Source organism: Typopeltis vanoorti, chromosome 16 (genome assembly GCF_054136105.1).
Source record: "Typopeltis vanoorti isolate ZY-2024b chromosome 16, IOZ_Tvanoo_1.0, whole genome shotgun sequence".
In the NCBI taxonomy this organism is placed as follows: Eukaryota; Metazoa; Arthropoda; class Arachnida; order Uropygi; family Thelyphonidae; genus Typopeltis; species Typopeltis vanoorti.
This window is the reverse complement of record NC_143564.1, coordinates 76,254,591-76,398,769: the sequence shown is the minus strand read 5'-3', so window position 1 is coordinate 76,398,769 and position 144,179 is coordinate 76,254,591. Positions and strand designations below refer to the sequence as shown.

The following is a 144,179-nucleotide window of genomic DNA, read 5'->3' as shown; positions in this document are numbered from 1 at the left end:
CAAATGATTTTTTTCACTCGAGTTTGAAAGATAGCGTTGAAAGCAATGACTCTTGGCTTTCAAAAGTGAATGAATCAAAAGTAATGAATCAGTAAAAATACCAGTGAAAGGAATTCAGAATTCATATCAGGAATTAAATAGAAGCGTACGCACTAACAGACTGCGTATGATTTGAGTGTCCCTTAAAAAGTAAGCATTAAATATCATAAGGGATCTTTGCTCTATCTGAGATTTTGGCCAGGGATTTCTCAGTATATCCAGAATCAAAGAGCAGCGTTTCTTGTCAGTAACCGTGCCCTCACCCCTTCCCAATCTTTGATAAATATCGGTTGTCAAGCAGCTTTAATTTCGAGTCAACCAAAAAAAAGCCATAGGAGCCCTTGTTAATCGAGACTTGGCTTTCTCTTCCCAGAATGCAACACTCCTTCACTTTCATCACGAAAACTCCTAAACGAGAAACGAAACCTCTTCGTTGTGATGGTCCGATACTCTCCGCTGCCCTTCCGTGACCCGGTGAGCAGCGCTACCGAAGATTGGCAGGGCTTGCGAGGTCGCCGTCAGTCATGTGGTTAATCACGTGTAATGACGAGCTGAAGGTGCACAAGCGAGGATACTGTCGTTTTAATAACGTCGGCTTAGCGGGAGGGTTTGAAGAGGGACGAACTTGGAATAAAAGTGTAAGATCGTTGCAAGTACCAGTTTTAAGTGACGAACTCACGTTGCCGAGGAAATGAAATGAAGGTTTGGTTATCCGTGAGACTATGAACGACGTACAGCAATAAATGTGTAAGCCAAGAACGGTTGCATTCACTCCCTCCCCCTCGTGGGACACAATGAAATGTTAATTCTCGTTTTTAGTGGACGAATATAAAAATAAGAAGAGTTTTTTTTTACAAAAAAAATAACCAGTTAAAATGAAATAAAAATTTGAACTTTTTAGTTTTAATTTTTTTTTTTTTTTATCGTTCTCCGACTAATACGGAAAACAGACCACGTTAGAGAAAATCGTAGCTCTTGTCCCATTTCGTGTCTGTAGAACAGTCGGTCCGACAAAAGCACCAGGGTTCGAATTCAGAGAAAGACACAGCGATTATATACATTTCACCTGCCTTCATAACTCAGTCAGTCTCGATGACGCGCGTTGATTGGAGAGACTTGGATTGCGTAGAACCTTTATAATGGTTTTTATTCAAATGAAAGATGTCTTAACCAATCTCATAAGGAGCAGTGTTTTTTACCTTTCGTAAACTTGGTAGTAATTTTAAAACATCAACACTGAAGATGAGTTATCCGGTCTTATGCGATGGTCACCGTTTTTTTTTTTTTTTTTTAAACCCTGCAAACCACACAATGATAAAGTGAACTTATGGCTTTAATTTCCTCTTCAAATCAAAACAGCAACAACCTAAATGATTAATGTTCTTACTACAATGAATTTGTGTTGTTTAAAGATTTCAGTGTTTACGTGCAACCTTCCAATAGAGGAAGCACATTTATTTCTCCATTCGGATCCACGTCAATTCCCATTAAGGGTGTTTCTGTATATGCTGTTTTGGATACATTATTTCAAAGATACTCGGAAACGACGCCATCTTCACAAGTGACGTTCAGTGATTTGAAAAGAACATAAACCAGCAATGACAAGATCATTGAGATATACCATATATTTAACAAAGACCACATTGAAATGCCTTTTAGACAAATGCTCATAAAATGATGGGAAGAGTCATGCGTAGCTGATTGCTTATCGAGGTACGTTTGGTATTTGAGATGAAGACTTGCATGTGTAGGATTTAAGCTGAGCTCCGTGTAGTAAACTAGTGTTTTCCCATTCTGTACAATATTAGAATTTTATTTCTGTGAAATGGACAGCAGTGTATATTTTTGATACCTTGAGAATGTTAGTTAAATTCTAGTGAAACGTCTATTTTGTTTAATGGATTCTGATACACAAAATCGGATTACAGAACTGTAAATGATGTCTTTTCTTCATCTTTGGAAAGATTGTGCAATTATCAAATCATTTTAAACATTACTTTAATAAAATCTCCCGCGTATTTATTGTGCGAATGTAAAATGTGAGGATTGAATTACTAGAGATTTATCACAGATGTAAGGTCAAAGCACTGAGTTAGTCGGTTTTGGGCTGATTTTGAAAGTGGGTTTCTTCCAGGTACTCCCTTAAAATAACAAAATCGAGTATTATGTACCACTGTAATTATGTTTTCTTAGTACATACACGGTCATTCTAGAGTTCAGACCATTGCCACCATAAATGAATTAATAATTTTTTTTAGCGCTTAACTTGATTTTGAAGGAGTTCAGAGAGTTTAGATGGAAGTTGCAAAGATAATGAAAATAGATTGTAATAAACACGCCATGATTAGCTTGGGAACCCTTGACACAGTTTACAGTTGGAATGGTAAACATTCTATTATTAGAATGAGGCTTGGAAACTTATAAACTCTCACTGTTATCGTATTAACTCTTCTTTATGCTTCGGTTTGTTTTCACTTTGAACATCACATGCGTTTAGTTTCTTATCAATAGGACATCAACTTCTATTTTTTTTATTATCTGTGTGGGGTTGAATGATTCAATCCAAAGAGTTAACGAGAGAGAGAGAGAGAGAGAGAGAGAGAAACCATACGTTGTTAGGATTCAATTGTAAATAATGCCGTTCATCTCACTCTGGAAGGACGTTCGCCATAGTTCGAAAAAGCGACCATTGAACATCTTATATTTTATCTATTTTCCTGTTCTGAACTTACCTTGGCCCTGAAGTGTATTTGCCTTTATATTTGAGTCTCAAAACATTCATATCCGAGGATAAATAACGATCATTCGATTCAAAAATGTATCGAAGGAGATATTTTTTTATGTGAATGTCTTCCATCGAAAGTATTTACTTGTTCTAACAAAAGTGATTTCTGGAATATTAAGTCGCGTCTTAGATGGAGGACTACATGAATTAAATCCCGGCTGTAGTTAATAAATAAAGGCACGTGGTGGAAGTGTGTAAACATATAGAGCAAGTAATTCCAGGGCTTGACCTCTCTACCGAACTCATGAAATTATAATGCAATACAGTTCAAAATGACGATCAGAATGCCGCAAATATTCCTCCCCAATTCTTTTTTTTTTTTTTTTTTTGTGATTAGAATAAACCAAGGGTAGTTGTTAGGAACTCTGCAATCGCCCCCTCCCCCCAGGGTTCATCCGAAACCTTCCGCGACTTTGAAACAAAGGACTTATCGACCTCTCAGGTTCCCAGTCATGTGACGTATCGCAATCACTCCATTGGACCTCCTTGTACGGTCACTGTCACGTGCTTAAGGCCAGAGAGAGAGAGAGAGAGAGAGGAAGAGAAAGAGGGTACAGCCGCCCGCGCGCCAGCAAGTGCTACGATGCCGGCTGACGAAACTTTCCACGCCAGTAAGCCGTGGCGTTCTATCCGTGCAACAGTAATAACTTGCAAATCAGCGACGCACTGAACCATACCCGACCGCATATTAACAATCCTCTCCCCACTCTGGCTTCTACTGTGCAGACATGGGGATGAAGCGATGAGAATGACGGAGGTGGCAGGGGAAAGGGGGAGGGGAAAGAAGTTGGAACAGGCCAGGGTCACCACATGTGCGCAGACAACCAATCATTCAACGACCGATGACCTCCCACAACTTTCATACAGTTTATAATCTGAGGCAGCAAAGGGATGCTGCAGGCATCGATGCGAGAGATGGGAAGGAATGTCTTTGGCAAGCCACTGGAAGAAGCTAATTTCAGCACTTCTGTGGATTTAGCGAAGTGTTGTTTTAGTTGGAATAGATGGGGGAAAGGGAAATTACACTGGGGAGATAGATGGTGAATCCAAGGGTCCGATTTTGGATCGTAAGGTAAGATGTTGCAGCAAAGATCAACTGGAAGAATGCCATTGTTTTATGGTCGGTGACCATAAAAGTCTGATGGAAAGCACACACGTAGCACCGATTGAAGCTTTTAAATAAAATTTATAATTGCATATTTTTCAAAATATTTACCATGAAAGGTTGAGGAGTTTGGTACTGAAGCTTAAATGCCATTATGTATTATGGAGCTGAACTAAAATAGTGAACATGGACAAATCATCCTTTCCAAAAACACTCCTGCAGATGAATTCTCTTTAGAAGCTGATAGACACCAACGTAGGGAAATCCGTGGTTATAAAAAGTCGATAGATTGGAGACAAATAATTCGTAATGCCCAGTAAGGTGGAGTTAGAACAAGTGACATTGCCGTATATGTTTAGACAGTCTAGAACAAAATTCAGTGCACAATTATGCCTTAGTACTGATTGTGCATAAACCAAGTACAGTACACAGCATATTAACAGAAGTGAATTAAAATTCGTGGCTTATTGCAATCATAAAATTTAGACACGTGGTCAAGTGTTGGATGATACAGGCTGGGTGGAATCTTAGTCCACATTCCAAATATGGAATGGACTTCTGGATACATCACACAATAAAACAGTTTGAATACTCGTGAAACTGAATGCTAATAGGCTGGAAGTTAAGTCTCAATAAAGAATTTGACTGCTTGGAAAGAAACTGTCTTTCAGATGAAGAATCCCAGGTGCACCGCTGAATGCGAATTGTTGCATGCCATTTCCATCTGAAGATCTCATTCTGTGATCGGGCATACTGCATGGTCCTTAAATTTATTATTATTTTTATTTTTATTTTTTGAAACAATGACGAGCAAAACCTTCAAGAATTGTGTGGCTGTTGACAGGCCAATTAAGTAGATGATCACAAAGAAAAATTGTATCTATTCAGCCCTTTTTTTAGTTTACTTTGTGCAGTGCAATCTCATACGATCAACGTCAAAATCAACAAATATTTAAGACGATACTTTGGAAAATCAAAGAGGGAAAATAAAAAAAATACTTTGGAACGACTCGTTGGGTGATTCTTAAGATGTTCAAATGTCTTCATCTTGAAAACTCTATGCATGCACAGTGTTTTCAATTGCAAAATGATTCCGTATGGGTTTTTGGCCTTTGCGCGTGTCCGTCTTAAAAAAAAAATCAACAAGGGACGATGCTAAAACAATATGAGTCAAAATTGCCGAATTTTTCATTTTGAGCACTTATAATGACGTCACACAATACACTGAATTTGTCCAGCATTTGCTTGTTTCTTTTGTTGCGTCTAAAATTTCTATAACTGCTAAGATATATTCAATAAGTGTTTGTGATGAATGAAGCCATTGAAATCTAACAGGAAAACAGAATTCCTGAACAGTAAATCGTATTGAAGAAATCTTGGAGATGACCAAATGTCCATCCTCCTTCCCCATCACACACACACACACACACACACACACACACACACACACACACACACACACACACACACACACACACACACACACACACACACACACACACACAGGTTTTCTCTAATGGTTGTGTTTATTGCAGACGTTTATATATGCTTGTCCAATTTAAATAGATGTTTACCTATGAATATGTAGTTTCATTGTTTGAGAATGTTTGTTGGTGTCGTAAAATATTAGGTCAAAATGATTGAACGCTATCAAGTGAAATCATAGCGAAAACATCGGAGTAAGAAAAAAATAAATCCGAATTGTCAACAGCAGAGCAGACTATTCTGCACTGTGCAGAGAATGCGTAGCAAAAGAAAAAGAGAGAGAGAGAGATAGAGAGAGAGAGAGAATAATTATGATCTCATCTCACTCCCACGGTGCAATAGTTTACATTATCACTTGAATGTTTGGAGATGTTCCCCAATTTTCTCCGCAACTAATAATCTCTTTCACCGTATTCCCATAAGCTACTGAAAGATTTAAATTACCAGATGTATCACACAGTCGAGGATAAGGACAAATATTAATCGCTAGATATCCCGATATTAGTTTCTTTATTTGTACAGTTGCGAACGAACTCTATACCTAAGGGAGTTGATTTCTTTTGCGCCATGCACTCATCGTGTAAAGAATAGCATTTATAAGCGAGCGAACTATTCGGAAACAGCAGTGAGACCCCAGTTTGAAGCTGTACTCGGAAGATTGGTGTGTATTGTTATCGTGGTTGAATGTGAATCATTCTGTGCCTCTAATAAATCATCTTGTTATCAAAGTCGCACAGCGAGCCTCTACTGTCGGTCCCAGAGGTCTCTCGGTGGTTTAAACGTTACGCCACACGATTTTAACAATGAGGACGTCACAGAAGCTAAGCGCATGCCAATGCGTGCGTTGCCATGGAGTTTAATTGGTTGTTAAGGTTCGTGGAGAACATTTTGGAAAAGTTGAACTTATCGTTATAATTGTGCTTGTTTTGGTTGCGAATATTTGCCTTTAAATTCTATCATTTTATTGACAGTGCAGACTTCCTCCGAGAACTACTTTTGTAAGTTGGTTGTGAGAAATGACAAACACAAGCTTCGGTGATACTTTTGTTCGGCAAAACAATGGCAAACGTAATAACGATACTCGGGATGAAGTGGGTATTATTCTTGCACGTGACACACAGAACCTTGCTAAAATAAATGATCGAATATCTCCAGCCACCACTTAAACCAAAGAATTCTTCAGACAGGCAACGCTAAATTATTGTATCATCCTGTTCCTAATTTCGTCTTTTCTTTCAAAATGCACGATAGCTGAAATTCATTACTTTCTTTCTATTATAAATGAATTGATTTATGAAACTGGACCATAATTCAACATAATTTTGTCATTTAAAGAGGCCATATCATTTTTTTTTTGTCTAAAAGGCAACACACGGTCAATGTCTTCGATAATACGAATAAATTTGAGTCTTAAAGAGAAGGTTTCGACACCAAATGCATTCGATGCCTCTTTAATTGCAACAGCAAACCATCATAAAATATTTTGAACTCTTCTTTCTATTCTGAGAGTCTCTTTGACTTCCTTTTTGTGAAAAGAATCCATTCGGTTGGAATGACTTAATCTGGGTTCGACTTCCGGAAACTAGTTTTTGCTATGTTGCATAACATACAAATAGACCACAAAAACACGCAGTTTCAGACTTCCTACCCTCCTGTCTTAGTCTTAGGTGCATACAGGAGATGTTGAACAATGTCCTGAGCAATTTTCTTCTTGAAATAAAAATCGCATGGTCCGAATCCAGGCTACCTTGGGATGGTATGAGTTTTGAGGTATAAAAAAAAAAAACGACTTTTTGTGATAAACTTATTAAGGAATGATTCAGTAATAATAATAATATCAAACACGTCTGACAGCACGAATTAAATATTCATTTATGAGCATGGATAGATAGCATTGGAGTAGAGGTGAAGTCAGAGAATCCATCTCGGCAAGAGTAACTAGAATTACACGATTACTTTTGTTGTTGTTGTTGTTGTTATTGCCCTATAATAGCACGTGCGTTGAGCTGTAATCGGGCATTGCAAATGTTGTATCGCCGGAAACAACAGCAACTATTAATGTTGAGCAGCGGTGTTTGTCGGGAGGACTGAGCAACTACGTATTACCTCAAATCTGTCTTTCGAAAACGGGAGTGCGGGGAGGGGATGGGGGGGGGGGGAAGAAGAGAAGGGAAGAAAAAGAAAAGCGAGTGAAGAATTGGGTGTTCTTGACCGCACATTTGAAAGGCCGTCACGCCGTGTGAGCACGCAGAAGCCAGCGAAGCACAAGCCAGGAAGGGGGAGCTTACATTCATGCTAAGCAAAATCTCGCCAAATCTCGCTGCTCCCATTGCCGTCATTTTTCAGCGGCAGGCAGCCATGAAGGAAGAGGACCTTGTTTATCGACGGCAAAATCGAAACGGTAGCCGAACCGACGAGTCAGTAGTCTGACACGTCGGACCCTAAGGACCCTGGTGTGAAAGTGCAACCAGGCGTTCTGCTTCTCTCTCTCTCTCTCTCTCTCTCTCTCTCTCTCTCTTCGTTCGTTCCCTCTTTTCAACTTGTCAGGAAGGAAACACTGCAGCAGTGAAAAAAAGAAAGAAAGAAAATCTCTGGAGCTCCTGGGGAGAGGTTAAGTGAAGGGCAATGTGCCGTAAGGACTTTAGTTGTTTTTTCTTTTTTTTTTTTAACTCTCTTCTCTGCCTGATGCTGTGTAAAAAAAAAAAAAAAAAAAAAAAAGAAATTGTCGGAAAAAGATTTTTATTCGTTAAAGGTTTTCCTCTCCGATTTTTGAATGAACACTTAAAAAGCTAACTGGTTTGAACTCGACGTGCTTCGTGTCTTTTCCACAAGAGAAATTAAATAATTTAATCAAATAACATTTAGATGGATTCAACACACGTGCGTGCGTTTCTCCCACTCTGTTTTTCCCATGGTGTTCGGTGCTTTTATAGCTCTTTTTTTTTTAAAACTCTCTCTATTTCTTTTTCTCTATTGATGCGAAATCTACCTCTTTTTCTTTCTTTCATTCACCATTTCCGCTGAGGATGCTGTTGTGATTACATCATTTCTTTTTTTTTGTTGTTTTGTTTTCTAAGCTTTAAAAAAAAAATCGACCTGTCCAACAGGCCGTTTATCAGTCCTTTGGTCGACAACATGACAACTGTGTAGCCACTCCTCTGTATCATTTGGTACGTTTTTCATCGCATGGGTACCGAATTTTTATCCTCGGTAGTAATAAAGCTATAGGATGGATGGATGGATAAAAAATGCCAACAAGAACGTGCGAGATGGGATATCACAAGCTCATGTTTCGCATGCCACATGACTGCATGTGTTCTCATTAGAGGGATGAATTCGTGGCAAATGCTGCTCAATTATGAAAGGAAGTGGCAAATGTTGACAATTATTTTTATATAAGTCGAGTTAGCTAACTTAGTGGAACATAGATGGCGCTTTTGTGCACTACAAAGGGTTGGAAAGGTTATTGAGATAACTAGTTCAAATCACGATGGCCCAGTAACATCTTTTCGCAAACGAGGGAAAACGGGAACCATTTTTCCCTACTTATATATGGTGACACCAGGTGGCGTCAGTGTGGCATATGACCTTGCCCTTTGCAGAATAGGTTATCTACGAGAATGTCCGCCCATTATCGGAGCAAATGGCCTTCGGATAAGTCTCCCTTGATGCTATGGCGAGCAGTATTTCACAGCTCGTTCTAACACGAACTCCCTCTAGGCTAAGAGTAGTCGAAGTGAGGCATTAAATACGTCCGCTAAGACTACGACTGTATCGACTCACGGTCAGCTACTGAAGGGGGGGGGGAGGATGAGAAATTTCACAGAAAGAAAAGGAAATACCGTCACGGAATTCGTAGAAGCAATTTTCAATCGGTGCCCGATTACTGAAGTGTATGAACGGGAGGATAAGAGAAAGCACCCTGTCGGAAATAAAGTTATCACGACCATCCCGTACTCCTTTTTGCAAAGACTTCCTTACGCAAAATTCTCGGTGTTCTCACGTGCCTCAGTTTTGCAATGATTTTTACTACTCTGAGATCGTCAGCCGTCATTTTCAGGCTCGTGAACGAGAGGTCACTTTGTCCCGTGTCCATCTCATACTTTGCGAAACCAGATTGGAAGAAATTGTGAAGCAGTGACTGCATGGAATTAATTAACGTGATAAAGGGTTTCTTTCTTCTGTTTTTCCCCTATTCACTTTTCTGTTTAATTGTAAATGGCAATTGACTAGTGCATTTAAAAAAAAAACAAAAAAACTTTTGCACATCTCTATAATGAGCTAATTAGCACCTATTGGTTTTTTATTCCGAAGCTCTGCCAGAAAAGATTGCTGTGCAACAGACTAAACTCATTCAACAGTTAATAAAACCCAAAAACATGCAATGGAGAACAAATCCCCTTGCCATCTGGTTTATGTTTCGAAGTATAATTATTAAAAAAATGAATGTAATGAATAAATATGATGAATTCTCTTTATTATAGCTTTCTTTAACAACTCGTGGTTCCTTAGCGATTTTCTCCCTAGCCAATGATGACGGGTAGGCAAAGCGGCTTCTAATGAATCCCAAAGTCATAACGAAGTAACAGGTCTGCAAATATGAGAGAAAACGTCGATAAATAGCAGGGTTAAACACTGCGCAGAAATTTGGAATGATTCATTAAAACTATAAGAGAATCATTTAGTATACCGACTCTGTTGCATCAATTCCTGAAGGTCTTTTTTTTTTAAAATAAAAACAGGTATTATAAAAACTTTTTATGCAGCGTAAAATGAATGCACGTCATTTATGAAAAAATATCTGCTTTATTGTCTGTTAAATATCGATATCATAACCGTAAAAACCACAAGCAAGCGAAATATTTCGCATATGGAAAAACGGGGACGTAAAGAGATATGCGGATATACTGGTAGAGTCTGTGATGTACTTGAGTAAAGTAAGAAAGGCAATCGTAAAAAAAAAAAAAAAAAAAAAACATACAGTTTTCAATAGTATAGCATGCCTGTAGAGTGATATCATTACTATTACAGCAGCTGAACTTGGTGCCGTTTTTGGCGTACTGTAGCTTGTTCTCATCTGTAAGATCTGATTCCACGTCCTTTTGCCTGATTTTGCACTAAAATGATTTAATTCAACGAAATTAAAAAAAAAAAAAAATTTGTATTTCTTTTATGTGTGAAACCGGTGAAAAAGTGTCAGAAGAATATTCTAATTTAAAATAAAAAGTGCTTTTTCAGCCAATATTATTCTTATGTAATTAAGGAACGTGAATCTGAATGTTCCACAATATGATTGACGAATGAACACGAAGTATGATGATTCATTGTTCTTAAAATCGTATTATGCCGGCGTGCAGCTTCCCTATCACAAATGGGGTGGGGGGGGCAGACATGGGATTTCCATTTTGAAGAACGTGCAGTACTTAACTAGTGTATACAAGTTCTGCATCAGTTCTTTAAAATCAAACTGTTTTCATTTTAAAAGCCTTCTTTTTTTGTGGATGAGCATTAGTACTTTCTCTCTCTCAGACCTTTGTTTGTATCGAATGGATTTGTACATATTTTCTCAACTTATTAGCACTTTCTTTAAACCTATTTTATTTTTGTTATTGCAGTTTTCAGTGTTCAATGATTTCCACTTTTATACTACAAAATGAAATGCGATATTGAAAAAAAAAAATATATATATTTTCTTTAATTTGAACTCAATAGGAATTTTTTAAACGGAACACATCAGTTCGCATTTTTCATATTTTCTCATCACATGCGAAAGAAAATGCGAACAGTTGCCTTTAATCAATTTTCATCTTACGACAGTGTGTTGAGTAGGAATGAAGGCATTACACTGCATCCAATGGAAGATGCGCAATTTTGTGTATTTAATAATATGAATGTAAATATCAATATTTACAAGACTGAGCTACTAGATCTTTTTTTGAAGCTAATACCCTCGATAAATTTCAGATTATCAAATGATATTTTATTCGTCGATTTCACCACCAACAAAAGATATATTTTGTAATCTTTTCTTCTGGCATAACATCAAAAACACAATAATACGCAATAACATCACATCGAAAAACAATAGCCAAGACAAGCAATTACACTGAAAAATAACTGAACTTACTGTAACCTTACTTTCTGTGCAATCATAAGTATGGTGTCCTTCAATAACGCGCTACTCCAGTGGATAGCGGGTAGTAATAATCATTTAATACTGTTAAGGGCCACATGTGGCCAGTAGACATGCATCATCCGCCTCTTGACCTCTTTGTACAATTTCTTTAGAGTGCGCTTCGTTTCTTGTGTCACGTTATGTGGTCAGCGGTCATGCATAAACCAGTTACTATAGCTGCATATCTTGTTGCGTCACATCATTGAAAGCTGGTGTCTCAATGATCTAAATGTCCATATTATTTGAAGGTGATTCTCAAATATGGCACTCTCCAAAAATGATAACGGTCCTACCAAACCATGAAGATGATATTTGCACTGTTACTCCTGACCAATTAATCAATGTGACCATCGGAATCTACGAGTATTTCTCGATCCTATATTACGAAACTATTACATCCCTCACTAAAACGAAGCCTTTTATTAGCCTCTAAAATCAGAGGTGAGCAATATTTCAGCCTAAGGGCTGCATTAAACCATAATGTAGGGATTGGGGGCTGGTAATTATATAAAATAAGTGGGAACCGGTTAGTCTGGTGCGTGTCTATATGAAGCGAAACTGAAATGTGTCAAGTTAAGATCTGAAGGCAAAGAATAAGGGAGATTGCATTGTTTGGTGAATTATTTATTGAGCCGGTTTCAAAATGTAGACCCTGTTAATAATTCCGACTAGAAATTTATGGAGAAAGGTGGAGCGACATAATAATTAATAAAGGTTTATGCAATGTTAGTTAAAGATTGTATAAAACTAATAAGAATGAAAACGATTTTGGATCTGATATAATTAATGTAATTTATAGTTCTCTGTATCGGCGGCGCCCATTTTCTTTTCTTTATTTCAGTATACATTTTCAATTTTGCTTGTTTCAAGTATATTTAAATAAAAACGTAATATTTCTTTTAGCTAAGTTGAATAAAAATGATCCTTTTACGCCTCATAATAACGCTATGTACTAAAGAATTCTTTGCATCAAAGTCCTTAATAAAGGGCGTTGAGCACTGACCAATCATCGTTCACTATCCAACAATGCAAATATTAAACGTGAACTAAACACTAGAAACTTCATAGTTTAGCAGTTTACATTTTATCATGTGCTCATTCCATTAATTAATAAAAATAATTAATATATATTTTATCACGTTTTTGTTCGCGCATATTATACAGTTTGGCAGGTCAGCTCGCCTAATTCACACCTTTTGTATTCCCTTCAGCACTGAACACGCTGTTTCACATCCAAATCATGCAGCGCCCTCTCTGACATCAGCTAATCTTTACTTGCTGCAAAAGCTGCGAACTTGTTATTAATATTAAAATACTTAATATTTAATAACAAACATTAATATATTTAATAATTCATAAAATTAATAACACCTGACAGTCTTAATTAATGAAACTGTTTACAAACCGGTACTAAAAAAAAAAAAAAAAAAAAAATCCTGTAATTTACGTCCTTACCACTTGCTGAAGCGAGTCGTCCTGCCCAATGTAGTGGTTTGAATATGAGATGAATAGGAAAATATATAATCGGTAATGATATTTAACATTGGAAACCGTATCTCAACCTTTTACTGAAAAAAAAAATCATTCTTCTATAATTTATAAGAAGAATTTTATTTATTTAGGTATGTTTTTGTTTAGCCGCCATTCAGCAAACTATAGCATGGTTGAGTACAATTTCAAAATACTGGAAAAATGAATTCGATCACGATCGAGCAGTGCGATGATATTCTGGTTGAGAGCTTTTAACAGCGAACCACAGAGATGGAAATATGAATTAATAGTTCCTAAAGTGTGCGGCTTGTACGGAGACTTATAGATCCACTGAGAGACAACATCGATCTTTATGGAGGCGATAGATTTTTTGCCCTTGCGACAGGCAGTACATTTTCTTTTAATGCTGAATAAAACATTCCAAAAACCGGACAGGTCTTATATATTTTTTGGGGGAGTGGGGAAATAAAAGTAATATGTAAGTGGTCATTCCGAACTTTATTAATTTATTTTTAGAACATAAAAGTTTTAACTACTCTACTTGAAATATATTTTTCGCTTTTCGCTTTTTTCGCTTTTTTCTCCCCTAGCTACAAATCTACACAAATTATACAAAACTTCTTTTAGTATTATAAAATTGTCTACCGATGTCTGTGATTTTTTTTATAGAATTAAATTCACTATTACGAAGGGAGTTTCATTCCACATACAACGCATAGTCGGGGCTTGCATGTACGTCGACTATTCGCTGTATTCGGGGGGCACAAATTATAATGTCAACGTTCCAGTACTAATTGTAACTGGCTGTTCACCTTCATCATTCCTGGGATGAAATTCACACGGAAACTGTTCGAAATTCGCTAATTGATCGAACTATTTAGTACGCATGTAATGGTAATTACGATATTTTAATGCGAGACAGGTCGTCGTAGATCGGGTCACAGGCCAAAAAGAAGAGGGTTCCAAGTGAAGATAGATGGTAGTTTGTAGAAAGACCACTCGAGAGAAAAGATGCATTGTGTATTAATAAAACGTGTGCACAAGTATTAAATTATATCGGGTCGAAACAGCATTCATCACGTGACCTATGACACAAAAGCAGCAGACATCTCTAGCACGAAAGAAAATTGGAAGATGAAATTTTCATACTATCGTTTAGTTATGTGTCTGTTGTGCGACACGCTTACAAGTGAGCATCACACGTGCACGTGGGATCCCTACTCTTTTGCATAGCGACTAACCCCCCCCCCCTCCCCGGAATCTGAATTGATTCATTGCTTGCATCTTCGGAGGTCTCCTGTAGTGGTGACTTGCCCTTCGTTTTCCGGCACGATCTCCTTATTGCAACAATAAGTAACCATACACCGCACCTATCCCCCTCTGACAAGGAACTAATTGAAATGCAGATTAAAATTCTCCTCCAACTCCATCTTTGCCCCTTCTCGAATGAAAGTCACGAGCGCTATTGAAGGGCTCTTCCCAGACAAACAACAGCACGTCTGCAGTAGGTTAATTTTTAGCTTGGAGGTCAGAAAGAAGAGCCAAGAACCATCACCTGTCCAAAAATGATGCATTACATCCATTAACGGTGACAGTACAATATTCATTAGCCCCCTCCCCACCTCCCTCGAGTTGTCTTCTAACTATAGAACACTTAGTTGTTGCAAGATGACCTTCTATCTTCGGTTCTTCTTTGTATGACTTTAATCGGCATCCGTATTTGTTTGCTTACAGGTGCACTTGTTGCTAGACAAAACAGGATTCATCTTCCCACAAATCCATTGAATCTTTAATGGTGTTTAGTTTGAATCATAATTTAAATTTGGTTGAAATAAGCCAAAGAAAATGGCCACGTCAGTTGATTCCAAGGTCAAGCAAGCAAATAGTTTATCTGGTTTTGAGGTCAATAAGTAACAAATTTAGTAATAAATGATTAAAGTAGACCTGTTATTTGTAAAAAATTAAAATTCACGAAATAATTGTTAATTTGTGCTTGAAGAAAGTGCCTGTTGCATGTGACTGGCTAAATTATCGTTTAGATTTTATGATTTTTTTTTAAATAATTTTTTTTTAATCAACACCCTAAACCAGGTGTTCGCTTTTCAGTTAGAAAATCGTCAGTTTAATCACAGTCTTTTAAACTTCATTATCTGAATGGCTGTTCGCTGTATCATATCCACCGCACCCAGTACAGACTTAAGATGTTGTAATTCGAATGCAAGACCACGCTTCTAGTGATCGGGTCCGAGACTAACAGTGAATTTATGAAACACTTTTAGTATGCCGAAATCTGGGAATGCCCTCAATGGCAAATAAGTAGATTCTTCTGTACTTGGATGTTCAGCAATCAACTATGCGAAGCATTAAGAAATCCCTTTCGATAATTCATTGCATTTTATTTAAAAGTAGTAAACTTATTTTTATTAGGGGGGGGGGGGGGTTGAAGAATGGTTTCGGAAATGAATAACAGTGTAATGATACCTACGCTACCTTACTATGGCTAATACGTGCCTGCAAAAAATATGTTATTTGCAAACAGAAAGATACACAAGAATAATAAATGTGGATTGTTTAAGTAAGATGGCCTTAATTATTGATAAAAATTTCGCTGGCAGTATGATAATCGAAGATGGAGTAATAGCACTGGCATACATAACAAAAAGGTTAACAATGCAAATATGGAATAATGAGATAACACACTTTTTTTTTTTTTTTTTTAAAATAAACCTCGCTAGAAAATTAACGATAAGTACATAGTGGAGTTCTACTATTTATGGTTCCATTTCAGTATCCTTCTGTGAGGTTGTTGATCTCATACGGCGATGAAAAGACTTTTCCTTCCGACATTGCCTTCATCGCTTTAGTTGTTTTGGCTGTAATTCCCAGTAAACAGCTAGTTTTAAACTATGATCATACGAGAATAATTACAAAATTATAATAATTTTTACTTATTTGCTTCTATGTGCTTTTACTGAAAAGTATTAACATTCTGTAGGGGGAAAAAACATCCGCTGTAAGTTTGTTTCAAAACAGAACATTCTCTCTCTCTCTCTCTCTCTCTCTCTCTCTCTCTCTCTCATTCTTTTCTGAAGAAGTGGGGGAGGTGTCTCTAAGGAGTTGCAGAGGTCGTATCTGAGCAACATATATGAGGAGGGTTTATGAAACTGGGTTTATGGTCCCCGTATGAAGTAGAATGGGAAGCTAATCTCAGTAAAAGCTCCGTCAGTAGCCAAGGATGAGACCGCAGAGGAAGTGGAGATTAATTCCCGACTAAGGATGCTGTCCGGAGAAGTGTAAGCCCTTGCAGAGCTATAAACGACGAGACTCCGAATAGCGTAGAACAGACGCTACGGACGCTGACAGGTTCTAAAAAACCTAACAGAATTTCTAGAGTCGATGTCGCCGCTAGAATGATAGGCTTATCTTCGGCAGTCATTTTTCTTGTTATCGTTCCGAAAAAGGTTTGCACGAAAAAGAAGGAAATATAATTTTGAGAATTACGAAGCTAAATATGGTGCTTTTATGCAGAATTGTAGGAAAGCTAGTAAGGGAATATTGGACTGATACTTGTGATAAAATCGTATTATAAGCCAGAAACCAGCAGTATCACAACAGAGCTGACACAATAGAATTTTTCTCAATCCAAAGTGCTATCGATCCTCATATGACAGCAAAACTGTTTTATTCCAAGAACTATTAGGGAAAATAAGTTATTTATTAGCTATCTTACAGTAACCGTTTGAAGAAAAAGAACTCATATAATATTCAGGTTAAGTTAGACGACTAATCAGAAATACAACCGGTTTATTTCAAGTATGACGTATATCCGGCAGGTTTGTTTTTTAGCATCATTCATCCTTACCTATTAACCGAATTGTGTCTTTATATTATTCTTCCATTCTTTCCTCTTAACTCAATATAAGGAAATTGCTACCCAGGAGTCTTATCTAGGCTTCAGGCAAATTATGGTTACTTCGAAATTCGTATTCGAATTTCTAGACCAACATGAAGTCGTATGTTGTAATCAGTATCAGTATAGTTTACAGATTTATTCTGTCTTTCAAGGGAGAAGAGTTTGGATTGTTATTATCATTATAAAAATAATCTGAGAACCCTGATACACATGTGAACTCAAGCACTAAATACATGTAGAACCAATGTCAATAAGAATCAGATAAATTTATCTCAAAAATGTCTCTTTATTCAACTATTTATTCTATATTATTCCTTGCGAAACACTTTGCATTAATTTCGATTCATATATATTTTGTTATTTAATCGTATTTTGCTTCTTACATGAAATCGCACTTTATCGTTACCAGTATTATTGCATACAGGCCATATGCAGCTACAGTAATACGATGAATGTGTCATCAAAGACTTCAATCGTATTGTTACGCTTTGGTATGGGAGAGTATCCATTGTTCATTTCAACTCAACTTTACAGAGTTAAATTTAGATCCATTTGCAAATCCATTTTCATCATTTTAAATCATTTATCAATACCAGGGAATCTTTTCGTAACTGTAAAAGAAAAAGTCTACAGTGTTGATCTTAATAATTATTTGTTTTCTTAAAGCAATTTTATTATGTATTTCTACTAAACATTGCAATTGCAATCAGCTATTAAAATGTATATAAATGAAATAGAATTGTGTTTGCTTATTTATGTGTTTCTCCGATCATAGCAAATCAAGCATTTATTCTCGCAAACAGCAATGTTTTAGTTTAATGAAGGCTCACACAGGTAAGTGGCGTTTATTGCATAAATAGAATTACCATCCATAGCGATTTAAAGTATTAGTATACAAATATATAACAGTAGCAATTTCTTTAAGTTATCTGTATTGTAATATGTCTCTTGGGGTTTCCATTTACTGATCTGTTCGTTGAGTCTTCGGTTTCTTTTGAAGATATTCTTAAATGGTTCTGTTTCAGATGGATGGAAAAGAATTGGTTCTAGGGTTAGATTTCTCCTAGACGGGATCCAAGCCCAAATATATCTCAACAAAGAACAAGTTTCTTCTGTCGTAAAAGGATTTAGTTTCCTTGAGTTTTAAAAGCAAAATATTCGTAACTTTTGAATGGAAGACGCTGCTCCAACTTCCATACCAATAAACACGTTTGAAATCTAAATATCTTTCATTTTTTTAAGCAGCAGAAATCCAAACCCGTTTCAGAAAATACAACTTGAATCAACAGTGATGTCTTTATTCAGAAAAGCTGTGTGTGTGTTGCACAATACCTGTAAAAAGATAAAAGAAAACATATCTCATATGGATCCACTCAACGGTTCTATTTGATCTGACTCATCGACTTGGTTATCCTTGAATAACGTAGATGGCCGGCATCGTATTCTCTGATATTGACGATATGCCGTAAGAGAGTCATCGGTCGGTGTGTGTGTGGCCGCAATTTGAGAGCCATGGAATGAAATAAGCCAGCACCACCCAACTTTTTTATTTATTTTTTTGCTACGATATCAATTTTCGTTAGATACTCAGTACTAAAATAATAACTAATGCTATTAATTGCTTATAAGCATCTCGCTTGTATATATGGTCTAGTGAATGCAATAATGAACGACTTGTACCAATTCAGCTTATAATAAATAGCAGCTGAGAAATTAGATTTTTACTGCAATTATGATTACATTAAATCTAACTGAGCATGGTGAGCTGTAGTCGAAGATGAGATCAACAAGAGCAAATGAAACTAATCCTACGACGGGCAATCCAAGGTTCGCCATTGCGTTTGTAATGCTATACAGAGAAAAATAAAATAAGTTAGATACAGAATAATATCAACATTATTACACTAAAATAATGTGCTATGGAAAACCAACACAAACGAATATTTTAAAAATGAACAGCATTTTCTCATATTAATCATTGTAATTTTTAAACGATAAAACATAAGAAAATCAATTTAAATAAATTGCAGTTATCAGTGTCTAATTATTCTTATTTATTGAGAGTACACAAGCATTATTAGAGTGGCCAACGAAATCACTCTTACCTATTAATTAGCGTGCTAAAAAAGGTTGATCCTTCTTCTTAATGGTCGAGATAACCAATAGTTAGGACTAATACGAGAATTTTTATCGATTTTTTTTTGCAAAATGAGGCGCACCAGCAAAGGGGTTTTTTTCTCCTTCATTGTCTTCGAATGGAAAGAAAGTATCCAGGGATGGTTATCAGCATTTCGTATTTTGACTACAATTTGTGAACTTATTGCAGTTTTAATTATGAATAGGAAAATGCAGAATTCTGAAACCAATTTTTTAGTTGTTTCTTTCAGGTTATGTCCTTAAAATCTCATGACTTCAAGTTTATTATTATCACACCTCCAGGGAGTCCAAAGACTCATCCAAGGAGGGCATGAACTCAACAACTCTTCGTCTCACTACTCCACCAACTTTCTTCATCTAACACCAACGCCATCTACCGCCGACTACCACTAGTGCTTTCACAGACAATCACAAACATCCATGCCCATGGAGGGGGGGGGAGGGGATTCGAACCCGCAGTCTTTTGGCTGGAGAGCGGATACACTAACCACTAGACCAACCAGACCAGCATTATTAGGCTATAAATATAACACATCTTCATAAAAAACCTTTAACTATAATTCCAAGTGGAGACGATGCTCTCTCCTATTTGCAAGTTTGTTCATATTTGTCATTAATCTTGGATAATTGACTTGTTAATCAAGTATGATATTAAAAGACACTTACCGCGTTTGGATCTGTCTGGAATCGTCCCTAATTCCAAGCACTGTTGATTATTTTCATTGAGAAAAAAATTAATTTCGCAAGAATTTTTTAAAATATTATTTTTCCATTTGGTACAGATTTCTGTTGGCACCCTGTTCTGTTGCCATGAAGGTTTCGAGATTATTTTGTCACGTGTTAACCAGTTTGTAATTGCAATGTGAAAAACTTATAAGGCTGTAACTACAAACTAGCTTTGTGATTTTAAATTTCGTTCAGTTGACAGCGGTCATGTAACCATTGACGGTTATTTTTATTTATTTATTTTTTTAACCATAGCAAAAGAAAAGACAACACTACTGATCCGGAAAACCGAATTTAAAACTCAAAAAAATAACATTTTAAAACTGGGACGGGTTGTTTATAAGTTGACACTTTCTAGAATTACAGCTTTATTTGGCAAAGCGGTTCAAAGATGTCTCGATGCAGTTCGTAATATTATTCCATTAACCTATCAAAAGCTGTTATCTTATAATAAAAGTCATAATTTTTATATAAAATAATATTTCTACTTATAACTACTTAAAATAAATTTTTAATAAAATGTTAAAATATTAATTAAAATTTAAATTAGAAAAAAATTTTAAAACACCTTTTAAAAATATAAATAACTTAATTATTATTAAAATTATTATTGGTGAATTTTGACATTTTTATTCTCACATCTTGTAATATAATATATTTTATTCGAATATTTATCTTATATTTTATATTTTATTTGAGTTATTATTTTAGTTTACTTTAAAATCTTCAGATGTAGTTGTTGCAAGTTTACGAACACGATTATTATCTGTCATATCGAATCCAGAAGAAAATCCTCTAACTTTGTTATTCTAAACAATTGCAATCTTTAGTAGATTCATTCCCGATTAAGTTTGCATCAGTATTATGCTAACTTTGTTGACATAACAGTCAGTTGTGATACAACTTGAGGAGATCATTTCTTGGCTAGAAATCGCATTAATCTGAAGCAGGACGGATGGTATTAAAATATGTTCAGCAAGCACTATGCTTATCATCCTTTAAATTTCCCTTCCTTTCTAGTTATTCAATTCAACATCATCCTCATCTCGCGTAATATACAGTGCACGTGATTTCAATTCTTGGGATCGTGCAATGATAGTAGGAGAGCACAGTTTTCCTCAAAGCAGATTTCTACTTGAAGCTGTGTTCTGGTATTCATTTAAACTGCACCAACGTCAAGAAAATATATTTTAAGTTTGTGGCGAATGATATATTCTACAATTATATTTGATCACGTGACACGCTTTTTTTTTATCAGCTACAAAATTCCTCCACTGGCAATAATATTTGTTAACCATCAGATGAATTCTTTGTCTTCCATAAGATGCATTCATGGTCTATTAAACACGCTGTTAAGTCATTCCTTTCATGGTTGTTGGAAGTGGTTCTCTACATGTATATAAGGATTCAGCCTCGTTCTTATTTATGCTGCAACTTACTATCTGTACCGATACAACTTCCTCTTTATCTTGATTCTACAAGATAAAGAGGAAGTTTTAGTCGTCAAATATCATTCTTTTCTATAATTACCTCCAAATGACAATATCCATCCTCAATTGTTCCCATTTTACAGCGAAGACTTTAATCTTCCATGTGGACATGAATTATCACGAAAGATGCCATTTAAAATGAACTTGTAGTCATATATCAAATTCCGATGTGTTGAACAACGTTAAAGTAATGAAGTAGCCGAAGAAACACACACACACACACACACACACACACACACACACACACACACACACACACACACACACACACACACACACACACACACACACACACACACACACACACACACACACACACACACACACACATCGTAATTTAAGATCAAACAACATTCATTATACATCCTTGAACTGCTCAAGTTGTTGAATGGGCAAACATCCTTTCCCAATAACAGTTCTGAGAAAAGCCAAAGCAGAACAGAAATAAAAAGAAAAAAAAATACGAGTGAGTAATATCTGCTGAAATACTAACTTATTGGAAAAGTCTTCTTACGAAGCGTTCCATTATGATATTTCTATCTGCCATTTTTCCTGTAGATGTCGCTTCTATTGTACGCCAATGGCAGCGGTGTCATATCTTGGATTTCGAACAATGTGCCACTTCTCTTTCTTCTGCTGTGTCCACGAGATGAACACTTGTAGCGATAAGTCTGTTAGAACTCCTTTCCCACTCAGACTTAATTTCTGAGTCAACGACCTCCCCCCCCCCACGTCCATCCACCCCTTGACAGTCCAGTACAACACCCTAGCTATTATCAGCCGTCACAGACCGAGTCACTTTGCAAGCTGCATTCTCCTTCCTTATCACTATATTTGTCCCCTCCTCCGCGACCAACTAGAGCAGCTAGGCCTAGCAAAACGCTACTTATCTCCCATCTTCTGCCCAATGCACGCAACATGACGTGACACTCTCGCGCGCGTTTCCCGCCAAGGAGCATGAGTGATTCCTCCTCTTTGGCTGGTGGCCTAAAGGGAAGGGAAATATTCCCAAACTTGGCAGGTTGATTTCAGGCTTAGTTTCCTGTGAAAATTGAACAATGAGGTATAATGTACTTTGTTTTGGGGGGGAGAAAATGACACCAGGTCAGAATTGGTTCTTATCTTCGATGATGGGGTTCAGTCAAGTTCAGTTTAGTGACTGTAACCTGCAAGAAACTAGTTATCCATAGAGATCTTCTTCTTCTGTTTAAATGTGTTCTACTTAAAGGGCTTATCCAGTTCAACTGTAGCTTGGTCAGGCTGCAGAGATATTCTACAAATCTGAATGAGTTATGTTGCTATGGATACTGGTTAGAAGTGCTAAACCTAACTGAAGATTGATTCTTTTAGTTAGTTAAAGAAAGAGAAAAAAATGTTGATTTACATAAAATCCTGATTTCTGAAATTTAATTAATTTGCAGAGATTTAAGTCCGCATGATCTTTTATTGTGTAGCTTCTACAGCAATTTCAACAATCTGTTTATTATTATTATTATTATTATTATTACCTAGCCAGTTAAAAGTCACAATAACTTGTAGAGCTTATAACCTATTCTTAGGCCTATTTTAATGGTTCATATATATAATGAAAGCATATAAGTAGTTTCATTCTGGTTACGTAATGGTTTCTGTCTACAAAGATAAAATTATGTGTAAATACCTGCAGTCCTTTATTTTCAGATGGATAATTTCCATGACATTTACATAAAAATAATGAAATCACACTTATAATTCTTTTATTCTGTGCAGGCAAATAACTCGACTATCAACTCTGTATTTTCAATGATTCCAAACTGTTGTTCGTGCCCTTGAGGTAAAAAAAAAAGGAAAAAAAAACATTTTAACCGTTTCCTTTTTCAGTTATCAGCTACCTTCACATCAGCTACCTTCACAGACCCCTTAGGGCTCTGAGAACTACCTTAGAGGCAAATGAAACCTAAAGATTTTAGAACCATTAAGTAAGGGATAAATGCTTTGTAGTGTTTGAATTTCGAAGTTGTAAATATTTCTTAGGATAGGATATTATTAACTTCGAATTATTTACAACCTGGTGTAAAGGTTTTCTTTTATATCGTTTAGGTTGCCTCTAGTCAATGCGGAAATAAGTCAGGAAACATTTAAATATTAATATTAATATTAATAAACGTCCTGCTGTAGTTTTTAGAATTTTTAGATAATATAACAGATTCAGTTATTTACATTTTTTATAGTCTCGATGCATTCCTACAACATCTGAATATTCTCCGTATATTAATAATATTATTCCCCCCCACTGACTTGTTCATAGCGTATTAAATTACTCCTACAACATCCCGAAGCAATTTTAAATTTCATTGTACACTAACTTATATTGCTAGTTTCCGTACATAAGTTTTATAATTTGCCTGAACAAGACAGTTATTTGCATCGCATTAAATATGGTCGTAATTAACCCTATTTATCATTTCATATTCAAAGTAAAAACTCTGAACACCTCAAAGGTAATTCACATTAGTTCACAAAATGAGTGTAAAATGATAATATTTTAAAATACAAATCACGGATAAAATATCTAGTGTAATTAATTTTCCTTGTTTTTTTATAATAATTAAAGAGGTAGACAGTACAATGTGACTGTTTTATATGAACACAGGTCATCGAGTAGGTAGAAAGATCGGCTTTAGTAGAGACTTATGTAGGCGCACCTCCGTATAATTATATATATTGTACCTTACATGCCGGTCTGTTTATTCGATCTGGGGATTGCTTGTGAGTCATCAATTCTCCTACTTTCCGCCTTGCTAGCTTAGATTTGTTTTGATTTTGACAACGTCACGAGATCCAAGTATGTCCCGATGGATTCACCTACAGTTCTATGCAAAAAAAAAAAAAAAAAGGAATAGAGAGAGAGAGAGAGAGAGGGAGAGAGATGACCAAATAGAGAAAGCGAAATGCTTGGCAGTAAACTAGGATTCTGTGGTTCTTTTCTTACTTTAAAGTTAAATTTTCAGCAATTTAGATGATCATCACCCCCTCAACCACTAATACCGAGATCAAGTTTTTTTGTTTGATTTGGAAATACCCACAGCAAAGAGGTCATTGGCACCCACCTTTTCTCAAATGAGCTAAACGGATTATAGAAGCTAATATACATCTGTAGATTATAGAACATAAATGTCTAGATTTTATGAAAGAAATAATCACTGGTGCAGCTGATATTATGATTCTCAATGAAATGTGGATGATATTCCACAGAGATTTTATTATTCATGTTTTGATGAAGTCAAATTCCGAATAAAACTTTTTTATTCGGAAGTTTTCCTGCTGACGAATGTTGTTCCAAAACAATGCCAGTATTATTTCCTTTAAAATTTGACTGTTTGTTATTGGCAACCATTGTTGATACGGTGATGGATGAAGACGTCTCCAGATGATGCATCCCTCCCACTTCGACCTGTTACTTTACCACTCACAGCACTTCTTAGAGCTCTGAGTGGTTCTCCTCCATATGTTTAAAGTATTCACTTTATGCTTTCAATTTATTCTTGTACTCAGCAACTAGTTTTTTATGTTATTGTCTCTTACTGATATCTACTAAAGCATGTGTTGCCCTTTATCTTTGGCGCTACGGCACAATGATAACTGAATCCTTATTCAAGTTGTGTTTTACGTTAAGCATCACAATATAAGTAATACGATTAGGTTTCATTTGATGTAATGTCTTCATAATGAACCGTGCTATGTAGGATATACAGTTTAGTAAGTGGAGTTTGCAGATGATGAAAAGAGCTGTTGAAATTATGGATAGAAAATTGAAACACTAACATATTTATTAGTAGTAGAGTTTTATTATAACAGCATGGATGTAATACGAAAAAGTAGAAGGACTGGGTTTGCAAGGGATGTATTCTTCAAGGAACTGCAGTCAAAAAGTGACCAAGAGTGCTGGATCACTATTTGATTGGAACATTTTTATCTTGGACAAAATATAACAGTAGAGATAAATGAAATGTTACAATTTAGATGATTGATTATATATATATATATATGGTGTTCACTGGAGTTTTTCTGCTCTTGCATGTATTCATGTATATTATATTATATAGATATAACACGTGACAGATGATATCTTTGATTCTAAAGTAGTATCTACTCGATGGTACATTTCTGATGAGGACATCGTTTTTTGCTTGGTAATGAACAAAAACCGAAAGATTTCCTCATACCATTAACCACATGTATAGCCACTTCATTCACTGACCTGCAGAAATATTTCATACTTCATATATTTTTTACAAAAATATGAAAAAGGAGGGAGAATATATAAGTGTATAATATATTAATTCCTTGAGTGATTTTAGACAGAAATGTTTACAGTGACATTTGTTTGATTTAGATGGGGAGGATGTGGACATTTTTCGATTCAGTCACAAATAATTGCAGCACTACCTGATTATGAACGTATCATGGTCTAATGACGTAATACAGTTCTCAAAATATCTTCGCTTGCAAATGATGTTTCATTGTATGTTATTGGATTGATCATGTTTACTGTGTGCGTTCATCTTTCGGAAAAGATGCCAGATAATTTTCAAAGTAGACTACTCTTACATCCACTTCGTTTACTGTTTATGTAATCACAAACATTAAGGTTGTTTTTAAGAAATGCAGATTCATGAATGTATTGTTTCTAATCAGCAATTTTTTAGTTGATACCATTTCTCTAGTTGCAAAAATCCTTATGTAACAGTTAAGACAATGTTTAATGTTATGTTTGGTAAATATTTAGGTCAATTTGTTAAGAACTAATTAATTGAACAACGTGTTCAATGACTGTCTCGGTGAGGAATTCGTCTGCAAAATTAGCAGCCGAATATTTTAGAGGATGGCAGAAATAGTGCTTTCTTAATGTAGTTCCGCTGCATGGAGTTTTTCCGATAGGTTCCGATTATCCAATCCATCCCCATCACAACAGTTGAATTGGTCGAAGAGAGAGTTCCGCTCATTGACCAGATAGATACACGATTTTAAATATTCAGACTTATTGTCTGGCTTTCCTCAAAATCATCAGTGCACGCGCAAAAGATAACGACAGGGATGCACGTGCACCGAAGAATTTTGGATGCTGCTGAATTACTTTCGAAATGACGACCGAAGAGAACACAAGCAACATGACAGCGCTCCGAAATGTGGATCAAAGCAGGAAAGCAAAAACGTTTTGAGCAATTGTTAAGAATTTTGTGTGTTTATGAATTTCATGTTTACTTCAAGTGATTTTCCAACTTTTGATACCATCTTACTTTTGGAAAATAACCGAGTTAGCAACATTTTGTAACTTGTAATTCTAAAATATAACATTTACAGTATATTCTATTTTTTCCCTTATCTCCATACCGGTTGGGAATTAGAAAAATTCTTTGCTTAAAATCACTCAAGGAATCGTCTCTTCGTATGGAGGTAGTAGGAGTTTTCTTTCCCAGAAACTCTGCATTTTCGTCCCTCAAAACAATCAGACCAGCCAGATGAACACGCACGCAATTATATTGGCATTATACAGTGGCCTCATTTCCTCATTGCTTGGACTGTAATCACAAACAACCCAATCAGCCAACTCCTGAATTTGGCGTATTCCTCTAGGGACATTAAGATTTAAGATAGTGTTAAATTTTTCTGAAAGATTCATCTTATAGCATTCTTGGGACATGGACAGAAATTAGGCTAAAAATATATAAAATATTATTACGGGTATAACTCCTACAATGATTCCTAGGGGTATGTTATCAACAGGATTTCTTTAATTTATTTCAGTCATGGGTTGGCAGAATCACCATCATTTTCAGCAATTTTCTGTTTACTGCTAGACGAAGGCCTTCATTCACTCCAGTTCCTGAGCTTTTCTGTGCCACTAAGTTCCAGCCACCTCATCCTCTTACCGTCACTTTGGTATTCCTGTAGCTCTCTTTCCATCTCTGGGATAGCACTCACATATCAAGAATCACAATGATAAGAAAAATGTTCATTCTAATACAAGTGTGGCTTTTTCTTCTAAAATTGTATAAAGAGCCAGAATGTGTACAGTTTGATGACGCACCTCCGTGTTTAAAGTTTCATGCACAACTAATCGCTTTAGGCCAAACACGTGATACAGATCAGAGTTTTTTTCCCGAAATGTACAAGCAATGTAACTCCAATAGAGCCGAAAAAAAGTTCTGTGAGCCTAAATCATATATACATTTTCGACCATCCGATGCTTTAACCTTATGGTACGACCCTTCTCTCCGCAGTACTCTTTCTGTTGCTGCAAGATCCGTAACTTGCATTTGCTTTTTACCAAAACATTCAGAGCAGCTGAAAGACTACGAGATCCTAACTTACAATGTATCTCTCTGATGGTTGGTGTTGATTTTGTCTCCAATAGGAAACCGTACGAATTTGTCACAATACGATTCACTTGAGAAGAAGATCTGATTGTCGTTATTAGTGATTTATCCTGTCTTGGTGATTGATGACATTATTGTGTGTCTTCTGCCTTCCCAGTAATATTTCTAGTTGTTTATTTCTAATGGCAGACTTGTGCTGTAATCTGAAGAGGATGTACTCGCAATGTAGCATGCTACTGGAATGGTATTATAATTTTTTCTTTCGCATTATCAGATCCTGTGCAGGTAAACTATTTACGAACATCTTTATAATGAGCGTCTTTGAATGATTAAGGTCGCTTCCGTATCCAAGTAGACAGGACATCGCGATAATTTGTGTTTGCAGTTTATATAAAGAGGACGAGTTGAGTTTGACTTAAACTCAACCCATATTCTTGCAAATAATAATAATAATAATAAATAAGAATCAATCATGAATAATATATCCGGATCTTTAGACCCCCCCCCCACTCACTCTGAATTCATGTTTTCAATAAACATTCTCTAAGGTAGTGAAAGCTGCTTGCAAATATAACTAAGTATTTCTATCGCTTTTTGTAGGCCTATAGTTTGCTATAGTGCAGTTAAATCCTTCGTTTCGATTAATAACTCTTCCTGATCAATCACTTTAAACCAAATCTGAAGTGATTTCATGACTCACTAGATTCCTCTTGATCCAGAGAGGCAAACATATTTTGAAGCCATATTAATCTTAGAAATAATAAATTAAACGATGAATGAGTTATTTACCGTATACGTTGATAGAGTAATTTTATTGAGCTTAACTATCGGTTCGTTTCTAACCTTTCTTTTAAATGCTGGAATCTTTAAACCAGCTTCCAGAGAATAGCGATTGGTTATATCTCATAAAAATGTGAAAATGAAGCTTTGATTTTAGGGATATTCTTTCGTTTTATTTTGTCTTTCTTACTTGAGAAATAATGTATCTTCTCATTCCCGAACCAAGTCAATAACAACGTAATCAAGCGATAAATTTGTACCCCTTAAAACGTCTTCCAGATTGGTGGAATTCTGTCAATCTTTTTCTAGTCTTTTATGATGGTGTGACTTCCTATTTCGTATTTTTCTTGTCTAATATTAGACAACTATATTATTGTTTTTATTTGTTAATCCGTATTTTGTGACCTGTTTTAAATTGTCTTTCTTGTGTAAGTAAAGAGCGCACTCAATCTGAAATATTCTACTTCGTCAACTATTTTGCCACCCTGATCAGTAAATTGAAACTCTTTCTCATTTTTTTTTTGCGTTTGGGTTTTAAAGAGCGATTATTTCACATTTATATTCTATACCAATTTTTGCTATATCATTCCAGAGATGCTGGTAATTACCTCTTAATTTGTGTTTGGAGCTGATTTCTACCTAAGAGAATGAATAACCTGAGACTAATGTTCGGATGATGATTATTTTATCCCACACTGTGTCACAAAATATACAATTATTTTAAGAGTTTTGTCTCAGAACCAATTTCGTCTTCCAAGACAACTTTGTTTCTAATCAACAGTTTTACTGATTAGATGCTTCCTTCTATGTGACTCTTTCTGCTTAGCACAAGAAGATGCGAATTTGTTAGTGTAAACTGTCCTGGGATAATTTCATAGATTATTAATCCAAATCTATAATCTACACATTCAATATGCATTTATTAAGCAAAACACAGCACACGATCATTGTTTCAGAACGCAATGCCATATTACATATTATTTTATATCATGTGCAGGTGCTACAGAACTTAAAAGCACCCGTTCGATCTCTATTATACAAGACTATGTTATTAAAAAAAAGGGTGTACTTCTAAACTTGGTATTTAATTTATAATTTTATTAATTACTTCAAAGTAGTCAAGAAATTTTATTAACAACATAACTTGATATAATATTTCCTTTTGTATTCTATATGAAATACTTAATTTTATGCTAGAAATAAATGATATTTTACTTTCTTACTCCAATATCAATCATTACATCATCTTGCATTAGAAATTTATGTAGTTGTATGTTTCTGTATTCACCATGAAATAATATTAATAAAAGAAAAGCGTGATTTATAATTTTGTCAGTTTTTTATGTTTTTTTAATATTTTTGCATTTGTTTAATAGCTTATTTGGTTCAGTGCATTTTTGTATTTTTTTATAACTCGATTATAGTGCCTTTTAGCAGCCAGATCAATTAGAGCATAGCAGTAAGAAAATTTTACAGTATATATATGTATAGCATGAATATAGCGCCCTCTAAAGAGCGTGACAGGAATTAGAGCATAACAGCCAGAAAATTACAAATGTATATTGAGATTGACGTTTTGATTTTCGTTAACTGTATAAACGGATATACAGGGTGGTCCATAAGTCATGAAACATTTCGTAGAAAGGGCCACTACTTTGTGAAGCCGAAAATGGAAGGCATTTACGTGATGTGGTTTTTCACTAATAAAAAAAAAAAATCTTATGCAGTCGTTTCCGTTTCATAAAGACTGGCCTTTTCTACGGCATGTTCCAACTTATGGACCATCCTTAATAGCACTTCTGAAGTATATTAAAAAAAAGGCGGGTCTTTAGTTGTTTTTAGCTATAATTATAGTATATTAAAAAAGGACACATTATTCTTATTCTGTCGTGAATACAGCGGCAACATTTCCTGATCTACAAGAGGATGTCTTTGTCTTCTTTCTTTTTCGAAAATGGACGCCTGCAAGACAGCAAAACTTCTAGGATTGATGCTGATGTTCAGCGCAAGTCCTTCATTATCCTTCGCAAAATTAAGAGAAAAACAACTATGCTAGATTACTCTTACGTATTCTACCAATCAAATCCCAGAATGATATCACAGAGTAGCAAAATAGTGACAATGTTGATTGTACATTCTAAGCCTAATTAAAGGAGTTGTGAATGAAAAAAAAAAAGCAGCCAATAATGAGACAGAGACTGTTCTACAACAAAATGAGATCAATTTAATGATGCTTGTCAATCATGTGTCTTGGACACGTCTAAAACTCGACAGAAAAAATTAAGCACTGGTAAATACAAGATGGTGCTCACTAGAAAAGGGGGTGAGTTCCTAGTGGCACTGATTACATGGGGGAAACAATCACCACCGCGACAACAACAGACTATTCTGTCGACATTGTATACACATACGTACATACATTACATTGCATTACATATACATACATACATACATACAATAACGCTGTTGGTCAGAGAGAGGTCAATGTTTAACCCCTTACTGCTATTCGACGTACGTCGCTGTCAACTAAGTAATAGGTCGAAGAAGGCTTTAACTTAGAACACTTCCAGGAATAATGAGTTTATAAACCTCTCACCCTTTCCACTTTACAAGAGGGTGAACCAACAGGTTGTGTTTTACACTGGCCATAAAGAAAGGATGCAAGTGAAGTTAGCAATTGCTTAACACTGGTCTTTCATCAATTTGTGTGTGTTTGTGTGTGTGATACATCAAAATTTGTACAGATGATGGAAGCAGAAATGAATCAAAAATATTGCTATGCATTTTGATATCCGTTATTACATACGTCACTACTCATTTAGTAGTGCATGTAATATTTTCAGCTCCTGTAGGATATTTCGTAGATATGCAATACTTTTGTGCAACAAGGGATTGCAATATTCACTTTTCAGAAAGAAAATATAAACAATTGGGCTTTTGTCGATAACAATTTTCATTGCATTGAGATAAATAATACCCCGCGCCCCAATTATTTCAGTCTGAGGAAGAAGCAATCCATTTTGGAGTTCATCAACTCCATATTTCTTACGATTAATGTATTTGTTCGTTTTTATAAGCTTATAACGAAATTAAATAATCAACGTCTAAAAAGACTGTTGAGGATATCATAGGACACAGACTGAGTTAGGTGGTCAATAGCAGTGGACGAAGTCTTTATTTTGTACGGCTTTCAGGAAATATTTCGTTCCGTCGTCTAACTTTTTTTTTTATCATGTTGTCTCTACAACTCCTTTGCATCAATGAAAAAGACACGTGTTGCTATAGTGACAGAAATGAAATTGTTCAGGAATCATTAGGTTTGTTAATATATAGTTTGCATTATTGAGTCCAATTGTGGTGTGAGGTGCTCAAGTAAAATTTTGTTGCTTCTATTTTTGTTTTAACTTTTTTTTTTATTTTGCTTTTTTACGTTGCCAATGCAACGCTTCATTTATTATTCATCTTTCTTTTAGTCCTTGTCTGAAACAAACATCACAGTACGAGAAAGCTAAAAGTCTTCTTTGCCGGGTTATTTCATTTGTTTCTCTCTTTATTGTAGACGTACTGCTACATGCATCATGGGTTTTTTTTTTAGATTAACTGTTTTTGTTTTCAAGTTCGTTTGATGACGATTTATGAAACCCCCAATCGAAACGTCATTAAAGCTTGTGCAATTTATTCCGTGCTACTGTCTGCTTCATTTGTCGGAACTTATTTGGGATGTTGGTTCGGTGAACACAGAATGTACCGATTAGTTCATACTTAGTGGGAAAAGCTGTAAGATAATTTCAAGGCACTCGACATAATACATCAAGTCAACTTATTTGAAAAAGGTTTGTACTTTTCTGCTAATTGTCCGGAAATGGTTGGTTCTGACAGTGTTTTTATTTTGAGAAAATTAATGTTAATTCGTTAGCCTAAAACAGTTTCGTAAATGAATCCGGTGGGATTAACGATTTTTAAAGTTTCTCGTTGAGAAATAGAACATCTTTTCCTCGAGTTTTGCTTGATCGTTTTTCCTCTCTTTCTTTCTCTGTTTCAGAGCTTAGAACCTTTTGGTATGCAACAACACATGATCCGTTCTGATTGATCTTTCTGTCCAGAATATTGAAATCCCTTGCTTACTTTGCTCATAATTATTAAAACTATATTTACGTGAAAAGGGATCTGGAATATACATTACGACAGAAACTAGATAATTTTTTTTTTTTTTTCCATCTGGGAATAATTTTATGTGTTGAAGGCGGAAAAGCTAACCCTAAATCTGAAAACTCATGGCTACCAGGTTAGCAATGGTAGAATGAATGCTTAGAAATGGAAAAAACATTGCTTAGATAAAGAAATGACAAGAAAGAAAAAAAGAGACAGACAGAGATTGAGAGATAGTGTAATGTGATAACAGCTTACAGTTTTCTTATAACTTGGCGAAGAATTCTAGCTGTATATGCAGTAATATATATATAATATATATATAAACTACATATATAATATATACAAGAGCGTTCTCCTATACGGTTGTAGAGTCCAGCCTCCTTGCTATGGCAACGCATTCATATGGAGGAGGAGGAGGAAGAGGCTGGACTTTGATATAGTCTTCACTTTGTCACTTTATTTATTTATTTTTTTGTTTCCATTTGGGAAACGAGGCTATCTACACACCTTGCTGCGAACCATTTGCAGCTTCAGAGGCAGGGGTAGAGATGGTGTGATCACCATGAGAAGAGGAGAGTCCACTGATGTCGCTACGATGGTGAAGGTGACGGCCGACCTTTGCAGTCGGGCAGCAGCGGAACGACAGCGGGCACAAGGGGCGAGAAGTAGACGTACCGGTGTTCTCCTGTTAGGGAGCCCCGTGGAGGGGCCCCTGCCAAAGGTCACTGGAGTTGCATGTACGGCCAACTGAAGGAACTGCCACTGAGCAGCATGTCCCTAATAAGCGTTTCGATCGGCGTCTTTCCCACCAACCGGACAAAAAATAGCTGCTCTATGACTTGGGAGCTAACAGTCCGTAGTGAAGGGAGGCGCAGTAGAAGTTTACCGAAGCGGGTAGGCTGGTTGGGATACTGCGTCCGACAGTACTCTTCTAGGGCACACTGGGATTTTTCCTGGAGGCTTTCAATGTGAGCGACATCCGATAACCCGCAGGCGTCTGTAAAAAGAAGAAATAAACAGAAAATGCAACTATCAATAAAACGAAAGAAACACGAGAAAATACAGCTATCGATCAATTATTGTATCAATAAAGCAAGCCATTATATTTCTATAATATTAATTCTGTATTTGTATATTCCTTTGTATACTACCTTTTATTTAATTCCGCATATATCATAAAACCCATTAAGGTTTAAGATTCCAGAGATCCTATAAGCATGTTACAGTTGTAAGATTCCTGAGAATTTATAAGTCCACTAATGTCGCAAAGTCTCAGATCTCTTGCAACTTTGAACTTTAGAATTGCATTGAGGTAATGAGAATCCAGAACCTTACAAGGGCGTTAAGGTTTTAGTTTTCTGAAAATTTATAAGCAGAATTCAGGTCCTGAGAATTAATATGAGACCTTAAGGTCTCGACGATTTTGAAACTTTTGCGTTACAGATAATATCTGAGCGGAACGACAGCGGGCACAAGGGGCGAGAAATAGACGTACCGGTGTTCTCCTGTTAATGTTTGTAATTAAAATAATAAAAACATTGGGGATGTTGCGTGATCTTAAGATCTTAACGTCGCTCATGATGATCTTGAGATCCTGCGACTCTCATTATAGACTTGAGATCTCTTGAGATCCTGTAACTCCTGTTACTGTTTACTGATGCTACTCTTATGTATTTAACGGCAAAGTCGCTCCAATAGAAATGCTTCTTCCTTTAGGTCTTCAAGCATCGTTCGTTTATCCTATGATTGTTCGCCATCTTCATTCAATATACATTTTGTAATTATATCAAATACAAAAGACGTTGGTAATTTATTCTAAATTGTAATAAGCTGTGTTAAAATGATTCCCCATCACAATACCTACAGATCTGTATCTATAGGTATTGTTGCCTTCCGATAATTAAACATATCCTAAGGTGCAGTACTTAAATTTCTGGAGCGATGTAGACCGCATACGAAACAAGCGAGGCGACACCTGAACTAGCTTGTGACATTGCTGATTACAGGCAGTCAATATCTGGTAGCAATTAGCAATTGAAATGTAGGTAATTTGCAATACACCTTGCATGTCATCCGACATGTACGTTAGAGGCGGAGCCGTATCGCATTGTTTTCGCGACTGGTTAATACGCATTAAAATTGACATCGGTTCACGCATTACAAGTTCACTGTATTACAACATATTCCAACAAATGTTATATATGTAACAAGTTGTTGGTGAATCGAACTACTAGCGTGTCACGGAATTCGGTTGCAACGTTGTGTGGTTAACTCACGTGTTGCGATGAATGAATTGCAATAGAATCATTTGGTAATAACTAAAGAAATTAATTTTTGTTAGCCGAGATGAACACGTGCAAAGGAAATGGTTGTTGTTATTACAGTGTGTGTAGTATATAAAGGATGACTGCAGAAGATTCACGAGAATAAACACAAAGAAAATCCTGTTTCGGTGTCACCCACTCTGAATCGCATTGAATGTTGTTAAGGTTTTAAAAGTTAAATAGAAGAGGAGATAACTGAAAAAGGTTAATAATAAAAAAAAAGCCAGCAGTCTCCTTCGTAGGAATGTTTGTGTGATATACTTAGGATAAAAAAAATCCTACAATCAATAGCAATATTGGTGAGTGCCATAACCAAGTCAGTGGCCTATAAATTTATTACTGGCAGTTTTTTAGGAATATTATCAGGCATTGTTTATTCTCTCTCTCTCTCTCTCTCTCTCTCTAGTTTCTTTATGGAATGCGAAAAGCAGCGCCTCTGTAGAGCAGTCGGTTGCCACGATGCCCTTTGGTTTGAAAGTTTGAATGTCTTGGACGCTAGGAATGTGCACAAGAGCTTAAAGGGGAGTTAGTAAACTTAGGGAAGTCGATAGGCTTTTTTGCCTCAGGAGACTATTCTACTGTGAGATAGACAAAAACTATCATGTTATGTGGAATATGAAAACAGAAAATAAATTACTTTAAGCATTAAGGTGGTGCTTGCAGAGCTCAGTAGCATTTCAAGAAGGATCGGGGTTCAGGTATCGTATAGGTTCCTTGTCTTCCGCACACGAGAGGCTACAAAATCTAGTACATCAGTTCTGTACGGAGGCAACTGATTAAAAAGGAAGGAAGAACCTGTTGATGGGTTTCTTGAATAGCTAGAGGTCCTTAAGGAAGACATTAAGAGGAACTGTTCCATAGGACTGAGATAAACCGAATGAGAAAGAGGACGAGGGCGATTTGAAAGTGGAGCTGCGAATAAATGTTGACTAAGAGCTGTAAGTTTCCCCCCCCACACACACACACAGAGTTATTAGTTAGAGGAAAGTGGAAGATCGATGGTTACCACTTCAGAAAAAAGAAACGCGCTCATGAAAGTAGCTATGCAAGAGGCACAAGGCAAAACAAAACGTCTATAAGAAAGTGATTGGAGTAAGAGAGGGATCCTCATCTGTTTAAGCAGATGGCCCTCTTCTGGATATCATCAAACGGAAAAATATCCAGAAACCACAGTTTTCCAGGAAAAATATCCAGAAACCACTTCCAAAGACCACAGTTTTTGGAAGCGAAATAAGGATGAATGTGGCCAGATGTATAGATGTGTTTATACTAGAAAAGACTATCATAAGCTGGTTAGAGAACAAATATGTAATCTTATCACTCAATGGTGTTATTTGGGTATTATCAGCGGTAAGGGAAGGAGAGCTTTCTTCCAAGAAATAAGACAGGACTGCGTTTTGTTAACATTGAAGCTGAGAAGACTGTTCCTACCACATTGGGAAACGTCAGGGAGATCAAATTTAAACTTTTGGAAGCTATTTTGAAGCCTTGAATCATTTGAGCATGGCTTAGTTTGGGAAATGAAGGAAACGAATGGAGCGTGCTCATCAGCAGAGCTATGAATAAGATTCGAGGTCAGGAAGTCATTCGTGTACGGTAGTAAGACAAATTTCATCGTCGCCAAGCATGAGACTACCTTACTTATTGGAGGCTTGTGGATTGAAAAGTTTCACGTTGAGAAACATTTCATTTTCATGGTTAGAAACATGAAAATCCGGTTTCCATGTGAAACCGGAAACCTGGTTTTCTAGTGCTAGACCTGTCCAATGTACTAATACAGTAATTTACTATAGTTTGCATCTTTTCGGTGGAATTCACATAAAAAATTTTATAAGTGGAAAAGCGTAAGTGAAAGTACAAAGATTGGGATACTCCAGCATTAAAATTGCTTGCAACCCTATAAAGGTTGGCTCCCCGGTAGCGTGCGCTCCCCACCCTCCGATTCACACATCCCTAGCGGAAATATAAAGACTGTAGCTGGGGAGGGGAAGCGATGTGACAAGCATTGGCCAGTCTGTGCTTAAATGTTCTTATATTTCCGGTTGGCGAATCCCTGCTAGTGGTGAAGAGCAAGAAACAAGAGCTCATGGGATGAGTACTGGAGTCCATGTTGAAATCTAAAGTTTGAAGAACATATTTCATTTTTAAAAAAAATGATTATTTGACCTCATATTCGCTAACTATTAAAGTATGTCCTTTTTATTAGTAAAGTAATATTTATGAATTAATTTTAGAATTTTGTTCTGCATGAAATGCTGCATTCATTTGTGCCCAAGTTTGTTTGGAATATACCCGTGATCTACGACTTCGTTTGCACTGACTTGGATTTCCCCGCTTTCCACTAGAAAATCAACGAATCCTGCATTATATCTTACACTGAACCATGAGAAATCGTAATACACACACACACACACGCACGCACGAAATGTCTTTCAACATCACAGCATAACTTCGTATATTTCTTCGACATACATCCAAGATTAAATATCTTTTATACCCAGGTGTGTCTCCTCTCCTTTTATCAAACCGAATAATCTCGTATAATGTATTTTGGCAACGTTCCTAGATGAATTCGGTGTTTGCCTTCTGGTTCTGCAATACAATCACGCACTTGTTAAGTGGCAAATGTGGAGTAAAATGTTTTCGTAACTCATACGTTATTGTGTCTGAGATTGCAAATAGACGGTTTACTCGTACAAGTTAGTTTGCTAGTGAATCAACGTTACTACTGTGATAATGATAATGCAGATAAGATAAATATCTCGGCATGTGCAAAGCAGAAAGCATTGTGAAGTCTGCGTCTGCTATATGTATACACACGCACAACGGTTGTGCCGGACCACTTTTCTCTCCCTACCTAATCTCACGTGCGTGAAGTCATTCCGTAGCATATTATAGCTCTCTTCATATAGCAAACCGCAGGCCTGTAGTTCGGATCACTTAGCAGCTTCCCATGGCATATTTTTAAGGTGATCTTGACAGGAAACACAAGAAAACATTGGTTTCCAGAGACATAGATTATTAATGCAAGCTATTTAAGGCTTCATTTAGCCTAAAAAGATTCAGTTAGGCTTGAATGAAGCCTAGAATTCAAGAGAAAAAAAAATCTAAAATTAACGCTAAAAGAATCTTGAAAGTAAGGCTAAATTAAGGCCTTAGAATGCAAGAAAAATATATATATAAAATTAAGGTTAAATAAATCTTGAAATTAAGGCTAAATGAAGCCTTAGAATTTAAGGCTAAATAAATCTTAAAAGTAATAAGAAGTAAAACCTTAGAAGGCTAAATGAATCAAAAAATAAGATCAAATGAAGACTTAGAATTTAAGGCTAAACGAATCTTAACAACTTCATTTTAGCCTTAAAAGTTGAATGAATGTTTTTTTGCCAGATTTTCATCAGCTTATCATTAATCACATAAGGACTCGTCGATAATAATATAACAACAACGGACCCAATTCTTCTTAAGTGTTTTACTGGGGATGGAGCAAACTAATAATAATGTGGACGTTGATTACTCTGCCTTCATACAAAGCTTTTATTATGTTTCTTCAATCACACAAATGGATGCAGATAGATTTTCTTTTGACAATAATAACTAAAAAATATCTTAATCTCACGTTTGTTGTTGACAATTGGATTTTTATCAGTTTGCACTCATAAAAAGTTCATTCTGGTAGCTACTATCATTTTGTATTAATAGTTTCTCGAAGTCAACTGCGCATGAATAAATGTTAAAAGGATGAAGTCCAAAGTCTCGCTAGTGTAATGAAACGATGTGACCGATTTTAAGTTGGTCGTGTGCAGGAGTTAAAAAAAAAAAAGGAACAGTAAGATATTTGTGTACAAAAGCAATCGAATGAAAAATTCGGAGGTGTCCTTCTTGTGTTAAAAAAAGTTTGAAAAGTCCACAAGGTAAACAGTACACTGAACTTTGACATGCTAGCGCGTGTTTACTGTTAAACACGACAGAGAACAGAGATAGTGCTGTAGACGTCGGATACGATGACCCTTTATCAGGGAGCAGGAAAAGGTGTACAAGTACCACGAGAATTGAACTGCAACACCACCAACAGATAAGGCATACGGCAGGTGTTCCGACTTTAGCGGGAATGATTTGGATACAGTTCCTTCGTGATAACGCAGACTTCGAGGGAGGACATCAGCGATGAATGAGTCACACAGATCGGACCAACAAAAATGCTTTGGTGACATCTGGCGGAGAAACCAAGACGCACAAATATCGCCACGATTTGTCCTTATTACTTTGAAAAACATGCCCAAGAAGTTTAAAAACTGACATTTTCTCTTTTTTTTTATTTTTTACTTTTTTTTTTTTTTTTTTTTTGTATGCAGGATAATTCGTGAGTTGTTTCCCTTCTTCTTAATGTATTGTACGGCTGTCGGCTATTTAAGAACAGGCAATTGTCTTAGTGTCAAGATGATGTCCATTTGTATGATTCCTCTTGTTTAGAAAAGCAGTTTTTTTTCTCTCTCTTTGTTGAAGATGTCCTTGTGAAGCTAATGAGCTTCCGTCTTGCCTACCAGTATGTTTACTATTTCTTTTCCCCCCCACCCCAGTCCCGTTCACCTGCATCGAGTCTTCAGCTGTTAGCGAAAAGATTCAAACAACCTTGAAATATAAAGCTTGAATTCCTAACATCATCCATCTTCAGTACAACAAAACTGGTTTGGTAGGATATATCTACACGTGCAATAGGGGCACCCCCTTGTAGCCTCTGATGTGTCGTCCGTCAATTAACAACCACCAGATGGCATTCTGTCAGAAGTTACCAACTTGATCACCTCCGTGTTTTCTGTTCTACCCACAATGACATTATTTGCACAGCAAGTGTAAGACCGATCGGAATACCTGAATGAGGAAGTTGGGATCCTGTTCCAGATAAGGTATTCCCTCCGTTTCCTTGTGTCCTCCCCTCCTTGAGAAAAGGGAGCATCACGGTTGCCTTTAAGTTAGTTTTAAACATCAGTAACATGGTAAGTGGGCAACTTATAGGCTTCTTTCAAGCAAGGCTTGAAAGAGGCCTATTACTCAGGCGAAGTAAATTTGTCTTGCCTGAAACATAGAAAAAGCGATTTCCCCTCAAGATACGGATTAAGCATCTGAATCAACTGAATTTATTTTTATAATATTCTGTAAAAGATATGACTGTTTTTTTTTTCTTTTTCTCCTAAAAGTATCCCACGATTAAAAAGAATAATTCATTCCTCTCCCCAATTAAAGTGTTCGCTGATTACAGCCTTTTTTCAAGGCGTACGAACTGCTTGCTTTCATTTGGATTGAGAACAAGTGTGTAAACTGGAATTTCCATTGAAATTCTTGTATTAAGGCGTTACCATGTGCTCGAACATAATAGTGGTATGAACCCAGAAAATTCGATGGCAAAGCAGAGAGAAATGACACTACCAAGGCGCCTTTATAATTGTTGTAACATACCTTATATAGTCAAGTTTCATGTAAAAAGGCTCTTGGTTTGACTTTCAGAAATTTTGAGTGTCATCCATTTCATTATGAAAAGATCGTAGTTATGCATGAATCCAAAATTGATTCATTTACTGTTTTCCACGGTAGTAATATTTCCGTTTTATGTTGCTTATGTGGAAAGCAATGTCTTTTTTTTTCTTTTTTTCTTGCCTTGTTGAGATTTTTTCAATCGATAAATAAAATAAATTGGAAAAAGCACTTAATGTATTGGCAACATCCCTGGAACTTAATATTCTTTCATAGAAGTTAAAAAATTCCTAGAAGAAAAAAATAATTTAAATAAGTTTCGAATGTAAAATGTTAGCAAGAAATCTTAGCAAGAACTAAGATAGTAATAGATAACAAGATCTTAGAACAAACAGGTGAATTCATTTAAATACCTAGGATGTATGATCACATATGAAAATGAAAAAGATATAAACGTAAAAATTGCAAAATGTTTAGAAATAACAGGTGTAATTACCTCTATATTTAAACCAAACCAAGTTCAAAAACAAACCAGGCTAAAAGTATACAATACTTTAGCCCTACCAGTCTTAATGTATGGAAGCGAAATCTGGACAATAAAACAAAAAGACGAACAAAGATTAATAACAGCAGAAATGAAGTTTATGAGAAAAACTGAAAAGTATATCCTATTTGATCACAAAAGAAACGAAGATATTATGAAAGAATTAAACCAAGAACCAGTAATACAAAAAATTAAAAAATATAAACATAGATGGATGGAACACGTTTAAAGAATGAAAACAGAAAGATTACCAAAACAAGCCTTAAAGTACAAGCCATTAGGAAAAAGAAAACCAGGACGTCCTCTTAAACGATTCAACGAACTAGGCCTAAATCCTTGATACGCATGATGATGATGATGAAATGTTTGAAACTGAGGGATCATATTTAGAAAAATGATGGCGTATAACCTGCATATGTTCTTGAGGATCACAATTTCGCAAGTATTTAGTGATACTTAATGTTTTATTTTAATATAAATAATCAACTATCCATTGAAAATCATCATTAAAAAGTTGGAACAACGATAGATTTCGATTGCTTACGCTTTTAATGGAAACGTCTGTGTTCTATTAAACCGAGATGAAGTTATCACAGTGAGAATGTTACACGCTGCACAGTTAAAAGACTTTCACATGCATTCTACTTTCCCTCTTTTAATGTTTCTAATAGGAGATACTATTTCGGGGACATTAGACGGTGGATGCACATTTAGTTCAGACAATAATCATCATCGATAAGAGGGGTTAATTTCTAAATACAGTCCTCTCGCGTAGCTCTGGATCGCATAGTGACCTCCGATATATTCAAACCCTTTCGCTTTTACCCCTCATATAACACGAGTGGGGGGTGTACAGGTGGTCTAGAACAAGCAATGGTGGGAATCACCGCTACCAGCATACAGCGTTCCTTTAGATAAAAGTCGAACGGCGTCTGCAGAAAAGCCCCAGCAGAGTTGGGATGTTGTTAGGGTTCTACGACTCCGCCAACGGGAAGGTCGCTGTCATCTGTTGGTAAAAACCAGCGATATATTAATCTGACATCTGGTTGTGTCTTAATGATCCGGTCGTTACGGGCTGTTTATCAGATTATAAGCCTCCGTACGTCTCAAGACGGCTGCGGCTCCGTGTCGTTACGGCGGAAGTCCGACTCCAATCGAACCGAGTAAAACACGCCCTCCTTCGTCGTTTGCTACTCTGCATGCATTAGCGGAATAGCTGTCTCGCGCTGCCTGATTACTTTGAGAAATATAGTATGAATGGCAAAGTAAACATTACCTTAGCAATTACTCCGTAAACTGCTCCGGTGTCGATATCCTGCTGCTCCTATCGATAGGCAGATGTTTATCGCTAAGGAATTTTTCGTTCTTTCTTTTTCTTTTTTTTTTTTTTATATAAGAAATCTTCCAGGAGTACTTCAAATATTTCTGTATCGCAATTCAAGCATTACATTTTCGTCATTTAACCTGTAAATAGACGGTGCGACTTGAACAGGCTTCAGACGTTGCACTTTTGCATTTTTATTTTATGTTTTTATTTTTTGAGAGGATTGAAAGATGAATCATTTGGATTCTTTTCGTTATGGACACGAACATTAATCGACGAAGGGTGATGTGGCGTTCGATCGTATGAGAAACGACTAAAAATGAGGATGGTACGAGTTTAGCCGTAATGATGCTAATGAAACAAGTGATCTGGTTTCGTACACGCAGACGTAGAAGAATTACACGTGATCTTTGGTTGAAAGGAACGCCTTGGTTCGAATCTCATATGAGGATGCAAGAATTGTTTTTTTTTTTTTTCTCTTCCGTGGTTTCCTCCTGAAAAACAGACCAACCAGCCGAAGAACACATGCATTTAACAAAATTAATATTGGCCTTATAGCCTTAGTTGTAATCTGTTTATCTGCAGTATGATAATAAAGAGCAGGTGACATATGGTTATCTCATCAAATGAACCACAAACAGCCTCTAACGACACCACTCTTTATTTCAATTGCATTTCACTTAATTGTCGTGCTTTATAAAAATCTTACAGGTTACGCCACCTGTCGATAATATTTTTCTGCTACATCCCGTTATTCGTGATACTTTTGGTAGCCTTCAGATTTACTCAATCACACGCTACAAAAATCAGAGCGCGTCTCGTTTGCGAAATGTTTTTAAATCTGTACGAAGGCTCATTATAAATCCATCAATGGATATTTATAGAGATGAGAGGCGTGTTAGGATTATTAATGTATAACCCAGCTGGATATGGATGCTGAGATTTTTAAGGTCTGTGTTGAACGTCATACAAACATTGGAAATAATTTCCGGTATTGTTCCACTACGATTCTATTGTTTTGCTGGTCTTTAGTTCATTAATATTTTGCAACATTCATTGTTGAATTAAATATGCTGTCGTTACTAAAACCGGGTGCACATTTCTGCAATCGAATAGCAAAAGGATCGTTTGGATCAACAAAATTTTTGACTCGAAGCTCTTCCCAGGTTACATCGAACTAAAATGAAGGCAGAAGCTGTCTTACCAAAAAAAAAAAAGAACGGTTCATTATCTCTCTGTCATTGTCTATACTAATGCAGTGGACGTCTTTTCGAGTGTTGTTCGAAAGGGATGGAATTGGGAGGGGGGGGGGGATAGAGAGAAATAAACGAAAAGAAAGTCGTCATCAAACATTACATACCATTTACTCGTTCGAATGGCGTCTTTATGTCTTTCTTAGACTCGAATGAAAGGGAGTGTTGGGGGGGGGGATGGAAAGACTGTCTTTCGTCTCGTTGTCTTCCAAGTCAGCCTCTTCCCATCGACACAAGTGGGCCACCAACTTGACAGATCACCCTGTCGCCATGGCAACGGAAGGTCGCTTCCCATCACCACTTTCTGCGACAACGCCTCTCTTCTGCTCGAGAAGAGGACGAGGTAGGGGCCGCAACATTTGCATGGCACGTGGTCTTGTGCACTTGCCACGATCACATTATCTATTCGCGTCTAGCTCATCGCAATGTGTTCCAGTGGCTCATCAGGAGCGTTTGGCGGAGAACTGAGTACCCCTCATCGCTCCGCCTGATGCCGATATGATGACAAGGCGCTTTGTTTTTGTGCTGAGTCGGCATTTTTCGTCGGGGCTAATGCGTGCTTTGATGGGTTAGGTCAGACTCTCGAACAGCGCGAGGTTATAGAAATTACATTGTTTGAAACCATCAAAAACTACCCAACTGGTAGGGAGGAGGGGTGGCGCTATTGAGAAATACGGGCATATTTTAGGGTTTTTAATCCCGTCGAAGCGGAGTAAATATTGTCGGAGCATGCACGGGTGCGTTTTTTGCCACGCTTTGAAACGCTTCGTTGGAACTTAGGCTTGCCGGTTACATCGGCCGCTTCAACATCTTGCATTTTCGCACTTCAACAGAGAGAGAGAAAACGGAACAAACACGATACAAGTTCCTGATTTTTAGAGATGCCAAATGAATCCTAGTCTCTTTCTTTATTACGGTACACACACACACACGCGCGCGCGCGTGTGTGTATATCGTGATTTTCAACAAAATGATCACATCCCTTATCAATCACTTTATTCAGGTTATTTCCATTATTGGCTATACAAGAGTTTTACATATTTGGCAGAGAAAAAATGTTCTCTCCAAGTTTACGCTGCAAAAATAAATATCGTGTAAGTGAAATAATATTTATGTTTAAAGGCCCTTGATGTGTAGAATATTATGTCTGATTCAGCGTTTTTTTGAGCAAATTTGGTAGCCCCAGATTTTTTCACGTGTCAAACAAGATGACACCGAAAAAATACTCTGCTGGATGCTCGTTTGAGATGTGATCACCTCACCTCACTAATTTTTGTTCCTTTCATTGCTAACAATACCTGACAGTCATTCCAACTGAACAAAATCATTTAGTTGAACAATGCACAATTTAGAATGATTTGAGTGACTCGTAACAATGCCAAACATTTTCAGTAACTCAGTAGCAAATGTTTGCTTGAATTAGGGTGGGAAACAACTAAAGCTATGAGTCCAATGCATTTAGGCTTATTAATGACGTATGTTTTCCTGGATGATTTGTCTCTTTCGAGAGATGAAGAAGCCTAATTTTTATATGAGAACCAGCTAACTCACCTTCAGATGAAAAGCCCCGATTAAGATTCTTTGCGTCCCAAACAGGATTTGAACACGGGTTCGAACCAGAGGGCATTGTTGTTACCGAAACGGCAATATTTATAATTATTGCCGTTTTATTAGGCAGAATATTAAAATAAATATTCTGCCTCCCAAAAATATTGAGTGGTCAGTTGCAATGTGTCTTGAAGTAAAAGATAAAACCCAAAATAATAATTAATTCTTTGACTAATTTCCCGAAATATTCTACGATCAGGACCATCATACAATAAACTTCAGGGATACGTGATGACATATTTGAATAACGGTTATCCTTTCTTTTACCGAAATTTCCAAGGGTCAGAGATCTTGACTTCACACGCTTCGTTAATGTAGAGTTATGTGAAATCAACATACCGGAACTGATATGAACTGTACAGGGAAGGAGGTGAAAAAAAATCAGGTTACCGCAAGAATCATTCTAGTGTGGGATATCTCGGGTAAATAAATGTCTTTCAAGACACTGTAACAGTGCCATAAGATATCTGAGGCAAACTCCATCAGCTTTTAAACAGAGCATCAGCTTTTACAAGACACATTTATTCTCTGGGATCTCATCTGCTAACGTGGGATGCGATCTGACTATGGTTTGTTGCTTATTTTGCATCCTACCCACCTGTCGACATATATCCCTGTTAGCTAGAAACCACCGCTTCGAAGCCGCCATTAACCCAACGAATCTGTTAGCTAGATGACTGGTGCCCACTGCGCACGCGCAATTGGTCCGTGAACGTCAAGGCTAGAAATTAGCATTTTAATGACGGCTGTTTGCCTGTAGCAGGCAGGGTCGTCCATGCTGTCGTAATGTGACAGCCCTTTGCCCGAGCCGAGCCGTACCGGAGTTATTTGACAGCCAACTAAGAATTCCCCTGATACACGGCTGTAGCCGTAGCTCGAGCCTTTAGTAAAGGTGTTCACCATCTACAGCCATTAAGAAAAAAAAAGTGTTTGTATGAATGTCACTTGGTATCTTTATGGAGTGGCCCTATCTTCGTGATGAGGAGTTTAATCATCATAAATCTCTCGCATAGCTGCGTTGAATACTTAAGAGTCGCCGCAAAAAATGGCACGTGAAAAAGCGCATTTGACGACTAAAATATAATATAAAGGTTGCAAAAGGGGGAGGGAGTGTCAAAAAAAAAAAAAAAAAGAGTAGAATTTGAAAATAAAGATTTAGTGAGGAACCGATCTTAAGATAAAAATGAAAGAAGGTTCATTTTGGAAAGTACGAAAAAGGAATGATAAGACGAATAGAAAGTCAGACGAGGTTAGAAGAAAGACAATTTTTTTTCCCTTCCTTCCTTTATTTTATTTATTTTTTTTTCTTTTCATTCTCGGTGACGATTAAAATGGTTTGCAGTAAAGTTTTTTTTTTAAAAAAGGACAAACCAAAAATTAGAACCAAAAAGAGAAAGTTTTAACTATGAAGCGAATATTTGTTGGTGTTTAATGGTTGGTTTAAAAAAAAAATAAATAAAAAGATTTTCTCGGAGAAAACACGAAAATATAATACCTTTAAATGAACACGAACGAAGAGAACGTTTTAAAAAGTGTTAAAATGCTTTTAGGTGGCGAATCTCCCTTTCTGGTTAGGAAGTATCGTTAAGCAATTAGGAAGGAAGTGTTTAGATGTAAAAATGGAACATAAATGCAAATGAAAGGCAATAAAAAAGAAGTCGATATTATTTAGAGGTAAGGTGGCTTTTAATGTGGGCAGGGAGTTGAGCGAACTGGAAAAGTGTGTGCGAATATAAGACGAAAGAGAGACATTTAGAAAGAAGCAGAGCAGTGATACGTAATTGAAAAATATTGGCTGGTCTTGTTCACTCAATTTCAAAAACTGCTTACAGGCATTTCAAGATATTGTGCGGGTTCTCTTGTATTAACAGAAAATAAGAAACGCCGCTAACCTCTAGTCCTTGTGTTTGACAGAAGAATTAATCGAAATATTGACTTCAGTAGATGGAAAGATAAGTCGAAGAAACAAAGGAATACAAGACACATTTGCATGAATTCGTGTTTTTTTTTTTAAATTATTTCTAAGACGTAAAATAGCATAGAATTCTTCTTTTTCTTGTACCGAGTTTGTGCCTTTTGGTACGTTGTAAGTACTATTGTTTATGACTAAAGGTCAATTTTTTAGTTTGATTGTTAATAAATGGCATTCGATATTGCTGAAGTTTGGTCAAGTTGCGTGGTTTGTTTTGAATTGAAGCAACTAAGGCTATGGAAGCCACAGTTAGCGTGATTGTTGATAAACTTGACTCGTTTTCAATCCAAGTTCATCTTTTCGCGTTGAGTGCAAAGTTGACGTTCACTATGAACGTATGTGTTGTTGCCACTGAAGAATCTTAGATAACTAAAACATTAATTATATCATATGGTAGATCTCGATACTTCATCTGACGATTATTTTGTCTGTGAGAGGGCAATATCAGGTTTTTAATTTAAAAAATCAGTCATCTCTCTAATTCTAGTACAGTATTTCTTATTCTATCCCTTTTTTTTATGTGGAGCATTTTCTCTCCAAGGCTCTTTGGGCTTCACCTAACCTGTCTTCCAGTTTTTTTTTTTTTTAATCGCTGCCCATGTCTCGCTTCCATAGATAAACACTGAAATAATGTACATATTAAAAGCGCTTTCATTTTAGGCATATGGGGTAAACCTCGTAACAGATAAAATGCTTTCTTTACTTGTGTGATTCTTCTACTTATGTTATTTTACTTTAAATAATTTGATAATTTCAAAGTTTCTTTTTTCAGATTTTTACACAATCCGCCTTGCTTTAATTTTCAAATTGGTCTTCTTGGTATACCGTAGCCACCATATTTGTTCGTTAATTACATTTCTCAGAAATATTAAAGATTGGCTTGGGGGTATTAACTAGGGGTTGGAATTACGGCCGAAGCAAGCTAAGATTACGAGTCTAGTGTATTATGTGTCAATGTATCTGTGTTCTACGACTGGTTTGCTTGTTTTGAAGAAGGAAAACGCATTCCACTACCACAAGAGACCAACTAAACTCACCATTCGATGAGTTAACTACTTTCTAGAGCATTAAAAAAGTGACAAGTGAATTACAAATTCTCAGGAAAGAAAATTGCTTTAAAATCTCCCCATTTTCGTATCAGACTGCAGGAAAATCATCAACATTTAAAGCTTTTTTTTTAAAAAAAAAAATACTATTTTACAATAATTGTATGCATTATTTTCGCTCTGTTTATCATTATTTAAAATAATTTATGGCATTGATATTTTCGAGCTTCTGATCTAACTGAAAATATGCCAATCCCACGTTTTCTTCTTTCTCTACATCGATGAGATTTCAAATTAATGTCTGAAACCATCACTTGCATACACCAGTTCTTTGTCCCAATTTTTTCCTTTAGATTTTAAGCATTCATACCCGACATTTTGACACACTGCATTCTGTTTTTATTTTGAGAGCGTCTGACTGGAAATGTGCTATTTTAAACATGCATCCTGAATAAAAGTCAACCCTCTGGCAATTCCCCTATCCACCTACACATTATCACAGCTTTGCCTTCTCGACCTTGTTCTAGATGGACCCACTTCTTTTCAGAAACAATAGAGAAGCCACTTTGTTATGCGTGTCACGAGCAACGGCGTGCTGCTAACGTACTTGGTGGCACACTAATGGTCAACCGGAACCAGGGATTTTGTTTCAAATGTCCAACATTTCTTCCCCTTCTTCCAAGTTCTTGGAAGAAACAGAGAACAGAATGGCTTTCTAAATTCTTCATCTATCTTTCTATCAGTTCGTCCTTGTGAAAAATTATTGGAGAAAATTGAAGGTCGAAACAGTTTCTTTCTTTCTTTCTTATTGGTAAGCTATTGTCTCATAAGTCTGAACGAAAAGAAAATGACAAACCTTCTTACAGTTAGTACTTGACGATTGCTACTCCACAGTTTCTTTCATGTTTCAAATAAATAAAGTGTCGGAGCGTCGAGAATTAATTCATAGAGGTCATGATTTATTTTCTAGAAACTGACATTGAAGCTCGCCATGATATTATAAACCATCCTCTTTGGAATTAATAAACATTGAAGATTAGCGAAAAAAATTGCCAAGTTGGTTGTTATTCACTCAGCCAAAGCTGACAGGTGATATTCGTGAAACATTTTTGAATATTTGCGTATTAAACTTAGAATTAAATATTCTTCGAGTTAGACCATGCTCAATTAGCTGAATTTATTATTTGTACAGCTTGCTAGTATACTTTTTAGACAGTAAATGTCTTGTATAAGACATTCACAATATAAAACAAACAAATAAAGAAACCTAAGACTTGCTAAATTTGTCATCCTATGCATATTTCACAAAGAATGGTTGTTGGTTGGGTTGGAATCAACACATAAGCAACTAAGGTAATTATGTACTTATGTCCTATCACACTCGTGTATTTCAACAGGATTAAAAACCATTCACTTCCGATTAAAGACTTATTATCAGCTTCAATTGAAAAGATCAAAAAAATTCCATGCATCCTTGAAGATTCCAAATCGGAACTTTCCAACCACATATATTATTTTTGCAACTGTGCTTCGGATGCCTGGAGATGAAAGCTGGTATAAATACACTTCATCGGGAATGAAGACCCTCGATCGAGCAGTGGCAAGGTCATCCCAACGTTTCCCTTTCCGTTGGAAAGATCTGGGTTCGATCCCGTCCAGGATGCGAGGAACATTTATAAGGGTTTATTCATATGAAGTTAGCGGGATGGCAGTTTTTTCTCCTTGGATTTTTTCATCCGGCAGATGGGCCAGAAGACACTCGCATTAACAGACATAATGCATTTGCTTCGTTATGTGGAAATTCTAGAAAAGTCCATCCAACTCTTCCTGTACGAGGAACTAGAATTATTACTGCGATACTTCGATGTAGGTGATTCCCTGGGACATCCGTCTACTTTGAATGCTTATTTATATATAGATTCCTTAGATTTATAATCCAGCCCGGAAATCTTTTTTACGGAATGACTAATCCCCCTTTTTTCCCCCAAAGAAAAAGGTTCTGAATTAGTTAGGACAGTAGTTCCTAAACTGCGCTCTGCGGCGCTCTGGGGGCACCGCAAAATATTCCAATATTTTCACTGAAATGACACTTAGCCCACGTGGTTTTAGAATCGGACCATGAAGCATCGTGCAAAAATCAACGTGGAACAGAAAATGAGGGTGGCTGTGTCCAGTTTGATTCCAAGATTTGAGAAGACGTGCAGTGAACAACAGGCTCACCCGTCCCACTAATTACAATTTATTTATTCAGTGATTTGATTGTTCAAAATATTAATACTTTTACATAAATTGTTTCTGAATTTGAAATGCGTTTTATTTAATTTTTTTTTTTTTTAGCTTAATCAACCTAACAGCACCAACTGCGCACTGTAGCTATTAGGTAGACCTCTATTCTGACTTTAGGGGCCGTGGAAAAATCCTGATACACCTAACCCTCATACGCCGTGAACCGAAAAATTTTGGGAACACTGAGTTAGGAGATTCATCTAAAGAGAGGAAACTAGCGATTTCGTTATGTTGTTGTTGTTGTTGTTGTTATTATTATTATTATTATTTAGATGTCGCTTTTTTGCGATTGCTTTCATGTTTTTCATCTCTTCTTGACGCTATAATACATGACAAACATTCACATTTCATCAGTTTGTGTGATCTTAAACATGTTAGGACTCGCAATTCTTATGAGTGAAGATTTTTAACTTTCTTATTCACAGGTGTTATCACAGAATCCCAAAGTTTTCAACTTGCTCTTCGATTTAAACATTGTAAGATTTTTTTAAGCATTATAACTGGATGTTTTGATTAAATCCTTTATCACAATAAGTAAGATATTTTCGACATATCTAGCTATATGTCGAAAATATCTTACTTATTCTTTTCTTTAGATACTCATATTCACAAAGTTCGAAGAAATATTTGAATATCCCCGTGTTCGTGCGATGTTCCCGTCATGAAGGGAAAATCTAAACAAGCCCTTTCGTAAATATTTAAACTCCAATTTTGATCTCGATCGAGCATATTCATTCGTTTTCCTAAATAGCAATTCATATGAATTCAAATAATTACTTAGAAACGATGTAAATTGTTCTTGAGTATTCCGTGTTTTCTCTTCCTATTATTCCCATACGGTATTACTTAAAAAATAGAGAGAAGAATAGTAATTTGCGCTATTTCACTAGCTCATTAACTCCACTGCATGTCTTGAGATGAGACAAGACGACAAAGTAGACAGTAAACAACCTGAGTTTCTTCTTTTTCGAAATTTTTAAAATTTACTAGCGTATTACTTGTCAATGACGGGAATTAAAACTAAAATAAATAAATCTTGTTTCACTTTAAAACGTAGTCTGCTTTTTTCTTTATACTAAAGAAAAATGGATTTTTATATTTTGAACTTCAAGCTGTTGGTCGAGTGCATCATTCTAAGATAATTAAGATACAAAATTATTTTGATGATACTAACACCGAAAAAAGTAGAATATAATCAGTATAACTGAAAAGCGAAAATTTGCTTTTGTAAGAGAACATTATATTTTCATTTGTCTTCTTTATGAAACCGATATTATGAACTAAAATTTTGCAGTTTTACAAGATTTATTAAATATGTCATCACTTGTTAAATTAAACCATTTAGCGAACAATTCAAGTTTCAAAGACAACACATTTAACTTCGTTTGGTTGGTTTCAGAAAAAAAAGCGCCCTCTCAACAAAGCTGTGGAAAATGTTTAATGTTTCAACATTATTTATTAAATTCAACCATTTAGCGAATAGTTTGTCTCAAAAGACAAACACGTTCAACTTCGTTTGGTTCATTGCAGAAAAAAGCGCCCTCTCAACACAGCCGTGAGAAATATTAGAAAAAAAAATTTTACAAATAGGAAAAGGGGTAATAATTTTTTTTTTTTAAAAATAGCTTTACTTTTCTGAATGTTACAATATTTATTAAATATGTCATCATTTGTTAAATTAAACCATTTAGCGAACAATTCAAGTTTCAAAGACAACACATTTAACTTCGTTTGGTTGGTTTCAGAAAAAAAAAGCGCCCTCTCAACAAAGCTGTGGAAAATGTCTAAAAAAAAGATGTTTCAACATTATTTGTTAAATTCAACTATTTAGCGAATAGTTTGTCTCAAAAGACAAGTTCAACTTCGTTTGGGTCATTGCAGAAAAAAGCGCCCTCTCAACAAAGCCGTGAGAAATATTAGAAAAAAGATTTTTAAAAATAGGAAAAGGGGTAATAATTTTTTTTTTTTTTTTTAAATAGCGGTCTGAATGCTTTACTTACTTGCATGGATCTTTAAATTCTGTCAACTAATGTGGCTGTTTCTTTCTTTCAGAAATCTATTTAATAAATTCTTACGAGATGATCTCATCTCAGCTGCATATTCCGAAGTACATTTTTCTGCTTGAGTGATGGCGATGTGTGTTGAGTGTGTTGCAGGCTAGCAACCACAACGCGATCGAGCCAGGGAGCACAACCTAATCACAACGGATCACATCCATAAACGTACCAAGAAATAGTTTCGTGCCCTCTGCTATTCTTTTTTGGCCTTTCTAAATGACAGAGGAAAATTTCTTTCTTTCTCTCTCTCTGCTACCTCCCGCGGCTAACGGTTCAAAGTGGGGGGTGGCAGCCAACGGGAAACGCCGACTGACAATCTGACATTAAATGGGCGAGGACGACCCCGCACTTTTTGCATGCGCCAGTCGGCGACCTTTAAGACACACACTCGTGGTGTCAGACGCGGTGATGGATGAAAGGAACCGACTTGTGATACGGGGAAGTTGTCGACGGTGTGGGGGGGGGTTAAGGGGGGGGGCAGAAAATGCAAGAGAAGAAGAAAAGAACGTGGTTTATGATGGCGTGAACGTGAAGACACACAGGGGGGTGGGAGTTAGGACCGAGGTTGGGATGGAACGGATTACTTCAACGTTTTCCAAAGATGACATTTGTCCAACATGATGTCGGAAAGCGAAAAGATGTTTATTATTTCTGTTCAAGGTTTAAGAAAGGGAGGCAGCCAGAACCATAAGACAGAAAAAAATAAATAGAAAATGCCAGTTAGAAGGGTGGTTCGAAGTAACGAAAACTATCTGGAAAACGCTAAACTAACCCTTTGATCACCTAAAGAGGTGAATGGCTAACATCCGTTTAAGTAAAACCGATGAAGTGAAGACTGACCTGCTACACTGTTCAAAATCGCTAGTCCTCTTCTAAGTTTAAGAATGTTTTCCCACGTCAAAGGGTTTTCTCCAGGAAATATCCCCCTCTCCACAATAGATGAAGAAATGGTCATCAGATCAAACGCACAGCCAACATGCTGTTCGAAATAAAATTGTTATACTTTTAGATCCATCGGTAATGCAAAAATATTCATAGACGATTTCCATAATAGAAAGACATTGTATATTGAGGTACCATGTTGCTATTTCATTAAACAACCGTGATTTCGTCTTATTCTTGCACAGCTCGTACTAACCTAACCTAATCGATACTGTAGTGGATATCATGAAAATTGTCGTATCATTACACATTACTCGTTCGTGTGAGCAGATGGTTTCCACCCAATCTTTCCCATTACAGAACCAATGCGGGCTTAGTTATGTGGGTTTGACTTTAACTTAGATTAAATTGTTCGTATTAGATTAGGTTACGTTGGTTTAGTATGACGTACGAAGTAACACACGAAACAACACAAACATCGACATAATGTGCAGCTATTATAACATCTTTCTATTACGTCCTTTGATAAAATGGTACACTTCTAATAATCCTCACTGCAAGAATCTAAACCCACATTCTTGTAAACTCGATGAATCCAAAAATATAAGAATTTTATTTCTATTTAGCGACAATCTCTAAAATTTTTCCACGGACTCTTTTTTTGTGTGTTAACACCAAAATAATTTTTTTAAAAACAATAATTTAAAAATTTTAAACATAGCTGTGTTGATCATTTGAAAACGTAGCCATCCCGATTGTCTTTAATACAATATCTATTAATGATCGCGAGTTATTTCCCGATTTGTGGGCCATTTTATGTAAATGACACAAAAACTCGCTCATCTTATGTTGAATGTGTGTTCTCGTTTGTATAAAATCGATTTATTTTAGTCTCTGTATTCATTCGCTTTATTACGTTACCCGTTGTTACTACATCGCCACTTGATGTCATGTCTCGCCTAACAAAGAATTTGGGTGGAGACCGTCATGATTGGCGTGCATTGTTTGTGGACTTTAATAGCTGATCTAAGGAACTAAATGGTCCATTTCAGTAGATGCCTTTTCAAAAAAGAAAAAAAAAAAAAAGAGTCATTGGATTACTGTGATATTTAATAAACGTGGAAGTGTATAATTTTAAAAGAAGAAAAGCGAAATGAACATTTAGTTTCCGATGAATTTATTGCTATTTTCAAAGCAATGTTGTTAGTGGAAAATGGTGTTCAAGTAACAAACATTGAGTACTGTTTGAAACGCGCTGAAATAAGTTGAGACAAAGAGACTATTGTTTTGAAAATATCTTTCTCTCTCTCCATTTTTCTTTCTCTTTTCCTTGAAAATACATGACTCGCAATTAAGTCTTTCTATGATCACATTCTAATTCTTGCATCTCATAAAGTTACGCGTTTTTTTTTTTAAATTTCATTTTTTAATTTTATATTGATTTATTGTTCGACTTATCACATACATTCAAATAGTAAATATTTTTACCATGTGAAATATAACTGAAATTATCATTGTTTATCACTAACGCTATATACAAGTCACGCGAATATAAAATACAATATATTATATTGCTACGGTTTTATACAACTGGCCATAAAAATATTGTAAATGAAAACAAAATAAAATAAAAGAAAACACACAGCAAACTTAAAACCGTTTTTTGTTGGACCATACGTTTTAATCTAAATACATCGTATTCCTGCCAATATTGCTTGCATTGGCAAGCAATAGTTGTAAGCAGTGCCCATCTCATTTGTCAGTCGAGGTAACATGCGGCTCTGGAAAATTTGCCATGACCTTATAAGTGATGGAAAGTATTATTTCATGCCTATAGGGATACAACTTATCCCCTAAACATCTCAAGAAATACTGGGATATTTTATTTCTTACCCTGTACATGTTTATCTGTGTACATGACTGTACACAGATAAACACACCAGAACTGACAATGACTCATAAACATAATAAATTCCACCGAACCACAACACACTGTTGTAATGACAATTTGCTCTACTAAAACACTAGAAAAACAGTTTCTGGTCATACTTCAGAAACTAGGGATTTTTTTCCCCTTTTAAACTGGGATATGTTTCTGATGGTACTAATTGATAAGTTATTCAGTTCTGTATACATCTAAGTTAATAAATCTCTAAAATCGAAAGCATCATTTATTTTAAAAATTGTTTTATTATCAAAGAAAACGCAAATAAAACCATTTTTAAAGCAGTTTGATTCACGACTTCATCTGGCTTCAAACTGTCACTAAATAAATCCGTAACTTATTTTAACAGTGGTGGTTAGAAGGATGTATAACCACCACATATAACGATTAATAATTTTGTTGGAATGGAAATACGTTGTCACCGTTGATGAGGGATCTTCACTTCGGAATGAATCTTATGCACGAGTATTGAAAACAAAAATAAAGACTCAAAAAAAAACTTTCTCAAGGTTTATATTTAATTGTGTTATCTATCAATTGACAGTTGGGATGAGAAATTTAGGAAAATTATTATGGTGTAGATTTTTAATTTAGGTGATTTAGAGCAGTTCTACAGATGAATTACCACTAAAATACCTTAATTTTTATTCTATCGGCGATGTTTGCATTTGTGAAATTCTTCACTTCAAGCATGCCCTGCGCCTCAAATACACAACCGATTCTTTTATGAGCTATTTGGGAATATTATAACAGTGAATGATCCAATCCCGTCATTTAGAATATGGGATTGGATGACATCTATCTAAAACAGTCCTGCCAAATATGAAGTGATACCAAGTGGATTCCTCGTCTGAAATTAAAGATACGAAATCATGAACCTTTGGAAGACATGACTTCATAGTTGAGCATATTAAATTAATATACCCATGGAGGATACTTTATCTTACGTGAGTCCATGATTGTTATCGTGATAATTACAGTGGCTTTATGACGAAACAATTGTAAAATTCAATTTAAAAAACAAACAGCTCAAGAAACTTTGGTTATGAAATAAAAATAGAAATAAAACTGGAACTGTTAGTAGGAAAATCCGCTAATAGTAGATATGTTACAAAACTACTAATCAGTATTATACATTTCTATAAGGGAAAAAAAATGAAATTCACGAATAAAACACAACGTTTCTATCTAGAGGGGTTCTGAGATATAGTGGTACGTCATTTTCAGTCCTAATGTATGAGAGAAAGAAAGAGAGAGATGCTCGAAAATGTTACTAGACGGCCAAAGTGTGGCCTCTGTACCAGTGGGGGTTTCTGAAGCTTCCTTCCTTCCTCCCAGTGCGGCGATGAGATGCCACAGATAAGTCAGGCAGGAGGTCCCTTTCTCTCTTAGGGAACCCACACACCACTCTTTTACATGTTCACAATAGGGAGGTTAAAGACGAGATCACCAACAGTAAAACATTAGCCAAGTTAACAACCATGGCAACCTTACGATACGCATAGGCAGAGAAGGGGGGGTGGGATTGGTGTGTGGGGGAGGGAGGAATCGTGCTTAATCAATGGGAGTCTTTCATTCGACGTCACACACTGAGGGTAAAATGGCGAAAAATTCTGCACCAACGACTAAGCCACGAAGCCTGCTCTCATAATCTATGGCATGAGTCATTCTCAGACAGCTGCCATTATTAATAGTATTGGATGGATGTTCGAGAGCAGTAGTCGCAAGCCAGTGCGTGGTCTGCCTTCTTCCCATTCTGCTAACCGGAGGGGAAGAGAAGGCCAAATTCGCCGGGAAGCCACAAGTATTGATTGCGGCCGTGAATCTTAATGAAATTTTGAAACAAATGCCGAGCCTTGCTTAGCGACCTATAATAATTTGGCGCGCCTCTGCGTAACACTAGACAGCAGAGAAAGAGAGAGAGAGAGAGAGAGAGAAAGAGAGAGAAAGGAAAAAATCTCGTTGGCATTAATCCTATCTCTTTTCCTAAGCAGTCAGTTTCACAATAGAAATCTATGGCACAAGGCTAAAAGAGAGATTGAAAGAGACAGAGATGAGAGAGTGAGAGACCTCCGACGCGTTATCGTAGCGGCATATTTAATGGCTCCAATAGCGAACAGCGCTGCAATTATGGGGTGATTAATGCGACCTCAACGATATACGAACTTCGAAGGCAGACTAGGGGATCGTTTGGTGGCGAGATCTGGAGTTCAGATAGACAGCACCAACTCCTGTTTTAGGGGGAGGAAAAGAAACGCTGTAACTGCGTGCTAATGGATTTTCTTGTTGGCGCATTAATCATGAAGAAACGGGCAGAACGCACGTGGAGAAACGGGGCCACTTAGGAGAGAGAGACAGAGAGAGAGAGAGGAGGGGGGTATCTGTCGAAGTGTCCAGCAGTAAATGAGTGAACTAGATAGAGAGACAGATAGTCGGAGTGATTTATCGGCACACTGTGAACAATAGAACTTAACCTACATTTGATTATTGGAGTTTTTGTCTCTTGCAAGCAGCACAGAGCGACTGTTGGAGAGTCAGATGGGCGGAAAGTTTGAAAGAACCGAAGTTACTGCTGTTTTTTTTTCTTCTTCTTCTATGTTTCAACATCTTAGAAGGAAAGCCGTTTCTTTAAATAACTTAAAGGAACACGTTAGAAAGATATGTTTGTTATTTGTTATCATCAAAGTCTCCTCCTACTTCACTCACTCTGCTCGTGATGAGGAGTGAAATCACGACTCAAGAAAAGAGGATGAATTATTAATAAATGGGAATTTGCAGTAGCTCGCTATTAGTAGGACGTCACAGGTTTCATAGGAATTTCCTGGAATAAACAGTTGGGGTTAGATTGTTTGGGATTTAAATGTCGAGTGAGTCATACCGACTATATTGACTACGTGGCTTTCCCATCTGTCTTTTAGAAGAACTCCGTTTTCCAAGAGCCACCCACGTCTGGGTTCCGGTAACTCAACTTCGCTTGAAAAACATCCAGAAAAATTTCTTTCCATTAAAGGAGAAGCTGAGCAAGTATTTCCAACCAGAAGTCCGGTTTATCTCTTTTACTGAGCCAATGAGGTCATAATTATGCAAAAATAAATGCGTAATTTTTGTTATTTGAAGCTGGTTTGATTTCCTTTTCTCCTATCCACTCTTCGTGGAAAACTTAAATGTTCCATTTTGTAGCCATAATTCTATCCAAAACTTCTTATCTCTAGTAAAAAGAAGTGATCCGTGCCACCATTTTTACTTCAAATTGAGAATTTCACCTTTTAAAGTTTTGATTATTATGATGGTATCAAAGAAAGAAATTTCGTTATTCTGTTGGAAAGAAACTCCCATCTGTTACTGTCTCACCAGTGGGTTAAACTGTGCGATCACAGTGTGGTTTTCAGATGTCAAAACAGCGCGTCGGACGTCACGAGGTGATCCCCCCCCCCCACACACACACTTTACATATTGGGAAACATGTATTACAAGAGCTCTTTCAAAACAGAAATGATTTCACGCTGTTTTTCCTGGGAATGGCAATGATTTCGAATTAAGGACAGCAAAAAAAAAGGACTCAAAAGCAATGGATACCAGCCTGAAGTCATGTCTACACCGTGGGAACCCTTGTTCGTTTCTAAACCTCAAGGATATATTTATGTCCGGGAAGTGTCCAGCATACCAAATCAGATGGGTGTAGCTACTGTACGGTCCACAATCATACGGATAGAGTACATTTTGGACAATAATCACCTGTAAAACAGGAGCAACGACTGTTTGCAGGTCATTAATGCCATTGTGATGCTCTTTCAGTATGTTTTCACTCGTCACACTTTTAATTTCTTGGTCTGGTATGATAAATAGATGGCTATTAAATTAGTTGGAAGGCAATAAAAATAATCAGTGACTTCCGATGAGCCTGTACTTCCTTGTTGATCTCTTATCATGCTAGAATCGTGAATTTTCTGCCATTTTGTTACACGAATTTAAGTGTAATCACAGCTGTAAGAGAGTGAGAGAGAAGGAGACAAGCCAAACTAAACTCGATGTTACCTGATAGTACTTTGACAAAACCCTAGATCGCTTTTCCCTCACCTTGAAATGTTTGAAGGCACGTTGACCTTTCATTAGGGCAAAGGGAGAGCAGGGAGAAGCCCCCAACCTTGGCATATAACCAACAGATAACTTTAGCTGCATTCAGACGTTTTTCTTTTAGGTGTGAGAAAACAAATTAAGTTTTTATGAAAGCGTTTACAATAAGCGAAGGTGTGTTCAGTTTGGAGGGATCCTCGTCTTCTTACTCGCCCGATGGAGAGGGGCACAGCCTTAAAATATGTTGGGATGGTGAAAAAAAGAACCGTGGTTTTTGATTGTAGATCTTTAAAACTGCTGTTTTCTTTCCATCAGCCTTGAGACTTCATTTTAAAATCAAAATATATCGATGAGGAAATCAGAGTATGTATAAACGTGTTTTAAATAAGTTAGATAAAATTCTGGGACAGTTTAATTATACTTAATAGCAAGAATTCGACTAAAACTCAAGGCAATATTTAATGTGCACTTCTACTTAAAATTTCCTTCCTGAATACAAAACTATACTTGTATAGCAAACACCCTCCTTGTACACTAGAACACATCGATGTAACCTTCGTTGTTATGCTTTTTAATTCACGCACATTTCGATAAATTCAAACCATATAATGGAACTCTTTTTCAATCAAGCGGTTTTATAAAGTCGTTCATTATGCTGGACCTTTCACGTTAATAAACGTCCACAATTTAAATGTCGTTATTAATCAAATAACAGCAGTCTTCGAGGCACGTTACATAATGGTAGGGAAAACGAGTTGTTCTCGTTTACTGTTTTTCAAAGATTTTTCCCGCGTTTCTTATGATAAATAACCTATTTCCAAGTAATCCGAAAAGTTTCTCCCCTTTCCCTCGCTTGCTTAACGACCTCAGTACGTCATAGCCACCCCCTCGCCGTCTAGATTCCTGACAAGGTGACCATACACTCTTCTTGTAACCCAACTGGTTTGACCAGCTTGAAGTTCAGCTGTCTGATAGATAGCGACCCCTATCGGTAAAAGAAACAAGAGAATCGGTATGTAAACTGGTTATGGTAGGAGTCCGTGGAGGAGATGAATTAAAGACTTTTTTTTTTTTTATTTATTTTATTTTTATTTATGACGGAAATGGAATGAATATCAGAGATTCTTGGAATGGAAAACATTGAAAGTTTCATTGATAATTATGTTAATTTCGTTCTCTGGCTGGTTGGTCTATCTCTTGTCTGGACAACAGATAAACGAGAATGGCTAACTCACCTTCAGTTGGAAATGTCCTCATGAAGACGCCTTCATGTTGTAGACGGGATTCTAACGGGTGATCTTTCCAACTAAAGAACGCGTGTCATTTTCCAGACTGTACCATGCAAGTATTCAGGGGATGGGAAGGTGCCCTGAAGCAAGTCTATCTCTAGCACTCGCACAACTCCTCTCGTTCCTTCTTTCAATATTTTTCACCTTCTCCATCCACACCAATACTTTCATTACAACGGAATATTTTTTTTATCTTCTCAATGGAGAGGAAGAGGGATCTGATGAAGGTAATTCAATAACATGCTTAGTCACTTTGGACGTGTGGGTGGATATGCGCGCAAGTGGATAAGCATCATATAATAGTAATTCCTATAATTAATTAGACAAAAACGATAAAAAAAAAACTTGCTAAAATAGGAACGTTTCTAACAACAGTACTATTAGGGAAGCCAGGGGGAGGGAAATTCTTACAAGCTCAAATGTTTCTGATTTAGTCCGTGTTTTCATTGTAGCCATTTCGTTGTGAATTTGATAAACGGATAATTGGGAGGGTGGAGACGATGCCTTAATCGTGAACATATGCTAACTGATGGAAAGAATCTTTTACATATGCTTTTGTCATTAATAAGATCCACCAACTCAACAAGTAACTATTTGATTGACTCATTGTGCGCATAATTTATGCGTCTCCATCTCATTACTTGCTCCTAATGGTGACCTGGATTCCTCTGATCACTGTAACGGCACATATTAATACGATAATTTTAATAGTAAAAACCATAATTTTATGGAACATCATTAGTCATTTTAAGTGTCGACCTTTTCTCAAAGGTTATACCTTAGCACTGTTATAGACCTTAAGGGTTGCGGTAAATACGATTTTCTTCGTCTTAAATCACTGTTTTTTTTTTCCTTCCCCCTCGATAGCTCCGTGGACCGTTGAGCAGGAACTTTCTTCTTTCTTAAGCAGCCGATCGTTAAGATGCCGGGAAGTAATTAATTGTGTTTTCATGTAGTGTCTAAGAAAAGAAACGGTGGTCTTAAGAAAATCGATGTCGGGTGTCAAGGGTTTGACGATAAAGTGGCCGTTTTAATTACATCTTAAATAATTAGCAATTTATGGTTTATAATCAAGAGATCATTCGTCAGGCCGGTAATATATAGGTGTCTCCTGCCTCGCTGAGTCCGAACATTCAGGATCTTCCATCCTTTTTTTATTTACATTTTTTTATTCATATTATTTTCAGGAATATAATAGTTACAATATCAAGAGGCGCAACCCGCTAATTTCACATGGTTTACGGTAGGAGACTAATTTCTTCGGTAGAGGGCGCAAAATACAATTAATAAAATAATCTGATATGCATAGTAAACATCCATACAAATGTCATTAAGAATAGACAGACAAAAGTGCTTCTGAAAGCCTGAAGGAAATTCTGAAGAGACATCCAACCAAAGAATAAATTACCCAAAATAGAAATGAGATAGTTTATTGGTTTTTTTTTTTAATCTATGAGAACACTGTGACCGCTACACGGAAGAATATGATTAGATTGGTTATATAATTATAATAATAAACAAAGAAGTTTAATTTAAAATGTGCTCATCCAACCGTAGCTTTCATATATTTTGCAAGTAGAATTCATTCATATCATGAATCGATGTTGAGTGACAAATTACGTAAATTATGTATTTCTAATAGGTTAAGACAATTTTTTATGTTTGATTCAAATAGATTGATAAATATATTTTTTCAATATATATATATATATATATATATATATATATATATATATATATATATATATATATATATATATATATATATATATATATATATAATTACCAAATTGTTTATGCGTTCACTGATTGGTTGGCCGAGTGGTTAACATACTCGCTCTCCAACCAGCAAGCTGCGATTTCGAATCCCACCATGCGCATGGATGTTTGTAAGTGTCTTTCATTTGTTTGGTCCTTAGAGCAGGGTTTCCATGAAATAAAAACTTTAATAAAAATCATTGCAAGAAATCTTAGCTCACACGCAGTACTAATGTACCTTAGGTTTACAGCCTTTCGTGGATGAGAGTCGTATAAAAAGTGGAGAAACATGAAAAAAAAATCCGATAATACGGAAATATATATAAACACAACTTCATAATCTTTTGTCGAACACTCGCTACGATTTTGTCTCCAATGTGAAAAATATTTTCTCGGTACTATATTTCAAAATGTAGTAAAATTAATCCTGTGGTAATATTTCATTAATACTTAAATAAATCTAAGTCTGTTATGTTTCCTTATTTCAAAAAGGATACCTTGAGCCATTAAAAATCAGGATCCCCCCCCCCCACCACAAAAAATGTTTATCCGTTATTTAATAATAAATATTCGCTTACATCTTAGAATACACCTATTAAACCATTATGTATCGACTGTTCTTATTTTAAACTTTCTCTTCAAAAACATTAAACGTCATACTCATCCAACCAATCATCATCATCGTGTGCATAGATTCCGAATTACATAAACGGGGACTTCTTACTTGAATTGACATATTCACTATCTAAATTATATGGTATTCATTAATATTTTCTACGTGCATAATTGTGGTATACAGTACACCTTTCGTGAGGTTAATTGTGGAACATGTTTCGTATTTCCTTCTTTTCCTTAACTTGGTATATAAAGAAGGATTCGGTTCAATTCATATGAGAACACCTGGTGTATATTATCAGATTTCAGATGTAATTATCAGCTATTTCAACGGAAACGTGTTAGGTAACAAGTACAGACCTCTAAAGAATAACACTTTACCATCACAAGACAATACATAGAAGAGTTAAAGCCAAGTGTTTCTCAGCGTGTCCTATTTCAGTCTCTCATCATTAGCGTTAGGTGTTAGCGAATTAAAGTGATTAAATATTTTATCACTTCTTCAGGAGTGATTAAAGGAAGTGACTCTTGCAGAAAAGTGATGAAATACTCGTAAAGTTATTCTAGAAGTGATCAAATGAAACACTTCTTGATTATTATAACAAGTGATGGCATGAAATGGCTCTCGTAGAAGTGATAAAATAGTATGATTATTAATTATTATTATTATTATTCATAAGTGAAATTGTCCATGAAGAATTGAGGAAGTAAACTGATTCGGTTTTTTTATATCAAAGGCGAAAGGCTACAAAACGTATGACCTATTTGTGCACACAAAAGATTAAGCAATAGTTTATGGAGATTTTCAGATTTTCAAAAAACAAAAGCTGATCGAAGAAATAAATAAATAAAGAATAAAATATAACCGACCAGAACTTGAAACAGCAAGAAAAAACAACCGGTTTATCCGTAAGTACCAGTTTTTTAAAATGACAGATTTTGGAGGTTTAATTAAAACACGTCTGATATACAAACTGGATAATAAGAACAAGAATACAAAAAAGCGATGGTTGATTTGCGTTTGAAACAAATCAAAGCACACTTGTGTTGTTATGCACTAATGTCGATTCACGATCATCCATTTAAAACACGCCATTACAGAAAAATAGGCTTAATGTATCGAGCAGCTGTTCGACAGGTTGAAAATAAACAATATTTGCATCGTCATTTTTTTTTTTTTCATGTTTATAAAACCTTGCGAATTTTCTATCTTGGAGAAGAAGAACGCAGGAGGGAGAGTGTCCTTACTGTGTATTGATTTCGTATAAACGACTTTTCAGTATGGAGATCACACCATTTACGAAGCCGTTGTTGTCGGTCCCAGAGTGAATTAGGGAACCAAATCATCGGAGAAAGTTCTGAATAAACATGAACATTGAGTTTAAGGGATTGTTACGTCAAAACACGTTCGTCAAGATCTGGTGCAATGGTGACCTTGATTCTTCGTGTGCTGATCTGTGCTGCCACCTAATGGATGTAATCCAAGCACTGACTGTTCGAACGGTTCTTAGCCATCTTTGTGTTTTGCGCGTAATGCAATTGAGGTATGCGGTTATCAAGGAAGTAGTTAAGAACGCGAGGCCCCGTGCAAGGAGAGAAGTAACTTCCAATAGGAAGCTTAATCTTGTTTCGCGTATAGATGTGTGTGTGTGAGGAGATGATTACATTGTAGACAGCAAATAAAAAAAAAAAAAAGAACTCATGGCCATATTCGTTGCGTAAGAATTTTCAAACGGATGTGTTACTACTTCAGACACCGTGGCGACAGACAGACACTCCATATGGATACTGCACCTGTCAAAGAGTGCTTTGGAAAGAAGAAAAAGAAAGATCCCATACTATTCATTCAGGTCACTGTAGTTGTACTCTGGATGTTACCTACTTTTCCATTTGCTATTAATAAGCAGAACCAGCAAAATCGTTTCATGAAACGAATGTTCATTCTACAAAGAAATTCGTTCCTATCAAGTTGATAAAAAAATTAGTTAGAAGCGAGTAATGATATCTTTCATAAGTGGCTCTTTCTTTAGTGGTCCGTATGAGATTCGTTATGAAGAAAATTCTAAATTCAGATGATATCAGTATTACAGAGATCTTAATACCGACGTTTGATTTTTAAGGGTTATTTCTTATTCGATATCGTCTTATTCTTACGTTTCCAAAACTATTCTGAATATTGCATTCTTAGTGTTAATAAATTAAGTTGTTCAGATCTTAAAAAAAAAAAAAAAAAAAACGCGAATCTCCTATGGTAATTATATGAGAAATATTCATCTATTTTTCCTTCCTAGATATAACACTTCGTTACCAACACATGCACAGGAACTAGTGTGTGTATGGCGCACGCAAAACAAAGATAAGAACCCACAACTGAAACAAAGATAAAAAGTCAAGTGCAAGCTGAAGGACGGGAACTATTTTAGTGACTTACTAACAAAGCCTTTATATTATTGGTTAAAAAAAATCAATCACTCATTTAGAACTTTGAAAAATTCAAAATTCATTTAAAAAACAAACAAAAAAAAACGCAGATGAGGGCACGTTACTTTATTCTTAATGGGATTTACATAGATGTTTCTTATTAACCAGTTATTATTTTTCCTCAAATTTTTAGAGTAGCGCATGCGCTTGTTATCAATATGCTCTCTATAATTGCTAACAGAAGCGATGTTATTAAATAGTATTTCCTTCTTCTGATCTTAAACAATTGCACTGTTTGTTCCACAGCATAATCTAAATCTTTTTAGATTCTTCATCGTATTCATAATCTACAAGTATGCTGAGAAAAATATTAGTTGCCCTTTAGGGTGCTTAAATAACTTTTTTTTTTAAATACACAATTCGTTCTTGTGCACGTGACTGTAGTTATTTTCAAGAAAAGCACATCTTTTACTTTTGTATACTTTTTTTTTTTATTTTAAATAGTGCGTTTCGATGTAGAGGGACTTGTTTTCGTTCTTCCACAACTCAATGACCTGGAAAAGTTTTGGGGGGAGGGGGTGGCTGGTGGGGCGGAAAGAGAAATATTGTCCGCTTAAGCTAGTTATGAAGGGTAGCTCAAATCAACTTTGTTCAGCAAACTATTTCAAAATCATTTCAGAGTTCAAAGAGCTGTTTATAATTCTCTTTTCTTTTTTTCTTTTTTTTTATTTGTAAAGATCCCTCTGTCTGCCTTTATAATGCGATGTGGTAGTGTGGGATAAAGCAGTGCTTATCTTGCATTTCCAGACATGCAGCCGAGCAACCGAAATGTGCAATCTGATCTGTGTGTGCGTGTGTGCTGTCATAGCCTTGGGAATGCGCACTTTTTTTTTCCGTAAGGATTTCTACGTCAGTCCAAATTATAGTCCTCGTCTTATAGGGTAATTAATACCCTGAAAATACATTACACACAGAAAAAAAAAAAAAAAAAAAAAATTGTTCCCATTCTCTGTGTAATGGCGACGATAGGTGGCAGTACCATCAGAACATCCCACCAGTTGCTTCCGTCCACATCGCTGGATCGGACATTACACGCGCACTTGTGTCTAAATCTGACTTTCAGCTGCCAGACCTGAAGCAACAGGTGATGGAATTTGTGTACAGATGGACCCACAACCGAGGGAGGGTGAGGGATTAGCGGGATAGAGGCTCACGAAGGGCACACACACACACTCTTAGAGTGCAAGAGAAGGAACGTAAAGCGTTGCTGTAAAATCAAGCGTTCAGTTCCTTGACACGATCAAACCTGTCGTCTGCACGCAAAGGTTCCTTTACCCCTCCCGTATGTCGCACGACTTAAGTTTCCTCATCATCGAAGAAATTCATAAAAGCGCAACAAGCAGTGTAGATCATAAACCGACAAATGTAAAGCAAAGAATGGAGAAATACACCCTGGAGGGAAATTACTTTACACACAAAGGGTAATTGGTTTTGTTGACGACATTATGGGCATCGTAGAAACAGCAAAAGGGGGTTAGGGATGGGGGGATATTACAACGCAATCTTCATGGTAGACAAGAAAGCCCTTCTTGTTCGGGAATGAGGTCGAGGTTCATTTTTCCTGTTTTCAGTTTCTGGAGTAAATTTACAGAAAAGAAGTTTGTGTGTGTGTGTGGGGGGGGGGGGTGATGTGTTTGTATCTTCTTAAGTTTGTTACAGAGCGATACCTAAGATAATCGTTCATTGGCCTTCCTGTTTTACTTAACGGTCTCTCCCGTCAGGGAGGGTAAAGGAAATTTCCGGCAAGAAGCGTGGCTGAGAGGGTTGGGCAAAACTGGTTTTCTTCTTTCTTTTTATAAGCCACGAGAAGTAGATTTTTCAGTGATCGTAGCTAATTTGAAGGGATTATTACCAATCAAATATTGTTTGACATCTTATGGGATCACAGTGACTTCAATGTTTTCCTTAATTTCTTCTTCTTTTTTTACTTTATTACTCAAAAGTTTTTATTTTTATTTTCAATTTCTGCATTCATTTCTGTGTGGTTTTAAGACCGGGATATTACAAAATGTTTCCGATATGATTTAGTACTTTCACTTCCGCTTGTTTCTTCTCAGAGAATTTCCACACCGTCAGTAATTTAATGCATTTCACCAGTGAATCTCCAGGGCCACGGATGAATCCAAAGAGGAAGGATGATGATTGAGTATTTACGAGAGATATAACTAACATATAACCAGTTTCGGCTCGCTAAAATGTCACTTTTTTTATTCGTATTTTATTAAGTGAAATTTCAAATGGTTCAACGTGGTTCCAAACTCTGCCTTTTTCATTCTATTTATCATAATTTATCAGCGTAAAGAGTTAAAAGTAAGTTGGATGCTATGCTGAAGTACAATCTTAATTATAATTGAAAAATCTCTCCTGGAGCAGTAGTAACAAATTCTCATACGTATTAAGAATTTCATTAGAGCCTCCACAGAGCTGATATAATCTCGGTACCTCGAGCTTCTCCGTTCCACCAAGTCCTCCGTGACGATGCCTTTTGGATGGGAAGACTTGAGTTCATTTCCCATCGCAATAGAAGAAACTTTAGATGCACGGGCTACTCTGCTTCATGCCACTTATTGTTACCATTGTAATGCTGACATATGACGTCACTACTTCAATTTAAATAAAGGTGAGTTAGGCGGTCTCATGCTAAGGTAGAGTACGGTTCCACCCCGCTACTCAGTCAACCACCGATTGAATAGGATTAGCGTTTCAAGGAAAAACGTAACTAAGACGCTGACCCCAATAAGGATTGAGAAAAGACCAAAGAAAAAGAATATTCCAGATTTTATCTCTGGTACCAATGCTATCATTAGACTTAACTATTTATGCGGGGAAATTAATTTTTACATAAAAACTTGACAATATTTTTGAGTGCATGGGGATCTGTTGTGGCTAATTATAACTCAATGGCTTGATGCTTCCCCCCCCCCTTCTGCGATGTAAAGTTATCACCCACAAGCAACAGCGCCTTCCTAACGCAAATATCGCTGTACCGATATAAACAAGTTTTCTAAATTTTATCAAAAAAAAGTACGAAATAGAAACTTATAATTTTGTGCTTGACAGTGGTGAAAAGAGGAACTAAAAATTACCCACGCAAAACAGAATAATAAAAGAGTAAAGTTGATTTTCTCCAAACATTGTCAAACACTGCATGTACGACGAATAAAGGACTCAAACCTGTTTGCTATAGACCCACCTAGTGTAGTGCTGCAGTGACTGGGCCACACACACTCCCTCCCCACTCACTCAATTGCTGGTTATAAGAAAGAACCAACAGTAATAGCTGTCTGCAGATAAATATCAACTTCAGAAATTCTTCAACTTCCACTTTATCGAAATGGCCAAAACAATCTGATTAAGTCATCTTACTAAATTTTATTTATTTGATTAAACTTATCAAATTTAATGAACTCAGTTTTACAGAAGTTGATTTATCCATAATACTCAATAGCAGCACGTGCAAATGATGTTTGTAGCTGATTCTTAGGATTTAGTATTGCAAGTAGTTTTGATTACATTTTGAACGTTGTTTCATTTGCTGATAAAGAGAATCCAAAACCATCCGAATCAATAATAATAATAATAAACCTCACAAAACAACTCGAATAATAACCTAAAACTTAAAATTCAAAACTATTAATTAATATTATTAGCTTTATTTCTTTACAGCAATTTTAATTAATACAAGAAAACTCTATTTAAAAAAAAAACGGATTTTTTTTTTTTTTTGTACGAAACTACGCACATTCGCACTTGAGATTTCAATGTAGAAGTAAAACAATCGTCACAAGGTATCAGTGGCTCTGTTGGCCGCTACCTCATACATGTTTTCTCGTAGCTACGCTGAGAACTTTTGTCCTAGTCTAATTGTGAGAGGCTTACGAAGCCCGTAGATCACGTGAACTGTAAGCAGACCGTAACAATGGCCTCAAGACATTGAAATAATCTCGCATCGGGATTCCAATCCCGTATTACGAGACGTAGCTAAACCTGGTTGAAGAATGTTTAAGCGATATTAATAGCAGTAAACAACTTTGCGACAGGGCGACACGTTTGGGTGTCATTTCCTTACGATTACGACGATATATTGTGGATAGCCTTTGACTTCTAAACCGTATATGTTCGCCCAAATGCCGTGATATTTATCGAATGCAAACTTCAGATTTGTAAAGACAGAAGCAGGCATAAGACTGGTGTCTAAAGAACGCCATACGAGTGTACTCTTCGCTAGCCCCCCTGATACTCGCCGGGCCCAAGGTCAAGCGGTCCTGTACATCCCCCTCCGCCCAGACTAAGTAGTCGGTGGTTGTGCGTACGAGTTTTCCGGCTGCTTCAGTCTGCTCCAAGAGTGGACAGGGCTGCCTCCTCTGCTTCAGGGCGGCAAGATTTTTTTTTTCTCTACTCCCCCCCCCCACATTGGTATCCGGGAATTCAGGCTGCTTCTTCTACTTCCTCCCCACCACCTATTTATTCCCCCTATTTCGTCTATATTAAGAACGCAGTCTTTCAGCTCTCTTATACTTTCTCATGTTTGAACCCTCCCCAGATCGGAACGAACACAACTTGAAGTTAAATACAGAGGGACAAAAAAAAAAAAAAAAGAAAAAGTGATTTGGTAATTTGAGTACTAAATACTTACGAAGCTTAACGATATATATATTCTTCGTTATAGTTTTAAATTGAGAGCATTTTAATTGTATTTTTTATCGATGAAAAAAAAAAAACGATAACTTTTTCATAATAAATCTAGAAATGCAAATAAAAAGAAAAAAAAACCAAACTACCATGAAATCGTTTTACAGAATATATTTGTGTTTCGAACTAGGTTTGCTAGTAAGAAAAGATAGAGAGAGAGAGAAGGTGAAGCTGAACTACTAAGAATCTCAGTATACAGTACCAGTATTTGGACTGCAGGAGTTAATGTTTGTTTTAATAATTTTCTTCGCATGGTTGACGGAAGTCACTATAAAAAGCTACAAAGTTTAAAAAAGAAAAAAAAATACTCAGGTTAAAGTTATTTCGTGGTTATCTTTTATTCTCACGTGGGTTTTTCCTCTTCGTAACTCATTCTTTTATTGCAGGAAAAGCCAGTTTTTGTAACATTTTAGTAGTTAAAGTTTCATTATTCTCTCTCTCTCTCTCTCTCTCTCGAGAAAGAAAGAGAGAGAGAGAGATAGCATAACCAAAAAGTTGTACACAAACACAAGAGGCAGATATGTTTAATGTATAATAGTTTTCCAACCCAGTTGAGAATGTTTTTAAGCAATTGTGCACGCCGGATACACACAGCAAAGTAAAACAACTGAAAATATGTTAATTCCGAAAAAAATTATAAAAATTATTCCCCCTTTGGGTAATCTTTTATTTTAATAATATTTATTAACTATCTCTCTAGAAAGCATTCATAAAGGCAAATGTTTTTGTAGGGGAAACGTTGGCAATACGTCCTGATGAGTGCAAATTGCTTCTAAAACATAACGAAAGATTTGCTCATTGGACTAGCAGAACGAAGCAACCAACTTTTATGCCGATGGGGATATGATAGTGTGAATAACCTCAGTAAAAAAAAGATGAGTTGTGTCGATACGGCTGAAACAAGTGTGTGGTCAATATTTTATGTTTGTTAATTATATGTGTTCTTTGGCATGTTTGTCTGTTTTGGGGGGATAAAAAACTGGAATTTTCGAAAGTAAAAACCCTGTCGTTTCTGAATAAGATCTCCTGACTCATATTCGGTATAAAAGATCTTATAAAAGAATCCCAGATGGAATTCAAACTCGGATCATTCCATCCGAAGTGCTCGCACTGCAATGTTCTCTCAGCTCGGGTCTCTTCATCCACAAGACTTTAGCCAAAGTATTTGGCTCAATTCTTAATTGATTGTTTGTAATTAAGGAGTTTAACTAAAATTATGTTTTCATGTTCTCGATGTGATTTTATAAATAATTATTGAAATAAAATATATTAAAAATCGTTTATAGATTGTGTACTATCGTAAGACACGAAGATATGGTTAATATTCTGCGTGGAAGGATTAAATGACTCTTAGAAAGGTAATTCTGATTTATTCAACTGAAGACAGTTGAATAAACAGAAGAATGAATTATATGAAAAATATATTGAATATCTTCGATCGTTTTTATTCCATAAATGAAACTTGAAAAACTGCCTTTAGTAAAAATCAATAATTAAACTATAGCCTAAAGTATGTTCGGTGTGCATTACATACTTACTTGAACATCAAGCAGGGGGAGGAAAAAGACAAATATTCCAATGTTTAAGTTTACTTTTTTTTTTGTTTGCGTTATGGTATATTTGTTACCTGCTATTTGTTTATTTCAACAATGCAATGCACTTCAAAAATGTGCATGCACCTGAGCACTGACACGTGCCCAACAATAACTTGCGTGCTACTAACAAAAAAAAAAAAAAAAAAAATTAAAACATGAACCACATTCGCGTGCCTACAACAATGGCCTGTTAATTTCAATGATCTACACAGGAAGTAAAGCGCTATGACCTGATAAGAATTTCGTGTACATATTGAAGAACCCTCAACGATTGTTATGTTAAGGGATAGTTAAAATAATAATAATAATAAAAAAAAAATCACAGTTACCACCCATTAGAGCATCATCACAGTACACTGGACAACACACTACCCATTGAAGAAGCTCTGCATCCTTAGAGGCATTTGTCTGAGTGCGTGCGAGCATGGATAGTCAGTTTGTGACGACAGAGATATATCATCCGCGTTCGCCGTGCACATGACACGTAGGTAATGTTACACAACACTGCCGTATCCTCTCGGCTAGCGGCACTATACGACAATACGTCCGTCGTTCCTAGTGACAACGGAAACCATGGAATCACTGCTGTTCAGCTTCTCGGAAACAAGGGATCTCTGTTCACCATCTCTGCTGGAGGAAACTAAATGTGTCATAGCTTGTTACTGGTTTTCGGGCAGGGGTGTCGACGGCTTTGAGGTGGTTAATTCAGGCGAATTAAATCTGATTCAGATTGGCTATACACCGCGAGAGAGAGAGAATACCCTCTGATTACTAAATATATTTGCTAAGTGACCATGCATTCGCGTCTCTCTTAAGTGCGTTAATTTAACAGCAAAATTAGCATCGCTTTTAAGTATAGAAGTTGGCATTAAGAAAATGAACCCAATCAGAGCATTCAATGAAGTGTGATCTGATTGGTTAGTTTATATCATGTAAATTTTATACGATTAAACAATGTTAGACAACAATGGCTGGCAAAAGCAGAAGATGAATTAATTGAAATTTTTTATTTATTTATTTTTTTTTCATCAGTTGCATCCCGTACTTTGAAAATTCAAACATTTCCTGCTCCAATATAGGTAAGTATCAATTTAATCTATTATCATAATAGAGTCCCATTATCTCGAAATATATAACAGAAGAATAAGCATCATTGTAATAAGATACAGTGTTATATGCGATCATTGATTCTCAAGAAAAGAGAGAGCTAGACAGAGAGATGTACTTAGAATATCAATGAGACATTCATGTTTCGAAGACCTTTGGCGACATGCACTTATCACTTGTTATGTCGGATAGTCTGAGGCGGTCGGCGTGACTAGCTTAGTGAGTTGGGTCCTTTGTGTAAAACGCAATCCACCTGTGCGGATGTCTGACAGAGATGAGCTGTTGTTTATATGTGGAGGATACAAAGAAATGTTTACAGTAGAAAATGTCCGGATGTTTCGATAGAATTTCAATAATATAAAATCAGTATAAATGACCACTGATGGTTGCTAATAGGACAGATAGAGATGTGCTAATAATCATGTAAAAAAGTAGTCTGCAGTACTTGCAGTCCCTTAAGACCCACGAGTCAAGTAGCTTTGGTTTTCCCAAACTATATTTTTAGATTTAAATTTAATTGCTTTAATAATAAATGACATCGCTATATAACATGCAATTATTGTTGAGCAAATTCTTTCTCCAATCCTTCTTTAGTCGCATGCTACATGATAGATATATCACGAATCCTTTTTGCTCTTACTAAACATAAAAAAAAAAAACACACAGAAAATCGTAGCCTGTATACTATTACACTTAATCACAAACCTGATAAGATAATGGTGATTGCACCCACTTTTTTATACTCAAAATATCGACTGAGGGAAAAAAGGGGAAAGAATAGTCAAAAAATCCCCAGCTAATTTTAGGAAAACTATAAGTCAGTGGACTACAGCACATCAATTGACGATAAAGCAGATTACATGAAACATTAGTAAAATCAAACAGTAGGAAAAAAATTCGCAGAACAGCTGTGCAGTGCAATATCGTTGAGAGATAGTAGAAGAGATTGCTAAGAAAAAACTTCCATTTATCAGATAAGAATATTTGTAGATTGCTGATAAAAGAATAAAGAGAAGGCAGGAGACTCGAAGAATAGCTTTGTAAAATAGCATACAAACACGAGAGAGACAAACAGATAGATAGATAGAGAGAGAGAGAGAGAGAGAGAGAGAGAGAGAGAGAGAGAGAGAGAGAGATGAACTAGTGTAGCAAATATCAAAAAGAGGATAACTGTCTATCTTGATTTTAAGAATCTTTAAAATATTGTCTCTGCTCTTACTACGTACTTGCTAGAATTATTATTTATTTATTACTATTAATAAAAGTAATAAGTACTATTCGATATCAGTTATGTCTAATTAATATATCAAATAATTTGTTTCTTAATCTTAAAGCAAGATTAAGATTAAATTTTTTCAGTCACGTATTGAAAAAACGATCATTGACACGATGATCAGAGGAAGCATCTCTTGGAAGCTAAACTAGAATTCACTTCCTGTTCAAGGAAGAAATTTAACGCTGGATCTTTCCCTTTCGGCAAGTATAAGTAGATCGGGGTTGTCTCTTTAATCGGTCATGTAAGTGAAACAGAAAAACCCTAAAGTTGCAGAGTGAGTGTGCTCACAGGAAAAGGAGCCCAGCAGGCAGAAGGTTTGCTTAAAGGAGGGTCCCGAAATACTCGAAGACTTACGATGGTATTTAACTAACCTCATTATCATCAACGAAGTGCTGATGTATTTAATTATGATTAATCCAATGCCGAGGTTCCATTTCAAAATACAATACCTGCATTTTTGTGACGTCTTTTATCGTAAAAATGTTTAAATTGGGTAAACAAAATCAATTATGTAGCGAACACCAACATAATGTATTCATCTCACGGCCTTAGTTGCCTCTACATTAATGTTAGCTGATTGAAGGAGATTATAACTATTTATAATCTCTTAAAACTCGTTTTATAACAAAATCTAATCTCTTACTTCGAAATAAATCCCATACTAATTATGATTTTGTTAAATTTAAAAGTCCTTTTACGAGAATGAAACTTCACGAGCTCATATATTTAATAAACAGTTCTCAACTACATCAACGATCTAATTGGTATCAGTTGTATTAGTAAGCATCTAATTAATTAATACATCAAATTTCAAACAAGAGAGCTAACCTCTCCGCGATCGCTCCATTGTGCTCGAATTTCGTTGATTTGTTAAAGTGAGTTAAACTGTTGTGTCAATGACAATACCGACTGCATATTGGGCTTGTGTCACGTCTACCATTTGTTACAATATGACTCAAATAGTACACAGTCCACACCGATTAGAGACAGATGACCGATTATTACAGCCCCATTGTTAACAGAAACTCACATTTAAATGTCAAACACACATCAACAGGCGATGATAACAGGCCTCAGGGCATTCCCTACCCAATTCGATCGGTCATCGATTTAATCAAAATGCAAATTCCCAAAATGCCGCTTATCATGCATATTTGAATCTTTAGTAGGAATTTTATGAAGAAAAATATTAGGTGTGTTATAATCTTTTATTTTATTTTGTTTGTATTGTATTTAATGATCTATTCCACCATAATTCTGGTAGGCGAAGTCGCTTCCCGCAAATCTTATTACAGTATCTGCATTAGAGTTTATCCTTCTTCATCTCCTCCACTCTTAACCATCTAGTAATGGTTTCCTCCTCCTAATTGCTTTTCGTTGCCAGAGAATAAAAGCAATAACAACGTAAAGAAAGAAAACGGAATGAGAGAAAATTAAAACCACCATTTGACCTCGCCACGTTGTTACTAAGACCCATGAAGCTCGGACACCAAGTTTGACGCCTGGCCTCCGACATCACGTGAGTTTTTTTTTTTTTTTTTTTTTTTTTTTATGTCATCCTCTTGCTCGTTTCTTTTAGTTTAGTCGATGTAACGTTAGCCAAGACTTTCTTTAAGTTGGACTCGCCTCCCGTACATGGAAAGAATTTTGCGAGAACGCTTTTTTTTTATGAGGTAAAAGACGGCATTCGCAAATATAAATGTCTCTTCTACGACTTAAGATACTTGGTGATCTTTTCCAGGAAGTTTACTATCTGTAGTCGGGTTTAGCACGCAAATATGTATGACATCAGGGCTGAATGACACGCAGAAAGTGAACTTTGCATGAAGTTTGGTAGGGTATATTTATCAATGATTGATGGTTCTAGAAATTGATAGTTGCTCTTATAAGCGATTTGTATACTAAATCTCCTGCCAGTTTGTGAGAGCACAATAATGGACTTTTAGGCTTAGTATTATCTGCTATTTTGTTCTTCTACACAAACGGTTCTCTCGCATTTTTTCTTTATTCTCTTTTCGAGTTTCTTTTGTTGTAAATCACTTCAACATTTCGCATCCAATTTGTCACTGCTTGTTTTTTTTTTTTTTTTTGAACAAAGTTTAGTGTAGAATTCGCAAAAAATATAACACCACTCCCAATCACTTCTAACTGTTCTGATTCAACTATTGGATATTTGATCTCATTATTATAACTTTTAATTATATTTCAAGTTCCGATTCCTGTCTCTCCCGCAACCCCCTTCTTTTTTATATCAGTATTAATATTAAGAATAACTACATTCCGTTTTTGTTCCTTAAAAGGACGAAGCAAGAATGATTTTCACATTCCCCATTATTTGTAGAGGACAGTGTAGGGATAATGTGTTATTGAGCTAATGCTCTGATCATGGCAGGAGGGTAATAGCAATAGCCGAGCCTCAGTTAAAACTTCATCGACTACAGCATTGCCATCCATTACCCTCCCAGGATGGAGATAGATCTCATATCTTTCTTCCCGTTTTTGTTCTTAAGTTCTTAAAAGAATTGAGCGATGGACTGAGTCCTTGACTTTTTATCCCGTCATCTGAATGAAGATAATCTGTGTGGATGGAGTGTTATCGAGCTAAAAAGCTCTAGTCATGGCTGGGTAACGGCAATAGCCGAGCCTCAGTTAAAACTTCATTGGCTACAGCATTGCCATTTGTTACCCTGGAACTGTTTAGGTAAAGGGTAAAATCTCAAAAAATCAGACGATCTCTAGGCCACTCATTCATGGGCGAAAGACCGTTTAAATCTCCGCGTTGGTTCTACTCAGTGAAACTCGACCACCGAGCAGAACCGCTCATTCCGAAGAAAATAATTCACCGGCCAGAACCCCTCAGCGGGCCGTGCCGGAGAACACTTTACCCGGTGACTCAAATTGCTCCCTTAGGACAAAAACCCTAAGAGAGCGAACTCATTACCCAGGATAACAGCAACAGCCGAACCTCAGTTAACTTCCTTGGTTCAGCATTGCCATTTGTTACCCTGGAAGTCCTAAAAAGGACTTATTCCTTCGCTTCTCCCTCCCGTTTTTGTTGAACTTGAACTTGAACTTAATTGGTTGATGGACTGAGTCCTTGACTCTTTATCCCTTCATCTGGATTTTAGATTGTGGGTGATGAGATTATTGTGGGTAATTTACCCGCTCATTGTGAGCATTGAGGCTGTATCAGCTTTCTCTTGCGATGGAGGATTTCGGTTTTTTATGTTTGAAACGATCTGAGGGCTTGTAGTCCACTGCCTGTCGAACTAACTGATTTGGGTGATTATCCGTGATTGTGAAGAATTTCTCTGCAATGCTTGTCATGTAGGTCTTAATATCTAGAAGATTGGCTTCTTGATGTAACTGGATGTTTCTGATGAACCATGGGGCATTAAATGCCATTCTTAGGCATTTATTCTGTATTATCTGAAGTCTGTTGATGTTGCTTTTAGTCGTGTGACCCCAGGTTGGAGAGGCATAAGTTAGTTGCGGTCTGATTACCGATTTGAAAAGTAAGATTTTGTTGCTTATGCTTAGGAAGCTGTTCCTGTTCAAAAGTGGATATAGCTGTGCTATAGTCTGACTTGCCTTAGTGGCAACACTATCCATATGCGACTTGAAGTTTAGACGTCTATCAAGATGAATTCCCAGATATTTGGTAGAATTGCGCCAAGGGATGATTTTACCAAACATTTGTATGCTTGTATTCGGTTCTGCTTTACGTCTGGTGAAAAGTACTGCAGAGCTTTTGTTTGGATTAATTGCGATACGCCACTTGGTGTACCAATCCTCCAATTCATTGACTGCTCTCTGCAGCTTGATTGTGGCCAGGTGTGGACGGAGGGATCTGGCTATAATGATTGTATCGTCGGCATACAGAGCGGTGATAGCTGGAGACAGTTTGGGGAGATCTGCCATGTATATGGAGAAGAGTAGGGGAGATAGTAGAGAGCCTTGAGGTACTCCGGCCGTGATTCTCCTCTCTGTGGATCTGATACCGTTGAGTTTTATTTTAAATTTTCTGTTGTGTAGATATGATTTGATAAGTAGCACTAGTGGCAATGGAATACCAGCTTCGTGTAGTTTAAAAATTAGTCCATGATGCCATACTCTATCAAATGCCTGAGTGATGTCTAGAAAAACTGCGCCAGTGTGTTGGTGCCATTCATACCCTTGGGTTATATGTTCGATAACTCTGTAAATTTGTAGCGTTGTGGAGTGATATTTCCTAAAGCCGAATTGTTCATCTTGAATTATATGGTTGATATCTGTTGCCTCTTGAAGCCGTGTGAGAATAGCACGTTCGGCTATCTTACCTATGCATGAAAGAAGGCTGATTGGTCTGTAATTTTCAGGAAACTGTGTATTTTTCCCAGGTTTGGGAATTAGGAAAACGTCGGCAATTTTCCATCGTTGTGGGAAATAATTTAGCCGGAGGATGGCATTAATGATGGCTACTAGATGCATAACCCCTTTGCGAGGAAGTAACTTGAGTACCTTATTTGTTATTCCATCTGGACCTGGAGCCTTTTTGTTATTTAGTTTTCTTAAAATCTCATATACTTCTGTTGGTGACACGGATTTGTTATTGGATTGGAATGAGGCATTTTGAGTTATTTTACGCACTTGGGTGTGAATTTTACTTATGAAATTTATATCTGTATTGATATAATTGGGGCTGCATTGTTTTTCTAAACTGTCAGCAAATGCTTCAGCTTTTTCCTCGTCGTTGTAGACAACATTAGATTCACCTTGGATTGGAGGAAATGTAAAACGCTTTGAACGGAGTGATTTCATCATTTTCCATATTAATTGATCCTCTGTGTTTAATTGGAGAATTTTGTTATTCCAGAGTTGGTTACGGTGGTCCTTTAGGGCATATCGAACCTGGTTTGTTGCTCTATTGACCGAGCGGATAAACTGCTTGTTTATCCGCTCGGTCCATTGTTCTCTGATATTGTCTTCTTAATCTGTTTTTCTCTTGGATAAGACGTTTTATATCCTGTGGAAGTTTATTTGATGGTGTACATTTGGTTATATTTGTTACCTGCGTTATAGCTGTCAGCAGTTGTTTTTCAAGAGTCTTCACTGCTTTTTCTACATTTTCAGCAGATGTTATATGAGGTATTGGACCAAGGTTTTCCTGGAAGGCTGAGGGAAGTTGTTTCCAATTTATAAATGTGGTGGTGTTTTCTGTTATATCTTGTATGGTGCCTAGTTGTAATATGATGGGGTTATGATCAGAACTTAAGTCGTTGATTGCTTGTATCTGATAGCTGTGCGCTATGTTTTTTAATATAGCTACTTCTAGTACATCAGGACGACCGGTAGCTCCATAATGTGTGGGTTCAGTGGGTCCTATTACTGTTATATTTCTTGAAGTGGTGTAAGAGTTGAGTATTCTTCCATTAATATTTGAGTTTCTGCTGTTCCAGACTGAGTGTTTGGCATTAAGATCTCCGGCTATAATCACTGCTCTGCCTGTATTTAGTAGCACCTCTAAGTCAGATTCAAGGAGTTTTTTATTTGGGGGGTTGTAGGCTGCATATATCGTAATGTTGCTTGTGTTTTCCATATGTATTTCTATTCCTGTAGTTTCCATGTGTTCTGTTTGGGGTTCTGCTATTGAATTATGTTTTATGTTACTTTTCACAAAGATGGCAGTGCCTCCACCTCTAGCAAAGCATCTGTCTGTACGGTAAGTGCTATAACTATTGATTCTGATTTTGTCACTTGGACGAAGATGTGTTTCATTTATGAGGATGATGTCTGCTTGAGTTTCTGCTGCAAACTCCTACAGCTCCTGTAATTTGATAGATAAACCATTTGCATTCCATGAAACAATTTGTAATGATTTCGGTTTTCTTTTAGATTTATCCATTAAGAATTTCCATAAAGAGTGATTGTGTATGCCTTAAGATGATATCTTTGGCTTCTTGAGTTGGGTTGGTTTGTTGGAGTTCAGCAAGCATTTCACCTAAGTGGCATGTTATGTTCAGTAGGATAGGTTTGTTGGTTTGCTGTGACTGCTTTGGTTTTGGGTCTTTTTGGAAGGTTGATCTTGTAACTTCAGCATACGATCATCCATCCGTTGTGGAGACTATGGTTTGATGGGAAGACGCTTGTTCTTGAAGAGGTTTACTGGTTTTGAGTTGTAATTTTTGGTTTTGAGGAAATGCTATACAGCCCCTATAGTTTGCAGGGTGTGGTCCTCCGCAGTTTGCACACTTTGCTGGAAGTGTACGAGGTTTATGGCATTCATTTGATGCATGTTTGCCACCACATTTAACGCAACGAAATTCGGCCTTGCAGCATCGTTGGGCATGTCCAATCTTCTGGCATCTATGGCACTGGGTTGTAGTTGATTTATGTTTCAATGCCTCAACTTTTATAACTAGATCACAGATGGTTTGGAGATTGTATATATGTTTTTGGTCTTTGTTTATTTCCACTAGAATTAGGGGATAGGGTGTTTTATCAGCTCTCCGCATTCGGCTGACTTTAATTGGGCTAAATCCCTTAAGTTGGAGGTCTGCAGTGAGGTCTTCTATTTGTAATGTTTCAGTTACTCCCCTTAACACTACTTTTAAATTTTTTTCATTGTTGAGTGCAAAAGTGTGATATGGCAAATTGTTGTTGTTTAGAAGTTTGGTCATTTTTCTGTAATCTGATGATGTTTTAGGTTGTATGCGAATCCCTTCTTCTGTGTTTGTGGCTTTAATGAAGGTGATATCTGAAGATTTCAGTGTGGATGCAACGGACGTCCAGTGCTCCTTGGCCCTTAGGACGACTGGGGGTACCCTTACTTTAATTACATTATCTGGTTCTATCTCCACGGTTTTGGGTGTATCTGCAGTAGAGGAGATTTTCCTTTTCTTTTTGACTGTTTGAAATTCTGTGTTGGTTTCCAAAAACTGCGGAGTATTATCCTGAGATGCAGCATTCTCTGTATTCGTGGAGTGACTTGATTCTGGTTCAGTCAACATACTTCCTTCATTAGAATCATCCATCCTATCTTCCGTGACTGCTGTAGGGGGAATGTATCTAACAGCTTTACTTTCCCTGGCCAGTTGTCGCTCAAAAGTTTTCCTAATCTTAGGAATTCTCTGTAAACTTCTTCAAATATGCCTTCATTGAGAGGTTTTGTCATGATTGATAGAAGGCAACAACTCTATTAGAATAAAGTTTGAGAAGTGGGACCTAGAGCCCAATGTAAATATCCCGTAGATCAAATCGATCTACCAGCAAAGGTAGTAAATGTTTCACAGAATGAAGAACACTTACCTCTATATATAAATATCCCGTAGATCAAATCGATCTACCAGCATCAGTAGCAAATATTTTACAAAATAAATTTTTCTTCAGAAAATCATAACGACTATTTAAATCACTGATCACATATATAAACACTTGGCAGCCGCCATTACGCCAGCATTCCGTTATTCTTACCCCGTTTTTGTGGAATAAATTTTCAAAAACTTATATTAATTATATACTTAAAATATTATGGTGAATTTATAATATTTTTTAATAATAAATAAAATTTAAATATAATCAAAATTAATTTTTAAATCAGAAGAGAAAGAAGAGTTACCTACTATTTATATAGAAATCTAGTTTAAAAATCAAATCATTATCGGTTTAAAAACACAAAAATTGCTATTCAAAAATAAATGAAAAGTAAAATAACTGTATTGATTTGAAAAATCAGCTCGCAGTTAAGAAATTATATTGTCAAGTTATAAGGAAACCACGTTTCATTATATTTCTGAGTGCTTCTCAAAGAAAAATTCTAAAAAATAATTTCAGGAATCTGAGGACTGAAATGTATTTGAAGATTCATCTGGTTCTCCACATTTAGCAAAGATTGTTATTGTGAGAGTGTTAAACAATGAGTTTAAATAGCCACATGGCAGTAAACGGATGAGGTTGATTCGCTGGAATCACTGCCTGAGAAACTAAGACTATGGAGCCAGTACTGTGTTCTTCGGCTGGTTTGTCTGTTTCACGGGATGAGAAAACTGAGTTTCTGAGAGAAAAAAATCTCTGCCATCTCTGTATAAAAGGGGCTAACTCAAAGTCAAAAACGTCCTTATAAAGGTCTGAAATATATTGTCAAGGACTGAAACCAAGTCTTTGCTAGTGGATGAAAATGGGAGTTATTTCGGCCTTCCAAGAAAAAATAAAAATAATAATAAGAAAGAGAAATAACTACAATACGTTCTAAAAAGATTTATTATTATCATATTAGTAAAATAAAAAAATAGCAGTTTGCCATTAACATTTCAGAGACTTAAATTCGTTTTATTTATACTCATAGAGCAAACTCCAGAGAGCTTCGTATTGTGTGAGTGGGGAAATTTACTATCATTTGTACAATGCGAAGAACATTAGCCTCCATTGACGTTTTCACATGAAGTTTTGGGTTAGTTCTTTTAAGATGTACTTTTTATTATTTAATACGGAGAACTTTTGGATTTTTGTCCAAGCCGAATACCCAGCTCTCTTCACAAGAGTTTTTAACATCATATTTGTGTGAGCTCGGTTCCTCCATATGAATCAATATAAAAACTAAAAAGCGTGAAATACTTACTAATATAGTCAAAGATGTGAGGGTAGCTATATCACGTATTAGACCTGATATTGCTGAAATCTGCAAAAGCCGACAAGCTCAAGTATCGCATTAAAATAAGTTCCATTTTTATAAAAGGAAGTCCATGCGCATTTTTATTGTTAGTTTTATGATCCTAATGCTTTCGGTGTTCCCCAAATTTTTCTTATAATCAAAAGTGTTCCGTGACTTCGAAAAGGTTAAGAACCAATGATCTCATCTTAGGTGTAACCAACGCTATCAAAAAATTCAATGTATATTAACAAGGCTCTCAAACAAGCCTTATAAGGACTGGCTTAAAGGGATAAAGCAAGAATGCTTTTCATCTTCCCCGTTATCTGTAGAGGACAGTGTATAGGGATAAGGTGTTATTGAGCTATTAAAGCTCTGATCATAGCAAGAGGGTAACAGCAATAGCCGAGCCTCAGTTGGAACTTCATTGGCTACAGGATTGCCATCCATTACCCTCAAAGGATATTAATCACCGCATCTCACGGTGGATTAAATTCCAAAAAAAAAAAAAAAACCTCAAACAAGCGAATATATGTAGAATATATGTAGAATTCACTATATCAGCTATGTAAATAAATAAAAGGTGTATTAGAAATTTTCATTTAACAGTTTTTATTCTTCTTAAACTACAAAAATGTTAAAATATTTATATTTAGTATATAACTTACAGTAATATTCTATATAAAAGAATTATTATATATCAGGAACAATTTAATTATTTGAACATTGTACAACTAAATTATACAAAGTTTAAACCACCTTTGGCACGAGTATCGCTTGTAATAATTCGTAAGAGGTGCCTACTAAATTACCTCTGTAAAGTAATAAATGCAAAGAGTTAAAATACATATTATATGCACAGCCACACAAACGTGCTATTGTTAAGATTTCAAAAATAAACCGGCGTTGAGTACATTTTTGCAGAACTGCGTTTACTTCTGCACTCATATGAATTTGTAATTCGTAGAGTTCATACCGTTGATATCCTGAATGGACTGTTTCCTGGTAGAGGAATGTTGGAATAATAATAATAATAATAATAACAAATGCCTTATCGCCAATTAGACAAATTAACAATTATTCTAATGTATGCGGAGATTGTTGGCATTTTCTCGGAGTGTCCTTGGTATTTGTACTAATTAAAGGATAATTTGAAATTCTGAATTTTTGTTATTTCTTAGTGTATTGTTAGGATTACAACAATTGCTAAGAATGACTTGATTCTTTCGATTTCCCCTGTTTCCTAGGTCGCGCTTATGACCAGTCTTCTATACTTCACTAATGTCAATCAGACCGAATCTGATAATCATAAATGGACATTTTTTAAATTATTATTTACTGAGATTTTATTCTTAGCAAAACCAAGAACCAAGAAATTCCAAATAACACAGTGGAGCGAATCCTAGTGGTATTACGACTGCAGATCCTAACGAGATAACAACGTTGGCAAATTCAATTAAATGGAAGAAACCAAAATCTGTTCTCTGAGGGAATAAAGCATATAACATGAGTCAGAATTCAGTGTATGTGTTGATTATTGCGTAACAAAGCCAGTAGATGAAACAATTATAGATTTCAGTAGTATAAGCTATACAAAAAATTATTGAGATATCAATACGTATTGGTGGAATAGAATTAGTGATAGCCTCCTTGTATGTTCTAAAAACAACATATAGTAAATAGTTCCTTTAAAAGAATAGTGGTGGGGAACACATAACAGGCATGGAAACGCGAATTCTCATGGCTTACGAGACAAGCACACGGTAGTTTCGGGTTTTGACACCACCCACTTTCTATAAAGGATTACTCCAATCTTCCCTGAGCAGAGAAAGAAATCCATTTCATACTCCCAACTACCATTAAATGTGTCCTCCCCTTGTAGCCGGTAATCTGCTCTCCCGAAACTGATGTACCATGTAGTGGCCTCAAATAGCCATAATTCACTCAAATAACTGATGGATTGCTTGATTGGTTGAGTGATTGGCTGCCGTACTGACTTAACTGATTGATCGATTGATTTTGTTACTCTCCTTCAACAGGAAGTCGATTTCAGATTGGCACGTGCAGTGAAACCTATTCCCCCCCCCACCATCCCACCATTCTTTCGGTCTTTTTGTACAACAAATGAGAATTATTAGAAGGAAAGATTTTGTAAAAAAAAATTAAGACGGAAATAAGAGATGACGATTTTATATTTCAGCAGAAGTGAGGTTTTTGTTGGCCAAGTTCATGTTGTATTCCTGTCGTGGATCGAGTTCTGTTGATCCCATAGACTACAGTTTGAGACAAGGAAGTTACGATATATACTATTTAAAAAGTATTTTTTATCTTCGAAAATGTCATATCATTCAAAGACAGTGAGTGTCATTGGATAACTGTCTCCGAATTCGCATTTCGACACAATGTCTTTCTTAGACTAGTCCATACAACTAACAACAATCATGCTGTTGAACCCACATGACTCTATCGATGTTAAGGAAACTGGCAAAAAGAGTTTAACAAAGAATTAATGCGATATACTGAATGCCATTTATGCAAGAATACCTTTTTGTTGTAATATTATTATTGCACAATAAAAGCTATTAGATAAAACAATTATAGATGTACGTACGTAGCAATCGCACTGATTTCGATTCGCATTTTTAACATTTTTTTTTATTTCCTTGTGAATGATGCAATAGAAGGGGAAAGCTATGGAATTAAGAGCATTATATGCATCGCCAACCCAGATGGACGAGTAGATTGCGTCTCAAACAACGAGGATGTTTATGAATGGCATTAAGTGGAAAATGAATATCATTGCTTGGTTACATGATCAAGTTTTTATTAAATGACAAATTTTAGGACCACCCGGTACACGCTGTGAATCACTGACGATTATAAATCGAATATCTAAAGAACTTGAAGATACTTTCTGCATTAGGTTCTGCGAATCTAATCGTTGTATGTCTTTAACCGCAAATGCACAGGTGAGGACTCGCTTTGAACCTACAGATGCTAATAAATGTGTCAATAACAGTTTTACAAAGTTAAGCTCTTTCCCCACAGCAAAGTCCTGTTCATAGTTCAGTGCCGATGTTACAGGAATCAGATGTCAATGGTGCCCTTTGGAGCCCTCAGGAAAAAAGCATTGAAAGAGGAGAAGTGACTTAGAAACAAGTACAAAGAAATATTTTCTTTGGTATGCTGATCGGATGAGGAAGAATCATGGAATATATATCTAGTAACACTTAACGCAAGACATTATTTATGCTAACATCCTCAAACGATGATCCACATCAGTGATTCTGAAGATTTTTTGAGGAAAGGGGTTTCCATCAATGGAATTTTGCCACAATGTTTTCGTTTTCCAGGTACTTTACCACTAAAGATTCTACTCACTGAAAGAAAAGCTGAAATTTATTGGAATTTAAATGAGTTCTATTGATCTTGAGGTGTAAGACGCAACCAAATGTAAAAAATTATCAGACACACTTTTGTAAAGAAAGGAGTATCACATCTGGTAATTAAAATCATCGATTGTCGTCTGAAAGAAAAGTTCTATTTTCTATTTCTAATCCTCTAAAGTTTCAAATAATTTGAGCTTAATAATGAACCAGGAGATGCGATTAAGATGTCCTACTTACGATGTTAGATCTAGACATCGAAAAAGGTGTGTGTGTGGGGGGAATTATTAATAGTAAAACTTTAAGGCGAACTAAAATATTGTGTTTAAATTTCAAAACCACCGAACTATTCTCTCCCTTTGGAAGTCCACTAAAGATCGGTGTTCACTAATACAATGTAATGTAAACAAGATCCGTACTCGAGACACACCATGTTCTAACTATAACGAAATGTAGGCATAAAAACGACATAATAAAAATGAGCAAGAAAGTAAAAAACATGAAGTTTTTTCCCCTTCATTATAAATTAGGGATTCTTGGCTCTCTCTATGACTGGAGTTGCTAAGAATGGATAACATAATTAGGAGAATGACAGCCAACCTTGCTGTTCTAATTGCCCGACAGAAAGCGTCAGCTAAAGACAATCACAAGATGCAAGTGAACACCATACAAAGCAAAAATTAGTCTAAATTGTTAGAAGTGGCTTGCTTATGAAAAAAAGCTAAAAAAAAAAGTGACGTCACTGTGACGTAGAGCAAACATTGTTGAGTCTTGAACAGTAATTGAAAAAAAAAATGTTTTCTGTTTCAACAATGGGATTTTGTGTGGAGTAACAGCACTTCTTTCTTCAAAATGCATGACTTGAAATAGCACGTGCAATTAGTTCTACACCGGACAATGTGTCGCATTCGAGGGCAAAGTATCGTGACTTGTGGTTTCTAATAAAGCTGTTGTGATGTACTGCTCATAACCGAATCAGATATGACCTAGCTGACGCACTCTCTTTGTTCGTAACATCCAGACTTGCTCAGTCACTACTCATTCTACGGAACCGCGGGGTCGCATGGCCGCGTTAGGCTTAGGGTTCCCAGCCGCTTCTCGCTTTCGACGAGGAGCGAAGCCCCATCCTCTTATCTTTTATCAGTCCCGCTACACACATTAATGGGGGTGGGTGAAGGGGGAGATAGGTTTTTTTTTTTTTTTTTTTGCCCAGGAGGGTTTCGCTTCACCCCCCTGTTTGTATGTTCCTCCCCTTTAGCGCTTGTTGTTCTCACTCTCCGTGGCGACTCATTACAGTTAACAATGTCCTCATCGACAAAACAAACATTGAGACGTCTCACTGCCATTGGCGCTACACGCCATCCTCAGTGTCGTCTCATACTCCACCGCCGGTCCCTTGTCAGCACTTTGCACACACGGACGATAGGTGACAAAAAAAAGAGGAAGCAACAGCGGACAGTGGAACCGCAATAAATTTTCGGAAAGGGTCAAAAGGTTTAATGTTAAACGCCGATACGGAACTTCTGATCTCCATCAGGCCAAGATTTAGTTGCTTCTCTTTTTAAACTTGTCCGGCATTTCTCTTGAATACTAATTAGGACAAGTTAAACGTTAATTATGGGAAAGAGACTAAGGGTGTGATTATGTGTCATTGCACGTTATACAAACCGGAAATACAGATTTATCATTGAGTATTCCATCTTAAAGCAGCTGCAATCTCAAATACGAACGTGTGAATGGTAATCGTGTATGTGTGCGTGCGCGCGCGCAGTGGTTGCGTAAAATAGTCTACGGGGTTCTCTTTAATCGCTGTTATTGTCGATGTCTCTTGAGCAATTAATCTAACGGTGTCGAAACAGTATGAAGAGAAAATATTGAACCCGACATTTTACTACTGTTCCTATGTGCTAAATTCGCTGATCGTCTGCTTAATGAACAGTGTGCTGTTATATGCTTCAACAATGCCAATCTAAACACTGTCATTTTCAGCACGTGCGTGTGACTGTATAAACTTGAACAATGGAACTATAAATGCATCACATAGTAGCACGTTTCGAACTGCTCTCACTGCTAAATCTGGATAGTAATGTTTGCTAACTGACAACAAATGAATATTCATATAATATATTTATACCCGCTCTGCCTCTCACTGTAAACATACAGACGTGTCTTGGTAATCCCTCTTAATTGAAGGATCTAGGATGAAATGGAGATCAGGTCTGTTGCAGTCTGACTCTTATGTGTTACGATTGCACTGACAATACTTGTTTACCTACCAAATTATCTAGAAGTTTTCTACTTTCGCTTCAGCTTTGGAAGAATAATTGCAATGGAGATACTGAAGGAAATAAAATTCGTGTGGATTATCATTTTTTCCTGTCTTTATTATCTTGTTAAGGGAGCAGTTTTAGTGTCACAACGAACTACTTAAAGCATTTGAAGAAACAAATTAAAGATTTTTTGGAAAGTTGATTACGTGAATGGGTCCATGTATTATGAAGTGATTAAACTAAACTCTTTTATTACGAAGAATAATTAAATCAAATGAACCACGAAACATTCTAAACCTATAGTACATTAATATTAATACCATGGGCGGAGATTACAGGTCAAATAATCCAGAAATTCTTTAGGCTAAACTGAACTTTTCTAAATATATTCTCCTGCTCCCATCCTTAGATCTGTTGCGTAACGTTTTTAATTTTTTTTTAAATTTTTTATTTTACTGTTGGAATTCAGAGCTAAACAGTGTTATTTATGAGAGACAAGGCGGGATAAATAAACATATGACTTCGCGGTACGCTGATTGCATTTATCATAAGAGATCAAACGTGTGATGGATCTGATAACAGCCGGAGGTTGGCAACTGTTTAGGCCTGATGCAAAAGACTTCGTTTTAGTGGCAAAAATTTATAAGCAATTTCTGTAGTTTCTGATGGGGTCCTATTCAAGTGAAAAAATAGAAGGGCATTGTTGAATAGTCTTCAATATTGCTGAACAGTTTCCATAATTGATGTCTTAAATCCTGATCTCTCTACTGGTAGGGTGAGGACAAACCTAATGAACTTTAATGCTACTAAAACACTGCCTGTCTTATTCTTCGTAAGAGAGATCCGACTTTACTCCGGCTAATCTTTGATAATATTCTGATCCCCAAAAGATCAGATTTTCTTCTTCGGCTGGGACTGGCCTGATGTACACCTTTAGCCTTCCCTAGCACAAGCATCCACTTCCCTTCAGATTAGACTCCAAAACGTCCTCTTTAAGCAAAAAGTCGTCTGCACAACTCCTGACACTTTAAAATTCCAAATCTACCGAAAAACTTCCCTAAAGTCCTGAAGAGGGAACAGAAAGAAATCCCTTATAAGGTCTCTCTCTCCATTCGTTTTGTGGCTGATGTTCTATTTCTAAATTTATTTTTGTAGCTGCTGATCTGATCTTCCCTTTCAGTCGTTTCCGACCGCATGTGACTTTGTAGGCATTGCCCACAAAGTACTCCTGGTGAGATTTTTACAGGGTAGTTCACCATTGCTTTCCCCAATCCCTCATTATTTATCCGGGCTCGGGACCGGCATATGGCCGGGACATATTCATCACTGTAATCCGCGTGTGTTCACGGGTCCGGTTTGCCTGTTCTGGGGACGAAAAACCCGAGTTTCCGGGTGGGAAAGAACCCTTACCTCCGTATGAGACTGGCTAACTCACCTTTAGTCGAAAGAGACCAGATAAAGATTCCTCACGTCACTGATGGAAATCAAACCCAGGTCTTTCAAACCAAAGGGCTTCGTCTATACTGACCGAGCAACGGAGGCTCTTGTGGCTGTTCATCACCGTTTTTCTAATTTCTTCTGGACCGTGAAAAACAAGATCATCCTTCATACGCATTTTAGCTTCAAATTTATGAACCAACTTTTCACCCTCTTCTGTTTTTTTTTTTTTTGAAACAAAAGCCATATCTTTTCCTTTCTAAACTACAATCTTCAAAGTTCAAAAACGTATCAACTGATTCCAGCTTTTGCCCGGACCCACTTGCTGACGCACAGCACTGTTGTTATAGGCTTTGCGATACTTCTAGTGTCTGTGGGTATATGACTGCTCACTGTTCTGATCTAATGGAAGTAGATTCCATTCGCAATAGCGCTGGACAGGTCGTGTGATAAGAATGTCTAATAATAGATGGACAAAGAGATCAATGAATGGACAAGAAGAAGAAGTGGACAATGAAAATGACAAGTTAAAAAGATATTAGGGGCATTTAGGGAGCAGAAATACATAAGACGAATTAAAATGGATGAAACATCGAGAGAGGCGCATCCTTGCAGCAGTGTAAAGAACAAAACTGTTGATGTTGATATGACAGAAGTCAAAATTAGATCCACTTTAAATCCAGAAATAGAATGGAGATAACGAACTGTATACCGAAGGTAGAACGCACACTTTTTCTGGACAGACTTATTATTTTTATGTTAATCCCAACCAAGAACGGTTGTAAACTCGTCGTAAATTTAGCCTATGGTGAGTGGACTAAAAGGTAAATAAACCGGGAATCCTACTCTGTCAAGTCACTGTAGATCTTCAATAGGCAAGACGATAGTCTCGCGTGTAACCATGATTTTCGCCTAATTATAAAATTATTTCTATTTTAGCTACATATTACAAGCACATTGTGATCAACATTTTCCCATGCCAAGAATGATCTCGAAGAATGGTCTCTACAGCGAAGAGGAGATTAATAAAAAACTGATTCCATGAGTAACACGAACAAATGCTATTCGATAATCAGTGGGAGTTCAAATGCTGGTTCTACGGATGGAATGTTTCTTAAAACAGTGGTCTTGTTTTTTTTCTAAGAATGTAATTTATTATATTAATTTATATCCACCTAAATTCCTATCTAGAATTATTTTGGATGCAGTTATAGAGACTTAAGGTTTAGTATCCTTCACAAATACAGGATAGTACTGTGCTCCTTTAGTCATCTAGGCGGTTTTAAAGCAATCCAACAGGATAAACTGTATGGCCATGTCTCCGGTTTGATACATTTCAACACTGAGTTGTGTAAGCTGTGGGAGCGATCCATACTCGAACAACAGTATCCGCTATGACTGCCTAGTGGTTAGATGGGATGTCTAGGTAGTCATTGCAATACAAATATCTTTCGGAATTCCCTTTCTTTTGGAGAGCACTCTAAAAGCCTCACAATTATAACCGAAATAGTCCCTCATTTAGCTATACAGCATGATACCGATTTGTAAGTTGCAGTGTACGGCTGTATTCAAGTTTTGATTAGAGATGAATTGTATACGTTAGTTTAACGATTGGTGCATCTCGGTGCAGCAAGTTTACTATGTAAAAGAGATGCTTCATTCATTATCAGTGGCACTAACTCTTCATCTAGCACTGCCCTGTAGTGAAAACCCATATCGTAATTGAAATTATCATTTGTTTACGTCCTGTTATCGTAAAAACGATAAATTGATTGGTTGGTCAGTGGTGGCTTGCATTGATATGAAGCAACGCATCCCACAAAAGTCCCTGGGATGGCAAGGCGGAACGTGTTTAACACCGAGTATTTCGATCGCTAATTATGTGTATCGATGGAGGCCTAATTTAGGAGATTATAAGCAATTTATCAGTGGCTTTCATGTCTACATGGCGATGATTTTTTTTTTTTTTTTTGAAATTTAGCATACCCATTTAGAAGTTACATCTACTGAATTCATGGAATGTTCTCATTTTAAAGTTCATTAATATTGTCTTCGTCTTGATCAGTTCTTTGGGGCTTGTATCGTCAGCGATCTCCTTCTCAAGTGCTTACAATTGGTGGATTGGGATTCGAGAATTTTTTTTTTTTTTAGTAATGAACGAATTCCCTTTTGATGTTGTTACCACGTGGCATAACGAGCCTTATTCGAAAAAGAAATAATAATAATAAAAAGATAGCGTTGTCCGTAAATCAATACCAACTGTTTTCCACATAGGCAACTAGAAGTCATTAATAGATATTTAACATACAGTTAGTTTCCTTAATCACATCATTTAGAAGCCCATTAAAAGGGCAAGATTCATTATTTTTAACTACAGAAACAATACTATTAATGTTCATTACTCTGTCTACATACTACGCTTCCGTTTCTAACAGTTTATAAATGCATATCACGTGTCTAAAGCGATCACTTGAAATAGCACTTGTGTAGAATTTTAGTTAGGTTTCCGTGTGTTAATATTGTCTGATTTGAAAGAATAAAAGTCTTAGCATTATATTAATGAGTAATTGCCATTTTCTTTCATTCGTGCACACCGAACCCATGATAAATTCCCACTTTATTATTTTTTCTATTGACTTTCGCTTTTTTTTTCTTTTCCTTTTCTTGCAACTTCCTTGTGGATGAAAGCCAGCAATATGTGCCCAGAGGAAGATCAATACCAGTAAGTTATCAGCCGAGACACACACACATAAAACACGACATTCAAACAAACACGATATTGTATAGAGGGCAGATAGATATAGACTGTCATCCTTCATTTGGGTTTTAACATGGACTAATTGGTTTGTGTGGAGCCTTCGGTGCTATTCTAGCGTTGTAAGTGTAGAGCAGACATGTTACAGAGTTCTACAGTAACCCAACCATTTAAATGCGCCCCGTTTTGATTATTTTAGGCATTCTCAGCCCACATGGTAGTTATATGACAGCATCAGCTGCACGCTATCCAAGGTCACCTGTCACTTGACGGTGGCTTGTGACAAAATGCAGGCGATGCAGGAAAAGTATTGATAGCCGTGTCATATTTTAGGTTGTGTCGTAAGGTCACGTGGTGTCAGATTTAGTCTGGCAACCTCTTTTCTTATTGGGAGGTTTGTTTAAGTTATCGGCTGCTCAGATAAATTGGAATAAATACGAATAACGTGAAAGATAAAGAGACAATGGGATTGTCGAACGGAAAATAACTAAGAAGAGGCTAAAGGCAAAAACTACGGGAAAATAAAGAAAGATATTATGGAACATATTGATGGACTTTGAAAGTAGAAGCAATCAAAGAAATGCTTCAGCTGTTTGGGAAAAAATCAGTACGCCAAGAAGTACAAGACTTGCTTTTTCTAGTGTGTGTGTGTGTGTGGGGGGGTAAACCAGGAGGGTGCACCACCTTCCTCTTTTTGCATTTCAGAAGAGGATTCCTGGCTTCCACACGATTCGTCTACATTTCTACAACTCGATTCGTATACTAGAATTCGCGTGCCTGCTTAGAAATAATCCCAGTTTTGTTTGGAATCGCTGAGAACCTTATACAAACCAGACAGACTAATATAGTTAAAATAACTTTGGCTAAATGTCACCTTCGCATTTCATACTTTTATTACCTAAGTTATCTATCCAATTAGAGGACATTAGTTTGTTCTTATCTATTCTTAAGTATTAGCAAAGTCGACATATATCTAAATGAATATGCGCATAAATCTATTTCATTACACATATATATTACGAGGCAAAGAGACAAATTTAGTTATATCTGCAGTCAAGTAAAGGTACTCTATCTAAAGAGATACAGATAACAGCCTTTTTTTTTGTTGTTTTGTTTTGTTTTATATCCACCTAAGCTATACGGTATGAACTGCACATCAATGCATTCACAGTTTAATATACCGTACAGGATAGAGTGTACTTTTCATCTAGTAGACTGTCATATTTGTAATAGAAAATGCTTTGGAACATAAATGAGATTAATTTTAGACATAACATTTCTGGACGTCTCATTGGCCAGATACAAACACGTATTTAAATGATAAGTTGAATAGCTACTATTATAGATAAAAGAAATACATTTGCAATCTATACATTTGCAGTCGAAAATACAAAGACATGTACACAATTATACAAACTATGCAATAGTAATGGCAGAGAAGAATTATATCATTAAGAAGGTCATATTCTGTTAGAACTGGAACAATAAATGCAAATAAACTTATCCCGACATTCTACGTACAGAAGTACAAGCATAGATAAATGTATATAACTACATTGTCCATAGTAGGAAGTACAGATAGCTTTACACTTAGTTTTCGGTGTGAGAATGCAAAGTTAGATTAATATATTTACCTGCTATCGCGAAATCAGAAGTATAAATAAAGGTGTGGGATGTTTCACCTTCACCAGTTGAAGATGATTTTGTAATCTCTATTTTAGCTAACATGAAATACTTGGCAGTCAAGTTTTCGTTTTATTTTCAGCGATTTATAATGTGAACAGTAACGGTGTACTTAAGTAGTATGCTTTAAGGTGTAAAGAATAGATTAACAAACACTGGGTTTACTTTTCGTTTAGAAATTTGAGCAATACTAGTTGGTAATTAGAAATTCTTATTGAGGGAGTTTCAAGGAGAATCGAAATACTTTGAATTTCGCATTTGTCTGATTGTTATGGAAGCTACAAATAGCAGAGTGTCAAAATACTGGTTACAGTGCTCTTTTTTTAACAACGAATACAAAGATTTATTTATTTTTTGAGACGTGATATTGGGTTAGAGATATTCTCCACTCTCCCCGTTACAATGTGTGATTTTTCCAAATCTCCATCCTCCCCTCTAAAAAACGAAATATCATTTAAGAACGGCCTCTTCTACTTAATGTTGTACTGAATGATAAGATAAATAGCAGTAGAGGATTTATAACTATAAGAAGAGTGGATTAATGTTAGTCCACGTTATGTGAGCAAATAATTGGCACTACACGGCTTACCACGGAAAAGCAATTGGCATTTCAAAAGCAGTAAGAAGATACTGACCTCATATGATAGTCTTCTTACCGTTAAAAACTGTCTGAATATTACTCATTATAATTCTTAGATGAATAGCTTTATATGAAATTCGTAAGATGGACGTGGTTAAACTCCAAGTAGCGCTTGAAAGGCATCAGGTAGGGAAGCGACTTATTCTTGTCAGTCTTCAAGTAGATCATTCAATTGCATCACCCGTCTCCTTACGAGGTTAGCTGTTTCACACACAGAGAAAGAAAGATATAAAGTAGCTGACAAAGAAGCGAATCTAAAGCTACTCGAGGTGTGATGAATAACATACGGTGCAAGGGATGCTATTCCTAGTGCTTGAACGAGTTGTGCGAAGGGGGAAAAAAATGGTGAGCATTGTCGTGCCTTAAATCTGACATTTATTAATAGTTCAACATTTTTGAACTGTTACATATAATACTACTAGTTTAAAATCTTAAATACAAGCATATACTAGTTTTAAATCGGTTTCTAATCTTACTCTAGTAAGAAATCCGAAGTTGATGGTGGGAAAGGGGCGAATTCGAATCGTCTGGGAAGCTAAGAACATTTACAAAGACATTTCTTAAAACTAAAGGTGACTTTTTTGGTGTTATACATAGATGGTGGGGGTTTTCCTCTCAGAAAAGGAGTTTTATTACCTTCAAATCAGACAAACAATCCCAAGAACACACTCAGTTAACAAACATTATACTCGCTTCATACTTTTAGTTTGCTTTGGCATAATTAACCACAGCTGCAACGATATTTTAATTTTTGACAAAAGTAATTTATTTTAACTTGCAAATGATGAAGTGCAGTATGATTATCTCTCATTAGTTTAATGGCGCATAGTTGAGGATAATTATCACATCCAAGTTATTTTGTGTAGCCCTTTCTAACACCACGCATTCAATTTTTTTTAAGTGTTTACATTCGTGAAATTGAGATTTTGTTTAGAATATGCTGATGCCCAGACTATTCGCCAATATGAGAGAGTATTACACTGAAATTCCTGACTGCTAGAAAAATCTCTGTGCTGTCTTATGAGAGCCTCTGTAACTCAGTCGGTTTCGCCGATGTCCTTTGATTGGAAAAACGTCCGTTCAAGTCCTGGTTAGGGCGCAAAAAAAACCTTTATCAGGACTTTTCAGCTACAGGTGAGTTAGTTGATCTCATATGGAGATGGCAAGGATTTTTTCCCTCCGGAAACTCCGGTTTTTCATCCTGTAAACTATCCAGAAGAACAATATGTAGACAATACAATGGCCTTATAACCTTGCTGCTTCTTCTATGGCTCCAAACAACAACATCAACAATAGCTTAGAGTAAACAAATTCCATTTAGCATCTGAAATTCCACCATATTCTTTTATGCGTATTAAAGGTATTTGTAGCAATTCGTGGATACTTTTAGGTGTAAAGAGTAGATTAACAAACACTGGGTTTATTTTTCGTTTACAAATTTGAGCAATACTAGTTGGTAATTAGATATTCTTACTGGGGGAGCTTCAAGGAGAATCGAAATACTTTGAATTCACAATCCTTTGAAATACTTTGATGGAATGTGATCTGTTTCATCACATTCCAAATCCAGCAATGATTCTTTGAAATAATCTTTTTTTTTTAATACAAAAACTATCAAGAAGTATCGAAATTTAATACAAGTATAGCATAAAAATACGAGACAAATATGACACAAATATACATTGATGGAGCACACAACTTTACTAACGCGTCTGATCACGATCGGACTGCTTACGGTAGGCATGAAGTTAGTTTTCCGGTTTTCTCCAGTTTAAAGAAATGATCATAAAACGATGATATACACCTCCAAATCAAAAAATTAGAATAATCAAAGAAAATATGTTGAATGATTTGCAATTCTAATTTATTGCATAGAAAATAATTATTACCAAATATGAATTAGCATCATCTAAATCTACGTACTTTGTAGATTATATAACCATGTAAACACATAAAAATGTAATATAAATTATAAGAAAACTGTTATTTGAAAATATTCACAAAATTAGAATAATTTTTTAACGTGGTTCAAAATGTTAGAAAAATGCGAAAATAAATGAACAAAAATTAGGGTCAAAGGGAAACAATAACATTTTGTTGCATCCCCCTTAGCTTTCATGACCGTTCGTAAACGGATGGGCATATTATTTACTAGCAGTTCACAGTCTTTATTTATTTATTTATTTATTTATTTTAAATCAAAATATGCCCATATGCTCTGCAGACTAGAAACAAGTTAATTTTTATCTCTTGGGGCAATTTCTTGAAGACGTTTCTTCATAATTCCCCACAAAGTTTCAATAGGGTTTAAATCTGGTAAGTTGGTCGGCCAAGGAATTCCATTCATTTGCATTTCTTTAAGCCATCTAGTAGTGGTCTTGGAATTGTGACAAGAAGCTGAATCTTGCTGAAAACGGAAATCGCCATCACATAAATCTTCCGATGCCGGTAATATAAGGTGTTCAAGAATTTCTTGCTCCACTTTGGAATTGACTCTTTCGTACACAATACACAGCCTACCTGGATCCTCTGCGGTCATACAAGCCCATACTATGACAGAGGTTGCAAATTTCACCAAATGTTTCATGTGTTCTTTATCAAATGCTTCTTGCTTAAGATGCCAAACACGTATCCCTTGATGATCACGAGACACACAAGCATGCTTTCATTGCTAAGAAGCACCTTTTTCCAGTTCTCTTGCTTCCACCATCGCACTCGAGCTGCCTTTTGCTTGATCTTAAGCACACGTGATTTAAAACCCAATTTGTGAAGTTGTCTCAACGTCATAGATTTAGACACATCCACACCTAGTTCTTTCCATCTCCCATGAAAATACTTTACAATTCGAAAGCGGTTTTTCTTCACGATATTCTTCAATCTCCTCTCATCTCTTGATGTAGTTATTACATTTCGACCGCTATTGCAGCGATTATTTTGAAAACTCCGGTTTAGAATACTGTCTCAATACTCTACTCACGCTTGCTTGAGATTATTTCAATTCCTTAGCTATAAACTGTTGAGTTTGGCTTTAAAGACACCATACGAGTGATTAACAGCAAATGATTAACTGAAATCCACACACCAACGATTCCTCACACCCGAGTCGGCCCCGCAGCTACTGAAATAGATGCTATTTCTATTCTCTCTTCAAAACCAATCGGAAGAATTTGAAATATTCTAATATTTTGAACCACGTTAAAAATTATTCTAATTTTTTCAATGTTTTCAAATAACAGTTTTCTTATAATTTATATTACATTTTTATGGTTATATAATCTACAAAGCACGCAAATTTAGATTATGCTAATTCATATTTGGTAATAATTATTTTCTATGCAATTCAACACATTTTCTTTGATTATTCTAATTTTGTGATTCGGAGTTGTATCATGATGATGCGTCTACTCACTCATTATGAATTAGTAAAAGCAATTGATGGCTACACATCGTTCCCTGAAGTCGTAGCTTTTCAATGATCAACTTTTTAGCATTCCAGAAATGCTTCTAACAGTTTCAAAAACTGAAAAAAATATAAAACTTTGATTTCGAGTCCGTCTTTTTATGTGTATTTAGTATCAGCGAATAGAATGAAGTTCATCCATTCATTTCAGAGGCCGGATTCTCCATCTGGTATATATCTAGCGGTCCTTGATTCCTTCTCTCATTTCAAGTTCCATCCACATAAGCTTTCCCCCCACTTACCTGATTTCACACTTGAGCACCATCACCTTGGTCAATAAGAGAAGTGTTGAATCTGTTCAGTGATTTCAAAGGTCGATGCACTCGAAGAAAGCCACTTTGACGCACTAAAATGAGTAATGCTTGATTGTTGAGGTCTTTCTACACCTTAACCATCAAAGCAACTCGAAATGAGTCAAATCGAGTCTTGTTCCGTTGACGACGTAAAAATTATCTGCTGAATTATTGCAATCTGAAATAGATTTGGACTAATTCACATCAACAGCTTTCGTTACATTACCGTACTTTCCATTTCTCTCTCTCTCTCTCTCTCTCTCTCTCTCTCTCTCTCTCTCTCTCTCTCTCTCTCTCTCTCTCTCTCTCTCTCTCTCTCTCTCAGAGCTGTTTTAAATGAATAGGTAATCGACTACGTTTTGAAAGAATTTATATTGCTTTTACATGGACTTGCAAACAATTCTTTTTAATCTCAATTCTGTCCATAAAAGATTGGAAACTTACGGTAGTAATTTACTGGTGAACTAAGGGTCAAATGATCCAATAAACCCGAAGTATCTTGAAAACAGTACCAAACATGGTAATTTTTTCAAGCTATTTTAGATCTCCAACAGACATGATGGTAGTGTCACACATCGGGCGTCGAAAATCGTCTCTCTTCTAAAAACCTTTTTAGACACAAATGCCACGTGGGACTAGATCCCCCATCCTGTTGGTTGGAGACGCTACGCATTCAGCCAACCAAGCCAGCGATACACAGACCGTTTTAAAATCATTTGGGCATCAATTGAAGACTAACATGTAATTTGGAGCACTTATATACAAGCAGAAGTGAGTATTTGATTTCGTAATTTCATTGGTGAAACTATACGATAAGGATGTGTGTTAAGGGGGGAGAGTGAAGATTCGATATGAGTTCTCGTCGAACCAAATGAAAGCTGGTAATGTTGCGATTGAAGGCTCAAATCCTAGTTCATAGCTAATTATGTTCCATCATAGCATCATGGATCGGTCTGTATTTCTGTGCCTTCTTCTTACCATCAGTTAATAGTCGACATTAGCCAATGAGAATTATGACATCTGAACACAACCCCGTGCTTTAGTCTTCCCACACTTAAGGTGGCTTATTCCATCGTTGCAATATTAACTGAATAGCCTCAGTTTACTGTATTCCAGCATGTTGTTCCTCTTATCTTATTTGCAACACTACTGATATGTGTGTGTGTGTGGACATGGTTACCTTATAGTAGCAACTACCCTTTCGCACTCATGTCAGTATGACCTTCCGTTCCACCGTCCACAAGACACGATATTAAACTCACCCCCCCCCGCATTACAATCTCTCTCTCTCTCTCTCTCTCTCTCTTTGCTCCACCACTGACCACTTCCTGTAGAATTATTCATCCACATATATCAGAGCACGCAAGCGCATATTAATACCGCTTCCGGTCCGTGTAGGCATCCGTGCACGACAGTCGGGTCAAAGTGCGATTGTTGCGCACGTACAAGATTTACAACTGTTCAAGGTTCAGCCACTCTTCAGAAAATGAGACAACCATGACGACCCCGATATCGCCTACACAGACGGGTCGTAGTTCCTTGTTTGTGCTGCTTTTGTATTTGTCTGTGTGTATGTGCTTTTGGAGAGCAGATACATATCTGAGATGCACGGGAGTGTTGGCCTTGCATATAAAACCCACTTTTTTTTTTTTTCATAGGAATTTACGTTCGTTAGAATACAAAGACTACATTTTTTTCGTTGGAATTTAAGTTCAACTACGTTTCTCCAGGATGCCTCGAAGTTTCTCTTAGTTTGCTAGGATCACAAGACTAGATTTCTGCAGTGCTTGAAGTTGAGAGCACATTTCGACTTATTCTTAATTTTTCTATTAAAATAGTTAAGAAAAAAAATGACCGATGAAAAATCTACCTAAGTGGAAATAGTAATGCTATTGAGAGGTTTGCAAAAAAAAAAAAAAAAAAAGAAAAAAAAATCTAAGAAATACTCAAGTTGATTTCTCGGAGAAACTTCAGGGGAAATCCCAGTAACGGATTTTGATTCCATAACGGGACAAATTGAGCCACGTTTATTCTAGATTACTTCGTTATGCTTGAAGAGTGACCCTCTATATCAGCACATTATCCTTGCTACGTTTTCCACACTCATGGAAATAAATGGTATTCACTGCAATGGTTACATGTGTCAGTTTCGACACAAGTGTAGACCTTGTGACGAAAGAAATTTTTTTTTTCCTCATACGGTTGTTATTATGCGGGATTCGTCACCTCTCCGTACCTCAAAGCACACTTAAAATTCACGCCATGTTTCCTGTCCACTCCATCCTTCGTGCAAAAAGTACCCCTCCTGCTATTTTCTGAAAACGTTCGCTCACCTCTTCCATCAGAAGGCTTGTGTTTAGTCACCTCACATATTTTGCTCTCAAGGCCAGGTAACTATGGACAAAATTTACGTGTCAAAAAAACCAAAAATATACTGCGCTAAACAAAGAATTGTAGAACAGCAACTGTCAACAGTGTTGGTTTTATCTCTGCCGAAAAATTATATATAATAAAAACACACGTAAAGGGTATCTGTGATGAAAACCATGTTTAGATTTTGATTTTTCATTCTGGTGCTGCCGTAGCCATATATTGCATTTTTCCTCCATTCTCTCTCTCTCTCTCTCTCTCATACAGACAGACAGACAGGCACACACACACACACAAAGGAAGGGCTAGATGGAATAAGAGTTCAACTTCTTATAGTAGTCTGTTTCGCGGATAAGCGGATCCCGGGCCACGCAGCTTGACACTAACAACTGTCGCCGGTAGGCACATCATGAGCGTTTCGTGACCCGGCTCGGTGAGTGGGTAAAATATACAGCCTTCTAAGAGAGCTTCGGTTGGTGTCGGATCTGTATGCCTGTCTCATCTCTGAATTCGCTCTGCTAGGCACGCCTACACTTCAGCTTCGCTTTCTCTGTCTCTCTCTCTCTCTTTCTTGGCTTCCAACCCCCCTCTTTTCGCAAATCGCACGGTTCAACAACAGATTTCACCCAGCTACAAAATGTCAGCGTTCATGGGAGATGCTGCCGGCGGTAAAGTCCTCATTCTCATCCTCTGTCTCTCTCTTAGCTGGAAGGCTCGCCCTTCGTGTGCTGAGGAGACGCTACCGCCTTTCCACGAACGCTTGCTTCAGTTGCCGGCTTGCTCACCGTCAACAAGAGGCTTTGATCGCGTTCGATTTTGTGGTTGAACCGCGAATTTGCGGCTGATGGGAGGGTGGTGCGCGGGCATGTGAAATTAATCGTTAGGGAGAAAAACGGTTTTTATTTTGCTTGCATATCGAGATTCTTTCCCCCCCTTCTCTCTCGCTTTGTCCCACCCCCTCTTTCCTCCCTGAACTCCACTGCTCTTTTCTTCGTTTAGAGTCAGTCGCTTCTGAAGCAAATAAAAATAATTATAAATGGACGACATTTTCTTTCTTTCTTTCTGATCAGACAGGAGGTATTCTTGGTAAAGTGTTAGGAAATATTTTGAATGGCTGAGTGTGTCTACGATGTCACAATAGTCTACTGGGAATACCATCTAACCTCGCATCAGTATTAAAATACGATCATCCACAAACTGTTTTTTTATTATCCTTAATGACATTACCAAACAATATTCATAAGAGTGAGTCGCCGACTTCGTCATTCATCCTGTTTTCGTTGGAGTTATATAAAGCAAACTCTGTTTATATTGAAAACAGGTTTCTAAGCTTTTGACGTAGTCTTCCATAGCAAACACTTGAACAAACACGTTTAGCTTATAAAATCAACCGCGTGTGTAAATGAAAAGATGTACACAACCAAACAGGAACACATTGCATTATTTGCTTATTTGGTTTTACTTGTTCTTCTTCTTCTTAGATGGAATTTGTTATGCCAACCATGTTGTCTCAGAAAACGTAGACAATGGTGAGTAGCATAAAAAAACCACAAATATTCTTCAGTCAAGATTGGCACGAAGACAAATCTAATGCTCTTTCAAAAGCAACTAAATTTCTAGTGATCGTAAGTCTAGTTAATCTACTTTTGAGAGCGAACAAAAAACTTGTTTTATACTTGGAAAATCAAATCAAAAATAACAAACCAGAACTTCAATGATTACGTAGAGGTTGTGTTTGATGTATTTATTAGCTCACCTCAATCGAACTGTATTTGATTTGAACTACTACCTGATGGTAGTCACCTAGTTTTTTAATACAGCAACTCATGATGCATTTACACTGTCAAACCAGGTAAAATTTATCTTTTTAGCCGCTCCTCGTCTATCTTTCACTCAATTATTAAGTTATTTATAAAACCTGGTATGGTCAAAAGCAAGAATACAATTTTACCAATACAATAACCTATCATGTATAATTGGATCAACGGGGACAGTATGATAAATATACGGAGATATTCCATAAAATTCATTATCTAATCAAGTATAAGTTACTGAGATCATGACTTGGTATATATGTGTATGATGCTTTTTTATGTTTTTGGAGTTATATGGATCTGAATGCAGTGAATAAGAGACCAGTATAATAACAATGCAGATACAAAAACGTAAGAATGTCTAGAGTAATGATAATATGTATTAATCCAAGTATTTATAAGTTGATGGGGGGAGGCTTCAGTTGAATCGAGAAGGGATAAATGGAAGAGATAGAGAGGTTATTAGAGGGGGGGATGCTGATAAACTTTAATTGTTTACATGAGTTATAAAAGAAGATACATCAGAGAAAACGGCGATAGTAACTTCAGTTAATCAAGAAGCAGAACTGTGTGTAGAAATAAAGTGGACTCGAAAGAAACTGAAGGAAATAAATATATCTTGGGATGAATTTCTTGTGCAAAATAATATACTTGTTCTGTAAACCAACATAGTGGGCTGATAAATAAGAACATTTCAATGGGTTTTATTCTATCTTGTGGATTTCCTTCTGAGCCAATGAAATTATCCACTTACAAATATGTAATCAAACAAGAGAGAGAGAGAGAGAGAAAGACTTATGCCGGTCGTCGGTAAACTAGCAATCTTGGAAGAATGCAAACCGCCACAGTAAATTACAGAGTGCAGATGGTGTTACAGTAAGATTTAAGAATTTAGCACAAGTGGAAAGGCGACCTCTGAATGGCCAGCCAGAGTTGTATTGTACAATCAGAAAACCTTCTGTTAGTGACGTCATAAGTGAACGAAAGTCATAAAGTAAAACTTAAGCATGCAGGACGTTTGAGATGAAGCATAATAACTGTTCCTGGTTAGGCATGCTCGATGGGAACGACCAGAGGTCACGAACCTGTTAAAAAGTCAACAGAAAAATTATATGTTCGGAGTTAGTGCAGATCACTGAGTTTGCCTTGCTTGAACGACTCCTTATGAGAAAGTTTTTCATGTGTCATCTTTTATGACCTCAGTTTTTTCCTCCTCCTTTTTTGAGGGGGGGGGAATGCCTTTGCTTGTAAACTCCGATTTCAATGAATTTGGCAAACTCTGTTTAGTAGAGCTTAGTATGTCGACGCAAAATCTTATTTACAATTTCAGTTTTCTTGGTTCAATACGTTTGGTTGTTGTTGTAAGCGCTCGTGCTATACTTCTCTCGCCCCCCGTCCGCATTTATTGATTTCAGTATCGTATCTGATATGGAATAAATAAGTATGACTAAGGATATACACACACGTTAAGAACTCCAACGGATCTTTTGAATTTAAGGTTCTCACGGAACTTTGTCATTTTTTGTAAGAAAAAAAATGCTTTTTCACACAAGTGCGTGTGGATTTGGCTTTCGGTCACATGACTTGGAATAGTTGATAGAATCTCTTGGAGAAGCTAATGGGTTCGATAGCGAAAAACACTTTCTCAAAAGAGTTATTTAGTCAATTAGAAGTCGTAAAGTTCTTTTGTCTAGAATTAGAAATATTACTTCTATTATCACCGTCCTTCCTTGAACTAAGAGCGTAGTTTTAGATAAGAAAAACAGTATGGCACATGCATTGTATCTGAAATAGAGGGAAATTAGGAGTCAAGATAAGGTTCAAATAACCAGATTTACCTGTTTGAAGCGCTGAAGATGAAAGGCGAAGGACTCGTCGATTTTTGTGAAGTAGAGAAATGGATTTACGTTGATGTCATTCAAGTTCGTTTTTTTTTTCACTCAAAAACCTTCCTCGATTTATTTCCTCTTCGACTACACATCGAATAGAGAATAAGTTCTTTGATTACCAATGAAGAAAAAGTTAATATAACCTTGGATAACAAGGAAAGTGAACCATAACTATCTTTCAAAAGCTCCTACAGCGCGAGATTATGCTGATTGTGTATTATTCCGATAAAAACAGTCCAAGATAAGGAGTTTACATGTTCTTTAAATCTAGAAGTTCTTTATGAAGCAATTCGTGTCTCAATAGACTTTTGAAGATGAAAAGTCCCGAATTTTATACTGCACGTTGGGTTTTGTTTTTAGTAAAGTAGCTACTAGAGAAAAAGTTTTATTTAAAACTTTCTAAAGAGTGTTACTTTAAAGTCGACTCCGGTTTGAAAAGATGTTTTAAGAAACATCTTTTCACACATGAATCTGGAACTGAGTCAAAATGAAGCGGATCATTGATCAAGTTCTCTCTCTCTCTCTCTCTCTCTCAATGGTTCTAAATCAAAGTTACCGACTACTTGATTTCCTTCTGGTCAGACATCGCTAACTGAACAGTGTAGGCAACTTGAACATTGTCTAAACTTGACTGCATTCACTTGGAATAACTCCGTGAAGATGAGCGAGCTGGTGTTGTGTTTTCGTTAAATCCTTAAGTAGTTTAACATTATTGCATTCTCCATACGAATAATGGTTCCTTGATACATATTATTTATGTAAAAACCGGATTCCTCATGCAAGGACTTTAAATGATTTGTTTGGGCATATTGAAAATATGTTGAAGACTAGAGGAAGCATTACATTGTAAATAAAGTCAACTACTTATTATTTTTTTCTTACAATTGTATTTTTGATACTCACGACTTATCTTTGAACTTTGAAGTATCTAATGCTTCAGACTCCGGTCGTTCAAAGGTGAAAACTTCGTTTTCTCTGCCTACGCTACTATTTATGATTTCGTAAGAAGCGTGCAGAATTGAAGCAGGAAATTTAGGTAATCCCAATATACATGAATAAACACTTAAAAACGAAGTGTGTAGATGCAAAACTAATCACTTATTTACAGGTACATACTAAAACTGCTGTGTAGTGAAAACCTAATCTATCCATTGATTATGCGACAAGAGATACAAATTCCTACCATAAGTCCAACAAATTTGATTCGGTGAGGAACCGCCATGAATTTATAATCAAAATTAAGTTTACCGAAAAGAGAAATTCTTATAAGTGGAAGGAATGAATAATTAGTTGTAAATATGGAAAAACATGCAACTATTTATTTTTATTATTTTCAGCTTTTTTTCACAATTTTTAGTCATTAATGATAAATTAGTCACTACGTATAAATCGAAGTGGGAAGTTGGATTAGTTTGGAACTTTGGTCGAAACAACTACACTATGATTCCAGTCTAGATTGTCGATCCGAGAACTTGCCACTACGTATTGAGACAGGCAAAGTATCTTCAAAGGAAAAAAAAAATCATTATAAACAGCTTTTCGCATCCTAGACGGGTTCGAACCCAGGTTTTCCCAACCAGGGTTGGAAAAACCTGCTGATGTCTAAAACTAGAAAGGAATTCTTCAAGAACATTTCATTGATATACGAAAATTATTTCAACACCTGTTATTTATGATTACATATTGAGGCATGTAGAAGAGTCAAGCGAAAGTCTTTGGATTTGTGTATGTTTCATTGCCAGGCAGACAATCTTAAAAAAAAAAAAGTATCTTTTTGGTCAACGAAATATCGTATCGGATGGCGTAGAAAGTAAACAAAATCTGAGATCAGAAAAACAGTACTGGTAAGGTAATAAAATTGAGAAAAAAAAAGGACTTTTTTATAAGAACGTACCTGTGTTTACAATAAAAAAAATTCATCCAGTGAAAAGAGGCGACCAACAGCAGATTCAGCCACAGGCGGCAACAAACAACATGATCCCCCTCATCTCTACACCAGATTTAAAGGGGAAGCTAACGAATCATCATGCACTTCTCATTTATATGCAACGTTTCCCCTTTTCGAAACTATTCATGTGCTTTTTGCATGCGTTTCCTCCCCTATTAGGTCCCTCCCGTGTAAGATTTCCTATCTTAAGGCCCTGGATGACCGCGTGCGATTGAGTGACTATTAATTAATCCCGACTTCGCAGAGCTTCCACACGTTCTTAAACAAATCAGTAGCTGTAAGAGACGCTTTACGGTCCTCGGCCCGTCATACAAGCGTGGCGTTTATCGTTGTAAACAGTGTCTCACTTCGTTTGGCCGTCATGCATAGGAGACGAAACAAGAAAGTCTGGTTAGCATTCTTACGTCACTAACTCTGAATGTCTCCTTAGTTATTTAATAGCGAACTACGTTTCTACAGGGGCTACTAAGAAAAGCAGGAAGTTTTTAAATATTCACCGAAAACCACATGATAAACATGTAGGTTGAACTTTTACCCGGATTTCCTTCTATTTTTATAGAAGGGAAAATAATTCCGGGACTGTATAAGTCACCACACGTGGCTGACACAATTGTTGACTCCATTTGGCTTCTTGTAAACAATCCAATATTGTTGTTCAACCCTCTTCAATTTTTTTTTTTTGTTACCTTCATCTTACCGTTCTTTCACAGTCGTTTTTTTTTCCCATGATGCATTTTTTAACGAGCAAAAGCTGTTTATCTACACTATAATTACAACGTTGCTCGCTAGGTGACTCAATATACGCAGCCCTCAATTTTAAACTCCACCCCATAATAATAATAATATCCCCCTGGTAGAATGAACCGGCTGTTTTTTTGTGACTTGCCTAAGACCGAACCCTAGGGCAGCTGACACTGTCCTAACTCACACATGCTCCATTTTTAATGGCTATTGCACTCCGACCTGGAAGTACTTTGGAAGGAACACATCATTATTATTTTTTATGCGAATTTTCCTGTTGAAGGTTATAACGCTCTTAGTTATGGAAGTATAACCGAGACTAGATTGTTTCGATATCACTGGGACATGATGAAAACGAAAGAGGGAAATGTGTTCTCCTGTTTTTCAATTCTCAAAAGGCTTCTGTCACTATGGAAAATAATCAAAGGGAAAAACCTCGTTTTATAAAGCATGAAAAGGGATTTTTGTATGAAGTTGTTTCTTTTATTAATGGACGAACTAAAAACTCTTATTCCTAACTCCCACTTTGCAAATAACAAAATGGAAGTTATAAAGGTAATCACTATACTCGTGTAGAGAACGGTAATTGTGATTCACACGGAGAAAAACGACACCAGCGTCGACCGACATCAACGCGAAAGGGTTAACACATTTCTTTTGAAGCTTAAAGAATGATTCATTTCACTGAGAAATCTCTTTGTAACTTCCACTTGGTAAATTACATGTCCCCGAGACAGTAAGAAGGGCGGTAATGGTGACGTTCATTAGATGGACTCTGACTTAACACATTTCTAAGAAAAGGAATCTCAAGAAGATAGAACGTTTTACAAACTGATGGCTTTCCTCGAACACTGGTGTGGAACCGCTCGTCTAAAAACAGAGACGCATTGTTAGCCACCGTCATGTGCCCCGCAAGGCACTATTTCGGACAGCTCCCCACTCAACAAACCTCCCTTTAACGAAAGATGGATGACTTTTTTGTGTCACTTTCTAAATATAGTCCCCCAACAAACCAAAGATTCGTTAGATACTGCTTTTTATAGTTCGACCGCGGGAGGGCGCTAAATGTCTTGGAAGAGAGAAGAAAGTTGAAAACAAGAGACGGTTATTGTTAGCAGTATGAGTTGTGACGTTTATGAAATATCCAACGCACACACCTTGCTGACAGATGAAATTGATGGCTTCAGATTTAATCATGCCCTGCAAAGGGCATGCAAGTGTTGATGTGGAGCTAAAGAATTGTTGGAATACTTCATGCTTCCCTGGGCGTTACTACTTTCATTTGTAATAGGTTGCTCTACTTGAACATGATTTTGGAGTTCAAAATTGTGTGCGTCATGGGCAACGCTGTTGGAAATGCAAGTAATTGTTGATAATAGGATACCGATTTCTATTGTTTAAAATTACAAATACACACGCGTGCAGATGATTCTTTAATTGGTTGGCATTATACGTATTTATTTCATGCTTCTTAAATCAATTTAAATAAATGTAAATCAATAATCTCCATGTTCTAGATATTTATTGCTCATTTCTACTAAGAATGTTTCGAACACTACACGAATAAAAGCCATTTCGTATCCACCATACTAAACACTATCAAAAAGGCTTTTTACCACGGAACAAAATTCAAGCAATTAGGAACATATCCCAACTGTTGTCACTCTTTAATAAAATCAGTATCGTTACTTTATTGTTGGTCTTCGTGCGTTCATGATAGTGTTCTTGTGCTTTATCATTAAGGTTAGTATCGTATATAGCAAACAGAAGATAAGTTTAAAGGAACTTTATTTTTTGGAACAATTCTATGATGTTAAGATAGAGACATTTATTTTAAAATTATATCCGAATTAATATTTGTTTAGATTTGTGGGAGTGGCATTTTGAATTTTCATTCGTTAGGTCTTTAAGTACCCAAATTAAGCTCACCTAAATGTCGATGTAAGACTTAAGATTTTCCTCGTAATCAACGAAAAAAAAAAAGGGGGGGGGGAGATGGGTGATATCCTACGAAATGTGTTATCCTTGGTCTACAACTGTCAAGGATAAAAAATATAAAAAATCCGCCTCTAAACCAAAGCACGGTTCCAGTTCAGCAGAGCATTTGAGTGTCTGACAGCGTGCCTTTGTTATGTAATTTCAATGTTTATTATAGCGTTTTATCCTACATTTTTTTTTAGCCTTTTCCCATTTATCATATTATTCTGACAATCAACAATTGAATTAAATTGTTTTCAGAGCAACACATTTAACAATGAATAATAATAATCGCAATTTTAAACGTCTGCTAATGTGTATAATCCAATCAACAGAGTGAAACACTTCAACAAAGAAAAATTAAATCAAACTGATGACGTACTACAGAACAAGAAAAGATAGCAGAAGACACACAAAAGCAGAGACCGATCATTAGACAAAACATACTGAAAATTTATGAAAGTTATTGGGAAACAGCTTGAATGGATACCTACTGGTATGTTAGTTGGAAATGTTGCCACCACCTGCAAGCTACATGAACTTCGGAGCGATCTGGGACCATGAAGCACGAATATTCTTAGGAATGTTGGTATAAAGCGAGCAATGAACAAACGCCCATGCATAGTTAAGGACGTCATGACCGAAAGCTGGGCTCATTATAAGTTAATTACACTATAGAACCTCCAGGAGGTTCATACTTCATGATCCCACGACATCGTCTGGAACATGGATTTGGCAGGTGGTCAAATTGGAAATTTAATTTGACGACAATGGTGAGTTATATTCCGCGAATTCCGTAAATCGTACAAGCGTGTCCACCCAACACGCCACTGTTCTTTGTCGAAAACAGCCCCTATCACGAGATATCCCAAACCCGTTTGCTTTCAATCAACAAATGAAAAAAATGGATCAATTTTGTTTCGTGGCCCCCACCCACTTCCCCTGTCTTTAGCGGTGCAGAGAACCCGCAAAGGAATAATACAAATAAAGAGTTCTATATGCACACGATTACAGGCTTAATTTCCCTTCACTCCGCCCCCCCCCACCCAACCTGACATACTATTTGTCATCACGGAACACTTTCTTGTAATGTGGAACACTTATTAAGTCAATTATGCAAATAAAACCAGCTAGGAAATATAAAAAGAAAATATTAGAACGATGAAAGAATAGAAAAGGGACTGTTGAACGAGTATTCGTAGTAGGAATGCGAAGGAGAGTCTGATGAAATAGGGAGAATTAGAAGTGCACTGGCTCTTCAAGTCTTTATTAAGCCGTCCGTAGGATTGATTTGAACTTTTTGTTGACTTTCTGGAGTCAATGGATTTTACTTGATCAAAAGATAACATCGTTGACAATCAGAAAATAGCAGTTTTTTTTTTTTTATATAATATTTGAATACGTATTCAGAGTCTTTCTTTCCTGGAAATCAAGTCCAAAAGATTGACTCATGATTGTTAAAAAAAAATAGGTGATTCATAGCTTAAACAAGAGGGAAAAATTCCATTGTTGTTGATGATCTCGTGTTCAAAAGCATGAAGCGATATTTTTGATGAAAAAAAAGTAGCAAAGATAATGGATGGAGTCTGCGCATACTGTGATATTCCCAACTGAATCAAGAGAGAACACATGAATACAGTGGGCTGCAAAGAGAGTAGGAGGATAAAGTGGGTGTTTCGATGACAACTTGAAGCTATCCATTTCAGTGTTTGCTACACGAGTGAGACTTTTGCTATCCAACAGATAACTGATCTACTACGGGGTTTGCATTTCAAAATGTACAATAACACGAGGAAGCTGTTTCCAAATAACGCTATGTGCACTAAAAGTCTTCTTGGATGGCTTTATTGTTTCAACACAATTCGTGTTTAAGCCTAAATTTCCAATAGCGCGTTAGTCGCAAAGCTAACAAGTATTTAATAATAAAAGCAATCTGTTTACTCTGAAATTTATCCTAGAGAACTAAATATATAATGTACATGTATAAGTTACATCAGCCTGCAATTATTGTGTGCGATTGTTGGCTAGATTAATTGTTTTATATATGAACTGTTGCTAAGTGATCATGGCACGTTATCAGTTACTGAATACGGGTGACATATTGTTTATATTATCATAGGAAACGTAAATTAGATATGTCAGTAATTTTCGATTCCCTGTGAAATCATGACATTACACGTCCGGGATTTTGGATTGTTTCTGTTTTGTAATTGTATATATAATTTATTATTATTTTTAAACAATATTAGAACGCCCATCTACGTGTAATACCGACTTGTGATGCATATATTTGTGCATTTATTTATCAGTATAATGATTTTTTCTCTTGCTAGATCACATGTGAAATCCAATAAGGAAAACTAATGCCAGAATTCACCTTGTTTCAAGTATTAATTGAATCAGACGAGTTAGTAATGTTATTTTATTCATTCAAAAGCGTTAATTGGAATATATGCATAAGAAAGTCAGATCTGAAGCATTATTGGAGACACACAGACCAAGAAATAAAGATATCAGGTAATGATTCTATAAAGGAGCATATTGACCAGAACATAGAAGTTGTAAAGAAAAAAAATTAAAATGAATCGATATATATTCCCTCAAAGAATAACAATATCTAGACTTTAGACGAGAATAGATGAGTATTGGGGAAAGAATATGTTATAGCAATGCACTGAAGTTATTATTTTTTGTGTGTGTGTTTATTCTAAAATATTTTTGGTTCGTTATAATAAAGTAAATACAAAACCATTATTTTTATAATCAGAGTGTAAATGTAACAGTGGAACAGGAAGAAACTAGCAAAAAAGAGTTGATCAGCCACTTATATATATAAGCACGTAATGCACATGAATTAGATTATGACAAGCAGTATCGCTGGAGCTTGTGCTGTACTAATTAACAATAGGATATCTGGCACTGACGTCACACGTTGAATAATGGATAAGGTATTTATTCTCTCTGTGTATTACACTGGTTTTAAATGAGTGTTTACACGCTATGTTTTCTATTTAGCCTTAGGCTTAACAGATAGATGTTGGGAATGGGCTGGATTAAGATACGATATTCAGAACGCCTATCAGTTCTTATAAACTTAACCCCTGCCATTGTAATATTATTACTAGCACTAAAAAAATGAAGAAACATGCCTTACCTGTTGTGAAGAGCACTATTGCCTTCAAACAGCTATATTCTGCCGCATCCACGTGTAATGCCTTCAATTTCTCCACCTGTTCCTGGAAGATGCGGATGTGGTCCATGAACGCCACCACCCTGTCCGCGGCCATGGGAGAGGCATGAAGTCCTGCGGCCGCCAGGAGTGGGGCAACGTGAAGCGGCATGGAACACTGAGAGGCATTCAGCACAAACAGTTCACTCCACACAAGTCGTAGAAGCGCCACTTGGTCAGTGACTTGTAGGTCGGGAAAGAAAGGGATGTTCCTGGCCCACTCTACGGCACTAAACAACAGTCTGGCGGCCAGTTCACAGATATTGTCAATGCCCATGATGTTGTTGGGTTGCATACACTGGGCGTACCTTGACGGCGGATACGGCTCCGCTCGTAGGAGTAGGGAGATGAAGCTGGATAGATAGGAGTGTCCATTCAAGGCATCGCCATTAGTCAAGGCCATCTGTCCAGGTAGGGGATGCTGCGTCGGGGGAACTCGTCCTCGCTGGACAGCTGTGGGACAAAGGAGACAGAATGAAGTAGGCCGACTGGCCACTGGCGCTTGACAAGTGCCACAAAAAAACATTTTTTTTTTTTTTTACCGCGACAAGTAATTCAAAGCATTAAGATTACAGTCCTGCATTTAGTGCACAGAAAATATACGAATTTCAAAGAAATGACAAAAGAGGGCGTTTCAGTTACACAATCTTAATTTCCTAAGGAGAGAGAGAGGGATAGAGAGAGACAGACAGACAGAGAGAATAATCTTAATAAAAAAAAAAAAAGACACCCATAAGATGAGGGAGAAAGCGCAGCGCTAGATCGTTCTCCAGCTCCCGTCCCCCCAAGCTCTAGCGGCCGAGTCACACAAGTGGAACAGAACTGCTAGGAGACAGCTTTTTCTATAACCCATCAGCGATGGCGGGGCGGGAAAGTCAGGGAGAACGTGGCGCTGCGCCACGCCGCGTCGTGCTTCTCTGTGTTGTGTGTGTGTGTCGTATGTCGATAGTAGCTGCATGCTCCGGTGTCCGCCAGCTGAGCAAGCACTAGTAGCCCCTCTCCCTGTATACACTTCGACATAACAGCAAAGAATCTGCTGCGACTTCCGAACCGTAACTACGTCGTAATCTTGGGAATTCTGACACACACAAAAAATAACTCGCCGAACTCCCAAGATGCCGAGCTTTCGAAATGCACAGAAAAGCACGAGCCACGTAGCGACTCAGTTCTTTGTCCTACGCATGACCTCAACGTTGCTGCGGAGTGAGCGAGTGTCAAACCGCCTTGGCAGAAATCAAAGTGTCGAGATCAAGGCCTGGGACAAAGAGGAGGGCCGCAGAAGGGTGCTGAGGGAATAGCAAAATAAGCTGACCTGGGCACCTACCCTCCCTGCGCATGCCCATCTTTAGGCATTTCTTGAGACGACAATATTGGCACTGGTTTCGGTGATGCTGGTCGATGGGGCAGTTCCGGTTTCCACGACATGTGTAGGTCAAGTTGCGGCGGACACTCCGCTTGAAGAACGACTTGCAGCCTTCACACGTGAACTGTCCGTAATGTTTTCCACTGCTCTTGTCTCCGCACACGACGCATTCGATGTGCTGCTGCTGATTCTTCTCGGAACTCGAGGGTGTGCTGGGTTGCGTTGGCTGAGGCGGTCCCGCTGCGTTACCGTTCTGAGTTGGGGGCTGAGAGGTCAAGTCCGAATCGGGCGGCGTCGTACCCGTGCTGGTCGCCGGATCCCGCCACGGAGTCACGGCAAGGGCCATGCTAAGGTGGCGGGATAGCAGTAACGGCGACGTCGGCGTCAGATGAGAAGAGGTCGCTCGTCAGACAAAGCCGCTAGTTCTCGAATACACACACACATAAGCACGGCACGAGAACCTGCCTCCGAACTGCTGACTTGCCAAGGCCCCGAGTTTGCCGTCGAGTCAGATGTCACGAGTACACGCCCTGCTGTGCTACCCCGTGGCTACAATCGCCGACACTGAAGCCTAAGAGGTGAAGTGTGGTAAACACCGTGGAGCGACGAGTCAGACCAGAGCGACTGGTCGCCCGTCCTGACGTAGTCGAGTCACACAGCCGACTGGTGCTGCCACGCTCTGTCGTCACGTGAACAGGGCCTCCCTGTCGGAGGCAAGCCCCAAACGTGAACCGGGGGAAACGTCAGGAGCAAGGAGCTCTGAACCCACATGAACTGCGCGCGCGGAACAACTGCTACACTCGGCCAGGCCACGCCGCTGGCGCGCGAACGTCTGGACGCAACCCCCAGCTATTTTGAACTATGACACGACAGTTGAAACTGTGCGGTTGGCATGGCAACAGCTTCCATATACGGCAGGATGTGTCATTAAAGTTCAAGAAGCCTATTAGTGAGTGGTAATCCTGGGCTAGATGGTCGTGCCCTCCAGGCAATCAGGGCATGACTAGGCAACGCCGAGCTGCCTTCCCATTGGCTGTCAGCGGCGTCTGTAACTCGCTTCTACCGGAGCCACGGTGCGATTTTGGTATCCTTGCGCAGCACGCGCTAACATAGATCCTTACACAGGCGACTGCGTTGCGGCATCGTGTAGACAGAGGCCAATCCCCTGTTTGGTTTGGTGGCCGAGTACTCGCCTGCCGCTAGGAATGGGCTGGCGCCAGATGAAAAGAAGCACAAATCACAAATTCGGTGTGTGTGGAACTTAACCGCGCACAGAGCTATAAACCAGCCACCAAAGACGCGATCACATCGCACACACACGGAGGTTTACAGCGGTGCTTAGCAATGGGCGGGGTCGGAACACGTACAAAATACACGCTGACAGAAAAGGATCGCGCTGAACACCGTCCAGAAAGCAACTGAGCACTGTCCACTGGGTTACTGCTGAAGAATTCATTGTTTTAGGGGAAAGGAGGGGGGGGGGGTTTCATGGTCTCGTGAGCACTAATTACATCAGAACCTAAAAAAAAAAAAAAAACGTTTAAAAGAGTTCGACACAAGAGCCACCGTAAAGAAATGTATTGATCTGAAGGAGGCAGCAATAGAAAGGCATTGCTGGCAGAAGCTCTGGAATGAATCCTTGGGATCGTTGATCAACCATCTTCAGCTGACTTGAAGCTGCTCAGATTAACAAACATAATAAGGAGTAAAAACGCATTTTTCCCGAATCTGTTGTTGCTCCCATGCAAGCCATAACTCACCTCATAGGTGATTTTTTTTTTAGAAAAACACAAAGGTGACCTTGAGAGTGGGTTGCCATGACGTGTGGTCACTTGGTAAGAAGACAAGACTTCGGAATACACCTCATTATATCTGGTAGAGAGAATGAAAAGAGAAAATACCAGAGTGTTATAATTTTTATTATTTTCCCACCATTTCTTGCTTGTAATAAAAACGGGGATGGTTACAAAAGCGAATGCCAAATGTGTGTGTTATATCGATCAATGTTTAGTGGATTACTTATTTAACAGAGTCGAACTGCTATTTCCTGTTTTAAAGGTTGAACTTGTAGCCGATTTGCTATTCAGAGTGAGTTTGTTTTTTGTAAAAATATAATTTCATATTTTGAATAATTTATAATTCTGTTTGTTCATGATTCTGTGCGAACTTGCTTATTTTGCGCTGTGTGACCGTACTCAACCCTAACAAAGTAGTATTGTATGAAGCATACGCGCTCACCAACAGCTTACTCTTAACACGCGAAATGACTCATGGGAAGCGACTTCGTCAGAGTAACGTTGGTCAATTATGATACGTTTGTTTATTTTTTTTTTTTAGCAAACTCATGATGTAAGAACTATCGAAAATATGTCACAAAAATTTAAATTGTTTATTTAATATTTTGTATTTAAAGACAGAATAAGTGGAGGAAATCATAACAGTAGTGACGTATTTTGACATATTCACACGCCAAAATTGACGTGTTTGAAATAGAGATCACCTCGTTGGTATTTGCCCCTCGGTTGGAATTCGAATCCCATGTATGACTTGAAGAGCCTCCTATAAGAGCTTTTTAATTGAAGATGGCTGACATAGACCTAGTTGTATATTTCTTCCAAAACTGTGATTTTTTTCATCACACAAATTTGCCAGAAACACACACGTAATAGCAGACAATCAAATTAACATATTTCTAAAATTTAAATTTATGCATCGGTACTTCTGCGCCATCTATTGAGTGCTAATAGCATACGTATTAGGTTACATATTTCTGTATAGCGATTTTTTTTTAAGGGAATTGCGAGTTTATAAGAAACAGAAGTCGGCCACGGTTGTAAACTTATATATTGCTTGAGTCTATTTTATACGTTTTTTTTTTTTTTTTTTTTTTTTTTTAACTGGTAAAATGCAGCTGGTTTGAGTATAAAGTGAGAAATTTGTTGATCATCTTTCTATACGGCTCAATCTTTTTCTATATTGGTTTCGAACAATTACATGTACCAAATCAAGCAAAAAAATCAAATGAAATAAAAATGTAAAAGTCCGCTTTTAAGAATTAAGCAATTTAAATGGCGATTAATAAAAGTCCGCGCGGTTAGCCCAGTGGCTTTGCGCTTCGCAACCATATTTGCTATTCAGAGTGAGTTTGCTTTTTGTAAAAAAATATAATTTCATATTTTGAATAATTTATGATTCTGTTTGTATATATACCTGGGGAAGGAGTGTCCTAGGTTCGATTTCCGTCGAAGACGCGAAGAACTGGAGAATCTTTCTCAAGCATAGCCAAGTTAGCCGGTCTTGGGTGCGGGCAGTAGGGTTTTTTCATCCCACAAGCAGGCAAACCGACCCCGTGAACATACGCTCCTACAGCCAAAAAAAAAAAAATATATATTCCCCCCAGCGGCAGACTAGGTGATTGGGAGCGTGTATTAACACGTAGTCGCATCTAAGTAACACGCGAACCCTGCATAGGAAGCGGGAATAACGCGTAATGAAAGAAGAAATGGCGATTAACAAAGATGTATGGCGATACATAATAAATTCGCAAGTGCATAATGTTTCTTTCTCTCTTTTACTTTTGCTCCCTAATCCTTTAGTCATTTTCCTTCTTATTCAGACGGATGAACATCATCCCGGAAGTACAAAAACGTTGAACATCTTGGGATGCACGAAGACAGACAACAAACAATCCGATAGATACTGTTCGACACTACAAGTCAATATAACTTGGATATAATTTTGTCCAACGACTGTTCTTTTCCTTACTCTTGGAATAACCAAACTTTGAATCCCTTTAGGATGCGACTAGCATTACAAGAATTCTTTTAGTTGATCTTGTGTGGAAGTGGAAGGATTTCCCTTCGGAACATTCAGATATTTTCCTATGCAATTTACAGTTGATAACAGCAAAAACAAGTGTTCAGAATTTTCTCGTGTGAACGGAGTGACTAATATTTTTGACTTTGAAAAGTGTGTGTGTGGGGGGGGGGGGACATTCGTTTCGAATCTGCTGCGAAGGATTTTCATAAATGCAGTCACACCTTCTTACACACGCGTAGAGCAGACAACAGTTCTATAGTGATTGGACCTGGAGTTGTCCACACAGCTTTAAGGATACTTTATTATTTACAAGAATCAGCCAGCCAATATTCTCGACTAATTGGCTAAGAAAATAGCCCTGCAATCGGGTAATTACCTCTTCTAACACCCCGTCTTGTCTTAAGCAAGGTTGTGTTTGTCAGATCGTGCTATTTCTCAACACACACACACCACTGGCAGGCTTCAAGGAATTTTCCTGTATGTACGTCATATATGACCCCCCCCCTCCGAAAAAAAGAAAAGAAAAGAAATCCTCTACAGGTGTTGTGAAACAGTACGTGATTGGTGTAAATTTTGGTAAGATGCAACCTTAAAAAAAAAAAAAAGGATTTAACCATACACGATTTACTTTCGTTCATTTCCTTGTGCATTGTATTTGTTCTTAGGATTTAAAAAAAAAATTTTTTTTTCAGGAGAAATCCTCCAGTAATTTAAAGGAGAAAAACGTGATATCTTTAGTGAACAGTACACAGCACTGCTAACATTTTGTTCTAAGCGAATCCCACTCAAACGTACTTTTAAACAGTTTGCGGAGGTCAAAGGTCGCTGTACAAATCGCGAAACGAGTGTCCCACATACAAAGAAGAGTGCGGCCAGCTGCTCCCGCAGCAAGATCCTTTCTCCTAGCAAAAAGACTAACGGGAAGTGATCAGGGAGGTTCCGCCAAGGGAGAAAGGTCAGTGAATAGGTCCGACACGGAAAGATTTGTGAACATTTTAGGGCTCAAAGGTGTCCAATACAAGCTTGAATGGGACAGACTGCTGGCGGTGACATCCCCCCGCAGCCAACACCAAGACTGTTAATATTTTGAACCCTGTTCGGTTGGAAGAGGCGACAATGTTTCCTGCGTCAGTTTGACCTCTTCTTTGTGTTTTGCCGCCAAGGGTCATCTTCCATGCGAACTATCTCCAAGGGGTCGGGCGAAGGGGTTGCCGGGTGATCGCCGAACCTTTACATGCTCTTGACCATACCATGTCACGGATGGGTGACACCCATCTCACCGGCACATGGTCCAGCATTCCCCTCTGTCGCTCTCCCATGGTCTAGGGTTGGTCTCCCAGCAGGACTTCAGCTTCGAGACACCAGAAGGCTGACCTCTGATCTCTTCAATGACCTTCACATCGTTCGACTTGCGGTGGAAGGGAGGTCGAAGGGTGGTTGGAATGTTTTGACTGCTTCAGAACGACGTTCTGAAGAGGGGGATGGGGTTGGACATGAAAGCAGACGCTAGCGAGACGATCTACTCTATTTTAGCAGGAGAGATTTCTAAGTCTCTCTTGCTGTTAATGTAAAGAGAAAATCTAATTTTGTTTGAAATTTCTCTTTTTTTTGGGGGGGGGGGCTACTTTGGAGTCATTTAAACATTAGATCGTGACTGAATGTTAAAAACCACAAAGAAAAATGGAAAATATTACAATTTTCTTTCGTAAACTATTCTTTACCACTTATATACAAATTCAGAAATTTATTACGAACATGTTATGACTGCGAAGGTTGGTTTTGAAGCGATTTGTTTAAATAACAAACAAATCGCTTTCAGAACTATAAAAGTACATTTGTACATAGATGGTCACGCCCGAAAAAAAAAAAAAAAAAAAAAAAATCCACCAGAAAAATCATTTTAATTTTTTGTTTTATTTCATTAGTTGCCAACTCAACAAACATTACGTTTATCTACATCCTTCATCTGAAACTCATCGTTTGTTTTCTTCACTCCATCTAAAATTGCAACCGAGATAAACACCACAGACCAAAGAAAAAAAAAAAAAAAACAGTGAGGGGGGGAAGAATAAAGAAAAAGAAAAAAAAAAGGAAAAAAAGCTGGAACGACAAATCATCGAACTGTGACGAAGCACGTGAGAGCACGTGCAAAAGTAGCACCCTTTGTCCTGACCCGACACGAAGTCATCGAAGCGATGGTGGACGCATTAGAAAGAGGTAAAAAAAAAAAAAAAAAAAAAAAAAAAATCAAGACCTACAAAGGTCTGGATGGAGTGTTCGAGAGTAGTTTTACTCAACAAGGAAAACAGCAAAAGAAACATCTTTTCGAATCTCTTTTCCTCCCCCTCACCCCCGAAAAAAAAAAAAGTACATTGTGAAATACGGGCTGTCAAAGGATGTCTTATGTCGTTCGCAGTACTATGTGGTTAGAAACCGGATTTATTTAAGGTACTACCCATTTAAGGAAATGGTAGTTTTTGTATCTTTATGTAGCGTTTTGGCTCTCGGCCATAAATGGAAGCACGTGCTTTGTGAGTAGGGGGGGGGGGGATCTTAACACTGTTAAGGTTTACTGGTGTGATAGGAGAATGTGTAACAGGACACGACAGCGATGAAGCTAACTTATATATGCGGGAAGACTGTTGCATTATGGATTTGAGGACCGTCCTCTTTGTTAATCCTTGTGGAATGAATTTGTTCTTAAAATTAACTTTTTTTTTTTTTTGCATCTTCAGTTTTCGATTAATATAACTCCTTCTCATCTGGATGAAAGAATCCGGAAACTCCCACTCTTAGAGACCAAACCCCTAGAATTTTATGAAGCCACTTCACGCTTTCGATAAGCCAGAATAGATGATTCTCATAGCCCGTGGCGAGACCACCCTTTTTTTGGTTAAAACGGCAACCTGTTAGTCGGACGATAACCACTTCGCCAACCAGGCTGGCACGTTCTGTATTTCAATCTCTTTATTTAAAATTATCTTCAGATTTTTGCTCATTTTTGGCCCATCTTCTCTTAACTAAGATGTCTTGTTATAGTCAAGTAACTTGACATCTTAAAAATGCAATACCGTAATGACAATACTTCCTCTTGACTTTGCTATGTCTGTCAGCGAGTGTGTTTTCTGGTCGGTCGAGAGGTAAAAAATCACATTTTCCAGAAAGAAAATCTCCGCCACCTCCGTTTGAGACTGACTAACTCATCTTCATTTGTAAAAACCTTACAAATGTGTCTCTGACAGTGCAGACTTGACTGACTAGAATCCTGATCTTTTGGCCAAAGAGTATCATAGCTACTGACAGCGCTACTGAGATGCTTGCATATTTTTTTTTTTATCTGTTGCTTTGTTTACGATTATACGCAGTATTTTTTTTAATGATTTGTTAACAACTACTTTTAGATTCACGTGCTTCATTTTGCAAATCTTTCTCTTTGCTTAACATCACTATCGGGTCATCAATCTATTATAGATGACACCGAAAAACAGTTTGGGGCATGTCTTTACTGCTTGTCTCCAATAGCATTCTGTTTTCTTGATGTTACCATGACATCGGTGCATTTTTAGGCTTTTTTTTTTTCCAACGAAGCTGAGAGCACCATCGAGTGCAAAAAAAAAGTGCCTCAGTTCTTCTCGTTTTTTTTTAAATTGCGTGATGCTTTTTTTATGAATTTTGCATAAGCTTTAGAAAATTTTACGTAACTTATTTTATATAGTGTGCATATTTTTGCGTGTCAATAACTATCATTGAAAGTTGTTTAAAATAATAATTATATAAAATCTTAACACGCGGGCTTCAGTTGCTATTTATTATGATAGAAGAATGAAATAAAAGAGAGAATTTAAATTATTATTCGAATCGTATCTGTAATAATGCAGTTTAAGTGATGAGGGTTATTCCAGTGGTTTAAAGGTATATCAGATTACCACAAAAGCCTTAAAAAGTACCTACTGAGAAATGCTATGGTTCACTGAGGACTGTGGAGAGCTTGGTCTAACTGCCAGTTGTCAATTGCTGTCTTGCTCTCTTCACGTTGAGATGGCATCAATGAATTTTTTTTTTCACTGATGATTTTTTCTTCTCTGTTGTTGTTGTTGTTTGACATTTTTTAAACCGTTTAAATGTCTTTGAACTTTTCGATGGCATTTGCCCGAAAGTAGGTGATGTATATAAGAACGTCCATTTCAAGCGATAGTGATGGAATATATGTATATCGGTTCTCATTCATTACGTAAGGTTTTCTAGAAGTGGAGTAGTTGACTGGAAATCATGCATTATTTTTTTAAATGATTAGAGTCTGAAAATATTTTTAAAATTATAAATGGCTTCGGTAACGTCTTTACCTTTCATCAGATCTTTTTTTTTTTTTTTTCCTTTTTAAGTTAAGAATCTGTTTAGCAGATTAAAGCTATTAATTCTGAAAAAAAAAAAAAAGAAGGTTTTTGATGTTCAAAATTTAGGGACGGTATGTGACATGCCCATGCGCAGTAACTTACGTTCTGAGCAATACATTAAAGGCTAAATGATCCGGTGTGTGAGTTATAATGCAATGCTTCGTGATGCCTTACTAGTATGAATTGTAGCTGATGGTGGAGTGTAATTTTTATTACTTTTATTTAAAAATTGTATGAGTTATAAATCTGCAGCTCATCAGATACATAATGGGAATAACAGTTTATCTTCTTTGTACAAGAATCTAGACATTCCCCTCCAAAGAAGCTGAAAGAATTAAGAATTAAACGAATATAATCAAGCTATATTTTTCTTACTTTTTTTGCACAATAAGAAAAGGTGAATATGTTGATTAAGACGTACCCCTCTGTAATAAAAATCTCCAATTAGGCCATGCAAGATAGATAGATAGATAGATAGATAGAGAGAGAGATGTCAAATTATGGGCTAAGTGGTTTATTCTTGATAAAAATAGTACCGAGATAATCAGAGCGCTTGTATTCTGATAAATATTATGAACATCCCACATAGCAGTGACTCTCTCTGCTTTCTTATCATACTACTGTTTTGTTACGATGCAATGCGTGTGCATCTATTACTTGTCTAGACACGTTAGCTCACACACTCTATTAATTCAGAATAGTTATCATTTGCCCAATTAAATCATAACCAAGAGATAAAAAAATGCATGATTAAAATAGTCAGGAAACTTACTAAACTATGTAAAATTAGCATAATGCAAATATCACCGTCAGTCACAATTCATCTGACATGCGCATGCACACTTGTTTGAGTTTTTTATTATTAAAAAAAACATCGAATAAAAATCAGACGGAATAGCAAGTCGCAAAAATTTGTTTTAAAAGGTAATGGTAAGATAGAACGTATTGTTTTAAAAATCACATAATTAATTATATTATAATAATAAAATGACTGTATTAAGTCGGATTTTATCATCTTCATTTGCGAAATATTGTATACATCGTTGTGTGCCTGGAAAAAAAAAAAAAGGAAAAAAGTTCTCCACCGTTTAGTTTATCACAGAAGATTTAATCTTGAACCAAAAGCGCTAAAAAGTAAAGAAAAATGAATTATTTGGTGGCATTTTAACGTATCTTAGAGCAGAACAAATTAGTTAATAAATTAGACTAATAAAATAAATTAGTTTCTTCGCTCTTTTCATCAGAGTTTCAGATAACGTGGGTGACGTCATGTTTTAATTTCCACTTTAAACATTAGACGTCATTATTGCGAGTGATTTGGAGTTTATTTTTTAAATGCAGCAAAGGAATAAATAAAATGGCAAAGAAGAAAAAAAAGGATGGAAAAAAGAAAATAGATATAATAACAACAGCTTTGAATATTAACGGACAAACAGTTGATTTACTAGAGAATATTTCCCATGCGAATTATGGGTCTACTTTACATGAGACTGTAAAAGAAGAGAGAAAATCTTCCAGACAATCAACAACTGCTTTAGACAACAACCAGTCCTCTATGGGAGATCCCCAAAGGGGATTCTTGTGCCATAATTGGTCATCGCGATGCGTCCATACCATTCTTGTGCGGAAAATAACAGTAATTGTACACGAGGTCCATTCCCTTGTTCCGATACTCGATCCTAATTAGAAATACATACTGCGCAGAAGTGGCCATTTAGTTGAAGCTGATTACAATAATCAGACGCTGGGTCCTTGGCGAAGAACGAAGAAAGGTTGAGAAAGATACTACGCAAGGTGGTAAGCAATGTGGGCTTTTGCACAAATAAACGGTTGCTAGTAGCAGGCGTTCGAGCGAAACAAATCAACTCCGCCATAATCGAGGTATCGCAGTACCTCGTTACCTTTGACCCCCGAACACGCTCCACATCCTTCAACGGGTATGGAATGGAGAAAGATCCTCTCATTGTGCGATCTTCGGTAGAGGAGCAGTAATGTGAATAATCCAATCCTTTTATTTTATTTTTTTCACATTGGCCATTGGCCTAAATACTAGCTATAAGGAATATAGAGAAGGTATTCTGACGACTTCATAAATTATGGAATACTTGTCGGATTCATTGACGGCCAATGTCTATGAAAGAAAGTCGAATCTAATATGTAATAATGTGTGTGTGTAGGGGGGGGGGGCGGGGATGAGCATCAAAATTAAAAAATAAAATAAAATAAAGAAATATACTGGAACTCGATACGACACGCATTCTTTACCATGCAAACACAATAAATAATTTATAATTGAAATTGGATAGAAAACACAACTGAATTTTCTTGCGTGTATTTATGGAACTGTCCACTTCTGATTTCTATTACTTTTTTTTTTTTTTTTTTTGGCACGTGATTTCGCGTAGCGTGTTGGTTGGTTGGTACCAGAAGGTGAAAAATAGGACCTGGTCGTGGTATGTATAAAAAGATCATCGCTGATTTATTTTTAATAATTCACTGTTCAAAAACAAGAAATATTTTTACGTCAGTCAGCTTATTACCAAAAAGATCTCTAATTCTGTTCCCTTGACTATATACGAGCCCACTCAATAGGTAGTGGATGCTCCCCTTCTGGTCAACGTTTCAATGTACAAATAACAACTAAATTTTGCTTGTTTTTCGTGATGTAAAACCCAAGTTTCCGAAGGGGGAAAAAATCCTTCCATCTCTGAGATCGGCTTCAGATGAAAATCTCTGATGAAGGTTCTTCGCGTGCTAGAAGGGATACGAACCCAGATCTTTCCAACCAAAGATCAATTCTTCTAAAATTTAGTCCCGAATTTTACTCTTATAATATTTCAGATTATTTTTATTCATTCAACACACCAAAATTTCAAACCCCGTTTCATCGAGGCTATTCATTAAAGGCGTCATAAGTCTTTTGTTTGCCGCGCAATCTGCTCCCATCCTGTAGCAACCCTGAATCGCAGAATCCATCCCTACCCAGTTTAATGAGCTTACGGTCATCAATTTATACTGTCTTTGAAACCATTAGTCTTATCTAAGTTTTCATAGAGCCTCGCTCAGACAAGCCTCTCCAACACCTTAACGTCATTACTGTCCAATGAGAGTCTATAATTTTCCACCCCACCACGATGTCCGTTTTGTTTATAGCAGCGTGTCAGCATTTTTCCAATCACTTACACCATGTCTTCAAACATTAGTTTATTGAAAGAAATGCGCCATTGTTATCGCCGTTATTTAATAGATTTGACTTAGATCCGGGATGTTCGACTAACACTATGGGTGGTCACTCATTTAATGTTATTAGTGGTAGTACGGCCTTCCATTTGCCTACTACGTGGTTATTGTATTTTTGCTAATAAACTGCCTATGTAAACCTAATCATTGGTATCGACAGGTTCACAAACGTATTTCTAATTTTGTGAATGCAGTTGATATTACTATGGCTATTGCTTCAAGTAGAAAACATACGCTGAATTAAAAGCAAATGATGAAGATCTAGATACTGGCAGGTAAGGGTTAAGATCCCAATAATAACACATCTTATTTCTAATATTAAGGTTTCTATAGAAACACTTAAACTTGCAATGAAATTTCATGCACACGAGAATAACTTTACTGTGTTTCTTTGTAAAATCAGTATTTTATTTTATTATTATTTTTATTTTTATGTCAGACATCTCGCCAAACTTATAGACGTGTGGATAAAAAGGATTTTAAGAGAAGTTGGTATTCTTGATGCTTTTTTTTTTTTTTTTTTGAACAGGTAAAAGCCGTATGTAGTCTTTGGGATAAACAGTGTGAGGAAGGCGTTCTAAAAAACAATAGTAAATGAAATGCAAGAAAGTGGAGGACCCGAATTTGGTTCAGTAATTTGAAGCTAGAGACAGTAAATGGATGTCGACAATCAACTTCTCGTGCTTTTACAGGCTCAAAGGAAAGTGTAGAGATGATCATGGCTAGTTCAGCGGAACATTCGTGATGTGTGAGACAACGGTCATCAAAAAACTGGATTTCTTCCTTCTGGAGAACATTAATGTGTGTGTGTGTGTTGACACTTCCAAAAAAGACGTTCTCTAAATTGCAGTGTTGCCCTTAGATCGGAAAAGAGGGCCCGTGCTCCACGCTTTAGAGATCTCGCATATCACACACACACACACACACACACACACACACACACACACACACACACACACACACACACACACACACACACACACACACACACACACACAATAAATTTATTAAGTAACAGAAAAAAATAAAATATTCAGAATCTTATGGAAAAATAAATTTTATAGAATAAATATATAATAATATGAATTATGTATCTCTTTATTATTACGCATCCAAACATCGCTGGCCCAACAACAGAAAACAACCAGACATCCGCAATAATTAAATTCAGTAATCTTTGATATTTTGTACACTTTCAGTTACATAAAAACCATAGCTTTGCTTCAGACATATTTTTTCGATTTTTTGTCGAAATGTTTCGACATTTGAAGGTATTTTGGTCAAGACAAGAAGACAGAACTTACAGAAGGGATCCTTAAATTTAAAAATATAGAACAAACAAAGTTTTTTCGTCCTATTTCCAGCCATACCAAAGGCTTTCAACGATGCCGGCTGCCATATTTACTCCTCGGGGTAAGGCAGTGCACTTCGGAAAAACCTTCCACGGTTACAGTTTTCTCGTGAATATAAAGGTGGCCCCTCCCTTCAGATTAGGGAACTTGTATGACTTCTTTCGCCTCCACTCTTCCAGGAGAAGCTGGTCTCGCAAGTATGCTCATCCTAAGAAATTCTGACAGGGTGGTCAGAATATCTCACTAGAAGGATCACGCCGTCTTATGTATAATGAAATGTAATTACAACGTATTCGCGAATTCCAAGGAGGGTCGACGACGCCCCTTGACCTTACTTAAGGACGCCCTTATTCACTGGTCGTTTGGATGTCTTCATTCAACGATTTCCATTCATCCAGTTTTCTGGATGCGACCCCTATACAAGTTATAAACTTTTTTTTGGGGGGGGGGGAAGAAATATGTTTCTTATTTGATTTCAGAGTGGGGTAACTTCCACTTTATTTTTGTACTGAATACGTTGCTCATTGCTGTTAAGGGCTTTAATGTTTTATTTTTTAAATTTTTTTTTTCTTCTGAATTTTACTGTAAAATTCAGAAGAAAAAAAAAAACGAAAAAAAAACCACTAAAAAAAAAAAAGAAAGGGCGTCATATATCTTCTTCTTCTTATTCCTTCCGTTCCTCTTTTACCTTGCGGTGTCGAGGATTTTCTGTTCACTTAACCGCTACCGTATGAGGATAAGGTAGTTAGCCGTATGCCTTCCGGTGTGTGTGTGTGTGTGTGTGTGTGTGTCCTATGTTTGCAGATGGGTGTGTGTTCACAGGCTGGTTTGTCTGTTCTGGGGAACAAAAACCCGAGTTTCCGGTTGGGAAAAACCCCCTACTTCTGTATGCGACCGGCTAACTCACTTTTAGTCGAAAGAAGCCAGATAAATATTCCTCACTGACGGGAATCGAACCCAGGTCTTTCAAAACGTCATATATATATATATGAGGTAAAGCTCTTTGATCTTACTGAAGCAAACATTCCACGTTTTTATGATAATTCTGTCCATGAAATATTGGAAGCCTTAAGCATCCTTCCCCACAATACATTAACACTATTGGGGGTAAGGATTAAATAATCCGAAAACTTGAAAAAAGTACCAATATTGGAGCCGCTTCTGGCCCGTAGTAAGCAAGACTTTCACAAATATTCCTGTCATAGAGGATGCACTTGTAGGCAGCGAAATGGAGCCATCAGAGGGAGTTTAGCTAGAAAGACCGGGGTTAAAATACTGTCTAGGACGAGAAGAATCTTTTCAAATGAAGGTAAATTAGTCTCTTAAGGAGGCAAGAGCTTCTCCTCCCAGAAAAAAATTTTTTTTTTTTGTTTTGTTTTTAATTCCAACAAACAGGCAAATCGGCCAGAAGAGTCGTATCTTAAATACAGTACAGGAATATTTAAATCGATGGTTTCCACTCGCCTTGTTTTACGGATGATCAAAAACGTTTCTCTAATTTTTGAAAGTACTATCTACGAGCATGTGAATATTTTTTCGTTGTGAGTGGTAACCAACTAAGCCTACGAGATTATGAATTTTTTCCCTTATTTTTTTCTTTATTTTTTCAAAATAAATTTGCATTATTAAAAGATTATTGTTCATTCGTTAGCGTTTAATTTGATTCTTTAGAATATTGAAAAAAATGTAATTAATTGTGAATTTTCTAGGCTTTCCGACTTGACTAGCATTTTTAAAATAAACTAAAACAAATCAAGCCCATTGCGAAATATGGACATATTTATATCCTCCACATTAATAAGCCGACATTTATTGTTGCAAGCAATGATAATCACTGCGCATGACGGAAATTCAAAATGGATTAAATCAGAATACTGTCATGATTCCATAGCTATAACAAACCTGTACTGTATTTCAAGAGTAAAATGAGATCAGATATAATAAGATAAATATATTAAAATAAAGAATTATTTTCAGATAACTAATATCTTATTAATATACATTCTATATAATGAATTAATAACTAATGCTTCTATGGTTGAATAATATATTCAATTACTTTATAGAACCAAGAAATTTGTGGTTTAGATGGGCGGAGATGACTTACTAATTTGTTAGCTAACGTTCGAGGGTGGGGAGGTTAAATTTTTGACAGTTTGTGACAGAAGGAAAATAGTGTTACGTAATTTATGGACAGTCCTTGTGGTGCGAACCATAAAATATTTTTTTAGTAATTTAAATCAAGATGCTAATGCAGGTAAAAAATACCCCAAAGCAAAATGCTAAATATTCTCATGGATTACGCATAAGATATTCTCATTTCACACTGACTGTTAACAAATCGGGAGACCCCTGTGATAGCGATTGTGATGATTATATTTGAATGACCTTTTTTTTTTAACTTAGCATCGGTAAGGATAAAAATCAAGGATTTCTTACTATTCCAACGATCTTAAAGAAGTAACAAGAAACGAACATGTTTATAGAGAATAGTGTGCATTTATTAGCGGCAGTGCACACATCGTACTTGACATTTGATAAAAGAGGTACGCGCCAAGGGCTGCCGTTAAAGTTCAAGGGTGTCTTTGCGAGTCATAGTGCTGCAGTGACACTTGGTGCTAATCCTTCCGACAATACTTACTCTTCCTAACACGTGTCATTGACGCCAAATGAACAACAAAACCACCCTTGTCCAATAACAACCCCCAGTGGGTCCTGTTATTCCCTAACTACATTGATTAGTGCGCTCATAATTTGTCTTTGTGGTGTCAAACACAATTACACTGTTTCCTAAAGCGCCCCCCTTTGCTTCCCCCCCATCGTTCTCTTTGTCCTGCCTACGCGGATCGGACTGGTGCCTGTTTACTATGCCAGGAACGCTCCAGAGTGCCGCCAAGCGTTTGATGGTAGGCTCGTCACGTTAACGTGACATACAGGAGAATGCTGAGCGACTGCACGCTCATGTAAAGTTCATTAAGAGACGCAACACGGCGAGCAGTATAGGACCCTGAGCTGCAGCTAACTAACTCCGCACAGATACATTTAGCGAAGTGAACGTCAAGGTAATCTCTGGTAGGTGTATCGGGGATTGATCTTGATGGGGATCTTGCGACACACGTTTATGGAGTGGGGATTTTATGTGATAGATCGGTATAGATAACAGCCTTAGGTTAATGAAATTATATGGACCTCGGAAGTGGGCGAAAAGAAATATAAATGCATTAAGGATGGGTTGTAATGTCTTCAAGTGCTTTTTTTTTCTCTCTCTCTTCTTTTTGTGCGTGTGTACGTGCGTTTGCCTGCTTGCTCTGTAGCTCTACGTATGCATGTAGGCTTTAAATTTATTCTCGTGCCTTCCTTATAGCGCTGTCAAGAAATGCATAAAAATAAATGAAACCAGTTGGCTAAGTTCAATCACTCGCATTTTCCTTTTTTTTTTCATGATTATTTTTGATTTATTACTAATTAATTTGATATTGAGTATTTGGTGTATGTAAATGAATACATTTTCTTGAATGTAAAGAATATTTTAAAAATTTCCGACTATAGTCCTTTTTTTTTTTTTTTTTCTGTTTGTTGTTCGTTTTTGTTTCCCTACGAAGCACAGTGTTTGGAAAGTGAACACGTTTTGTTATTTTAAAAGAAGTTATTGTTCCTTTATCCGAGGATGTGAATGATTGTTACCATGACAACAATCACCGTTGGCTGTTGTTACAGTTAAGTCTGCCAAGAAAGTATATTTCTATCAACTGCGCATATTCTCCAGCCAATTTTTCCATTTTGCATGAGGAAACTACGAATTTCGGAGATTTTTCTTGATTAAAAAGAAACTGCTACCTCTGCATGACAAGTGAACTGGCTTTCGGTTAAAGAACCGTAATAAATGACCCTCATTCAACTCAAATATTTAAAATCAAATGGAATTGCTATGCTAAGGAGTGTGTTTCATATTATTATAATGTAATACATAGTAAAGAGCTTCAATAACTCAGCAGTTATAGACGATGCTCTTTGATCGGAAAGACTTGTGTTCGAATCGACGTGAAGAACCCTCAGGGCTTTTCAAATAAATGCGAATTAGCCGGTGTCATACGGAGGTGGGAGGGTTTTACCATCCCGTAAAGTAGACAAAGTGGTCAGAAGAATACACGCACTTTATAGTCATAGCAAAATGCAGATAGGATTAACCGCCGTATCAGAAACAGCTAGCAGACATCTACGAAGGTAGGTTACTTGGCCGTGACAGACCAGTGAGTCGAACACGAAAGGGAAGATAGGCTACGACAGTACTTTAATATAGTAGAAGGGCTATGGGTGTGATAATCTATAGAGCAGAAATCCTACTCTAGAGACCAACTCTTTTCAAGTCGCTCAAGTCTCCTATAATAGGATGTTGTGCTCACCCCAGCAATAATATATTGATGCTTGCTTTCCTTACATATTGCAGCAACTGATCCTTTTGGACACTGGAATGTTTCAGATCCTGAACGTATCTGTTAACAAGCATTAGACTATTGTATGCATTTCTTTATGTTTCGTATAGTTTTATAGGATTTTACTATCCGTTTCTTTTTCTCTACCCGGTTTGGTTTCATACAAAACCAACGATAGTATAAAAATAAGAATTTAATTTTTACCAACCAGTTCAGGAACTCAACTTTCAGCTCCATCGTTAATCACTAATCTAGAAACTGGTTTATATTAATTTGCAGGCTACTCGGAAAACTGGTGAGAAGAATTTTAATGTCATGTGTGAAGGAGAAGGAGTAGCAAAGCCGTTAAATTTCTTTAGTCATACATATTTAATACTTTCGAAAAAAAATCCCCACGTATTCGGTATTTATGGGTGCATAATATTTGGATGTTTAACCAATAAAGAATGGATCAAACTGATGAGCTCCAAATATTAAAGAAACGTTGAATACTTTGTGGAAAATTCTGTACTTTACTTGTTACGATGTTTACTCATTAGTATTCCTTTTGTCTGTCGGAGTAGGAGCAACAAGTTTTTGCTCTAAAAAAGAAACATGAACCTCACTTCACCTCTATCTAACAATTTATGTTTCCTTGGGATCATCTCTCCTCCTACCTAATTAAATTTTAATTAAATTTGCCTCCTTACATATTTCTTATGACACTCTACTTCGAAGATGTCTGGTTTCAAGGGTAGACGAGTGCCATACCAAACTCCGTGAGAGGGCGAACTTCAAAAACGGTGCCTTCGAACCGGCCAAGATGGAGAAAGAAAGAAAAAAAAAAAAAAAAATACCGAACCATCAACCTGACTTGGCTATCTCCCATCACTTTGTAAAGGTCACATTATGGATCATACGTATTCCAAGCACACCTTCAGTGGACCTGTAGGGCGGTGCCACGTGTTGTTCCGTCTCGCTTTGTACATACGGACAGGTGATCAAAAGTGGGTTTGCAGAAGCGGCGCGTATTTCTCCCTCAGCTTGCCGAACTGATTAATGGCAACGATAAGCCGCTAGATGGCAGTAAATCAAATTTCATATTAAAAAACTCTCAGCCATGACCACCTGATGTTTGTTAGACTTTACGAGGGTTTTCAGTCTGGTTATTCACGATGCAGATGGTGATAAGAGAGACGATTTATTGCGTGTGTCGGGATGCTAATAGAAGGATTGTAGAAAGTTACACTTTTATTTTGGTCCAGCTCTTACTGCTAACTTGATGGAATCAAACGGTCGGCAAAGGTTTCGAAATTAGGCGAAAAAAACCGGACTTACTGGTGTTTGTAATGCTGATACAAAACTCCGACAAATTGTACTTTGTTTCCAGAGATAAACTTTATATCATTAAAAAAAATGATGGCGACTACTGAATCTGTTTTAGTAGATGTTATGGACATTTTATCCCAAACCAGTTAAGACAAACGAGCAAAATTAATTCTGATATTAGAATTCATTCTAATTAATTAAAGAGGGGGGAAGGAGATTTTCTTACGAAGTAGACTTGGAACATCGTTGTAATATTCTGAGAAGAATCGCGCAGTGAAGTTCCTATTCTATTAGTTCAAATAAATAATCGACACCATTAAAGTTATGGAAAAAAAATGTCTTAATTTAAGACATTCATAGATAGTTTACAAATGGAGAAAAACAGAAGAATGGTTTTATAAAAATGAAATAACTGAATGGGAGATCACAGTTATGTGATTTTACTCATTTTATGATTTCGAAAATGAATTTTTAAAGAAATAATTCAGGAAATGTAAATCTGCTTCTCATAAACATAGGTGGCGCTTCTCTAGTTCTCTTCATCTGAAGGCAAGTAACCTGGAAGAGAATGTACAATTAGCAGACATAATATCTTGAATTTATCAACGTTTGTTGTCTCTATTTAAGATCAAATAATCCGGATTCAATATATATTTCTGGACTCGTAGCCTTGGGTGCTTCGACTATAATTCAAGAACAACAATAACAACGACTGTTATTTATTTATTTATTTTAATAAAATATTTAAATACAATATAACTGTGATTAAAACATTTTTAGGATACAGTTTCAAATCTGACATCGAGAAAAATCTTGTTAGAACGCGACAATACATTCTAAACATGTAGATATTTTAAGGATAGCTCGATTAGCAAGAATAAAATCCTCTTAATCTAATTAAGGGATAAAATACACAATGAATGAGATTTGAGTTATTATTGTAATCTTTCTACAATGAGCCAGAAGTTAATTTAGGCTAGGATATACATTCTATGGATTACCCAATTCCAACTACTAGCAAAATATATTTCAGGCCCGTTTTATATTTTCCAGAGAAAGTCCGATGCATCCTGATGAAAAACCAAATTTATGTCTGCAGCTAGAGATCGACTAAGTCAGCACTGAACAAATTCATCTGAAGGTGAACTATATGCTGATAATCAGCATGTGGCTAGATGAAACAAATACACACAATGCGACATGTTTGTATATTTGCATTTACCTTTCATCCTTGCCCTTTTTTGTTCCATTATTCATTATATTTAGTTGTGTTATTGGCTATTAAAATTTTTGCAGTATCTATAACATTATTAACCATTTTTTTGTCAAAATTGTATACTTAAAAATACATTTTTGACACGAATATGAAAACGATGCAAAACTATCTTAATCAGTTAGTTTCACACATCGGCTGTTTTATCCCAAGTTTTCTTCTGTCTACATCCGAGACGTCGATGACATCACAACTCACTTCTATATCGGGAGTAAAGAGTTCGAAAAAAAAAATCGAGATATTCTAAACGAGTTAACAACAAGGATATAATCAGTAACTATTTATTTCTTTAACTGAATTCCCATCTAAGAACAGTGTTGAGTTTCAAGTAGTTGTCTTACACGCGACTAGTCCAAGTATCTCATCACGAAAGGAGGGCATGGCTTAAGAGATACGCGTGCTACAACTCCACTGAACTTCGTTGCACAGGTGATGCAGCGGTTGAGTGATGGTTCGGTGATTATGAGGGGCGATCACCTGTTACAACCTCCGTATAGACGGTCCACTATTAGGTCGCGGTACATTCGAACAATATTTTATTGGCTCGCCAATTTCTTCAGCCGCATGTATTCGAGATTGAAAAATAGATTTGAGATGATTTATTATTTTTTTTTATTGAATGATTCTAAGTCCTAGTGGGGGGGGGAAAGGAACGTACAAAAATCAATAAGCCAGGTAGATCATAAAGAGGTAGATCGAGATAAGTGTCAATATTTGTGTTTCGTCAAACGCAGTTCCTAATCTGCTACCTCTGTTGCATCATTCGACAACAGAAATGCCCTCGTATAACACCACGAACGTAATTACAGGATTATAATGCTCGGTTTCAGCTTTACCTTTATTTTTCTATAGTCAGGTCAAAATCTTACGGGTGGTTAAGTTGCGGCAACCAGTACACTGGCACGATTGCCGCACCCAGATCTAACCTACGACTGTGGTGTCATGTGGCTTGCTTCAATGTAGCAAACCCCTATTTTGTATAAATAGTCAAGTTCGTTTCCTAATGCTAAAAAGCAAGGAAATTGATATAACAATTTAGATAAAATCCCTGAAAACCGGATCTCAAAAGTAATATAATGTTCTGTAGCATATTTGAAAGAATAAATTGAAGGAAAAAACCAAAGTTATGCGAACCTTCACCGTATGATAATAAATAACGAAACTTATCATTAAGCCTAACAACTGATTCATACTATACTAGACCAATGGAAGCGATCTGTTAGTATTTGCATCGATTATAATTTAACTTGTAGATTCAGAGCGAATAAACAGATACAATTGAAGAAGGGTGAAAATGCATCGACCGATTGTTAAAATCATTTATCTAACAGATGCGTGAAGCTGAAAATATTTATTATGAGGTGCTCATTGGCAGTAGAACACTACATGCGATTTTTTTTTTTTTTGTCACCTGTGTGTGTGTGTGTGTGTTCTTGACCGGTTGCCCTATCTCATCCAAAAGAGGATGGAAATTTACATCTTATTATTACTGTTGGTGGATCAAGGGAATTTGCAGATTCTAACTCCAGAGTTATCTTCTTCTAACTAATTGAGACTTCCGATTTTCAACAGTGACAACGTATCCCATGGAAACAGTGTTCCTGATTTCAGAACTCAGAAGTGTCTAGCGATGCTAAAAGAAATAAATACATCTTTATGTATTAACATAAAGCAGCTAATCTCCATTTTAAAATGAGTGATTGAATAAAAATAGTTTATTCTAAAAATAAAAATAGGTTATGGGGAAGCAAACGTGTCCTCTTATCAAACCTGTGTGCTTCCAGTAGTTCAAGTAATAAGCACAGGTTCTTTTTGAAAGGAGTTTTTTTATATTTCTGAAATATGAAAATAAAAGAAAAATAAATGATTCTTTATTTCCCCCTATTTATTCGCTCTCTATCCCACACTCTTTTAAGATTTTATCTTTGTGATCTTATTATACTAAGATTATTTTCGGAATGTCCCTCTTATAATTATACGAGGGACACTGCGATAGCTGCCAAGTCCAAGATATAAAAAAACAGAAAATAAAATCTCTCTTTTTATACGCCATTTCTTATCATAATCTCTCTCTCCCCATCAATGCAATTTCTCCGCCACGTAAATTTTTTTATTTTATTTTAATTTTCTCACCTCTGCTTTGACTTGTTTGTCATTTTTCGAAATAGATAACTTTGAAATGTGTCATCAGTTTAGGAAATAACCAAAAGTTCGCTACAGGAGCCAAGGCTGCACCTTGTGGAGGATGTTCCACAACTTCAATTTCGATAATCGTTGAAATGAAAGGGATAACAATAAGTTCTCAAAACTATTTCCCATACAACTGCGCTTTAGGTTGGTATAATACCGTTTGATATTAATATGGTATATTTTTCAGAATACAATCAAGCAATAAGATTCCATTTATATTCACTCGTGAATTTCATTTTAATATACAGTCAATAATTATAGTCAAATAATAATATTCGAGAATTGATTTTATAAAATAATAACGATCCGTTGAAGCAACAGAGTAAACAGCTTCATGACAAAGGGAGTAGCGACATTTATGGAACAGCTGAAAGCAATCGGTGTGATGCTGTGAAGTTAACATGCGCTTCACACTATTATAAAAGGCGGAGATTTTTATCCAAGTGTAGAAATCTTCTCCTTGGGATAATTTCAATAAATGTAGGCAAGACAAGACTAATGTTTGAATTACATCAGATTACACCGTGCATAATTGTTAAAGTTGTCATGCATCTTATATAAACGCGTATTAGTTTAGATTTATGTAAATAACAAAGTTTTTTTTTTCCTACACGAGCTGATTAATCCTTTGCAATTAACCTGTCTTAAGATGTTGAGACTGTCACGGCTAACTAACTTGCCTTCCTGCAGTTGCATCACCATAGTCTGTCTGTCTGCAATGTCTGCTTGTTACATGTGTTCAATGGTCTGTTTGTCTATTTTGCAGAAATCCACTACTTCCTTTTGATACCGGATTACTCAACTTCAGCTGACAATTATTAATCTACTTCGCATCTTAGGCCTGATTCGAAGCTAAGTCTTTGCAATCAAATGCATTGTCGTTTACTAGACCAGTTAAAGAAGCACCAACTTATCTTTTTAATATTTGTAATAAAAACAGTGTTTATAAGTGTTTTATAGCTCCGTTAAGAAATTAAAGTGCATTTATTTTTGTTCAGACAGAATTATTTGCTATTTCATCATCGGATAAATTCCTTTTGCTTCTTCTGTTGCATTGACATTCAATTAGATTGCAAATTTTTAATTTTAAGACTTTGTGGAATCTAGGTTAACATCGAATGAAGAGTTGCATTCTTAAAGTGTTGATGTATTTACATACAGTTTGTTCCAGTAAACCACGGAAAATATAAATAGTATTGAATAAATAATTGCAAAAAATATAAATCGCATTCTTTTTACGGAATTCAACCACTTGGTTTCCTATTCAGTTATGGCCTATTTTAAAATTCAAATGAGAATCTGTGTTAGCGATAATTCATTCGAAACTACTTTCCAAAGTAGCGTTTTTTTTTCTTCAAATATGATATCTATTCAAAAAGTATATGGATAGATATGTATAAAAGAATGAGAGATTTACAGGTTTGTAGATTAGACATTTTAGTAAGTCCTTTCTGCAGTAACATCGCTACTCACTGACATCGGAAATATTTAGCCTCTGTTTGGGATCAGTATTGATAAAAATAACATGTAGAATTTTTGTTATAAATTGTTTTTCGAAAGATGAAGCATCAAACTTTTTTTTCTTACACTAAAAATATCTATTGAAAACTACGCTTTGGACTACTGATCAACGGCATAGCCAATATCTTGATAAAGAAGTTCACAGTTTGGAGCCAACCACATGATACATTGGATCCAGCATACATTGCTTCTATTATGCTTGTGGTATATCTGTTGCGATATGGGAGGGGTTCTTCGGTTGATAACGAAAATGTGCTTCACTATCTCTTGATGGTCTGGTGACCTGGCAAACATATCTCAAATCCTCTCTAATCAACGGGTAATTGAATCTTCTTGGATTAATGCGGAATAACATTCTTCTGCTACTACTGAAGGGAGTAGGATTAGAACCTATCCAGATGAATGGCATAATATCTTGACCTTTTGTCACGATGTATAGACAGTTTCAAAGGCTTAATATAATTCAGATCGTTAATAATAGTAAATGTTGTTGTCTGCATGTGTCTAAGCACTGCATGTGTAGTGGTTGGTTGTGATTGTTTAGCATTCGTTAAAACTATGAAGCGAGTATAACAAATCGGGTTGCTGTGACTTTCTCTGGCACGGAAAAAACGGAACCGTGTCCGCAAAAGATCGTCTAACTCACTGTGTAAAATTTCTTGTAAAGGTATTTCGTGTCCTAGTTGGGATGTGAACTTGATTTCTTCATTTTTGTTGTTATTCTTCTGTTGGCGAGTCACCTGTTATGTGTACGGAGGATGTGAAGAGATCGTAGAGTGGATGTATGGAAGTTATACACAAGAGCTGTGAAGAGGAAGTTCAAGCAGCGCATCGTTTAAAACCATTTTACAAATTCCACTTGATTTCTTCACAGATAGATTACAGCGAAGATATATTACTAACGTCTATTAGGTAATTTTATTTTATTGAAAGTGTTGCCCTCTTCTTTCCTGTGCAATAAATAAACTAAATAAATAGTAGAAAAAACTATGAATGTGCTCCTAGCAAGCAACAGTCACAAATCAGCACCATCTTATAATCAATTAATGGTATTCCTTGCGAGAATGACCTACAGTTAAGAGCCCACACTGTAGATATTAACACGATTAGACACGAGTCAGCAAGCTGCAAGCTTTCTAAAATAGAATCAGTTATCTCAATCCGTAATCCGCCCCTCTACGATAAACACACGTAGAAAAAAAAAAAAACTTTAATAATCGTTGTGAGGTTCCCCCCCCCTCTTTCTAGAACGGTGGTGCGTTGCGTCTTATGGGCCATCGCACCGCTTCTTGCATTGCCCGAGATCAGATTAGCGCACGTTGGAAGTGATACAAGTTTGCACGCTGTATGTAGCTCAAACCTTCGTCGTGACTGGGCCCGACTAGTCGTATAAGTAACAAATATGTGCCTGTTTACGGTGAGGGCAGGATACAGGAAAAAGAGGTAGTGGTGGTGTTAGTACGTGGATGCGAGGTGGATTTCATATCTCTCGCACAATACGCACGGGGCAATTGTGATCAAGGAAGAAGAAACAAGAAAAGTGCTGCGATAAAGCTCTAAACTTTGTCTGTAGTATCACAGCTTGCTCAAAATTGCCGTGTTTCTTTACGGCAGCGGTGGCTACGACCCACCTCGTTCAGTGAATGCCAATCTGAATGCTCCACCTTTAGAACCGAAAAGAGATCATAGAAAACTCCGGTTTGGTCACTGACTTTGAAGAAGGTTACTAATATTTCGGCATTTGATTGGTTTAAAAAGTACGTAGTGATATTATATTGGAGATGGAAAACTGTAGACATTGGCTTTATATTCTGTGAATGGGGGGAAGTGAAAAGGAAGAACTGGTTGGTTTTAAGGTTTCGTGCAACGTGTGATGATGACAAAAGAAAAAGTGAATTACAAATAAAATTCAGCACACTTTTATATTTCCAACCATCTTTGAAATCTTATAAAACTTTAAGTGTGAACGCAAGTAATAATAATTTGTTTTATTTAGTTTAGCACGTTAGTATGGACTTTCGATTTTCTCGATAAATCAGTAAAAGATATCGGTAGTCCATTGGAATCAATCAAGGAATATCTAAAAAAAGAGTCATGTTGGACTGCATTTCTAGATAGGAGAATGAATTGGGTGGAAATAAAGTGGATGAATGGCATCATTGAGCAAAAACTGAAAAAAAAAACAAGTAGAAAGAGAAAAAGATGGACAGACAAACAGAATATGGTTAAAAAAAGACGAAGAAAAGACACATGAGCAGCAGGGATAAGGATAAGTGTGGTAAGAAGTGATAAGTAAACACGAAATCAAATTATAAAAAATCTGTTTTCGTGTTCAGAAAGGTTGTTTTGTTTTGTGGTCAATAAATGGAATAATAACTCTGTAAGAATTCAGCGAAAGAAGGCTGAATTATTGCATGATCACTTCAGGAGTGATGTGATACCTGATACACAGGAGGAAGAAGATAAGAGAGAGAGAGCGGAGCTTGGTTGTCTGGAGAGTGCTAAGAATATTGCCAAGTCTTGATGCAGATATGAGAGTAAAATTGAATGGGACATCATCATAATGTGTTAAGCGAGCCTATGAATAAATTTAATCTTGGCTATTTGATGTTATTTTGACACTGAAGGGTACAAGATAGATAAAGCGTGTGTGTGCGTGCATAATCTCTTTATGTTTCGTGAAGGAGGGATGCCTACTATTTTGCTCAATGACTGGTCGTTGAATCGTTCTTATAAAGGTTCCCCTCGTAATATGACGGGAATTTAACCCAGGTTTGAATAAATTGGATTAATTGAGATGGTTAATAATGATGGTTTGGATAAGAAACTAGTTGTTCTACAAGTATCAGAAAGAATCGCATGGAGAAGATGACCAGCTGAAGGCTTTTCTGGCGCTAACTGTTTAATTTTTATATTAATTTAATTTTGGAAGTTTTATCGACGATATCCAGTATTTGCTGAAAATCAAAAGCTGTAAAAGGATACAAATGCAATGTTGACCCCCCCCATAACACTTTGATGCAGACACTTCTAAAAATGCACAGATTTAGTCAAGAGAGAGTGGAATATCGGAAGAGTGGAATCTGATTGCGATAACAGATTAATGGAAAGTATGTGGGGCACAGAGTTTAGCTAATGAAAAAGAGATGAGAAGGTGGAGTAGAAGATAACCTAAGTATAAATTGGTGATTTTGTTGTTACTGGTATCATAATGAAAGAAAGAAAGAAAGGGAAAGGACCAAGCAAGTCATCAAGAACAATGTAGTCAAGTGTAAGTGTGGGGGGGATTTTTTTCCCTTTTTTTTTATCAAGGAGATGAATGAGTGAGTTGACGATGAATGAACTGAAGGAACCGGTATGATAAACTAGTGTGAACTGAAGTGTTCTCCCAATGTCTCCTGTCATGTTTATAGATTACGAAATAATAAATCTTAAGAAATGTCACTTTAAATTAAAAATTAGACCTTATTCTCCCCACTTTTCTTCAAAAACCTTATTACCGTTCCTTACGTTTCACTAAACAAAAACAGCTACATGATGCATGTTGTTATGTAACAAACAATTATTGTTTATCCTTTTATCCTTTATTCTCTGCAAGCAACTTAGAGAGAATAAAGGATACACTGCATGTTATAAGTATTTTGTAAAAGATATTCAAATTATCAAATCGTATATTTGCTTGTTTTATACGATCTCTCAATAAAGATCGCTCTTAAGTCTTGATCTTGTAAGTGTTTAAAAAAACAACCATATTTCTCTTTTAAATCGGATGCGATTTGAATTTTCTAGAATTATTTGCGTGAAATCTGCTAGCACAAACATTTTGAGCTTCTCTAATCGTGAAATTTTTTTCTCGTAATTGTGTAGAAAGGTTTCTTTTTAATATTTTATTTATATATAATACTTGACATGAAGAGTAAAAAATTCAATAGCAGCAGGTTTGCTTTCTGATTTAAAAATAATGTAATAGGTTGAGATAAATATCAATTAGTGTTGGACACAATGCAGACGGAAAATTTTGACTACCCTCACTAGCTTATTCTTAATTCCTTTGATGGGGGATGCATGTTTTCGACTGCGGTTTCTGATAATTTAAAGTATTGGAAAATATATCCAGCAATATTCCTGAATGCTATTGGAATCATATAAGGAAGAAATTTTAAAGAAAATTTCCTAATCATTTATCATAAAATATTTCACTCAGATGCGAACATTTAGATGGATGTTGCGTACCAACATTCTCTTACTTGTTTTATGCATAACTTAGTGGATAATGTTGATCCTCTTTGATCAGAAACATCGCGTGGGATGCAAAGAACTTTTATAAAGGCTTCTCAAGCGAAGGTTAGTTAGTTATCCGTTTTTATACGGACGTGCAAGTGTTTTACATCTCGTAATACTGGCAAACCATCTAGAAGAATACATGCAAGCAACAGTTTATATTTACATTAAATATAAACATTATATTTAACATGGTAGTTGAATATAATGTGTGCTAATTAATGTTCACTTGATAATGAAGGCAAAGCTAACAGGTTGCAATATCTATAAAAACAAAGAGTGACGTCAGGAGGGTTGGTATGCTTGGGATTAGGTTTGAAACAAGAAAGGGCATGAGGCTAACTTATCAAATCGGTTAACTGCGTTGTTTCTATGAGCAGATTTTTCATACCCCCAAGTCAGGCAAGACTTGGGGGTATGAAAAATCTGAGATTTGGGAGAAAATATTGAATTGAAAGGTTTTCATCTGAAAAGTTTATATAATGTTTTTCACTTCCTGGACGGGATTTGAACCAAGAGGTGATGCTCAAGTGTCACCGTGGTTCGAATGCGGCAAGGTAGAGAACTACGAACCGAAAATGGGCGAGACGAAACGTAAAGAAGTTGAATGCTTCTTTCAGAATGTTTTTATGAAGTTAATAATGTTATCACAATATATTGAAACATATTTAACATAAAGTAAGGATCGAGAGAGGGAAGGAGGGAGGGGGTTCCGGGAAGACCTAAAAAGTAGAAAAATAATAATGAGAGAACCATCACAGATGTGAATTCTTTGTGTAGAAAATTTATGTAAGACTTTCTAAAACTTTAATTCTAGCTATAATTCAAGTGTGGATTTGTAAGTAGGTCGGGAAAGCTGTAATATAAGAAATGAATCCTAGAATTATAAACCGATACTCGAAGAAAACATAAATAAGACAGGCACAAATTATGGATGACACGTTGGAAAACACACTGTTAGGTTAAAAAAAAAATCTCGAAAATGTGGTTTTAACTATTAACTAAGAAAATGGTTGTTATTATCTTCAGATTTCCAAAGAATTCAGTTGTACTACACTTCTTTTTTTAGGGTATTCTTGATGGTCTATAGAATAATGATCTTGGATTTATAGACGCCTACGAGACAATGAAAACGAATATGTTCAAGATGTATTGAGATGAAAGTTAGAATAAAGAAACAAATCTTAAGGAAACGGTTGAAGAGAGAATGGTAAAACTCGTGTTTCATTGTACATATAAATGCATACAAGCGTGCGCACCTTAAATGATCTATCTGTGTGTGTGTACGTATTTTATAGATCTGATTCGTTTAATGTTAAACAGTGCCTGCCATGTGGAGCGCTACTAACCTTAAGAAAAACTGCGCTAAAGCAGCTTTTCCCAACTAAGAGGAAGTTCCAGTATGTCTGAAGATGGAAATTCTTCTAAACGCTGTCTCTTGCGTGATTGTGCAAATTTCTCAAACAAGTCTTGAACGTTTTAGGTGTATTGCACAAAAGTATAAACATTCATTAGGTCTGTTTTAATTTTTTTCTGCCTTTTTTTAATATTTATATCACTAGAATTGCTCTTGCTAGACTTCATAATTTTATATAAATTTTAATATTATTAAACTATTAAATTAAAGTATCAAATTATTATTGCTATTATTAAAATATGCCGATAAATTTTAATATTTATTAAAATCTAGTAACAAATTTTAGTTTAGGTTTGAACGGACTAATTGAGATCATTGTTTTGTTTGTTCATAGCGTTAAATTGTTATTAATTACTAGCAGGAACTACTAATATGGCTAGTAATAATCTTCCAGTGTCTCTCGAAACGAAGTCCACACACACACACACACACACACACACACACACACACACACACACACACACACACACACACACACACACACACACACACACACACACACACACACACACACACACAGAGAGAGAGAGAGTTATGATTAGCTGAGAAAGTAATAGAAAAGGTGGTAGAATGAGTGCAGCATGGCTCGCCAGTTTTCTTTTGTAATCTTAAAATGGGACGTAAGATGTCAGAATTGTTTATGTTTCAGAAACCAGAATTATGGAAGCCGGAATCAAATTGACCCCACTTTTGAACGTCTAATATTTTATATTATTATTTGTTACTTAAATATAAAAAGCTAATAAGCTTCATTTCGGCGATATAAACATTATTTATAAACATTAGCGGTATTAATTGGTCTAGCTACTCACT

The 144,179-nt window shown here is 36.6% G+C and overlaps 1 protein-coding gene across 2 annotated transcripts; it reads right to left on the bottom strand.

Annotated features, from left to right (window-relative positions):
* Positions 1-30,706: 30,706 nt before the first annotated feature.
* Positions 30,707-114,955, bottom strand: LOC150098139 (nuclear receptor subfamily 2 group F member 1-A-like). 2 transcript variants are annotated; one of them, XM_090405941.1, is made up of 3 exons: positions 114,100-114,955; positions 112,701-113,228; positions 30,707-33,654 (listed from the first exon to the last, which is right to left on the bottom strand). In XM_090405941.1, exons 1-3 carry the CDS (start codon positions 114,482-114,484, stop codon positions 33,380-33,382), a joined length of 1,188 nt encoding a protein of 395 aa, XP_090262067.1. In that variant the 5' UTR covers positions 114,485-114,955; the 3' UTR covers positions 30,707-33,379. The 2 variants fall into 2 exon arrangements, with proteins under 2 accessions (XP_090262067.1, XP_090262066.1); XM_090405940.1 differs by having other exon boundaries at positions 114,088-114,954.
* Positions 114,956-144,179: the final 29,224 nt, after the last annotated feature.

Bases quoted from the DNA above. Each gene is read 5' to 3' on its own strand.
- LOC150098139 (XM_090405940.1), bottom strand. From the start codon at position 114,484: ATGGCCCTTGCCGTGACTCCGTGGCGGGATCCGGCGACCAGCACGGGT. The intron at 113,229-114,087 runs GTCAGCTTATTT...TTTGTCCCACAG, and splicing joins CAGGGAGGGTAGGTGCCCAG to CTGTCCAGCGAGGACGAGTT. The intron at 33,655-112,700 runs GTAAGGCATGTT...TTCTTTTTACAG, and splicing joins AATAGTGCTCTTCACAACAG to ACGCCTGCGGGTTATCGGAT.